The following is a 143,012-nucleotide window of genomic DNA, read 5'->3' on the forward strand; positions in this document are numbered from 1 at the left end:
TTATAAAAATGAAATTTCAAAAATACTATTTATTTTTTTCTCTGAAAAGTTGAAGCCAGTCTCTATTTACCTGACAAGTTTAAGAAAAAAATTACTAATGCATTATTTTCTTTTAATAAAAAATCTATTAATTTATTTCCAATAAAAATATAAATTTTATTTCATCCAATTAAATAATTTATCATAAATTAAATATATCCTTGTAATTGAATATCCAACTTCTTGATCTTACATGCCTCACCCTCATCCAACTTGACTCTTATTTAATACGATTTTTTTTTTATTTCAAACGTTTCTTTATCTGACTCTTTTTCGTCAAATAATAGAGGGCCAACAAAATTGTCTCTGCCACTGACACGTTGCTCAATCAATCCCATTTTATTTTTTTTATTTATATAAATCTCTATTTTATTTTTCTAAAAACATATGTGTGATAAATAAAAAAAATCCACTAAAATTGATGCATCCAAGTGTCCATCAAATAAAAACAAATCAAAAATTTAATAACAATCAATTTTTAAATTCAAAATTATTTTTCATTTAATTATTTTGTTTGTAAGCCTCGTGGCAATAATTACCAGTAAACAATATGGCTATTTGATCGATATGGACACCCTCATGGGGTTCAAAAAAAAAAAAAAAAATTATAAAAACCCCCTAAACCAGTAAGGAATGAAAAATAAAAATATAAGAAATAAAAAAATATGAACGGTGAGTCATTGGGCGACGCAGGCAGGTACCACCCCATTACTGTCTCACCTTATCTACCCTTCAAAGCTCATAACGAACAACGAACAATGAACAACGATACAACGATACAACCCCTCAATATATTTACGCATACACTGTACTTACAATTTATAACAATCTATCCAAGAATTTAATTCCAAAAATATTTAAAAAATAATGAAATTTATATATAATTTTGTTTATTTATTATTTCATGTATAAAAAGAGTGACAAATTCCAAAGCCCCAGTGTATTTCAATGTTGTTGAAGAAACATCCAGTAATCCAGAAAATCCCAATTGTTGGTATTTTTATTTTTTTATGTATATTTGTTAAAAGGGAAAAAGTCAGTGTCCAGATATTCACTAAATGTCTCACTTGTGGTGGAAAAACGATTGGACAATTTGTTTGTGAATGTGTAAAAGTTGCATGTGTGTATTTTATATATAAATCCCTCATTCAGTCATTCACTCACTTTTATATATTTGAAGAAAAATACTGTGTGGTTTTTATGTATGTACTAGTTTTTTCTTTATCTTGTTCTTTGATGTTTTTCTGTTGATTTTTCTTGGATGAAAAAGCACAAGGGTGATTTATCAAACTACCACTGGTCTTTGAATTTATCGAACGAATAACATGTTGGTTGTATATTTATATATCAAACTTGGTTGATTATTGACAATATATAAAATGAAAATAAAATAGATAATTTTTTTATTACTAAAAGTAAATATTAATTAAGAAAATTTGATTATTCATTTACTTGTTAAAATATTAATTTTTTTATTTGAATAATTATCACAAGTTATTTATAAAAAAATATAAATAAAAATATTTAATTAATTATTACCTTAGTTACAACTTTGATCGATCAAAAATTTATATTTTTATTAATTATAAATAATTATTTTAAATGTAAATTGAAATTTAAAAAATAGTAAAAAATAAATTTTAAAAATTGACATCAATTTTATGATTAATTTATTTATAAAATTATAATTAAATTAATTTAATAATTTTTAAATAAATAAAATCATTTAACTAGCAATTTACAATTTATTATAATTTCATATTTTCATTAAAATAATTATTATAAATAAAAGCTTTAAATTAAAAAAAAAAAATTATTTAATTATTGCTTTACTAATTAAATTATAAATAAACTATTTGATTAATTTCAACATAAATATTATTATTATAAACAAAAAAATACAATAAAAAAATTTAAAAAAATTTTTAAATTGGCGAATGAGTCACACTAAAGGCATGTTAAATTCTCACAAAGAAAATTGCAAACAAAAAAAACTACAAATATATATAACAAATAAAAAAAAAAAAAAAAACAAATTGACAGGGGTGGATAGATAACTACAGAAGGCATATACCCAAATAATAATAACAATAATAATAAAGCCTAAGGATATAGAATCCTGCTGAGTTTTGCGATGAAGTCGCGTGTCGGTCACGTGGCAATTCGTCAATTTCCAAGTTTCGCTTGAGCACATTGTGCACCAACTTGATAATCCGTCTACACACATAGATATGCCTACATAAAATTTCCCATGATGTTAAAAATTTTATTTTTTTCATCGATAAATCTACTATCGTAAATATGTTGCGGCATTATTTTTTGTATTACTGACGACATGCGCAAGTAAACATAATGCAACAATTTTCGATACACAATATATCACATTTACACCAATATATACTATCTATTTTCCCTTGGGTCACTTTTATGTTATTTTATTATTTTTTTCTTTTTTCAATATTGTTTGATTTAATTTATTATTGTTATTATTATTTGGCAAATATACCCTCGAGAATATTTATGGCATTAACCGCAATTTATATTTTAATTATTAATGAAATTTGATTTTAAAAGAATAATAAATATTAAAATTTAACTATTGAAATATATTTCATTATTTTATTTATTTATTTATTTATTTAACTATTTATTTAACTATTTATTTATTAGATTTATACAATAACTAATTTAGAATTTTTTAAATTTATTTTTTAATTATTTTGATTAAAATATATAAAGAAATTATTAAAAATTAATTACGATTTAATTATAATATGAAATTTTAATAATTAAAAATATTATTAATCATTTATTGAATATATTTTTCATTTGTAATTTAAATTTAAATTTTTAAATTGCAAAAGAAAAAAAAATAAAAGATATTGAATTTCGGGGTTAAATGAATTCAATATTAAATTTGAAAAACCACAAAGAGATAAAAACCAGTGATATGAATGAGTGGCATACCATGACACATTAATAAAGTTAAACAAACATGAGATATATTTTATATTTTAAAATTGAGTATGATGAAACAAGCAAGTAGTATAAGCCCCTCGTGTAAACCAATTTTCACGCGATGAAGAACCCGATGACGATACAAGTACGATCCAAGTACACAGATATTTCCCATAGGAATTGTGTGGGGGTGTTTTTTTTTTTTTTTGTTTTTTTTTAGGGGATGAAAAGAAGGGGGTTGTACACTGTGCATCGATGTTGATATTAGGCGTAACGGCACGTTCCCACAGGAGCACCAGATCCATGGGAACCCAAAGAATCATGCAAGACAATGTCGATGATACAAACACGTGTATATTATATACTTTTGATTAAACAAAAAAATATTTTTGAAAAAAATAATCAGCATTCATTCATTAGTTTATTACAAATAAATTTTTTTTTTTTTTTTTTTTAAATAATAGAGCATAAAAAAAATTTCCTTTGATCATTTTCATTTTCAATTTTTTAATTTTTAATTTTATCTTAAAAATAAATAGAAAAAAAAATATATAAAATATATTGATCAGTTAGAAAATTAAAAATTTAGAATTTTAAAAAAATTTATTTTAAAAATTAAATTGTTAATAATTAATTATAATTTATTAAAAAAAATTTAAAAATATTAGAAATTTTAAAACAAACAATTCAAATTTTCATCGGAAAAAATTTACAATAAATTCGTAAAAAAAAAAATAAAAAATATAAACAAAGAAAACAATGAAAAATAAAGAAAAATATAATTGAAATAATGATAATATTTTTCGAGTTGTAATCATTGATATAATGATAGATGAAAAAATTTGAAATTTATTTGATGTATGCAGTGATTTTAAGTGCGACAAGTGTAAGCGAGAATAATTTAGTCCGCCCTTTGCATGCATTAACTTTCGAAATAGCATAGGTATATAATAGCAAACAATTACCCCACTATAATAGTCATAATAATTACCTATTACTATCGATATATACATACACACATACATATGTATGAAACCTCTAAATACATACGAAAAAAAATAAGAAAATAATAAATTTAAAAATATAACACTATCGCAGGTTAATTGACAAAATAAATTTAAAAAAAAAAAAAGAAAATAATGTAAAAGGTGTGATAATATTATATAATCTGTTATGAAATATCAAATATTGCGTCTAATAGTACAACTTAAGTATTATGTGGGCCACCAAGATTATTTCAAAATACATTTTTTTCAACCCTTAGCTTTTTTTTGTATAAAAAAAAAAAGCCTGGTAATTGATACCACGAATGGATTTGTTATCTCAATTGCCAAGTAACATACTGCTCTAACCTCAACTCAATAATCAAGAAAAAAAAAATTATTAAAAGAATAATAATATTAAAAAAAAAAAAACATTTTAACTCTCACCTTTAACCGATTATTATGAATCATTAAAAAAAAAACAGTTGTGATATTTTCATGGATATTTATTATTCTTGGAAATTAAAAAAATTAAAAAATTATATAAAATTGAAATGAAAAAAATTCATAATAAATTCAAGATTAATTTACTGAATTTTAGATAAAAAAAAATTAAATAAAATTCATGATAAATTTGAGATAAATTCAACAATTTTATTTGTAATTTTTTTTTCAATTTAATTGGTCAATGAATCATAGAGAAAATTGGTTGGCTATTTTTCTCATTCACACGGATTTTTAAAAAAATTCAAGGTATAAATTTCAATGATAATTTTTTTTTTTAATTTTTTTATTCAAGTACCATAAGGCCAGGGGCTCCCTGAAGAGTTTATACACTTTGTGAAGTATATTTTCATCTCGTGTTCTCATGGATCCCTTAATAATAAAATGTATATATTCCCACCATAATTCTCATCGAGCATCATCATCATCATCCCTTTTTAGAAATAAATACACCCGCGATACCGACACATGGGAGTATTTTTATATTCAAATATACGATTACAGAGATTTGCAATATCAATGGTGACCATATGGTCAATACCCAAAGGCACTAATATACTTTCAATCAATGCATTCAATATTTATTATTATCACAATATTAAAAAATGTTCTTCGGAAAATTCTAATTGGTTTTCTTTTCTTTTTGAAAATTGGATTTTAATTTTTCCTCTTTTTTTTTTTAAATGGGTATTTTTCATAGTTGAAGAATCTTGACGTGACGAATTATAAAAAACGCATATGCAAATGAATCTCATTAGCTATAGTCGAAGGACTTTTCTTTGTTTTTTTATTTATTTTTTTTCTCGTGTAAAGTACTTTTTTTTTTTTTTTGGTTTTATAGTGTATATAATGTGATGATAGAATATTAAAAAAAGAAAAAAAAAAAGACCTTCGAGTTTACTATTGGATGTGTGTTTATGATAAGAAATAAGCAATAGAAGAAAAAAAAAAAAAATGCAATTAAAAATCTTTGTTGAACGATAGTAAAGGTGCAAGGGGATAGAAATTTTTATTTAAAAAAAAAAAACAAGTGGTACAATATGTGTAATTTGAAAAGAGATGAATATATATATTATACCTGTATTATTATAAATGTACAGGTAATATTTACAACCATCTAAGATTAAAATTAAAAAAAAAAAAAAATACTAATCGAAATCAAATCTCGCCACATGCACTATTTACGTTAATAATTTTATCACTATACATATACACGTCTAATTTTGAATTACCATTTTTTAATTTTTTTAATTTTTTTTTTTTTTGTAAATATTCATTGTGTATGTGTGGGGAAATAATTGATGTATAGAGTATGTCGAATAATGCCAGTCACAATAGTTAATTATGTTGGTATATTTTTTTTTTTTTTTTAAATTTTTTTTCAGACACATATACGTGTCACAATATTTTAACTAATAATAATTTTTTATTTTTCTTATCAATGTTGTTATTACGTAATATTATTATTTTTAATTATATTTTTTTTTTTTTTTTTTTTGAATAATTTAATAGCAACTATTAGGCTTTTATTTTTATCAAATTATCAAAATTATTATTTTATCAAATTGGCTTGTTACCAGTTTGAGGATTTCTCAGGTAATTTAATTTTTTTTTTTACTTTTTTATACACCCTATTGTGTGAGCTTGTATATTTAATATTTATATAAAATTATAGTGTTGAAAAAAAAAAAAAAATTGTTATTAATAAATGATGATGTTGAATATTAAATTTTTCGAAATTTAATTTCTATTCGAATCAATAGAAATAGAAGAAGAAAATAAATAAAAAAAAATAATAATTTATAAATTATAAATTATAATTATTTAATTAATTAATTAAAAAAATTTCATTAATTTATTACAGTAATTAATTGGTTAATTAATTGAATAAATAATTAAACAAAAATAAAGTTAAAAAAAGAAAAAACGTTCGTGTGTTTTTAGTAGATGAAGAAAAATTATTATTGCTAGTTGAAATATTGATATGAGTTTTACATAGTAATATTTAAATAAATGATAATAAAAAATTTATTTAGTAAATATATTGTTTTGTAAATGGAGGGTGTATAAATGATTACAAGAGGCTAAAAGGCCATGCAACAAGTTGGTAAATCGAAGGTAGAACGAGAGACTTTAATGGGGGTGAGAACAACATGATGATTGTTAAAAGGGGTGATTTGTACATCTCCTACTATATCAAACTAAACACTTAAATTATTTTCAATTTGCATTTTGATAATGTAATAAAAAAATCATTCAAGAACGTGTACGAAAAAAAAAAAAAAAAGTGCTGATTTGACAAAACGAAATGTATATTTTCTTAAATTAAATAAATAAATAAATAATTAATTAAATAAACAATTACGATAATGAATAAATAAATAAATAAACAAACTTATCAATTAAATAAATATTAACTTAATTTATAAATAAATTTACACTTAAATAATTAAATAAACAATTGAAAAAAATATAAATGAAAATTGAAAAAAAATCAATAAATTTACAAGTTAATAAATTAATTAATAAATAAACAAAATATATTTTTCAAGTAAAAAATTTTTATGTTATTTTGTTTATTATATATTTGTGTGTAAGTGTGTGTAATTTTTTTTTTTTTTTTTTTGTTGAAAAGGGTTGAAAAGGGGATCTCAATATGAAATACTTCAACTAACGACCGTTGCAATGTGATAAAAGACATTCCATTCTGCTCGATGTAACTTTACACTCATCTCGATAATTATTACTAATTATTCATAAACGATAATTGCATATGATGAACAATATATTTGCCCAATCATTGTCAAAGTTAATTTATAAAAAAAGAAAATTATTCAACAGTGATGAAATAATTTTTAATAAATTTTTTTTTTTTAATTTTCAATAATTTGCATTGTTTAATAAATAAAAAAAAAAAAAAAATTTTAATAATGATTTAGCTTGAAGTTATAAGAGTGTGTTGAATTATTTTTCTTTTTTTTTTTTTGGTTTTTTTGTAAATTAGTTGGACATGTGGTACCGTTTGTTTATAACCCCATGTCGAATTTAAATAACGATATTAAAAATGTCATTAAAAATTTATCAAATGAAAAATTTACAAAAAACATATCATCAAAAATATTAATATTAAAAAAATGTTACTCCGATTATATAGTAAAAAATTTAAAAAATTTTTATCTACAAACTAGTGAATCATCGAATATAATAAAAAAAAATGTAAAAAATACAATTGATTCAACAAAATTAATAAAAATAAATACAAAAAATTTAAATAATTCGCATTATAAAAAATATGATATTAGTAAAAAATTAAACAGCATTAAATTATGTAAATTTTGTAGGAAAAAAAAATATTATAATATTTATAAACAATTACCAAAGCTGAAAAATGATTTAGAAATTTTACAAATTAGATGTATTCGTGTTATGCAATTTTTGCATGAGCATAGAAAATTAAATATTCAAAATTATTATCAAAATCAAGATGAATTGGTAAATAATAAAATTGAGTGTATCATTCAAACGAGCAATAATAAAAATACTAAAAAACATATTAAATTGAATAAAAGAAAATTTAAATCTTCAAAGAAACAAAAAATGTCTGGTAAATTAAAATTTATAAAAAAAAATGTAGAGATATTAATTAAAGATGACAAAGATTCCGGAATTTTGGAAGATATAAAAAGCCAAGAAGACGATGAGCTGAAAAATAATGAAGATGAATTAAAAATGAATGAAAAAAAATTAAATTCAGATGATTTATCAACGAAAGAAATTGAATTGTTAATTCAGAAAATAACTGATGATCTAGTGATGTTTGAAAATAAAGCTAGATCAAAATTTAAAAAGTTGAAAAGATCATCAACATCATTGTCAGCATCACAGGATGAGAATAAAAATGTTGTAAATATTTTTTCAAGTGAAACAGATACCGAGTGGTCAAATGAAGAAGACGATGAAACTTTATCAACAAATATTAATCAGCTGTGATAATTAATTAAAATGCAAGGTGTCATTTAAAAAACACATGATTATTTTCGTTTATTAATAATGAATATGTTAAATAGAAAAAATTAATATTAACAAAGTTGTTTGAAAGAAAGAATATGTAAAAAATATAACCACATCGTTAGAAGGGTTCATACTACAAACATTTCGCACTGTGGTTTCCTTTGAAGAGACAAGAGGAAAGACAGTCATGTCCAATGGTCAACCGAGCGGAAATTCAAAATGGTCTGTTTGTTTAAACGTGTATCCTGAAGATATAACTGACCCAATCCTTTTTCTTGAATCGTAAAAAATACATTTTTTTTTTTTATTTTATGTATCATTAAAAAAATAAATAATATATATTCTTTGTCATTTTATAGAGCTTTATTTCCGGTTGTATAAAGATATATTTTTTTTTTTCTTGATAAAAGGGGATGTTTTTGTTGACTGACAGTATCATTGATTTACCGAAAATAAAATATAATAAAATAATATTGAAAATTATATAATAATATTTTTGGGTTTTTAAATGTTTAAACAAAATTTTGGCAAATGTTTGTTTGATATTTTCAAATTTTTATATGTAATTTTCACTTCAGCATAAAAATATAGCGAAAAATTTGAGTAAAATTTTTTTGTAAATTTTCTAAAATGTAAAAATTTTTTCTACAAAAACATGCGAGTCAATATTTATAAAAAAAATCAGGCAAATAAAGATGAATCTCATCTTATTTGAAAAAAAATTTCATAAAAAAAAAATCATTATTTATTGCTAAAAAAATTAAAGCCCATTAATAAATTTTTTTCAGGAAAAAAATAAAAAAAAGCTTTTTTTTAAAATTTGCTGAAATTTAAAAATTTTTTTCTACAAAAACTAACTGATCAATATTTATAAAAAAAATCTGGTGAATAGAAATAAATTTCATCTACTCTAAAAAAAAATTTCATAAAAAAAAAATCATTATTTATTGTTAAAAAAAATAAAAACCATTTATAAATTTTTTTCAAGAAAAAAATCGAAAAAAGCTTTTTTTTTTTTTTAATTTTGAGATTATTAATTAAAATTACATAATGAAAATTTATTTTATCATTAAATATATATTTAATTTATATTTTTCATACATTGATGATGGGTTAATGGTAAAAATGATAAATTTTTGTTATTATTTTTTTTTGTTACCCCAGATATGTAAGGACACGTTTTGAGTAAAGATTACTTTCGATATTTATTCCTCTCTTTGTCGATAATCCTTATAAAGAAAGAGTCGTGATATCAAAGAACGCTGGGAATTAGATACCGTGGACCAACCAGATGTACAGTATTTTATATATACCCGTTAAGATACTTTTCTATGGATGATCTCTTTATGAATGCGCCTGCGAATTGAAATACATTTATTATTATTTTTATTATCATTTTTAGATTTTTCTTTTTCCTTTTTGATTATTATTTTTTTTTTTTCACTTCATATACACTGAGAGGTGATAATTACACTTGTATTGATTTAATTTAAAATTTTTTTCATACTTGATTTTACATTAAACCTAAAAAAGAAGCCAAAAAAATAATTTTTTTCCATCAAATTTATTCATTGATTAAATGAATTTTAATATTAAAAATTTATTCATTTTAAAATTGAAATATTTATCGTTAAATTATTGTTAAATTCTAAAAAAAAATACAGTTTTATTTTGTCAATTAAATAAATTAATAGATAGATTATTAAAAAATAATTTTGATATGAAATTGAGCTGTTATTGTTGAAGAAAAAAAATAAAATAAAACACATGAAAATATGATGGAAAAAAAAAAAATGTATATGAGGGTTTGGTTGTGATATTTTAACACCCTCATGTGGCATTTTTCCATTAACTAGGGGGACAATATCTTGATGTCATTGGTTAAATTCCAGTGGTGATACATGACCAGCATATTTATGATTAATTGTATTTTTACGATACAAAATACCAGAGATTGTAAAAACAAACAACAATTTATAAAAATACATTTTACTTGAAATAAAGGATTCAAAAAGATAAATATATTTTTTTATCTTCTAAATATACCATTTGATGTAAATAGTACGTGCTTTTTTTTGAAATCCTTCAACAGTTTATTATCTTCAAGATGTTTGTCATCATAAATGGTCAGACATTCAATGAGAAAAAAATTTTTTTTGGTCAGATAAAAATCACACAAGTAGTTTATACATTAGCAGCAAAATAAAAACATTAAATATTTGTCAATCTCTTCAAACGAAACTTTTTAAAATATAAATATTTTCCATCATTTTAAAGCTTTTATTTTGTGTTATAAAAAAATAATAATAATATTTTTTTATAAATTAAATAAACAAGGTTTTATTGATATAAATATCAACAAATAAATTTTGATAAAATCAAACAATAAAGTTAGGACTTTAGGAGGGATCAATGATGTTTATTCAGATGGTATTAAATAATCAATCAAGATTTTTGATACAAATAATATTACAGTGTATTAGACTAAGATGTGGTACAATAATCATAATTCTCGGTTGAGTAAATGGGGGATGATGTTTCAGACTTTCAGTGGATTTGTATCAAAACTACTGGTAAGTTATTTATTTTTTTTTTGATGTTGTTTTTGGGGTTGATACTCGAAATAATTATACGTTTTTATGCTTATTTATCTGGATTTATGGAAATTAATTTTTATCATTATTATTGATTGGTTATTTATTTTTTTTTATCGAAAAAATATTTACTGTTTTATTTCTTTTTGGAAAATTGAATTTTGTTTTTTTGATGGGATTTAATTTAAAAATTGAATAAGTAAAATTAATTATTTCATTATTAAAATTTCTTTTGAAATTTTTAGATTGATTTTTATTATTTTTTTTAATATCGAAGGAATGAAAGGAAAAAAAATGCGGTAACGCTAATGGCACCGAATACGGGGGAATTTACGGGGACATTTATACAGGTTACGGAAAAATTTACGGTAAATATAGCTACCATTGTGTGTGTAGGACTGATTACATTGTGTGTGAAACCCGTAAATGTCTCCGTATTTCCCGTAAATTTCCCCGTATCGGTGCCAATAACGATTTCGTAAAATTAATTTCGAAATCGGTTTTTCGAAATATTTCGAAATAAAATTAAATAAAAAACTGGTATAGTATAATTATCTAAAAAAATAATTTAAAAATTATATTTAAATATTTTTATGTTGTAAAATGCTATGTACAGTTTATCTTTTTTTTTCGAATGAAAGAATGAAATAAATTTTTTAATTTAAAAATTTATATTTATTTATTTGTTGATAAATGGTAATTATTAAATAAATTTTTTTTCATATGAAAATTTTATCATTGTCTTTTTTAACAATCAAAAAATAATAAAAAACAAATCAATCATTATTTTTCCATATTTTTCAATTTAAAAACCAGGTCACTCGCAAAACATTGAATATAAATTTGATATTTTTTTTTTTTTTTTATGAATAAATCTTCCATTATATTTAAATTTGATTATCATATCTAAAATTTAGAGTTAAAAATAATTTTAAAGATTTTTTAAGATTGAAAAATGTCATCAAGTAGTTTAAAAAAAAAAAAATAAATGAAAAAAATATTTGCTTTCAGGTTTTATTATATTTTATATTTCTCAATCACACTCCACTAAAAAACTAAAATACCATTTTGTCAGTAAATCGCAAAGGCGAAAATGACAAAGTCATAGAAAATTGAAAAATTGCTTCTTGTAGTGGCGTCACTCTGTACGATATAGTTGAGTTTCAGTAAATCCCAAAGGACATGAACATAAAACCCTCGGGAACTAAGTAGATTCTCAAAACCTTTGTAAAAGCATTGATGTTTGGACTTGTAAAAAATTGCTGATATTATATATCAAAGTAATTTTTTTTTCTATTTTCTACGAACAAATGCATTTCTTTTTTTTTTTAAATAAAAAAACTAAATTTCTTATTCTTTTTATTTAATAATAATTTAAATCAAACATCGAAAAATTTTAAAAGCAAGCACAAAAAAAAACCACAAATTTCTTTGATCATTTTCAAGTAGAAATTTAAATTACAATGAGTTATTATTTTTTAAACTTTTATATTTTAGTGCAAGCATTAATGTCACTAAAATAATATTAAATTATTTTTTTTTTTTCAATCAAAATACTATTTTATTTTTATCCTATATGACAATAGAAAAATTGAGATTACTAGCCAAATCCGTCTTTTGTGATTTTTTTTCTACCATAGATTTTAGCAACACGTTGTCGATGTAATATTGAACCATAAGAATATCACAATACCCAGATAAAAACCAATCTCTATACAAGTTCAAATAACAAAAGACAAATTTTTTTTTTTTATATTTAATTTTTTTTTATCTGAAAATTAAGGTAGATTAAATTATTTTTAAAAAATTATTTTCTTTATGTCACGATGAATTTTTATTTTTATTAAATTTATATTATTTATGTTTATATATACAGATATACAGATAAATTTTATAATTATAATCTAAACATTAATTTTAAATAATAAAAAAAAAAAAATTTTTATTCAATTAATTTATACATTTATACATCGCATTTGAATTTCGATTTTTACAATTTAAAGAATTTTTTTTTTTTCAAGCTCGTATTATTTTTTTTTTTTTGTTGTTATTTATATAATTTTAAATTATTAATTAATTATTATTTATGATATATTTATTTATGATATAGACTAATGAATTATTAAATTACTACAAATGGAATTTATTTATCCATTATTTAACATTAATAACATTTTACGTTTACAGCCGTTTTTTTAAATTTTAATTTTTTTAATTTTTTAAAATTTGTTTAAATTATTATTAACATTGCAATTATTCCGTAATTACTTAATTACTAATTTACCCAATTTATGATTAAACAATTTAAATACATTTAGTATTTCATATTTTTTTTTTATATTTAATTTGTAATCTAATTTCTAAACAGATTCATATAAGTATTTTTGACTAGAATATTTATCTTTTTAAACTTTATTTATAAATTAAAAATAATTAATTAATAATTATTAATTTATATAATTATAATTGTTTTTTTTTTTTTTTTAAATATACGTTCTTTGGACTAGAAGATACTCTAATCATTTCAACAGAACAATCCGTTGAAATGATTTGAAAAAAATGTTAAAAAAAAAAAAAAATTGAAATTTGAAATAAAAATTTCACACACTTAAAGTAAAAGTTAATTAATAATATTAATAAAAATATATTGTTAATATTTTTATCTCATTGTTTATATGAAATTTCAATAAATTATTTAACGACTAGATGTTTTTTTTTCTATATGACTTTTTTGTGACTTTAATATTTCCTCTTAATTTTAAAAACCAATTTCAAGTTACTATTTCGATTTCTAATTGTTTATAAATTATAATTAAACAAACCTGTCTAAAAATTACACTGAATATATTTATTAATATATATTTCAATTCTACATTTTTACTTTGATTTTTCTACATTTATTTTAAATACACTAACAGCCTAAATTACACACTTATAAAATAATTAAATATTAAAATCTTTGATGTCTCAGCTGTACGTCTGACCAACCATTAATTTTTTTTCAATCAAAAAAAATTAACAGTAAAATTCAGATTGATAATTAGAAAAATATAATAATAAAAAAAAAAATTTCTAAGCCTAATTAATTATACAATAAATTATTATTATTTTCAAAATTAATTATTCAATTTTCACCAAAAAAAAATATATAAATATATTTGGCATCGCATTATCAATATCATCAATAAATTAATTAATTAATTAAAATTATAAATGACTAGAACCTTGACCCTACAATTAAAAATATACACGTCCCGCGCACACAATATAATTCTCTAACCCCTACAATTAAATTTGAATTTAAAAAAAATATATAAAAAACCCGTAAATATTATTTGAAAAAAAAAAATTTAAAAAACCAATAAAATCTACATTTTAGAATTAATTTTTTCAAATAAAAAAAATACTTTTATTTATTAAAAATAAATAAATATTGATTTAAAAATTAATTTGTTTTTAAAAAAATAATAATTACATGAGATCAAGTCCAAATCTCCAGTAGATACCAGGTTTTCTTGGCAATGGTCTTGCTGGATACTGATGTCAGGCTAATTCAGCTGAATGAGGCGTCATCCAAAGTGGCTGTAAACCATCACCAATTGGTTTAGCCATTGTCATACTATCATTCGATGTATCAATAAAATTGTTGCTATTAATAATTGCTGTATTATTATTAATTAATTCTGAATGTTGATTTGCCATGTGTTTTTTAAGTGCAGCTTGTCTTGTAAATTTAGCATCACATTTTGTACATGGTATATCAAGTGTTGTTGCTGTTGTTGTTGGTGATGAAGTTGATGGTAAATTATCAGGATTGTTAATACTATTAACACTTGGTATTCTTGGTTTATGCCATCTTCTGTGTGATGCTAAATTTGCTGGACAAGAAAAACGTTTATCACATTCAGGACAACGATATTCAACATGTGCTATTCTTGAACATCTATGTTGTGCCAATTGAAATGCATCATCATGTAATTGACGACATAATTTACATTGATATGGACCAAGACGATTTTCAATTTTAGCTAATTCAGCACGTGCTTCATCAGTAACTTCAACAATATTAAATGCTGGATCAATATCACCAGTAACAACAGCTTCATCTGGACCAAGTATAACTGTACCAGATACTGGACTACTTGTATCTTCATCAAATTTTAATCTTCTAGCATGTTTTTTTTTTGGTCTTGTTATTTTATTATTATCATTTGATGATGTTTTTGGTGTTGTTGTTATTGTTGTTGTTGTTGTATTTATTGGTGTTGTATCACAATCATCATCATCATCTGAACGTTGACGACGTCTGTGACATTGTGGTGGTGATGGTGTACTTGGTGGTGTCATTGGTGCACCTTGTAAATGATGTTGTGGTGTTAATAATAATTGTTGTTCATAATTTTGTATTGCTCTAATGCTACTAGGCGATGATAACGGTGGTGATGATGATGGTAATAATTTTTGAGTAGATAATGGACTTGAATTGTTGAATTCTTGAATTGTTGTTTCACTTGTATAAGAAATAGCATTAATATTTTTTGTTGAAACATCTTGATTATATAAATCATCATAGACAAAAGATCTTGATCCTGTTGATGATGATGATGATGATGCTGCTGATGATAGAGATGACAATGACAATGGTTGTTGTTGTGGTGGTAAAGATGAAAGTGAAGGTGGTGGTGTATGATGACCATCAATACCAACCACTTGACAATTCCAATCAGCATTATTATATTTTTTATTAATTGATATATCATTATCATCATCAACTTCAATTGTTTCAACATCAAGTGGCTTTGGACTTGATGATGATTCAGATAATTCTGGTTGTTTTAATGATAAATCTAATGGACATGGACTTGGTGGTCTTATTAATTCAATATGTGATAATTCACTGTGATGACTATGTTGTATATTATTATAAACATTGCTATCCAATGGTATGTATCTTGCAACTGAACTATATGGATTTATTGTTTCTCCATAATAACCACCTAGGTAACAAAGTCCTGGTGGTGCTAAAAATGCTCTTGGTAATGCACTATGCAACATCCCGATTAATATTATCTATAGATATTTATAACAACAATTTTTTAGATCTTTTTATTGCTTCTCGTTGGATTTTTTTATTTGAAAAAAAAATATTTCTATGTGTACCACTATCACGATTGATAAGTTAACAATTGTTAAGTCAGTTTTTTCGATATGAATTTTTAAATATTGTTCTCGGCGGTGGCCAAATGCCGTATGAAGCTTTGAAGCTTCAGTTTGGTCACGTATACTATCAAGCCACGCCTTTTGATTTTTCCCTCCAATTGATCCAACACCATTGGTTGTACCACCTCCACAATCATATCAACCACCAACTCCAGTACACAATTTATATTATACAGTACGCGCATTTTAAATTATTAATATTTTTTGTTATTATTTTATATAGCGATGCTTTTGGTGATGAAAAATTTACCTGAAGCTGATGAAATATCTAGAGTATAAAGGATTTTACATTTGTACATTGTTTCGAAATTTGTAAATAATTTTAGAGCTTATTTTTCATTATTTTTTTTTTTAAAATACATAATGCATATAAATTATTTTTGTTGATAAATTATTAGTTAAATTTCAATACTAGGATTTTACATATTTCAACGTAAATATAATTCATTATTTATATGGCTTTTAGTGGTAAATATTTTGAGGATTATTGTTTATAAATAATGAGAATTAAAAGGGGGTAAAACTGGTGGTGGTGGTGGTTTTTTTTTAAATGCAATTGCAGTATTGGGTATAAATATTTTGATGAAATGAATTTAATAGAAAGACACTTATCCTTAACGACGACGACGACGATGATGATGATGATGATGGTGATGATTATGGGGATGGGAATGGGGATGATGGGGGGACAGTTAGTCTTGTGGATTCTCAGCGTGATTTGGAAGTTAATCTGTATCCTCAAGGGGACACATCAGAGACCAAACAATCACCTAATTGGACAAGAGCAACTGAATTATTTTTCTCTTTTCTTCAAGATGACAATTACTCTTAAATTATAATTATAAAATTACAATTTATATATAAATAATAGTAAAAATAAAAAATAAAATAAATAAATCAATAAAATAAATTTATATACATGAAATATAAAAATAAAAATCATATTTTATATTCTATAAATTGAAAAGAAAAATATTTTTACTTGTAATTTTATATAAAAAAAAAAAAAAAAAATTGTCGTATGAAATAAAAAATAACATAAGGGGAATAAATACAGGTAATATTTATTTCTGTGAATTTCAGTTTGATAAAAAAAAAAATTGTATATATATATTGAAAAAGAAATAAAAAAAAAAAAATTCATGAAGATTGAAGGATAGAAAAGAAGCAAGTGGACGACCAAGGTATATAAAAAAAATAAAATGAAAAAAAAAAAAAAAAAAATGAAACTGGAAAGTGCACAAACCTAGGGCTATAGGTAAGCTCTAAAATATGAATATAACATATAGCAGACAAAATGGCATAGCTCTGGGGCTGATGGCTTCGGATTGTTGAATATTTTATGTGATTTTAATGTGTCCCTGACTGATTTACGAAACTCAGTGTACTTGGCAAGACTGAGATGAATGTTATTGGTACAACCCACACGAGAGAGATTCTATCTAGGCTGAATGACGTGATGGCATAAGCCGCTTAACTAAAACAAAAAATAATAATAAATAAATATAAATAAAATAAAATAAAAAAATATAGAAAATTTACCACAAAGCTAGTAACATTCTTCTTTTTTTATTTTATCAATTTCGTTACTCATCTGGACCTAAATACAAATGAACAAAAAAAAAACACAAAAAACAACTAAAATTTTCAATTTTTTTTTTTTTTTTCAATCCTTGTTTCTAATAGTAATAATTACTATTATTATTTTATTTTTTTTTGTGTTTTAATTGAGTGATAATTACCTGTAATTTAGATGCAATTTAAAAATAATAATTTTAATTTTAAAATAAAAAAGAAGAAATTGAAAACGATTTAAATAAGCTATTTTTTTTACATTTTTTTTTTCCCTTTTAATTCTATTATTATATGTTTCTACTCTTTTTTTTATGTCTATAGATAATGTAATAAATTTTAAACAAAAATCAAAGAAGCAGAAAAAACCAGAAGTATTACAAAAAAAAAGAGGTAAAAATTAGATTAGATTAACGTGGTAAAGCCAATTTTACAGATGAATAAAAACATAATAGAATGATGTATAAAAACAATGTTTCACATTGTATAAATACCTTTTTTTCTTTTATGTTTAACAGTGTTATAAAGTCAATGTGTTTGAACAATCATTTGAACGGGGAAGAACGCGAACTGTTATTTTCTACCCTTGCTACATTATTATACCTATCCAAAGCCCTAGGCCAGGATGTGCATTAATGGATTGAATTACAATAAACAGACGCAAAGCTACTCGTTTTATTTTTTTTATGTATTATCAAAATATTTCATATTTTATAATCAAATATCATTGTGTTTCAACTGACATATATCTGTTAAATTATTCAGCTAAAATTCAACTCGTCAATTATTATCAATATTTTTCAATAAATTTATATCAAAAAATTATTTATTCAATTGTTTTGTATAAAATAATGTAAATTCTATCTTAATATTACAATAATTATTTTATAATTACATAAATTAATTTATTTAAAATAAAAAATTAAAAAAAAAAATAACTCACATTAAAATTGATGATAATTTTTTTGCTTCAATGTTAAAATTTTTTTTTTCATTTAAATTTAAAATATTTTCTTTTTTGATAAATTATTTGTATCGATTTTGAGTTTTTTTGATGTTGTTGGTGTCATTCCACTTGTTGATTTTCGTTTACGTATCTAAAAATTAATTAAAAATTGAAAAAAAAAAATAAAAAACTTTTTTTTTAAGTAATTAATTACCGTATTTAGTTTGGATGAAGTTTCTTCAATGTCACTATTGTCATCTTCATCTTTATTATTTTTATTAGCTCCAGCAACAGATGGACTAATATGACTGAATATAAAATTTTTATTATTTCCCCTTACAAAGCCAGAATCTGTTGGTTTTATCACAGTTGCAAGTCGTGCTAATTCTTGATCTCCACGTTTTAAAAAACTTCCTTTAGCTTTCTGTAATTAAAGCAAAAATTATAAACAAACGAAATTAATATAAAATCAATATGATAATCATAAAAATATAATAAATATAACTTACATTTAAAATACCAGGTATTTTAACAGAACAACTTTTTTTTAATTCAACTAAATTATTACGAACGACATTATTTGATCCATCATCATCATCATCATCAATTGCACAAGCAGTATTATTATCTTTTCTTATCATTCTCATTCCTAATTTTAATATTTTTCCTTTCATCAAATCAACATCATCATCTTCAATAATTTTTTTATTTTCCTGCAAAAATTTTTCACGTTCCATTCGAAGTTTACGCCATTCAATTTCATTAACTCCATCATCAATGTCATCTTGATTATCATCATCATCATTATTTTTTTTATCAAGTACATTATCCATACCAATATTATCAATATTTTTCCATTTAAATTTTCTCTCACGACCAGCTCCATCCTCATGCAAATCACCATCATCAAAAAACATTTCTTTTAACATTGTAACTCTACGCTGATCATCATCCAATTGTTGTCTTGCATGTATTTTACCAATTTGTTTTCTCATTTGATCCTCATCAATTACTTCATTATCACCAATTTCAACTTCCATTTTATCTAAATCTTTTTCATCTTCATCTGCTGAGTCCCAATCACTGTCGCTCAATTCAGCTTCAGCATCAACATATTTTTTTGCTACTTTATTTATATCTTTTTTTGATATTATTATTTCATTTTCATCGGAATCATAATCAATATATTTTTCATCATCACTTTCAACTATTTGTTCTTCTTCTTCTACTTCATCTTCTTCTTCATCTTCTTCTTCAGCCTCTTTACCATCTTCATCATCTTCATCATCAGATAAAACAAGTACTTTTTTCTTCTTTAAAGCTTTTGTTTTATTTACTGTCAATTCAACATTATCATCTTCATCTTCTGATGAAACAACTGAAAATTTTCTCCAATCAATTGGTGAGTTTTTTTCTTCAACAACTGATGATGCATTATTGTCTATTTTTAATGATAAACTTTGTGTATTTATCTGGCTATTTGTACAATTTAAATTTTCAATTTCTGGCTGTGATGATTCATCAAGAGTTAAACATATATCTTGTGATGTATCATCAATATGATTATTTGTTAATACTTTATTATTTGTTAATGATGTAAATTCACCAGAACAAAGATTTAATAATTGACTTTCAGTTGCTTCTTTTGATAATTGAGTACCAACTAATCCATTTAAATCTGGCTTATTTTGAGTACTTGAATTTGTAAATTTACCAGAACATAATGCCAGTAAATCATCATCAGTAACTTGGCTTCTGGCATTATCAAATAATTTTTTTTTATCATTACTTTGTGTACCAAATATACGATAATATTCAGCACTTATATTTTTTGGTGATTCTAATATTGAATTTACACTTAATTTTTGTGTTTGTGTTGCTGGTGATGAATTTATAATTGACGGTGTTAGGGGTGTACTTGCTGGTGATGAAATTGGTAATTGTGATGATAAATTTAATGAACGTAATGGTGATTCAAATGGTACGGAATTTGGCTGTGTTGCATCTGTTGGTATTTGATATGGAGCTGGATAATCATCCTCACAATCAATCAAGTTATTATCGCTTTTTTTACCTTCAATTTTATTATCTTGTGGTGATTTATTTTTTTCAATTGTTAAATCATCAACATCATCATCAGAATCCTCATCTACATTAACAATTCTGCTGAATTTTTTCTTTTTAATATCTGTTGTTTCATCAATGTCATCATCATTGCCAGATTCATCATCATCATTATCATTTAATTCTAATTTTTCAGTCTCTTCTTCTTCTTCTTCTTCTACTTCATCATCACTCAGTTCAACTTCCTCATCACTAACCTCAGCTTCATCATCATCGTATTCACGATTTTTACGTTTTTTATCTTTAATTATTATGTCATTTTCTTCTGGTTCACTTTCAAGTTCTACAACTTCTTCATCTTCATTTATTATTATTTCTTTTTCTTTATTATATTTTTTATATTTTTCTTCATCATCTTCTTCTTCTTCTTCTTCGTCATCTTCTTCTTCATTCATTTTCATTTCAATTTCTTTTTGTTTCCATTCTTCAGCTCTTTTAATTGTCATTTGTTTTCTCAACTCTTCTTTCAAACGAACTAATTTAACACCTGGTTTATTTAAATCATCATCTTCAACTTTTTCAACTTTATCATTTGCACTGTATGACACAGTGTCATTTTTTATTTCAACACCATCTGATGTTATTACAGTATTTATTATTGAAACACTTGGTTTTTTATCATCTTGTTTTGGTATAACAGTGTGTTTTGTTAAATATCTATCCATTAAATTATTAACTGCTTTTTTATTTGGTTTTATTGTTTCAGTTAAATCAATCATCATTCCAGATGAACCACGAAGTTTTGGTTTTAATTCCGGTAATTTTGCTATTGATGATTTACGATTTTTTATAAATGAATTTTGTGGCTGTTCAATTGTTGTTGATAATTTTTTAGATGCTTCATCAAGTGATGATAAAACTGTATCTGATTTTTCAGTTGATATTGGACTTGCAAATATGTCATCAGTTGAACATTGACTTGCTAGACTATCACGACTTTTTTTATTATCTGTTGAGCTTGATAATTCATCAGGTAATTTTATTTTTTCAGTTGTTTCGTTTGTAGAAATAACGTCCAAGTTAATTTCATCAAGAGACACTTGATCAACTGGTTTTTCTAAATTTTTATCATCATCTGAAACTTGTTTGTCTTCCTGGTTTTTCTCTTGGCTTTTATTCTCATCTTGGTCGGCTGATTTATCACTAGTATCTTGAGAAGCTGAAGGTTCCTTATCATCACCATCATCATCATCCATAAATAGCTTTCTTGATACTCCATTATCTCCTGAATTTTTTTCAACTTTATTATCACCACTTGTCTCAATTTTATCAACAGTTTCTTCAACTTTATCAGCAACTTCAGTATTATTTTGTGATAAATCTTGACTTGTTTCTTTGTCATTATTTATTTGTTGAGTTGCTGATTCACAATGATCATCATCATCATCTTCAGAATCAGATTTAAAAAATATAACAGCTTCTTTTTCTTTTTCTTCAACAATTTTACTGACAATTGATGCTGATAATTTTAATCTTGCTGACATTGTACCAGCTTCTGGTAGAATTGGATCCATTTTTTTACGATTTAAAAATTCTTTTAAACTTCGTTGTTTTGGACGATGATAAGGCAATGAAATTTCAGTCTCTCTCAACAAACGTTGACTCTCACTGTAAATCATTTTCATAGCTTCATCTTTTGCTGCTCTTTTTGTTACCTATTTCAAATACAAAAAAAAATTAAAACAATACAAGATTTTTTATTGTTAAATAACTTACATTACTTTTCTTTTGATTTTTAGATTTTTTTAATTTTTTATTTGTATTGTCATCTAGCTCATCGTCAACTGGATAATTACTCAATCTTTTTTCTTCATCTTCCTCTGATTCTGAGTCAATAAGATCACTTATTTTATTGGATTTCTAATTTAAAAAAACGTAAACACAATTAATCAATTAATAATTTAATGATATTTAATTTATTTTTCTATTACTTACATTTTTAAAGCCAACTGGTACTTCATTGTCATTCTTTAAATTATTTTCTTTATTTATTTGAGTATTATCTTCTTCATCAGTATCACTATCTACTTCAAATTTTTTATATACTTTTTTTGGTTTTATTGATGATGTTTCAGTGTCACTTTCTTCGGATGATGAACTGTCATGAGTACTTTGTTGTGTTATTTTTATATTGTCATCCTCTGATTCACTGTCAATTAATGTTTGGTAACGCATTTTTGTTTTTTTAGTTGTTACAACATCCTCATTGTCATCAGCATCATCTTTATCATCATTATCATTATCATCTCCATTATCATCAACGTTAGATGTAATATTTTGTTGTTGTTGTTGTTTATTGTCATTTGAATTTTCTGGAGCTGCATCAACATCCATTTTATTTTCAGAGCTGCTAGCTTCAATTGGTGACTCAATTAAACTTGGTGCTTCTTCATCAGTGACTGGAGCATCAACTGGTTCAGGTACTATTTCCATTTCATTGTTTACATCATTGTTTACATCATTGTTTATATCATTCACTTGTTGATCTAAAAATTTGGGGGGGTTACATTGTATGTCAATTAATTTACAAGCTACAATAAATATAAAAATTAATTTAAACAAACCTGAATTTTCAACTGGATCTTCTAGTGTATTATCCATAATAAATATTTATAATTTTATCAACAATTGGGTTGATAATTTTTTTAAACAATTCATCAATCAAATATCAATGTCAAACAATTTTTTTTTTTTTTTTTTTAATGTGATAATCCTGAAAAAAGCGCGCCGAATGTAAACAGCTGATTTATAAAATGGCAGACAAATGTCAATAAAGCAGGTTTCTTCTTTCAAGTGCTGGCTGTCAATTTTTTTTTTTTAGGAATTCAATTTTCGGGTGTGGTTATCACGTGATTACGTAAAACACCGAAGTAGCCCGAAAATAATAAAAAACAACAAATGGCGTCGCCGATAAATGATAATAATAATATTTTTTTTTGTAGGCGTGTACCACCTGCCAAGCAAATTAAACTAACAACAATTAAAAAATTATTATTAAATTAATTTATAAAAAATAAATTGTTTAGATCTAGTTAAATATTTATTATTGCAATAAATTAAATAAATATTATAAGCAACAGTTGGTTGGAGTATATTTGTGTACAAAAAAAGTGACAACAATTTAACAAAAATATATTATCAATTGTTTAATTAAATATTCATTAATTAACATGACGGAAAATTTTAATTTATTTATAGCTTTATTGCTGTTTATGTGCTTTATTCAAACAGGTAAATTATTAATTATTTATAATATTTTTTAAATGTTGGGCTGGGTTTTTATAGAAATTTTTTTATTTGAAATTATTATTGCATCAAGTAAACAAGCTATGTAATTCATTAAAATTTATATTATTTAATTAATTTTAAATTGTTTAAATTGTAACAAAATATTATTGATTATTTTCTATTTTTAAAAATATATTTTTAGTTGGTTAAAATTTAGGTATAATAATACAATGTTTATGTTGATAAACTAAAATATAATTTTTATTGTTTCTAAGTATTTATGGCTTATTAAATAAATTTAATTATAAATAATTAAATTTAGTATTTAATTTAATTGTAAATGAGTAATTTACATTTGAAGAAAAAAGTTTTAAAATCAATGATTGATCAATCAATCCTAAAACATTTATAAATAAAAATCTAGTTAACGTAAAAAATTAAAAATTAAACTGCAATTTTTAACAGTAATTTTTTAAATTAACAGGTTTATCAATAAAATGTTACGATTGTCGATCAGACTGGGATCCAAAATGTGGTGACCCATTTGATAATTCAACAGTTCCATTTAAAGATTGTAATCAAGAGCCTGATTTAGATCATCTGCCAAATTTACGACCAACAATGTGTAGAAAAATTCGTCAAAAAGGTATTTTAATTATTCCAAAACCTAAAAAGATATCTAGCTTATTTGTAATTATTAATTACATAATTGAATTGAACTTTTATAAATTTAGTAAATGGAAAATGGAGTTTTTTTCGAAGCTGTGCATATCTTGGTGAACCAGGTATAAATGGTGATGAAAGATTTTGTCTAATGAGAACAGGATCATACAATATATTCATGGAATATTGTACTTGCAATAGTAAAGATGGATGTAACTCTGGAATATTACCAACAGCAACAAAAATAACACTAATACTAACGGGTATTTTAACATTAAATTATTTTAATTAAAATAATTAATTAGCAATAATTTCAATATGCGACACCAGTAAATTAAATCATTAATATTATTTCGATATTGTGTGCCTTAACCGTCCAAAATTCAATGACAATTTTAAGATATTTTTCTATCAATTTACTATTTTTAAATTATAAAAACACAATTTATGTGTTGATAGATTTTAAAAACAAAACTTAATAATTAATATTAAATAAAAAGAATAATTTTATCGAGGCTAATGGAAATTGTCTATGACAACTTGGTGAATTTGATCTGGACAATTAAAATCTGCAATTCCAAAAGTAAGCATTTTTTAACTTGAATTAAGTTAAAGATTAAACTCACTGATAAATCAAGTTAAATCATTTTTTTTATTTACAAAATATTTCGTTTAAAAATGCAAGCTTTTAAGTGAATTTTAATTGTCAAAAAAATATAATAGACAAACAGCTTTACATGGCTTTTATTTCCATGATGAATAACATTCAAGTAGTACAAAAATTTAGAGAAAAAAAAATTTTATTACAATAAATATGACTCAAAGTCATTTGGCAATATATTGTTATTTATATAAGACTGCCAACAAACCGTCCAGAATTAATTTTAATTAATCATTATTAAAAAGAAAAATAATTTTAAAATAAAAAAAAATATATACCAGTGCTTTTTTTTATATACAAAAATATATTTAAATATTTACATAATATATATTTGTTTTTTTACATTTGTATATTGTCATTTTAATAATTTAAAAAAATAAATTGACAGTTTTTTTTTTTAATATTAAAATTAATTTCCAAACAATTTTTAAGTGCAGATATTATTTTTTATGTAAAAATACAATAAACAAAATTATTATAAATAAAATATCGTTAATAATTAATTTAAAAATTATCAATTTGTTAATAACTTTATGGCGATGATTCTTTTTTATTTTATTTTTTTTTATGATGATTTTTTATGGCACAGTGATGCTTTTATTTATTTCCATGTGGATTTTTATATTTATTTATAAAAGACACACCCACATCTAGTCTGATTCATCATATTAACACTCAGCTACAATTACAAATGAAAAAAAAATATGCGTCATCAGATGATTATAAAAAAATCAAATTACATTTTTATAATTCAACTCTTAAAAATATTTTTTTTTCAATCGAAATACTAGAAAACTTTTTGTTGAAAATTAAAAAAATACTAGTTTAATTTTTAGGACGGTTTTTAAAATAAAATAATTAATCTAACAAAAAAAAAATTAAGTAGGACGGTTTTAATAAATAAAAAAGAAAAAAAATTAGTTTATAAAAAATCGGTGTCAATGATTATTTTAACAATCATTGTTGAATTAAATTTTTTCATTACTCGAAGGCTTGCCATTTCGTTATTGCTTGACCTGGTTTTACTATTGCTTGTTTCCATTGATCTGAATATGTACCACCAACGTCTGGACCTATGACAAATGATCCGACTGTTGTCTTCTTTCCTACAATGACAAATAATATGAAAAAAAAAAAATCAAATAATTAGTAAATCATATTTAACTTACATATTTATAAATACTTTGAATATCTTTTTATTGTTAATCTTACCAATTTTATTTTTTGATACAAATTTAACAACAAAACTGACATCATTTAGTGCACCCTCGTATGAATTATCAGCAATTATTTGTGCTTTATCTTGAGAGAATTTCATTGATGCTGTTGGAGAAAAACGATCACTTTTCCAAAATTTCGTAACACGACCATTTTCAATTAGTGACATTTTAATATACAATTGTCCTTTCAGAGATTCATGCTCATGCATTGTTTGCAATGAACAACGAAGCTTTGATATACACAGTACTAATTTACCATCACTGACATCTTTTTTATCACTTTTTTCTTGCAATAATATCATCTCTAATTGTCCTTTTTTATTCTCTCTCTAATAAACAATACAAAATTAAAATTATAAAATTATTTAACAACTATTTTTTATTATTAATAACTTACTCTTTCTTCAGCACCAGATATACCACTTGTAATTGGTCTAAGTGGTTTCCAAATATCACCAGTTGATACATCATCAGCATGACATTTTGATGGTTTTATTGTAAAATTTTTTAAATCCAATGGTATTGTTGTTGCACCAATTGTTCTTCTATGATCAACTTTTCTTCTTTCTGGAATTTTATCATCTTTATCTTCGTTTTTACTAAAAAATTTATTTAAAAATTTATTTGGTGTTTTTGGCTCTTGAGAGCTTGATGCATCATTGTTAACAGTTGTGTCTTTATTTTTTTTATTATCTTTTTTTAATATTCCATCTAATTTTTTTTTTTCTGTATCTTTTTTATCAGTTCCTATCAATGGTTTGTCTTCTAAAATTGCGTATAATGTTGCAATTATTAATTTCGATCCATCAATTGTTTCCTCTGATACTTTTGATTTTCCAAAACGTATTTTAGTTTCTTTACGAAGTGAAATCGTAAATTCTTCATTCCATACTGGCCATGATTCACTTTTACTTGTTGTTTCAAATTTATCTTTTCCTGGGAAAAATTTTATCTATAAATAAACAAAATAATAATTGTTATTTGAATTAAAAATAAGATATTTATATTTCGAAATTTATTTAACCTTGACAATGTAACTGTTGACCCTGGTGAAGCCGAAATTTTGTGGTAAATGTCTTGCACCAATGACAGTTACTTTGAGTGTTTTATCATTTGGTGAATGAATTATTCTCAGGCCAATTTCTGGTTCCAATGTCACTGTACGATCAAGTGGTTGTGTTACACTTTTTAAACCACTATCAAGAAAATTTTTAATCTTTGCTAGTGCCATTATTATTGATTATTTTTCAACTCAATTTGTCATTGGCAATAAAATTATAAATTAGGTTTATTATTACCTCTATAAACCTATTTATTTTATTCTTATCAACTCTCAAATGATAAGAATCGTTGGCTGTCTGTAAAATAAATAAAAATATAAAACATAAATAACACTTAGCTGAGTCACATATTTTTTTTTTTTTTTTTTTTAAATCAATAGTAATCAATTTAAAAAAAAAAAATAAATTATATTTTATCAAAACAGCTTTTGGACAAAAATATTTAAAAAATATTTTTATCTAATATTGTTTTCCTTACAATATTATTTTTATTTTTTTTCCTATTTTAATGAGTAAAAAAAATTAGAGAAAAAAAAAATTTATTAACAACGTTTTACGCTTCATTTAACTGACATTCCAAAGGGTCAAGATAAAAAAAAATATATTCAATAAATTAAACAAATTATTACATCTATCATTGAATTAATTTAAAATATTTTAAAATATTTAATGATATTAACACACTGAGTTTATGAAGATCAAAAGTTTAAAAATTTTTAAAACAAATTTGTAATGTAAAATAGGACTAAAAGTTTGTCTAGATAGTCGAAATCGATCAAAGAAAAAAAAACTATGCCAGATATGAATAATTAATTGATAAAGCACGACACGAGCATAAAAAAAAATAATATTAAAATTTTTATAATTATATTGATTAATCAACAATAAGCCACGAAACGCAACCAAGGACTCGACACTCAACAGTCAGCTGAATGATACGTCTCTTCCAAGCTCCACCTGTTACCACTTAATAGCTTCAAAGCAAGATGATCATCAGTATTTCTAATCTTCTTGCTTCAAAATAAAGCCACGAGTTTATTTTATTATGTGAATTATTTTGTTTAAAATGTACAATCGCAACAGGTATTTTAGAAGAACAATCAAAAATTCTAATTAGAAATTATAATATTTACAATTGAATCAATATAATTCATAAATAATTAGAGTGGCTATAAATTTCGCGCGTTAATTTCATAAATATTTTATTATATCCCTTTTCTATCAACTAAATCAAAGTTGAATTTTTTATCTCCATAAAGCTAGAGTTATTTAAAAATTATTTAAAAAAATGTTAAACAAATTATTTAAAGATCTAAATAGAAAAAAAATATATTTAAATGTAAAAAAAAATTTTAAACATTTAAAAATATATTGAAATATTTAGAAATACATTTAACTATTTAAAAAACATATTTAAAGTCTTAAATTAATAATTTATAATAAAGATTGAAACTTGTTTTAAAATACCTATAAGTTATGTGTAAAACCACGTGTTAAGTAATCTTGATATAAATAAATAAAATCACATTATGTTATTTATATAATTTAAAAAAAAAATAGATATAATAATACAATAGACAAAAAAATAAAACTCAACTATGTATTAATGTCTGGATGACAACTAAACAACTAAACAAGCGGCACCAAGTAAATGAGTTTTATACATATTAAGTATTAACTTGTTTGATGTTGGCATGTTGAACAACTGGTGGGGCTGAAAAACATCCAAAGCAATCCAAAGACATCATCCTCGTATTATTATTGTGCTCATATAACGAACAAAATGTATGATAGAGTGAAATAATCCATATCCAGCAACACGATTCAAAGTGAAATAACAAATAACAAGGTCGTGTGGGATATAAAATTATTTAATAAATTTACAAGACTGAGATAGAAATATTGCAAACCAGGGCCGTAATAATATTATCAACTTTTAGAAAAATTAATTTACAATATTAAATCAACACATATTCCATATTTTTATTTAAAATAATTATTGTATAATTTTTCTTTTGTTTATATATTTACTTTGTTTAATTATTATGACACGTTTTTCTTTTTTTTTCTTGATGACTAGGTATTAATAAATTTTCTTATTTATTTAATTAAATTTATTTTTATTTATTTATTCTATTACGTATTTAAAATTAAATTTTTTATTTGTTTATTTGATTATTTTAATTTTACAAATTTAAATTATATATTTAAATTAAATTTGTTGGAAAAATTTAATACATAATTTGAAAATTATTTATTTATTGTTTAAATTAAAAAAAAAATTAGTTGATAAATTATTTTTTATATTTTTTTTTGTTTCGATATTAGGTTTTCTAATTATTTCGATTTCGATTTTTCTGTTTTTTAGTTTACCTTTAAATTCAACTCAATAATCACGTAGAATATATATTTTTTTGTTTCGATTTACTTCCTGTTTACAGTTACTTCCGTTGGTATCATTCATTAAATAACAATTACAATCTGGCAATATTAATTTCTTTAATTTCATCAACAAATGTAACTGATCTCCTTGGCTGGCTATTATTCGAGCTACTTGATGGTCTAAAAAATATAAAATTCAAAAATATATTTCGTTTACTAATTCAAACAACACGACAATTTAATTTCTAATGATTTTATTTTATTTACTTTTGAATGTAATTAATAATTATTATTAATATCACGTGATGTAAATAGTATTGCACGTGAAAATATGCAAGGTTTTTTTTTTTTCAAGTATCTTTTTTTATAATTATGGCCTTCGACTTTATTAACTGATTATCTTGAGTGGTATTTAAATATTTAAACTATTGTCTATTTAATATTATCATTCTTTAAAAATTCACACGTAATTTTTTAAAATTTTCTTTCTAAATTTATCATCAAGTTATTATTTAAATATAATTTATTCTTTTCATAATTTACCTTGCAACTTCTGTCATTTCTGGCTTTAATTCATTTGCATTATTAGTCTTCTCAACAACTGGATCTTTCTGGTACCTGTCAATCAATAAAATTTACAATCATTAATATTTTTTCTATTAATAATATTTAAATATATTTACCTCATGTTTCTGATGATACTGACAACAAGAACAATCGAAACAATAACCAGCAAAACAATGAGAATAATTATAATAAAACTTCCATCGAAATTATCACAGCTATTATCTAAATTAATCATTGAATCATCTGATAATTTTGTAATGACAATTGTACTTGCTTCTGTACCTGGTTTTCTTGCCTAAAAAAAATGATAAATTAATTAATAACTTGTTGAATTTTAACGAAACAATTTACTCACATTTATGGTTAAAATTAAAATACTTTCTTCAATAATATATTGTAATTTTTTCTTTAAAATTACTTGAACTTTTGAGTAATCGTTTGATGATTTTAGCTGAAAATTATCTTGATATTCTTGATACAAAAATTAATGAATTACATTATTATTATTATTAAGGTTTTTTTTTATTTGAAATATTTCGCTGAATTTCTCTGTAATTATTCGAAATTTATTATAAAATTTTTAAGTAATTACAGAGTAATTGCAGAGATAATAAAAAATATTTTTAGTATTTTTTTGGTGTTTATTTACTTACTTGCTGGATTAACTTCAAATGTAAATTTAATATTTTCATCAATACCACTTGATAGTGTAATATCTCCTTCATTAAATTTCAATTCTTCTTCATGATTATTTTCTAAATCAAGTGTTGAATAATTACCAGTATAAATTGGACTTCCAAATTTAATTATTGAATTTAATTTATCAATTGTTATTGTAACAGTTGTGTGAGTAGTTCTTGGTGGATTACCAGTATCCTAAATATTAAAAATACCGTTATAAAAATGATTGGAAAAATTTAATTGACATAAAGAAAAAATTTCTTACAGTAGCAAATATATTAAATGTTAAATTTTCACTGATATTAATGACAAATGTGGTTAGTAAATTAGCATAATGTAATTTTTTATCAACACTATCTGTTGATGACCACTCAGCTTTAAAACCATTTGATTTATCATCATTTTTATCAAGTGAAAATATTATTTTGCTGTTTGTTAAATCGATATCTCTTGCTGATATTTTACCAAGTAAATCGAGAGATAATCCTTTTGGAAATGGCATTGACAATTCGTAAGTATATGGTGCATTAATAAATTTTGGATCATTATTATTTGTGTCAATAATTGGCAATAAAAATTCCTAAAAACAAATAACATATTTAATTTTTTTTCATCAACAATTTAAATCAATAATTATCTATTTTTTAATGGATTTTTTTTGTGGATTTTTTTCATGTAAATTATTTTTTTTGTGGGCTATTATTTAAACAACTAAATACTATTATTATAAATAAATATTTTCGTTTATTTTTTTCTTAAATTTAGCTAATTTTAACAGCTGAATTTTTTAGTTTCATTTGTATTAAAAATATAATTTATTATTGATATTTAGTTTTTAATTTTAGATGATTTTTCTTTTTCGTTTTTATTTTTTTTTTCTAATAATAATTAAAATTGTATTTAATTATTTTATTGTTAGGATATCAGTTCTAATTTTAGTCTACTATAGTTAATAATTTTCTTGAAGCTATCGCAATGTGTTAATGTGTACTTAATTTTTTTCGAAAGTACTTGAAGATAAAAAACAACGTCACACAATAAACCATGTGTCACTTTGGATATTTTATTATTGATTAATTGTAAATTATTAATATTTATTGTTGTATTATTTACTTACAATTATTCTTGATTTTCCTGTGGTACATTCAAATGTTATTGTCAAAGAAATTACATCTTTTGTCTGTATTTAAATGAGTAATAGTTATTTTTATGTAAAAAAAATTATCAATAAATTTTATTTTTGTTTTTTCAATATTAAAAATTACCTCGTATTCTTCGTAGTTTAAAAAATCATCAGTCAATGTAAGTTCGAATAATTCACTTGTTAAATTTGCCTCAAGAAAAAATAGCTGACTTGCTGATGATGTTGATTTTGACTGTATACTTTTAACATTTTCAACGGATAATTTTAAAACACTTTTATTAACTGGACTAGTGTCTTCTATTTTATCCAAATTAAAACCAAATTCTGTATCATCTTCCTGAAGTTCTGTACCATCAGGAAGTTTAAAAACACAAGCTAAAAAACAAACAAAATTTAATTAATTTTTAAAGAGAAATATTAAAATAATATTAATTTTCATACCTTGACAATTTACCTTTAAAAAACAAAAAAATAATATATTAATTATGGTTATCAATTTACAATAAAATAATTTCATTTTATAAATTTATTAACTTGTTACTTTCAGTAACAAAATAGATATGAACAATGCAAGTGCTTATGAATCAAAAGAAAAATTATCCACATGATAATAGATGCCTGATAAGTAATCAAAGATAGCATTTATAAATTTTTTTTTAACAACAATATCCTTCTTTCCATGAACCACCTAAACAAAATAACAAAAAAAAATAAAATAATAATAACAATATATATTCAAGTTTATAAACAACAATAAAATGACGTATTTAAAAAGGAAAAAAAACAAAAAAAAATCTAGTAGCTTCATGTTTATAAATAGCTAAACAATAAAAAATTTTTCCATCGAAAAAAAAAAATAACAAAAATTTCGAAATATAATTTATAGAAATAATATTATATAGTTATTACGGAAGCCGGGTAGGGACATTGAGTGGGGAAATGTGATATCAAGATAAAAATAAATGAATACAATTTGGTAACGAAAAAAAGTAATTTACACCACATTATTATATTTGACTCTAATACATTTAAAAACTCTATTACATTTTAATTGAAAACAGTTTAAAGATTTTTTTTTTTTTCGTCGCGATATTAATAGTCAGTTGTCACCAAAATTTGTCAATTATTTAATTTTTTTTTTTTTGAACAAATAATTTTAAAATATGGCGATTCATATTGTTTTTTATCAATTTCGAAAGAAACAGCAACAAGCAAGATTCGTTTTCTAATTCTTGATATTTCTGCTGCTTTTTTGATAAATTCAACAGTTACACTCGTGTCCGGAACAAACAACGCTTCCAACTTTGGTGAATTTTCGAGAACTTTTATAGCTAAATCATCATTAATTATATTGCTGCCTGGTAACATTAATCTAATTAAGTTTTTGAGCAATTTGATGGATGAAGAATTAATGCTGTCATTAACGCCAGAAAAAATAAGAAACTTTAGATTATTCATCTTTGAAATGGTTACTACACCATCATTGGTTATCCATTGCCATTTTATCGTGAGCGTTGTTATTTGTTTCATGGTATTGGCAATAGTATACAAACTATCATCTGAAACTTTGTATTCCTTCAAATTCAATGTAGTTATACTCATTAACTGATTTGGCCTAATGATATTTTCGTTTAAGGAACGATCATAGTAAGAACATTCTAGTGTGCGATTACTTCTCAGATACTCTTCTAACTCTGGGTACATTTGAATACCACCAAATTCAAATCTTTTCAGAGCCTTCATTCGTTTAAGCACCTGCAAAAAAAATAATTCATAAGTATATGTAAAAAAAAAAAAGAATATTACGTAGGTGGGACGCTTTGCTCACAAATAATTGCACATAACCCACCGGAGTATTGAAAATTTCAATTTTCGTCACCTGTGATTTTTTTAAATTGTTTCTTGTAATAGATATAAAGTTTAACTTACATACATGGTGATCAGCGAAAATTTACAGGATCCAGTATATTCAGAGGGTACGTCATCTTTCCAATTGAACAGAGTCAGATCAGTCAATGTATCAGCAAGGGGTAACAATGCATGGATTATATAATCAAGCATAGACTCGTATTTCATATATTGAAATATAACTGTTAATACTTTGAGCTTAGATAGACGTGAAAATGCTTTATCATATATTATTTCATCGTCATCATAGATGAATCTCAATCGAAGTTTCACGAGGTTTGAACAATATTCATTAATAACTGGCACTATGTCACTATAACCATACGCTGACAAGTCTAATTCTGTTAAATAACGACCACATTTATAAAGCAATGATTTTAAAAAGGTTAATCTTCCATCAGGTATTGGATATTTCTTCAAAAAATTTGGATACTCGGCTCGTTCCCAATGAGTTAGTTCAAGTTTTTTGACATTACTCCAGGAATAATCAAGGACTCTTCTCCATTTTTGACACACTAAAAAATAAATAAATTATACAGATATATTAATTATCGTAATTAAATAATATTGTTAATCAATTAATCGATATATTGTACTTATCACATACCCAATGCAATTTTGGGTCTTTCACATGCTGGCACATATGTGAATATTTCAGCTAGACAATCATCATTAACAAGGTTAACTATTTTATTTTTTGCGTATGAATGATCATGATGCTGATAGTATATCTGAAAAAAGTAATGAATATTTAGATTTTACAACAATAATTTAATAATTAATCGACATGCATGTTTTTACTGCAGTTGGATTTTGGACTAACCTTATTATTATTATTTTCTTTAAGGGAAGCTGGTGTTGATGTTTCACTTGTAACTTTATATTTTTTACAAACAAAGTTTTCCAACTCTAATTTACGTTGTTTTCTTTGCTCTCTTACACTAAAATATAACATATTAAAATTTGTTATTCACTATTGCCAATTAGTTTTGTTTACTTTTTTTTTTATTTCAATACATTAACATGCGTGAACGCACGTGAACGTATACACTATATGAAGGGCGTAGCGCGTACCGAGTACCGACGCGAGCCACTGCGAAGTGCAAACTGGCAGAATTATATCCCAGAACTCCAGAAGCAACAAACAAATTAAAAAAAAAAACAAAATTTAATTAATTTTTGAATAGAAATATTAAAATAATATTAATTTTCATACCTCTACAATTTACCTTTAAAAAACATAAAATAATATATTAATTATAGTTGACAATTTACAATAAAATAATTTCATTTTATAAATTTATTAACTCGTTACTGTTAGTAACAAAATAAATATAAACGATGCAAGTGCTTATGAATTAAAAGAAAAATTATCCACATGATAATAGATGCCTAATAAGTAATCAAAGATAGCATTTATTATATTTTTTTTTTAACAACAATATCCTTCTTTCCATGAACCACCTAAACAAAATAACAAAAAAAAAAATGATAATAATAACAATATATATATATTCAAGTTTATAAACAACAATAAAATGACGTCTTTTAAAAATAAAAAATCTAGTAGCTTTATGTTTATAAATTGCTAGACAACAAAAAATTTTTCCATCGAAAAAAAAAAAAATAACAAAAATTTCGAAATATAATTTATAAAAATAATTCATATATAGTTATTACGGAAGCCTATGGAAGCCGGGTAGGGACATTAAGTGCGTATGTGATCTTGATATATGTGATATCAAGATAAAAATAAATGAATAAATTTTGGTAACAAAAAAACGTAATTTACACTGCATTTTTATATTTGACTCTATTACATTTAAAAACTCTATTATATTTTAATTGAAAACAGTTAAAAGATTTTTTTTTTTCGTCGCAATATTAATAATCAGATGTCACCAAAATTTGTCAATTATTTAATTTTTTTTGTTGAACAAATAATTTCAAAATATGGCGATTCATATTGTTTTTCATCAATTTCGAAAGAAACAGCTGAAAGCAAGTGTTGTTTTCGTATTCTTGATATTTCTGCTGCTTTTTTGATAAATTCAACCGTTACACTTGTTTCCGGAACAAAAAGCAATTCCATCTTTGGTGAATTTTCGAGAACTTTTATGGCTAAGTCATCATTAATTATATTGCTGCCTGGTAACATTAATTTAATTAAGTTTTTGAGCAATTTGATTGATGAAGAATTAATGCTGTTATTAACGCCATAAAAAATAAGACACTTTAAATTATTCATCTTTGAAGTGGTTACTACACCATCATTAGTTATCCTTTCACAATTTATCTTGAGCTTTGTTAATTGCTTCATGGTATTGGCAATAGTATACAAACTATCATCTGAAACTTTGTATTTTTTTAAATTCAATGTAGTTATACTCATTAACTGATTTGGCGTAATGATATTTTCGTTTAAGGAATGATCATAGTAAGAACATTCTAGTGTGCGATTATTTTTCAGATACTTTTCGAACTCTGGGTACATTTCTATACCACCAAATTCAAATCTTTTCAGAGCCTTCATTTGTTCAAGCACCTGCAAAAAAAACCAATTCATAAGTATATGTAAAAAATAAAAAGAATATTACGTAGGTGGAACGCTTCGCTCACAAATAATTGCACATAACCCACCGGAGTATTGGAAATTTTAATTTTCGTCACGTGATTATTTTAAAAAATTATTTTTTTTGTAATAGATATAAAGTTTAACTTACATAGATGGTCATCCCCGAAAATTTACAGGATCCAGTATATTTACAGGGTACGTCATCTTTCCAATTGAACAGAGTCAGATCAGTCAATGTATCAGCAAGGGGTAACAATGCATGGATTATACGATGAAGCATAGACCCGTTTCTCATATATTGAAATATAGCTGTTAACACTTTGAGCTTAGATAGACGTGAAAATGCTTTATTGAATATTAATTTATCGCCATCATAGATGAATCTCAATCGAAGTTTTACGAGGTTTGGACAATATTCATTAATAACTGGGACTATGTCACTATAACCATACGCTGACAAGTCTAATTCTGTTAAATAACGACCACATTTATAAAGCAATGATTTTAAAAAGCTTAATCTTCCATCAGGTATTGGATATTTCTTTAAAAAATTTGGATACTCAGCTTGTTCCCAATGAGTTAGCTCAAGTTTTTTGACATTACTCCAGGAATAATCAAGGACTCTTCTCCATTTTTGACATACTAAAAAAAAATAAATTATACAAACATATTAATTACCGTATTTAAATAATATTCTTAATCAATTAATTGATATATTGTACTTATCACATACCCAATGCAATTTTGGGTCTTTCACATGCTGGCACATATGTGAATATTTCAGCTAGACAATCATCATTAACAAGGTTAACTATTATATTTTTTGCGTATGAATGATCATGATGCTGATAGTATATCTGAAAAAAATAATGAATATTTAGATTTTACAACAATAATTTAATAATTAATCGACATGCATCTTTTCACTGCAGTTATATTTTGGACTAACCTTATTATTATTATTTTCTTTAAGGGAAGTTGGTGTTGATGTTTCATTTGTAACTTTATATTTTTTACAAACAAGGTTTTCCAACTGTAATACACGTTTTTTTCTTTGCTCTTCTACATTAAAATATAACATATTAAAATTTGTTATATTCACTATTGCTAATTAGTTTTGTTTACTTTTTTTTTTTATCTCAATACATTAACATGCGTGATCACACGTTAACGACTGTAAACGCACGTAAATGCACGTAAACGACTGTGAACGACGTAGACTATAAAGTGCGTATGGTACCAAGTACCGGCGCAAGCCGCTGCGAAGTGCACAGGGCAAACTGGCAGAATTATATCTCAGAACTCCAGAAGCAACAAACAAACTAAAAAAAAAAAACAAAATTTGATTAATTTTTAAATAGAAATATATCAATGATTTGAATTTGTATACCTCGACAATTTACTTGTGAAAATAACAAAAAAATAATATATTAATTATAGTTATCAATTCACAATAAAATAATTCCATTTTATATTAACTTGTTAGTTTTTTTAACAAAATCGATATGAACAATCCAAGTGCTTATGAATCAAAAGAAAAATTATCCACATGATAATAGATGCCTGATAAGTAATCAAAGATAGCATTTATTATTTTTTTTTTCAACAACAATATCCTTCTTTCCATGAACCACCTAAACAAAATAACAAAAAATGGATAAAAAAATAATAACAATATATGTTCAAGTTTATAAACAACAATAAAATGACGTCTTTTAAAAATAAAAAATCTAGTAGCTTTATGTTTATAAATTGCTAGACAATAAAAAATTTTTCCATCGAAAAAAAAAAAAATAACAAAAATTTCGAAATATAAATTATAAAAATAATTCATATAGTTAGTACGGAAGTCGGGTAGGGATATTAAGTGCGTATGTGATCTTAAAATATATGTGATATAAAGATAAAAATAAATGAATAAATTTTGGTAACAAAAAAACGTAATTTACACTGCAATTTTATATTTGACTCTATTACATTTGAAAACTCTATTACATTTTAATTGAAAATAGTTGAAAGATTTTTTTTTTTTTCGTGGTGATATTAATAGTCAGTTGTCACCAAAATTTGTCAATTATCTAATTTTTTTTTTGTTGAACAAATAATTTCAAAATATGGCGATTCATATTGTTTTTTATCAATTTCGAAAGAAACAGCTGAAAGCAAGTGTTGTTTTCGTATTCTTGATATTTCTGCTGCTTTTTTGATAAATTCAACAGTTACACTTGTTTCCGGAACAAAAAGCATCTCCATCTTTGGTGAATTTTCGAGAACTTTAATGGCTAAATCATCATTAATTATATTGCTGCCTGGTAACATTAATCTAATTAAGTTTTTGAGCAATTTGATGGATGAAGAATTAATGCTGTCATTAACGCCAGAAAAAATAAGATACTTTAAATTATTCATCTTTGAAATGGCTACTACACCATCGTTAGTTATCCATTGCCATTTTATCGAGAGCATTGTTAATTGCTCCACGGTATTGGCAATAGTATACAAACTATCATCTGAAATTCTGTATTTCTTTAAATTCAATGTAGTTATACTCATTAACTGATTTGGCGTAATGATATTTTCGTTTAAGGAACGATCATAGTAAGAACATTCTAGTGTGCGATTATTTCTCAGATACTCTTCTAACTCTGGGTACATTTGAATACCACCAAATTCAATTCTTTTCAGAGCCTTCATTCGTTCAAGCACCTGCGAAAAAAATTATTCATAAGTATATGTAAAAAATAAAAAGAATATTAAGTAGGTGGGACGCTTCGCTCACAAATAATTGCACGTAACTCACCGGAGTATTGAAAATTTTAATTTTCGTCACGTGATTTTAAAAAATTATTTTTTTTGTAATAGATATAAAGTTTAACTTACATAGACGGTGGTCCACGAAAATTCACAGGGTCGAGTATATTTACAGGGTACGTCATCTTTCCAATTGAACAGAGTCAGATCAGTCAATGTATCAGCAAGGGGTAACAATGCATTGATTATATAACCAAGCATAGACTTGTATCTCATACATTGAAATATAACTGTTAATACTTTGAGCTTAGATAGACGTGAAAATGCTGTATCATATATTATTTCATCGTCATCATAGATGAATCTTAATCGAAGTTTCACGAGGTTTTGACAATATTCATTAATAACTGGCACTATGTCACTATAACCATACGCTGACAAGTCTAATTCTGTTAAATAACGACCACATTTATAAAGCAATGATTTTAAAAAGCTTAATCTTCCATCGGGTATTGGATATTTCTTCAAAAAATTTGGATACTCTGCAGCTCGTTCCCAATGAGTTAGTCCGAGTTTTTTGACATTACTCCAGGAATAATCAAGGACTCTTCTCCATTTTTGACATACTAAAAAAAAATAAATTATACAAACATATTAATTACCGTATTTAAATAATATTCTTAATCAATTAATTGATATATTGTATTACCTGCAATTTTGGGTCTTTCACATGCTGGCACATATGTGAATATTTCAGCTAGACAATCATCATTAACAAGGTTAACTATTATATTTTTTGCGTATGAATGATCATGATGCTGATAGTATATCTAAAAAAAATAATGAATATTTAGATTTTACAACAATTTAATAATTAAACGACATGCATCTTTTCACTGCAGTTATATTTTGGACTAACCTTATTATTATTATTTTCTTTAAGGGTAGCTGGTGTTGATGTTTCACTTGTAACCTTATATTTTTTGCAAAAAAGGTTTTCCAACTCTAATTTACGTTTTTCTCTTTGATCTCTGATATCAAAATATATCATATTAAAATTTGTTATTCACTATTGCCGAGTTTTGTTTACTTTTTTTTTTATCTCAATACATTAACATGCGTGAACGCACGTGAACGTAGTCAGCTATGAAGTGCGGACCGAGTGGTACCGAGTACCGACGCAAGCCGCCTGGAAGTGCGAAGTGCGACTCGAGGGGCTATTCATCGCCAAAAATCACGACTACAAAATGTATATAGTCAAAAAACACAAGTACTACACTTACTACACCAGCTTATACATAACTACAATGACTACACCAACAAAATATGATGACTACACTACTTACTAAATTTCAACTATATTTTTTAAATTTTTTTGTGAAGAATATTCCTTTTCACATTTCTCCACGTTAGTATTTTTCGGAGAAAAAAATTCTCCTCATTTCTCCGCATGGGTGAACATGGGAAAAAATCGGTGTAATCACGGAGAAATTCAAAATAATCGTGTAAGAAATAAATTTAATTAGATCATGTATTTTAAAAAGTATTAATTATCAATAATTTACCTCCGTACCAGTATCGACTCCTAATCTTATTTTAAATATTTCTTACAATCGCGAAAAAATTTGGAAAAATATTTTCACAAAAGTACAAATACGCTGTTTGGCACGTTACTGTCTCTTTTTTTATCTTTATTTTTTTTATTTTTTTTTTACTACTTTCAATAAGAGTGGATAGAAAACTGATGAAGTTGACTATTTATCACTTTAATTTTTTAAAATATGATTATGTAAAAAATAAATTTTATTGTTGTTTATAAACTTAAATGTATATTGTTATTATTATTTTTTTTTTGTTATTTTGTTTAGGTGGTTCATGGAAAGAACGATATTGTTGTTAAAAAAAAAAATATAATAAATGCTATCTTTGATTATTTATCAGGCATCTATTATCATGTGAATAATTTTTCCACCTAAACAAAATAACAAAAAACAATAATAATAATAACAATATATATTCAAGTTTATAAACAACAATAAAATTACGTATATTTAAAAAAAAAAAAAATCTAGTAGCTTCATGTCCATAAATAGCAAGACAACAAAAAATTTCCATCGAAAAAAAAAACCAAAAATTTCGAAATATAATTTATAAAAATAAATCATATAGTTATTATTTATTTTTTACATAATCATATTTCAAAAAATTAAAGTGATAGTCAACATCATCAGTTTCTCTCCACTCTTATTGAAAGTGGCAAAAAAAAATAAAAAATAAAAAAAGAGACAGTAACGTGCCAAGAGCAGCTAGTGGGTGTGATATGTCTGTATGTTGCGCACAATCTTTTAAATAAATAATTAATTAACATAAATAATTGACAAAATTACTACAATTATCAAAATAATAACAACAATTTAATGTACATTATTAACACATTGTTGTATAATTTATAAATTAATTAATAAGCATTATATATCAACAATAGATTGTGTCAAAAAAAATATAATAATATTACAAGAGGTTAAATCAACAACAACAATAATAACAATATTTATAACAATTGCATCATTGACATTATCATAAATATTTTCATCATCAAGTGATTAATTGATTAGTAATAATTTTCTTTAAAAAAAAACAAATATAAAATGCATTTCTCAATACCAGACACTCAGGAATTTATTGACAACACTGGAGCTGCATACACGGTGATTATAAATACTCTTAATTATTAAAACAAAATAATATAAATTTAATAATATTTCTAAATTACAGGGATATAATATTCACATAAATGGTCTATTTCACTGTACAGTAAGATACAAGCAGCTACTCAATTTTCATGAGCAATTAACAAAAGAATTTGATGTTAAATTACCAAATTTTCCATCAAAAAAATTATTTCCATTGACAAATAATCAACAAGAAGAAAGACGTACATGTCTTGAAAAATACATTCAAACAATTGGACAAAATTCATTGATAAATAATTGTGAATTGTTAAATGGTTTTTTAATAAATGCACAACAAGAAACATCAAATAAAATTTCATCAATACAAGACATCAATATTTACATGTTTAAAAATAATATAATAACATTAAAATCATCAACATCTGAATCAACATTATGTGTACTAAAAAAAGCACTACGTACTATTAATTTAAATAATAATTATGATTATTTATTTGCATTGTATATTGTAAGTGATAATATTAACAACAAAAAAACAGCAATAATACGTAAATTACAAAATTTCGAATCACCAATACTGACAATGAACAATATAAACATTAAAAATAGTAAAATAGTTATTGGAAAAAATTATTGGGATGTTAATAATGATGATAAGTTGATGAATGATCCAGTATCATTGGATCTGCTGTATATCCAAACAATAGCTGAAATTGAAAGAGGCTGGATCAAAGTACCACATGATTATACTGAACATCTTGATGATTTAAAAATTGATAATAATAAAATGGAATATTTAAATGTTGTTAGGAATTTTAAATACTATGGTTATATACAATTTTCAGCATGTTATTGTGATTATCCAAGACCAGGAACAAAGGTACTTATTGCTATTGGAAAGAATGAATTAAGTATACGAACAATTGATGATGAGGATGATGAAGAAGATGATGTTGAAGAACATGAGACTATTTTTAAAGTAACAAGAATGAGATGTTGGAGAATAACAACACTGCATAATAATACTGACAAAGATGATGATGATGATACAATGAAATACAGTTTAGAATTATCATTTGAATATTTGGTTGCTAAAAATCAATTGCAATGGGTTTCGATATCATCAGAACAAGCAATTTTAATGTCTGTATCATTACAAGGTATGATTGATGAGCTACTAATGAAAAAAACAGATGATGTTCATCAAAAAAGTAGCAAGACTTGGACGTATATTATGAGAGATGGTCAAAAGAAAAAAATTATAAAATCATCATCAGTGTTTGATGATGATATTAATAATGAAGATGATAAAACAAGTGAATTTATTGATAAAAAAATTAACAAAAATGTTGGTGTACCACTTAAAGTTGATAAAGGAAAAAATAATGACTGTGATATTATGGAAAATAATGCATTTTATATGATTGGTGATGATGATCTTTGAGACGAAATTTGGGTCTATTAATTGTACAAAATTAAATATATATATTATGTCAATTTAATTGTTTAATAAATTTTTTGTAATTATATTTGATTCAGCACATGGTAGATTGTTTGCTATGAAAAAAAAATATATATATTTAATATTGCACAAAGTTCTAAGTACTTCTATAATTGGTACAGGGGTAATTTTAATAAGTTTAACAATGTGGTAAAATTACGTGCCAATAATTACGTTTAATTTATAGTTAATCTTGATGAAAATAAAATATCCAAACCGTCCTTTTTCCTGGGGTCAAAATGTTATAGTCTGTGACTTTAATTATTGAAAAATAAATGTTTAAATATGCTCAGAATTTCATGTTAGTTTTAATTTTTTTTCAAGTATTTTTAAAATGTTATTCACGTGGTACTTATACATTTAGAAAGTTGATAAAATATACTGTTAATTTAAAAATAAATTCATCATATTTAATTGAATTTATTTGTAACAAAAAGAAATTAAAAAAAAAATTTTTAAACAACTGAATTGTTTGTTTATGAAGATCTGAAATGGAAAAAAATAAAAAAAGTATTGTTGTTAAAAATTTAAGGATGTTAGATAATAAATAAATAAAAATATATATATATATAAAAAATGGTGGTGTATTTTGTAATAAATAAATAAAAAATTAACACAAATAAATTAATTTTCATTGTATTTATTATTATAATATTAAAAATGTTCACAAATTTCTAATATATAATTTACTTCTTGGCAGCTACTTTTGTTGTTGTTTTTGTTGCTGGTTTTGCTGCAGCTGTTTTTTTAACTGGTTCAGCTGTTTTGGCTGGTGCAGTTGTTTTTTTAGTTGATACTTTTTTAGCAACCTTTGGTCTTGATGCTTTCAAGGCAATCAATGACTTGACACGTCTTTCACGTGTTTTTAATGACTTCACTGCTGCTGAACTTGCTGGTAATGTAATACCACGTTTTTTAGCAAGTGCAAGTTCACGTGATTGTTGACGTTTTTGTGCAGTAAGAATTGCTGCTCTCTTGGTAACAGCTGCGTATGGATTCAACTTGAGCATAGCTCTTGTGTTGTTCAATGGGTTCAATTTTTTAACAGCACGAACAACCTTCTTTCTGCAATTTAAAAATATAAACACAACAATTAATAAATCATTCATATACAAAAAGTAATAAATTAATAAATTGTTGATTAAATTATCAGAAGTGGTTAAGTTTTATAATCACTAGGACTCAGCAACACGGACCAATAAAGACTCATCATTAAAAATACAAATTTGCAAATAAATAAATAAAACATTGTTATTAAAAATATATTGTACCTTGGTGCACGAAGAACCTTGCGGATTTCTTCAGACTTAAGAAGTCTAGCAAGATCAGTGTTTGCCATTTTTGGGTATGGAAGATTGTATCCCTTCTTCAATTTTGATTCTTTACGCCATGTACCATAAAGAGCATCAAGTTTGTCAAATGCACTCTTTGTCCAGATAATAAAACGACCAACATGACCACCTGGTGCAAGTTTCAATATATTCATTTTGTTGACATTCATTAAATCAACACCTGGAATATTTCTGAAGGCTTTTTTGATACCCTGTAATTAATTAAATAACAATTGATTAGTCAAAAATAAAATAAGCTAAATAATTATATTTATAAATTGTAATTTATAATCAGAAATGGTTATTGATAAAATCAATGTAATTCAGCAACACGGACCAAAGATAATCATCATGTTTAATTGAATATTTTTTATTATTTAATTTAATTGTTTTTTGTTTACCTTATCTTGACTGTAGACAATCAATGGACCACGACGTTGGATCTTACGACGATTACGCATTTTACCTTTACCAGCACGTTGACGTTCTGATTTGCGAACCTGATAAAATTATATTTGAATTAATATATGCAAAAGCAACATGATAATATTTATAATTTAAATATGATAATTATGTGCAGAAACTATGTCTAAATTGAGATATAAATACACTCATTTTAAACGCCAAGATTCTATTTTGCTCTGGCACTTGATTGGACCATCCAAGTAAATTTTTTACAAGTTGGGGACATTTACACAGTGCCAATTAGTATGATAACATTAAGGACAATTTAATTTACCTTTAAGACATCATCCCAGGCCTTGATACGACGCAAGAAGATGGTGGCTTCCTTTGTCTTTGTGTATTCTTGAATTTTATCTTCAACGACTAATGGAAATTCAGGAGTATCTTGGATCAAATGTCCTAATTAACAAAACAAAATTTAATTAATAAACAAAACAAATCATAACAATTTAAAATATATTTTAGTTTCTTGTTTTTTTAATCAGATAAATTTTTATTTGGTTTGAAATCAATGTAATTCATAAACACGGACCAAAGTAGATCATCATTATGTAAATTATCAAATAAAGAGATGAGCTAACAATTAATTTAAATTACCTTTTGACATAACAAGTGCTGGTACACCTGATGCAGCAACTGCTGATACAATAGCATAACGTTTTTGGTTAACGTTAACTTTTCTATGCCAACGTCTGTATGTTTTTGTTGGAGCAAACATACGTCCACCACGACACATGTTACCGTATGCACCCTGACCGGAACGGTGAGTACCACCACCACGTACACGGGGAATACGAGCTACAGCACGACCAGTACCCCATGATTCAGCTGAAGTCTGATGACCTTTTGAAGACAAAAAAAATACAAGTGTTAATTGGCATGTTTAATTTGGTTAAAGGCAAGTTTAGCCTTGACTAGCAGAGTTACACTTAAAATGAAACTTTTTTTTTGTTAAACAACTTACCAGCTTCTTTTGAGACGGCGTATGGTTGTCTCTTGTTCTTTGACACTTGTTGATGGATGAAATTTACAACATCTGGACGAATTGGTGCCTTGAAGATGGCTGGCAAGGAAATTGTATCTTTGCTTCGTTCATTTTTGTCAGTGAAAACACTGACCAAAGGTCTGGCTGTCGATTGCGACTAAAACAAAACAAATATAAATTATCAATACTAAATTTTAATTAAACCAAGAATAATTTTTTAAAAAAATTTTGTAGTAAAACAACACAAGAAAAAAAATGCGTCATAAAGTTTTGGGTTAATATGCACATGGCGGCCATTAAACACAACCTCAAATAATTAATTTTTTTTATCAATAAAATAATCACAATTTAACCACTTGTTTCACGTTATATTAATTGAAAATAATAAATAAAATAAATTTAATTAATTAATAAATTATTTAATATTTAATAAATAATTTGATAATTAGTCAGATTGAAGTAATGAAAATGTAGTGTTACACGTGGTTGAGAATTAATTCCATCAATTAAAACTTATTTATCCAATTTGAGGCAAATTAATTGATAAAATTATTATCAATTTATTGTTTAATAATAATTTTTTATATTATTAATTAATTATTAACAATAAACTCACCATAATTGTGCCTTTCTAGCACTTTATTCACGAAAACTGAATAAAAACCAGGCCGTACAATGGGCTGCTGGTATGGGAAAGAGGGACGAGAGTTGAAACTTGAAAATGGCTACCACCCCTTCCTGTTTTATGTTGGTGTATGTTAGATTCCCAAGCTTTAAAAAACCATCAATGCACACATCAATAGCGCTGTATACGTACCACGTGACATTTAAAAAAACAAAAAAAAAAACATATTTACAATAAAAGGATAAATATTTTATAACAATTTATTAATTGTTATTGCAATAATAATTGTAATGTTTATATTTAATTTTTTAATAATTGAAAATGAAAATTTATGCAATTTATGTAGAATTTTTTAGACGACATTTGCTGTCAACAGATGGCAACTCTGTTTATTTTTATCGGCCATTGTTGTCAATTGTCATGAATTTGTTTATTATTATTAACTAATATAAATAAATAATCAACAATTAAAATATAGTACAGTATTTTTATAATTTTATTTTAGTCCACAGGTAATTACCTATATAAATTTATTGAAAAAAACAACATAAACTTTTGGCTGTTTAATTTAATTTTTTGTTTATAATAAAAACAAAAATAAACAATTGTTGTTAATGAATTAATTAATGATGTTTTTAAATATTTAATGTTTTAGATTGTTGGTGAAATAATGGCAGTGAGATTGTTGTTTAAACAATTGAATATATTAAAAAATAAAAATTGTCGTTTGTTATGTACTGGAACATGTTCAACACTTTCAAGTAACAAAAATAATATTGACAATGATAAAAATTGGAAAGAAGAACTGTTAAAAACAATGAAAATATATCCTGATTTTATAAATAAAGATGAAGAAGAATCATTGTTTCAAGAAGTTGAACCTTATATGAAAAAATTAAGATATGAATTTGATCATTGGGATGATGTATGATTAATTTACTCAAAAATAATATTTAAAATAAATAAATTCAAGTTGATTTTGTTGTCTAGGCTATTCATGGATACAGAGAAACTGAAAGATCAAAATGGAATGATGTTAATAAAATAATAATTGATAGAGTTAGACAAATGGCATTTCCACCAGGTATGCCACAACTTAGATATGTTCATGTTTTGGATTTGTCTGCTGAAGGAATCATAAAACCACATGTAGACAGTGTCAGGGTAAATGAAAATAAAATTGTCAATTAATTTTAAATAAAAAAAAATTATAAAATTTAATTAATTTATTAATTTATCTAGTTTTGTGGAGATGTCATTGCTGGAATAAGTTTACTATCTGATTGTGTTATGAGATTGACCAAAGTTGGTGATGAAATTAAATGTCGTGAGGATTTTTTTCTTCCTCAAAGATCATTATACATAATGAGGTAATAATTTACAACAAAAAGAAAGAATCATTTAATCAATTAAAAATAATATTATGTATTTTTTTAACAGTGGTGTTGCTCGACAAGTTTACAATCACGAAGTACTAGGTCCAAATGACTCAATATATCAAGGAAAAAAAATTAAAAAAGACAGAAGAATATCAATAATATGTAGAAGTGAACCAGATACTCAACAATCTTCATAATTTTTTTATCCATTAACTTGTAAATAATGCAGAATTAAATATTGTAAATTAAAATAAAATATTAACACAATATTTTACACACTGATTTATTTTTTATTCATCCTAAAACTTGTAATCAATTAATACAATATACATTATTATTTTTTTTTTTGAACTCATGTAATTTTACGAATACGAATACGATTTTGTAGAAAAAAAAAAATAAAGAATAAAAAAAAAAAGAACCAAAATACAAGTTTATAACTGTCATTTACATTGTTAATGATAATTATTATTTTATGTCAAGTTTTATAACTTTAATCGAAACAAAAGAATAAAAAAAAAAGGAAAAACAAAAACTTGAATCAAGAATTTAATAATTTACAAATAAAATAATCAAAAATTAATTTTGAATAATTAAATTTGAATTTTCATAACATTAAATCAATTAATGAATGATTGATCAACTGTATGACGGTTTTCTCTAGGCAAGATGATAAAAAAAAAAAAGAATATCCAAGTTTCTAATAGAATTCTTTATTAATTACGTCAATTGTTTGAAAAAAAAAAAATGGGAAAAACACGATAAATGATTGTTGGATATATATAATGAAAATGGAAGATATATTTAACAAAATTTCCATCTATTACCACAATGATTACACAAAACAAATGTTGTCATTGGTTCATCAGCTGATCTTGTTTGTACTTGATTATAAGTACAATTACGTTGTCTACATTTACCACATTTAAGTAAATCAGTTTTTGTACCTTGTACTGTTGCAAGTTGTGCATCATTAATAGCTTCTTTTTGAAATTTATCACGTAGTTGTTTTATTTCATCACTTGCCATTTCTTCAGCAGTCATTACAGCCAATCTTGTTGGTGGTATTGCACCTACTAAAAAATTTGTACGTAATGTTGGATTTTTAGCATCACGTAAATTAGCAACACGACTTCGAATCTAAAATATAAATAAATTAATTGTTAATTAACAAATATAAACAATAATTTGTTTAAACTTATTTTAAAAAAAATTATTTCGAAACTTTTTTTCATTTTTTTTATGAAAAATATTAGATAAATTAAATATCATGATAAAAAATTTAATTAAAAAAATTATTTAGTAATTTTTTAATAATTACATGTACAAATATAAATATTTTAATTAATTTCAATCATTTTTTTACACTACTTTTAAAAATACCAACAATAATTAAATTTCGATTTTTTAAAATCGAAAATTACTATTTAATTTTTCGATTGTAAAAAAATGTTTTTATAAATTTGAAAAAAAAAAAAATAAGCTATTAATTAAATATATATTTAATAATAAGCTAATTAACTTACTCTATTTTTATATCTGCTATCTGTATTTCTAAATTCTGCATAAATAGCATCTTCAAGTTCTTCAGAAAGTTCTTCTGGTGTTGCACATCCTTCAATTGTTTCACCACTAACACGTAATGCTGATACAAGTAATTCACGACATTTAAGTCTAACAGCATCAGTTGTTGTTGTTGAACCAGTTGCTGGAAATGATGCTTGTTTTTTATATGAATCTTTACTTGATGTTCTATCATCTTGAATTTTATTATCACTGTCATCTTTTTCTTTTTTTGTATCATCATCTTTTTTATTATTACGTTCATCTTTTTTTGTACTGCTTGTTGATCCACTATCTCTACCATCTTTTTTTGTTCCTAAATAATATATTAAAAATTAATAATAATATTTAAAAATTATTTATCACTTTGTCTTACCAGATAGAAATTTTTTCCAATTTTTAATTAATACTTTTGACAATGATATAACATCATCATCAGTGCTTGATTTACGTAGAGCATTAACTGTCATTCCAATTCTTGTTTTAGTTAAAAGTTCAAGTGTTACTGGAAGTGTTTGCAATGTTTTGAGCAACTCCAATGCTTGTTCTTGTCCCTGAAAAAAAATAATAATAAGCGTTGTTTACATACACACAAATTCAACATTAAAAAACAAAAAAAATATTTCACTTATTTGTATATAATTAATAGATGTAAATTATCAATTGATTGTTAATTAATATTTTAATATGATAAATTAAATATTATTGTCATTTTAATTTAGTTTTATTAATTACAATTTATTAAATTAATTTATCAAAATCCTGAGCGTCTTATATTTACTCACTCACTCACCGTTCCATCACCACTCGACATTTTATTCAATTTTTTTTGAATTTTTAATACTTCTTCTTCAGCACTCATTTTTATATATTTTTTAATTAATTTTATTTGATAATTATTTATTTAACAAAGTGCACGAGGACTTGGTGATTGTTGATTATATTTCAACAAACCGACAACGTTGGCTGGCTATCAGCAAACTGCTCGAGAAGATGGGGCGCGAACCATTTTTTTTTTTTTTTTTTCATTATCAACAAGCTTGCCAAGCTAACAGAAAAAAAATAATAAATAAATAATAAAACGCCATGTTTTTTCTTTATAAAGCGGGAGAAATTTGATTTGGATTATTGACATTGTTGATATATTTTTATTTGTTTTTTAAATTTATTTATAAAAAAAAAAATTGTTATTTAAAAAATTTAAGAAGAAAATGTAAAAAACTTGAAGAAAAATGTAAAAATATTTTTACTTGGAAATTTAATATTTAAATACTTGATTTATATTTTAATTTCATTGAAGAAAAATAACAATAATTAATTTTTAAAAATTTATTTATTTAATTAATTTTCAAGCCAAAAAGAACATTCGAAAGAATTTCAGTATAAAATTACAGCTAGTTTTTTTTCTTATAGAAGTTGTTCAATAAAACGTTTGACATCTAGGAATTCCTAAAATGATAAAAACAATAATTAATATAAATTGATAACTAAATTAATTTGCTAAAATAACAAAGCTATTATTTACTTCATCAGAAGCTCGATGATCCAAGCCAGCATAAGTTTTAAACTCGACATTTGTCATGGTTTTTTTCAACAACGTTATTGCCATTTGTCCCCAGAGATGAGGAATTATTGGATCCTTGTCTCCATGGCATAATAAAAATGGTGTTGTTTTATTTCCAACAACATTCTAAAAAATAAATAAACAATTATAAATGATCTATGTTTATATTTTTATCAATTGAATTGATTGAATCATACTTCTGGAAATTGCTGATGAAGTGCTAACCAGGAAGACAATGAAAAAACACCACCAAGTTGTTGAGAAAATGTTATAGCAGAATATATTGCAAGTGCACCACCTTGACTAAATCCACCAACAATAATACGGTTTGATGGTGTTCCAGATTTAATTTCATCTTCAATAACTTTATGAACAATTTTTGATGATGATTTTATTCCATCTTCATCTTCAGGTGCTCCAGTTTTCATTCCCAATACATCAAACCTAAATTATAAAATTAATTATTAATTATTCTTAAACAATCATTAAAAATATATATTTTTTTTTTAATTATTACCAAGCTGTCATTGGAGTTCCTTGTTTCCATGTGATTGGAATTGTTGGTCTAAAAAAATAAATATTTAAATTTAAAAAAAAAACTCAATTTTTGATAGAAATTTTTGTAAAATTTACTCACCCAGTTGGACAAATAATTTTAACATTTGGCAATTGAATTTTTTTCAAGGCTTCAATCCAATTTTTTCTATTTAAAATATAAACAATTATTAAAAAATATTTTTTAATTTATAAAAAAATTTGTTTATGAAAAATATCAACAAACACTTACCCAGTTTCAGCAAGACCATGAAGAAATATCAACTTGAAATTAAATAAAAGTATAAAATTAATAATCTAGATTTATAAAATTTATATTTTGTTTATTTATTGCTATTAATTATTAATAATTAATTAGATATGAAATTTACCGTTGCAGTGTGCTCAGCTGTTGCTTCGATAACAATTGAGTTTGACATTTTGTTTGTTAAATTAATTTTCACTTCAAATTAATATCTGTAAACAAATAAATTTATTTAATATACACTTGTTATTATATATTGTTAATTAAAAATTATTTAAATTATTTATTTTAATTCATTCGTACGTTATTTAAGTAATATTTAAGAGGACAAAATTATACACGTCCGCTGGTTGCTTTCAAGTGAGTTTCAACGACTGATTTGTTGGCATTTGTTGGTCATTATAAACTTCAAACATTCCTAACACCAATTTTTTTTTTTTTTTTTTTCTTCAACATCAGGCGATAGGAAAATGCTTAGAAGGGGCGGTGGGGGGGAAATATTTCGTGTCCTTGAGACAGAAAACTAGAAAATTTATTTCCTAGAAATTTGAAAGTTTTTTTCGAATTAAAATTTTCGATTTTTTATGTATTTTTTTCTATAGAAAGTATAAAAAAAATATTAAACATAACAATAACATATTTTGTTTTTAATAATTTATAAAATATATAAATATTTTTATTATTTTATAAACAAAAAATTTAACAAACAAATAAGTTAATTTTTTTTTATTTAAAAAAATATTTTTTTCATTATTTTTATCGTATGATAAAAATATATTTTGATAAGACACAATATCGTTGTTTTTTAATCTTATATGTATATGATGCTATTAGAAATAAAATAGATGAATAATAAATAATAATAATATTTATTTTTAACTAATAAAAAACCCATATTATTCATATTTTGTTTTTAAAATTTTTGATAGATAAAAAAGTCGTTATGCATCATTGCGATAAACAATTTAAAAAAATATAAAAATATATTTTTTTCAAAATAAATAATCATAGTAATGTCTGCTAATTTAATTGTCATAAAAATATAATAACATTGAGGTCAATTATTATTAAAATAAAAATAATATAACGATAATAAAAATTGAACATTTTTCAAATAAATTTGAATAAAATTAATATATTTTTTTATTAAATAAATAAATCAACCAACGTTTGAATTAGTTATTTTTTTTTTTGTTTTTTATTTTAATTTAATGAATGGTTAGTCAAATTAACATTTCATAAATCACGCAATAGTCGGATTTTTAATTTATTATAATTACTAAACTTCTTTTTTTATATCGCCAATATTTTTTCTTCGATTTTTTATTTCTACATGAATGATTGTTCGACTGGGTGTAATATCACTGTGATTATTTTATAATTTATATCAATAATATAAAAAAATTATTTACAGATAATCTGGAGATTTATTTATTGATCGATCATCATATTTTTATCTAGCCATGTGATTTAACATTATTGATAACGAAAATTACAAAAAAAAAAAAAAATATTCCGTTTAAAAAATTCACGTGATGTTTTAATAAATAACACGTGATGCATTATTGTCACTAGAATTAAAAATTTTATCATGAAATTATCGTTTATATATTTATAAAAAGAAAAAAAAATAAAAAAACAAAAACAATTTGTTAAATAAATTTTTATTTCGATCACAATGATCTATAAAAAAAATACAAAATTTTTTATGAAATCTCTGCATGAAAATAAAGCTAGTATTAAGAATACTAATAGAAAAAAAAAATATTAAATATTAATTAATGATTATTTTATAAATAAATAATAAATTTGACTAAATTAATTTTCTTTCTAATAATTAGGCCATGAATTTATTGCACCCTTTGAATAATTAATTAATTTTAAAATAACTGGACTAAAAAATTATTTACAATCAACTCAAAAATATATAAAAAAATTACATATTGTTTTAATTATGAACTACAAATAATTTAGAATAAATAGTTTAAGAACAACATAAAAAATTTTTTTGAATGAATATTCAATAGATTGTTATTAACATACCTTGTATTCAAATAATATTTTCATTTGACTATTTATCAAGCTTATATTCACATAGCATTTTAATAATTTCCCGTTTCATCTTCTCATCTATTAAACATTTTTTCTTTGTCTATAAATGCATGTCGTTGCAATTAATACTGTCATATGAAAAAAAATTATAAGCGTTCACTGATTGTTGCGTTTGTAAATTGAAATAAAATTTATTTATCAATTTAATAATTAATAAAAATGTCAAATTTAGTTGTTATTAAACCAACTGCTGAACACACTGCAACGGTATAAATTATTATTAATCATTAATAAATAACAATGAAAAAAAAAAAAAAAATTTTTTATACAAATTTTGTGTTATTCATCTATAATAATTGGTTTGTTTTTATTTTTTTTTAAGCTTATTTTTTTACATGGTTTGACTGAAACTGGGTAAGGAAATTTTTACTAATTAATTAATAATTTTTCTTTCATTAAATATCATTAACAGAATAATTTTTTAATTAACTTTTATTGAAATTTTAAATTTTAAAACAGTATTCTAATTTCTAAAATAATATTATTATTTTTTTTTATATAAAAATTATTTTTTCAGTAACATATGGGCATCGAAACTCAAAAATATTCAGCCACCATTTATGAAAATTATTTGTCCAACTGCGTAAGTTTTCAAATACAATTATTAATCATGAAAAAAAAAATTAATATTACAATTAATTAAATTATATTTAATAGAGAAAAAATACCAATGACATTTCAAAATGGTTATCGAATGAATTCTTGGTAAGATAAAAATTAATTAAACAAATAAATTATATGAAAATTTTTTAAAAAATATTTATCATTTAATTTAATGATGAACATAAGGTTTGATGTGGAAAAAATTGGAATGCATGAACCAGAAAATGAAATAGGAATTGAATTAGCATCAAAAAATGTTCACAATATGATTGAAGATGAAATAAAATTAGGAACACCATCAGATAGAATTATCCTTGGTGGTTTTAGTCAAGGTGGTGCACTTGCACTATATTCATTTATAACATTTCCTAAAAAAATTGGTGGTGTTGCTTTATTTTCTGCGTGGTTACCTTTGCATAACTATTATCCAGAAGTATGATTTAATTTTTTTATTAATTTCTATTTTTAATATTATATATTGGCTTATTATTTGATAGTATATTTAAATATTATTTAGAATTTTGTAGCGAGTAAAGACACACCATTGTTGATGTGCCATGGTAAGAAGGATTCACTGATATCTTTTGAATGGGGAACAATGACAAGAGACGTACTGAAAAGTATGGTGCAAGATGTTAATTTTATAACATATCCTCAATTAATTCATGAAGTATGTGACCAGGTAAATAATTTTTTGATAAATTTAATTTATTAATTAGTAAAAATATAAAATATTGTGTTAATTTAAATTTTTTACTTTTAGGAAATTCAAGAACTTAAAAGTTTTATTGATAGAGTTTTAAAAACATAATATCAATTGAAAAGTAAAATAAAATTTTAAAACTGGGTGTAATTTATTAATCATTTTGAAAAAAAATTAAATTTATAATTTATATGCATTTAGTTATAATTTTACTATTGACAATAAAATTTTCAATTATTATTTTTTTTTCTTTCCATATTTAAATTTACAGATAATCATTTAAAATAATTAACATTTTTAAATTAGAATATAAGTAATTTAAAGTACGTTTATATTAAAAAAATAAAATTATTTTTCTTTTTGTTTATGTATTTATAATAAATTGTGTTGATTATTTTTATTAAATATAATTGAAAAAAAAAATTGTTTAATATTCGAGTTACTAGTGTTTATGTTATGTTTCGAAAATAAAATTACAACGTGATTTTTTTTAAATGAAATAATAAAAAAATAATAGTTTAAAATATATAGAAAAGTAATAATTATATTGAAAAATAATTCATTATTATTCAAACCAATATTAGGGTTACAATTGACTATTCAAAAATATAATTAATTTTATCATAATCATTGTAACTGTGTCATTGATGTCAACGAATGAATAATTTATCAAAAATTATAAATTATAATAATGAAAATATGAATATTTAACAACAAAACAACAAACCGTATGAAGAAATTTCCAATGAATTATGAAATATAAATTGAACATCAATTTAAAGTTGAATAAATTTTAAAAATCTATAATTTCATCATTGATAAAATTTTAAATAAAAAACATTAAAAAATAAAATATAATAAATTAATTTATTATTTAATTATAAAATAATAAAATTCTTGTTGTTTTTTTTTTTGTTAATTTAATTTATTTTTTATTTTTACATATTGGATTGTACATTATTGACTCTTCTAAATTCATTAATTCAAGATAATTTTTTTTAAACATTTTTTAATTGTTAATTAATTGTTTATATTTTTTAATATTATTTTTTTTTTTTTTGTAATTCACTTTAATCTCATTTAACGCTAGATTTTAAACATAATTCTAAATTATTTATTGTTTAGGAATTTCTTTAAATTGAGATTAATGTTTTTTAAAAAAATATTATACTTTTACAACTTTTTCAATAAATGTCTTCATATCACGCATTTCCTTTGAATGAAAAAAAAAGATAAAATATATTATTTATAATTTATTATAAAGAAAAAAGAAGCATAAAATTATTATTACCTCGTCAGATGAAGTGTGCATCATGCCACTGTAGGTTTTAAATTCAGTATTAGTCATATGTTGTTTCAACAATGAGGAAGTCATCTGTCCCCATTTGTAGGGCACAAGAGGATCACAATCTCCATGACACTGAAGAATTGGTGTATTTTTATTACCAACAACATTCTAAAAAAAAAAATCAAAACATTAAAAAGCTCCATCAAGATTTATTGAAATAACAAAATGAAAAAAAAAACTAACTCCTGGAAATTTTTGATGAAGTGGAAGCCAAGCTGATAATGCAATAACACCAGCAAGTGTTTCTGGATATGTTATTGCACTGTAAAGTGCAAGTGCACCACCCTGACTAAAACCACCAATGACAATTCTATTTGATGGTATACCAGCTTTAACTTCATCAGCAATATAACTGTGAATTAATTTTGCAGCTTGTTTAATTCCCTCTTCATCTTCTGGACCAGTTGCATCAAGAGTTTTTAAATCAAACCTATAATTTAATTTATAATTTAATAACAATATCAATAATTTATATTTTAATAAATTTCTTACCATGCTGGCATACGAAAACCCATGTTCAAAGTAACTGGCAATGTATTACTAAAATTACATAAAAAAAACATTGTTATAATTTATTTGACATATATTTTATATTCAATAAACTTACGCTGTTGGACAGATGACCTTGACATGAGGTGACCGAATAGCACCAAGTGATGTTGCCCATCCTTGACTGCATCAAAAAAATATTAAATAATTATTAACAACAAAGCCGTTTGATTATTATTAAACAATAAAAAAATAAATAAAATCAATTGTCTAGATGAACTCACCCAGTGTCACCAAGACCATGCAAGAAGATCAGCTGTTAGAAAAATAATAATAATAATAATAATAAATTATCAATAAATATTGTCGCATTGATATTGTTATAACAAAATTATTTATTAATTTATTTATAAATTTAACAACAAACTTACAGTTGCTGTATGCCGGGTTGTCGCGGCGATTATAACAGGTTTCGACATAATTTTCAATTAAATTTATTAATTAATTCGCAAAATAACAATATGATTATTTATCAATGAAGTAATATCAATAAAATATACACTTCAAAGTTCAATTTTTATAATGTACAATAATGTAATTATGAATAAAGTCAAACCTATAAATAATAGACAGAAATTATTATATCCCTGGGCTTGTTAGAAATCACCAATTTTAGTTATTTTTTGTTTCACTAAAAAAATTGGTACAGCTGTTTGAATTAATTTTATAAAAAAAAAATAATAATTCATAATTATAGAGCAATAATTAACGTATCTAAAAACTTAAATAATCTATTTTTTATGTTAATTTTTTTTAATGAAAATATTTATTAAAGAAAAGACAAAAAATGAGTAAAAATGTTTTTCGATTTATTTTATTTATTTCATTTGTTAATTCATATTTATAATATCAATTTTAGCAAAACGATACTGTCTTGTTTGTGTATTTCTTACAAGAACAATATTACTATTATTATTAATTAATTCAATTAAACTTTGTACAACAATATAACCCCATCCAATACCTTTTGATTCTGTAAATGAAAAATCACCTTGAACAATATATCCCATAACATCACGATCACAAGATTTTTTAACAATTTTACATTCTGGTAAATAAAATTCTTCCATTATTTTTTTATGTTTAATTTTTTCCTCATTTGTATTATATTTATCATTAGTTATTTTAACGTTATTTTTTTTATCTCTGGATCTTTTTCTCATTGATTTTTTCAAAAATATTTTATGTTTTTGTCTAACTAATTTTCTTTTTTTTTCAAATTCATCACTTTTCAATTTTTCAACTGGTCCATTCCATTTTTTATCAGCTAATTTTCTTTCAATATCTTCTTTGCTTGGTTGACAAATGAGTGAAAAATTTTTTGGCCTACCTTTGCCAATAATTGTAATTTTAATTAATATTAAAAATGATTTTTTATCATCTAAAAGTTTAACGTCATAGTCATTTTTAGCAATTGATAAATTTGATTTTCTTGGCTTTTCATTAATTGTTAGTTTTTTAATTTTTTGATCAATCATTGTTATTAATTTATGATCTCTAAGTACACTTATGTTATTTTCATTTGTCCATTCGTTGATAAGTATACTCCACTGACAAAAAAATGGACTTGTTATTGAAAATTTTGTATAATTAATTCTTCTATTTGGTGGATAACGAAAATATAAATCTTGTAATTGTTTTTTAATTTCTTGTGATTCATCTTGATAAGCTTGTGTATCAGGGTGATTAATTTCTGGTGTGTTTAACATTAAATTTTCGAATAATACTGATTTAAATTCACGTAAACCAATTGGTCGTACACAGCGATACATAAAAGCCATTAAAAATGGAATTGCCCAATTTGATGGAAGAATAATATCAACACCAGATGTAAAACCTAAAAGAAAAAAAATTATAATTTATTATTTATCAAAAAGATATTAATTATATATGAAAAAATAATATTTTACCAAAACTTTTTTCATTGTAATCACTACCAGGATACTGAATAATAATTATTGGAATTTTCGAAATAATATTTTCATCAAATTGATGATCATTTTGTACACCTGGTACAAGATTTCCACTTCGTAATTTATTAATATCATTTGTTGTTTTAAAATTATCCTTTATATAATTTCTAATATTTTCATTCCAAAGTGGACTATCAGCGACATTTTTATCAAATTTATAAATTGTTTTATAATGATCTGAGCCAAGCATTTGTTTTGTACGTTTTTGAGGAAGATAAAATCTTGGATCCAGTACAGTCAATGACAGAACACTGTGTCGTGGTAGCTGTCCAGGTGAATTTAAACTTTGTACATTTAAAAATGCATCTTTTTGTTGATTAAATGATAACACATTATCTGGATTACTATACCAATTTTTATCCCAAGATTGGCTATCATTAGATTCATCACCATCATCATCACCATCATCACCACCAGTTGTATTTTTATCATCAATAATTTTAGCAATATTTGGTAGTTTTAAAGTATCACTAAGTACAGAAATAGTCAAAGGTCCACGTAGTCTAAATCTATTCAATGAATTCATCAACAATTCCATTCTACATAAATTTTGATTATTAAAAAATTTATTAGTATCATCAATTGTTGCTTCAAATTCAAAGCTTGATATTAATTCTTCAATGATATATTTTGAAAATGAAGGATGACTATTTATCCATAATGTTTTAATATTATTTTGTTCAAATGGTTGCCATAAAAATGTTATAAAACCAATTGGTATATTATTTTTTTTATAAAACATTAATGTACCTTGTCTTTCTCCATTTTTATAAATTTTAGCACCAAATGTCAGGCCTTCTTTACAATGAACTTTTAATTTATCAATAAGTATACTATATGAACCAGTTAATTGTATAATATTGTAGTATGATATATCCTGTATCATACAATGTTTTGCAACAGCTCTGTAGCTTGATCTATAGCCACGATTATTTGAATAATTTGCTATTTTGTAGCCCCATTTTTCACACATATGAAAACGTTTTGCATGCCAGATATGTGTCTCAAGCCATATTTTATTTCTCTTTCTTCTGTTATATTCATCAAGAAGATTTTTAGGACGTCTACGATAATTTCTTGATGGTTTTTTGGTCTTGGGAGGTAAACCAGATTTTGTCATTTGATTAATATGTGCCTCACGTAATCTACGAGGCATTCTTTTTGCATTATGTGACATAACACGTCTTCTCATGTGTACTGGTAATTTTTGAAATACTAATTTTGTATGTTGAGGATTTTCTGCAATAATTAAAAATGATTTTTATTCATTAATTTTTCATACAAATATTGTTAATAAATAATCAAGGTAAAATGTAGTTTTATTATATTAAAAATATTATATAAATTGTTCAATTGATAATGAATTTATAATGTTAATTGTTATTGTTTTTTTGGGAATAAATAAATAGTATAATTGTTATTTTTTTAACGAACCAAGAGAGTGTGTTATTGCTGCAATTTCACTTGCTCTTGATGATGTTAACTTTGATATTTTTACTTCTCTAGGTAAACTGATCCCTCCTCCTAGTAATTCATCAAATTGTAATTTCTCCATTGTTTTTTATTGTTAATATTTATTGGGCAACAATTTATCAATATTGTTTATAGAGTAGAAATTAAAATATTATGTCAACAAACACGTGTTGTCATTTATCTGTGACTTGTGTTGACTGTGTTGAGTATGTATATCTTTTTTTAATGGTGTGTGTATTTTTATCTCGGATCACTCCGGTTTTTTACGGATCACGTGATAACCTGACCGAATTGAATTTTAAAATTACTAAAGACAATTTTTTTTCCTGGATTTTTGATCTTAATTTGTCTATAACTTTCAAGCGCCAAAAAGAAATTACTTGAAAATTCATCGAAATGTTGAATAATTTAGCGCAAAAAAAATCGCATGATATTTCTTTTTTATTTATGAGAAAATTAATTAATTTTCTTTTGAAGAATTCGAAATTTAAAGTAGTGACATCTGTTGTAATCAATCTAAAATAACAACCAATTCTCTCTCTCTTGTCAAACAATTAATTATTTAAATAATTTAAATGTTTATAAAATATTTTGCATTATACCTATAATTGTAATAATTAATATTACTACTGTAAATAATTATAGTTTTTTAATTATAAAAAAAAAAAGAACAATTTAATAATAATTATTTTTGTTACTCAACTCATACTTGTTCTTGAAATTATTTCTAATTTATTTCTACAAAAATTTAAATACTCAAATAATTAATCTTAAAATTGTCAAATTAATTTTTTTTTTTTTTAAATAAAATTATTATCTTAATAAATAATTAATAAAACTTTAGGTCACTTTAGGTCATCAATTTAAAAAGACAAAAATAACAAAAAATATTTTACTCCAAATAAAAAAATTTATTAATCAATTTTTTTATTTTTGTAAAAAAATCATGTGAAATATTTTTCAAAATATTTTAATTTATACAAAATGCATAATGAATTTTTGTATTAATTAATTTTTAACAGCAGCTGGTCTTGGTGGTCCTCTTCCAAAATTACGAACTGGTGGTGTTCTGATACGACGATCAGTTGCTGATCTGTTACGTACAACCTTGGAGTGAATTGCACATGATACACAGTAATGTAATTTAGCATACAATTTTGGTAATTGATAGCTTTCATATACACTAGCCTCGTTGATATCACGAACAGCAGCAGCTTCAACAATATTACGAATGACAAATTTGTTGATTGCTTTGTCCTTTGGAACACAACGTGCACAATTTGTACATCTTACTGGATTAACATGACCACGGCCATGCTTTGACCTTCCTCCATTTCTGCGTTTTTTAGTCTATAAAATAAATATAAACAAATTAACATCAACAAAATTTATTTTAATATTAATAAATTTGAGGTTATGCAACATTGATCTCAATTGATTAACTATATCATGACTCTAAAACCTCGTAAATAATTGTATTAAATTATTTAATCACTAGCCAATAATATTTTTAAACAATTTATGCTATATTTATTGCATGAAAATTAATTAATATTTGTTAATAAACTTACCATTGTTTCACGTGTCAATAAAGCCACACAAAATTATAAAAAAGAAAGAAAATATTCAGAATTGTCAAGCATTGTCGAAAAAAAAAAAATTATAGAAAAATTAGAAATTTAACCTAGTGACATCTGTTGTAATCTATTTAAAATTACAATCAATTCTCTCTCCCTCTCCCTGTTGGCTGTTTGTCTCTCTCCCTCTCTCTTTATCTTGTCAAACGATAAAAAAAAAAAATAAACATAAAAAAAAATACATAATATAATCTGCGTCAAAATCTCATTACAGAGTTTAATCACCTTTTTTTATTTACGATAATAATATCGTGAGTGAATACGTTTAATAAATAATGCATAAAATTATTAAATAATTACATGTAAAATTGAATAATATATTAGACAATAGACATTGTAATTATAAATTTCATGTGGAATAAAATAATCTTACAAGGTGATATATAAAAAATTTAAAAAAAAAAATAATCAATAGTGTAAATTAAAATGACAATTTATTTGATAAAACATCACAGCTAAATTTATCATATATTATTCAAACAAATAATAATTTTTATTGTTCAATGTGGTAAATTAATCTTCCCTCTCTCATCATATCAAAATATATAACTCTTTTTTTTTTTTATTTTTATTTTTTTTGGGCTCAATTTGTCCGCCATCTTTCAGAGCATCCGCGAAGGTGGGTCGTGAAGTCGTGGGTGTACTAAAAATTATCTAATTATTTATATAAAAAAAAACCAACTACAATAAATAATTAAATTTTCAAATTTAACCCTTAAACATAAAGTATTAATTACATTAAAAAACATCAAATAAATGGGGTGACACTTGATTTAACTCCAAATAGAAAAATAAAAAAAACGTCATTGCTCAAAAAAAAAAAAAATTTGCAAATAGATAAAAAACTAATTTAAAAAAAAAATAAAACGTGAAAAATTCTACGGCCATTTAAGTGATAAGTGGAACAAAAATTAAGTTGAAAAAAAATAAATAATACAAGTTAATCATCAAAGTTTGACAAGTGTCATCAAGATTTAATTTTTTTTTTTTTATTTTTTCTTATTATTTTTATTTCATTACCATTTTTGGAATTAAAACGAGGACAATTCCTAACTAGGTTTGATCACATACTAGAATAATAAAAAATTTATATATTTAATAAATAATTAAATAAATAATTAATTAAACAATTAAAATTACTAAAAAAAAAAAATAGAAAAATTTCTAAGAAATTTTTTCGATTATTGAATTAAATCATTGTACTATTTTAATTATTTTATTTTTATTAATTATTGTTATTATTTATTAGTGTGGACAGTTTACATGGACAAATATATATATTGAAAAAAAAATATATATATATATTTATAGAAGAAAAACGTCTGTTATCCTCGGCGCGAGAGTTCACTCTCGGCGCCGCCTAGATTTCGATTTTTCTCCAGGGCGCAACGATGAGTTGCCAAAGAAACGCTAACAAGATCACGGTACCTGACGATCTCAGGGACATATTACTTGAGTTTACAATAAGTTATTTACTTGAACAACCTGGTGATATTGTTGATTATGCTGTTGATTTTTTTACACGTTTACGTGATAATCGACAAACAATGTTGATACAATCAAACGCAACTTGTTCATCAACACCAGACGAATCTGTTGAAGAAGGTAAATTAAATTTAATTAAAATTTATAATTATTATTAAATTAAGTATTAATTTATTTTATTCATTTATTATTATATCATTTTTAATTATTAACAAGCCAACATTCAATTTATTTCTTTGCTTTTTTAGATTATTTTATATTTTTCTTTTCGTTTTTTTTTGTTTGATTATAATTATTTACTTGACCCCGTTGACATAATTGGACATCATCTGTTGATGTTAATGTGTGTATTATTGTGTATTTAAAAATAGATTATTTATTTTAAAAAAATATAAATAAATTGTATTAATTTGCCGGATTTGTACGAATATAATGACGTTTATTTTGTTTTTGTAAAATTGGAATTTACAAAATGTTTATGTCTAATCAGGTGATATATTTAGCAATATATAAAAACTAGTTTATTTTAAAAAGCTAAATTAAAATTTCAACGTTTATAATTTGGCAAATCTAATTTTATGTTTACGTATATTAATGTCACAATATTATTTTGTCTCTTTATTAAAAATTATTTCAACAAGTCATAAAATAAAATTTCTAATTCATTGAATTTTTATAATAAATGACTTCCTGGTTATTCTAAAAATATTATATTTTAATTAATTAAATAATTTAATTTAATAATCTATGCTATTTTATATTTTTATATTTTTATATTTTAATTTTAGAACCACCAGTTGGTAGATTTGCATCAAGAAGAAAGAGTGTTTTTGCTGAAACATATGATCCAGAAGAAGATGAAGAAGACGAAGGTGTTAGGGTAAATATTAATATTAAATAACATGATTATATTTTAATTTTCAATTATTAATTATTAATTTTAAATATATAACTCTAAAAAAGATAAATAAAAAATGTTTAAATAAAAAACATTGCGTTTTTATAGATGAAAGAATTTTATAATTTTTTTTTTTTTGCACCTGTCTCTTTGAGAAATTACAAAAGGTTTTACCTTGCTTGATCATGCGTGTGATAAAAGGCCTTTTATGACGTCAGATACATGCTCGATAACCCTCGATATATATACAAGCATAATAGCATTAATAAATGGGAGCCAAGTGACTATCCAAGCAATATTTTTTTATTTATTTTTTTTTTATTTTGCAATCTATACAGTCAATATTATGTATGTTCAACAAGCAGACACATTTATTCAACAATATTTATCAAACAATTCTCAAAAATTCATTGACATTATTATCACTTGAATTATTTATCTTTTTTTTTCAATTTAATTTATTAATGAATATGTCGAAATTAGTAAATGATAGGTGTGTTTTTCATAATAATATTGTCTTGTCTTGTTGATATACTCTTGACATTTATTGTCAGTCTATTATCTCAACAAAAATAATAATAATTTTTCTTTTAACATTTTTTTTTATCCTTATTTTATCAGCCATATATTATATATAGTTTTTTTTTAATTTTATTTCATTTAAAAATACATTTTTTCTTTATCTTTATGAGACAAATGGTTTTATTTTTTTTTTTACATTCTTGTTGATAGTTATGTCACGCTCAAGATGTAAAGAGCACACACGTGCTTAACATAATAATTAATTTTTTTGTATAAAATAATAATTGAAAATTGCAAAAAAAAAAATTAATTCTAATATTATTAACATTTAATTGTTTTAATTACAGTCAGTCCATCCAAAGAGTGATGAACAAAGACAGAGGCTGAGTGAGAGTGTCAGAAATATTCTGTTATTTCGAGCACTTGATAAGGTAAAAAAAAAATAATAATATAATAAAATTCAATCAACTTGAAGCACATTGTGTTTATATACTTGAAAAAAGAAGAAAAAACAATTTGTTTATACTCTATTTCTCTTGAATAGCATTCGACTTTATTTGTCTAAAATAATTAACTCTTGTGTCCTCAGTGGCTGTTTTTTGTTGTTGTTGTATTTTCAATTTTGTTTTAATTATTGATTTTCAGGAACAAATGGCAGATGTGCTTGACGCAATGTTTGAAAAGACAGTTCAACCCGGTGATTTTATTATTCGACAGGGTGATGATGGGGATAACTTTTACGTAATTGAAAGGTAATTAATTATCATGTTATTGATTTATATAATAATTAATATTTGTTTTTTATTATGTTATTTATAGAGGAAAATTTGAGGTATATGTAAAAGATCCAACTGGTGCTGATATGCGTATTCATGCTTATGATAATGGTGGTGCATTTGGTGAACTGGCATTGCTTTATAATATGCCAAGAGCAGCAACAATAAAAGCTGTTACAAATGGCACATTATGGGCTATGGATCGTCAAACATTTAGACGTATATTATTAAAATCAGCATATAAAAAACGTAAAATGTATGAAAATCTTATCAACAAAGTACCCATGCTCAAATCACTTGAGGTAAATTTAATAAACTATTTATTTATTTATACATAATAATGAAATAAATGGACTTTACTATTTTATTTCGAAATCAGTTTAAAGTTTAAAATTTTAAATACTCAAGGATTAAAGCAGCTTTAAATATTCATAGTTCAAGGCTATATGTAAATTGAACTTTTTTCTTGCAATTTATATCGTTAAAAAATATTATTTTAATTGTCAATTTAAATTACGAAGTTTATTTCATTAGTAAAATTAATTTTTAATTGAAAAACTTGATATTTTTTTGATGAAAAATTATAATTTCAATTTAAAATGTTTGTTTTATTTATTTTTTTAGACTTATGAACGTATGAATCTTGCTGATGCACTTGCACCAAAACATTTTGCTGATGGTGAACAAATAATAAGACAAGGTGATTCTGCTGATGGAATGTATTTCGTTGAAGATGGTCTTGTTAAAATAACAATTATCGGTGACAATGGTCGTGAAGTTGAGGTAAATATATATTTACAAATAATAAAGCATTGATATTATTTATTTGTTTGTTTATTATTTTTTAAAAATAGATTAATCGCGTACCAGCCGGTGGATATTTAGGAGAACTTGCTTTAGTAACACACAAGCCTCGTGCTGCCTCGGCTTATGCAATTGGAAATGTTAAATTAGCATGTAAGTAAAATAAAATTATAATTAATATTATTTATAAATATCAAATTAATAATAAATTGTCTCGTTTTTAGTTTTGGATGTTGAAGCATTCGAGCGTCTTCTTGGTCCTTGCATGGAATTAATGAAACGTAATATTGATGATTACGAAGATCAACTTGTTAAAATATTTGGAAGTAAAACTGACATTTCTGATATTCGATGAACATCGTTAAACAATTCATCAACTACATCACTATCAAATAAATTCATGATGAAGTATAGTGATGCATAAAACAACAAAAAAAAAAACATTGGTAACAAAAAATAAAATACAAAACAAAATTACTATTAAAATAAGCACTTATCATCCACTTGTTTGTGGTAAACCCCTCATTCATTGTATCTTAAATCAAAGACAACAATTAGAACCCTTTTTCTCCCCTTCTTTTAAAAATATTAGGTATTGATTACCCAAAATATATACAAAAAAAATTGTAGCTGCAAAATTTATACTCATTTATTCAAGGATAATATTATTAACAGTACAACAATCACATTTTTTGGCGTCTTATATCAATATAATATATATCATTTAAAAAATAATACAAAAGACAAAAATATATACTAAAAATTATCAAAAAAAAAAAAATACTTTTTAAGACTGTAACTAATTGGAAAGTATTACAGTTATTATTATTTAAAAAAAAAAAATGTCAATATGAATATATATTGTGTTCGGTTCGGCTGTGCCGATTGTTTATTATTTTAATGTTTTTTAAAATCGTTTAATAATATCCCTAAAATTTGACCAAAAAAAAACAATAAATTATTAAAGACATTGAAAATAATATTATAAATATTTAAATAAGTTGGGTATATTTATTATTCTGTCTAATTATCCAAGATTAAAAAATGACGTAACATATATATTTATTAATTACCCTCGGTGTTTCTCGTGTCATTGTTCTTAAGTTAAAAAGATTAAAAAGAAAAAACAAGAAAAAAGAATCGAGAATAATAGAGAGTTTTAAAAAAATGAAACTAATGGAGCTTAATAAAAAATAATAACATTTATGATATATAAAGAGAAGAGTATAAATCTGTGAAAAAAAATAAAAGCAAATTGTGAAATTAAATCTCGTCATGCGCACTAGCCGTTGAACGGAAAATTATCAATAATATTAATTAAATTAAATATACAAAATAATCGTACTAAAAGAAATACAAATTAATATAAATTTAAAAAAAAATACGATAAAGTATTAAATTGAGAAAAAAAGAAAGATAAAAATAGAATTTCATTTTCATTGGTTATTTAGAAAAATAAAAAACATCAGAATATAATTAATGACAATTTATTTATAAAAAAAAAAAAAACATTGCGTGTCTTTTAAATTGAAAATAAGAACAAATTTTTAATACAGTGTGCTTCCACGTGAAGTGTATAAAATGATTTCATAAAAATAGCACGAATAATAAACAACAAAACCATAAATTATCATTAAAAAAAAAAATAGTTATTAATAAATTATAATTAGCAATTGAATTGCGTTATATTTAAAAAATTATTTGGGCATTTGTTGTATTTTAAATATAACAAGCAATCACAAATTAGTCTTCTTATTTTTTAAGTAAATTAATTAAAAGAACAAAGAAAATTATTGAGTTAATCAAAAATACGTCAAGCTGTACATATAGCTAGATAAAGTAATTAAAAAAGAAACAATTAAACAACTTGATGACAAATTTAACGCAATTCATAAGAAAAAAAAAAACATGTCCAAAGTATTTAACTGGTGGTTATTAAAATATTTAAAAAACAATAAGGAAGGAAAAAACTATGAAAAATTAACAAACTGAACAAACAAAAATGAATAAAAAACTTATTGATAGTATCTTTGCTAAGTATTATTGTGCTTTATGTTGAATATTCTCCAATATTTATTGCTAAGTCGTGAAAAAAAATTGCTTAAGCCATTTACAATTTGAAGAAAAAATAAGAAAACATTTAAGTGTCTCAAAGTCAGTTTATAATTTGATTAGAAAATTTATTTTTTAATTTATAATTAATCTTTAATGTGGAAATTAAATGTGTCATCAATGAGTGGTATTAATTGTCTTGAATTTAGAAAAATTATTATCATTAATGGAAGAATTTAAAATGAAGAAAAAAATATATATCGAAATAATTTAGTGTGATGATTTTTTTATGAAAAATAATCAGAATAAAATGAAAAAAAAAAATTAGTCAATATGTAAGTTTGTTAATTTGTTTTTTGTGTAATTGTAATTGATATTTTTTTGACGTAAAAAAAAATAAGAGCTTCCTCTGTCTAAACCACAAATAATTTACGAAAAAAAACAAAAAAAATCGAAAAATTATTCGAAAAAAAAATGTATTACTATCCTTTAAGGAACAAAGTGTCATCAATTTATTTTGTGGTTTTTTATACGTCGTAATATTCTTCAATTTGCAGTAAAAAAAAAAAATAAAAAAAATAATAAAAACCACTCAGTTGATAGAAATAAAAAGAAAAAAAAAACAAATAATCTGGCATTTTTATAAATTGAATTTTCACATAAATTATTTTCTTTGGACTATTTCGATTAATTAAAAATATTATTTATCAATTTGTTTTTAAAACAAATACTAATCATTAAAAAAAAAAAAAAATAGATTTATATATATGTGAATCTTGTCCTGTCATAAAAAAGAAAAATAGTGTTTCAAAAAAAAAAAAAAGAAAAAAAAAATAAAACAATTGTAGAAATCCATTGTGTTAGTACTTAGCCCTTTATAATTAAAAAAAAAAAACCAAATATAGGGGTTGATGTACATTAATGTCTTCGTCCATAATCAAGCACGTATTTGTTAATTAAAAAAAAAATATATATTATATGTTAATTCATTGTCAAAATTATTATTTAATTTTGTTAACATAAAAAAAATTTTGCTTATGCTCATATTTATGTTTTTAAATAAACAATTTATTTATTATTAATATTAAATTAATTACATAAATGAGCGCACACTGTATGCTTGTCGAAATAAAATAAACAATTAATAAATTAAAAATCAAGTAGACTAAAAATCCTACAATCATAAAACAAAAAAAAAGGAATTTAACAAAAGTCTGCTTCAGTCACAAAAAAAAAAAAATTAAAAAAAACATATTCAAATGAAAAATTAAATAAATAAATCAGTATAAAATTATATCTTATTTTATTTATAACAATTAACATGTAAAATGGATTTTTGTTTTTTCGATGTTGATAAAACTGATTGTTTAAAAAAAAAAGAAAAAAGGAAGTTTTAATTACAGCTGGTCTGTTATTACGTATCCTGATACCTCATATCATTCACATTCAGACAAAGATTAAATAATTCATTTACTTTTTAAAATTAATAAAAAAATATAATTTGAAACTTTAATAGCAGAAATCACACGAAAAGTATTTCATATAGTTTAATTCTAGTCTTTAATTTGACGTTATGTTTATCAACTATTTATGAAAGAAAAAAAAAATAATAATAAGATAAATGAAAATGTAAAATTAATATACATAATTATACCAATTATTATTATTAATAATAATTTAAAAGAAATATTAATAAAAAAAACTATCGCTACTCGAATATGTCGTTGAAAATCGTTTTCATGATCATCCAAACGTCGTATTTTTTAGGTCCATGACAAAAACTGCGGAACAAATGTTATAAATAATTAATAATACATTTAAAAAAATTAAATATCACATGAATGATTATTAACAAAAAACAATACTTAAATTAATTTATAACAATTAATTATCGCCGGAGATATTCGAGAAGTGATCAGTTATACAAAAAAATAAAAAAAATAAAAAAAAATAGATAGTGTAATCAAAGTTAATATATAACAATAAAAAATGAATGGACCTGGATTTGTATAAACAATTTAATTATCCAAATTAATTAACAATTAATTTTTATATTTACAGGAATTTTTTTAATTTAAATCAAACACAATCATTTATTTGTATTTATTTTTTTTATTTTTTTTATTTATAGGTTTTTATTATTATTTAATATTTATATACATTTATTTATTTATTTTTTTATTTATTATAATCAGACATTTAACAGTGTATCATTGTCCACGTGTCGAAATTTAATCCAAAGAAAAATTTTTAAATGAAAAAAAACTGACGATTTGTTGGTAATTTCTCTTGATAATTTTTTTTTTCTTTTTCGTTTTTTATTTGGCAAAAGGGAGGGAATATTTATTTGGGGTTGTTTTTAATTACCTGGATAATTAACGACACGTGGACTACGTACATTAATAGTATATTTATATATATATATTTTTTTTTTTCTATTTTTAATTATAATTATTACATTATTACACAAATTTTTTTTTTGACGAATGAATTTTTGTTTTTTTATTATTGGCGATGTTTTATTTGAATAATTGATTCAAAAATCAATGAGGCAATATGTGTTAATACAGCTTGCATATAGAATAATAAAGCAATTAAACATTTATTTATTTTTAGAGATAAATCAATATTATTTGTACTCAAAAACAATTTTTAAAATATTCAGATCAATTTTTTTTTTACATCTTTTTTTTTTTCTTGTTATTTTCTAAGTAATCAGTTAAAATTCATCGATCAATTTTTATAATTTATAAATATTCATAATTTCATATACATTGACATTAACTTTACATATTATCCTCTTTTAAAATTTGTTAATAAAATCATACAAAAATTAATGAAAAATACAAAATCATGGTAAATCAAGCTTTCGAGCTATTTAAATCATTAAAATTAATAAAAGTTAACAAATAAGTCAACAAATACTTGATAAAAATAATAATTTAAATGCCCACAAAATAAATAGTTTTAAAAAAAATTACAACCCTTATTTTCTTGAATAAATTTCGACATTTAAAAATCATTTAAAAATTAAATTACAATTTCACGTTCGCTCATTTATTAAAAATCAATTGCAATTATACTTTAATTTTTTTTTAAATATTTTTTTAATCAATTCCTATTATGCTGGATTGTTAAATCTTCTGCCAACAATTACCAAATAAAATAAAAAAAAAAAAAATACAATACTTGGCATTGACAAAATATTAAAAGAAATTTAATTTTTTTTTTTAAATTCTTCAGTTCAACAATAAATAAAAGTATAAATCAAGTTAATTAAAATTTTACAATGTGCATACATTGAACAAGATCCTTGAGTTGAATAAATAAAAAAAAAAAATAATAAATAAATAAATAGAATAATAAATCATAATAAATAAAATAAATAAAATGAAAAAAATGAAAAAAAGCAAGTATCAAATTTAATGATACCGCACAGCGATCCATAAATAAATAATAATAATAAAATTATAAAAGTCTTCGAAATTTCACCTTGTATATAGGTAATTTAACGGCAGCGTCATACGACCTATTAGTTAACATTGATTATATCCTACGATGCATGCGCTCCTATTTTTTTATATTATAATTTTTTTTTTGTTTATTATTATTTTCTTTTTAAATTTCTGCGTTATTCATGCGCAAAAAATATATAACATATAATATATGATTTTTTACATAGACTAATTAATTTATAATTAAATTATGTATAAATTTAAATAAGAAAACAGGAAGCGTAAATAAATATGGCACGTGTTTGACACAAAAAAAAAATTTCAAATATGATAATTAATTTTGAAGCTAATTATTTTAAACCACAATTATTAAATACTCTAAATTTATATCAACTTTATATGTAAATATGCACTTAATAGCATCAAACAAAATTTTAATTAAAAATTTCGAAAAAAAAAAAAATGTGGGCGGCTTATTTTTGCCAAGAGGATGTGCACATTTTTTATTTTTTTATTTTTTAAGGTACGAGAATAACGCATTACTTATCATTTTAAAACATCAATTAATTTTTTTTGGTTTTTTTTGTCGTTATTATTATTTGTTTGTTTGTTAATTTTTGCATTTAGTGGACTTTTTTTTTTTTTATTATTACACACTACTTGACATTATTTTGGTGCGTTCAACAATTATAGTTTCTTTTATTTTTTTAAATATATTTGTAGACTTTTTTTTTTGTTACGCGTTTGGTTTTTTTTTTTTAAATTTTCTATTAACTAAACACAAGCACGATTGACTTTTACATAATATATTTTATGATATTATTATATTTTTAAATATTTTCTTTAACATTCAACATATTTTATTTATCTGAATTTAATTATCACGCTAATTTAAGTTTGACTATAAATTAGCGATAAAAAATCACATCGAAAAGGACAGCGTAATTTCAAATTAGGGACTTACTAATTATCATAATTTATATATATAATTCTTTTTTTTTATAATTTTTTATTTTTTTGTGTATATATCATAAATTTTCCAGCACAAAAAAATTTTTATATTTTCAAAAGCTCTGCTTTTGACACACATTTTAATATATTTATTTAATTTTTTTTCTTTATATAAACTTTGCCCTGTTACATTGAAAAAAAAAAACAAAATTACAAGAGTTTATATTTAACATAAATAAACATTTATATATCATTTGTAATTTAATTTTTTTCATTTAAAAAAAAAAACAAAATTAAAAGAATGGAAATTATTTTTTAAAAAATTGTACTTTGACAATGCGGCATTAATTTCTTTGATATTTTCAAGTTGGCTGTTCATCTCTGCAGTGGATAATTTTAAATAATTATAAATAATAATAATTACGGCAATGTCTTTGGTTAATTAGTGTGATTTTTCAATCGATGTGTGCAGGACGGCAATAAGTCAATATTTAAATGGCTTGAGAATGGCAAAAGACAATTATTTTTATTTAAATTAATCAATTGCAGAGATGAACACTTGAATGAAATAATAATATTGATTATTAATTTTCGCTCGACGAATAATTAAAATTTTTTTTCTTTATATATTTTATATTATCTCATTTCCAAATTAATTAATTGGTTTGCCTAATTGAGATTATTTTCATCTACCTAAGATCAAATCTTATGCAAATCAATTTATTATTTATCTTAATTTATCATTATGATTTTTTTAATTTATCCTTTTGAAATAACGTATTTAATTTTCTAAACGTAGGCCGGACTAACCGTTTGTTATTTTTTTTTTTAAATTTAATTTACTGATGACAATTTTTATTATTAATTTTGTTCATTGTTTAGTATTTAAATTATTTATTTTTTGTGTTGTCAAATGACTCCATTGTTTAGTTTAATTTCGAGTACAATTGTTTGAAGAAATTTTTAATTATTAAGACAATTTTCGAGATAAAAAGATGATAAATAAATAGTGATAATTAAAAAAAAATTAAGAAAGAGATTTAGCTATTGAAAGAACAATCTATAATAAATTTACAAATTGTTTTTATAGTGTGACCTGCACAGACACACAAGGAAAAAAAAAAATTAAAAAACAATTTTTGATATATTTTTGTAACACCTTAAATAATAAAAAATAAATAACAAATAAAATTAATAATAAATATACGACAGTGATATTACAACAACAATAACTGGTCAATAATTTCACATAAATATTCTGGTTTGTTTAAACAAAAAACTCGTAACCAGAAATATAATTGAAAAAAAAAAATTTTTTTCTTAAAATTATTTTTTCCATTTTACTATATTTATTTTTGTTAAACATTAATGACAATTATTAATATTTAACAATAATATTATCAACATTGTCAGTGTTGATAATAAAAGTCCAGGTAACATCGCGACGTATTTTTTTCTGTTTTTTAATTTTTTAAATAATAAATAAATTCACACGATTTTAAATAATCAAAAAAAAAAAAAAGCTAAAATAAACATTCATTAATTATTATTAATTTTTTTTTTTTTTACAAACAATTAAGTACACGCATCACTCGTGACAACACGACAAAATAAATAAATTAATAATCATCTCTTCTTATTTTAATTTAAGAACGAATAATTTAAATTTTCGTCTTAAATATAAATAATTATTCTCACTTTTATTTATTTATTTATATTATTCTAAATGACGTTTTAACATTTGGTATTATTTATCAGAACGATTATCATGATTATCGAAAATCGAAATTCATAATATTGATAATTCGCTGATACCTAACTAGAGACAACACGTAAGATTTTTTTTTTTTTTTCATTTTTAAATATTTTTTTTATAATTTTTAGTGCGATTTAAATTTTTATTATTTTATTTGTTCATTTACTTATACTATTTATTTTTCTTTTCAAAATATACTAATCCTCCCCTTTTCGCCAGAGGAAGAAGAAAAAAAAAAAACAACCCCATTGGCAAATTGTTCTATATTAAATTGATTTTAGTGCGTTTTACTAAAATTGATAGATGCCATTTAAATATATATATTTTTTGTTGTTATTATTATTTTGACTATAATTAGGCGTATTCTAAATTTATCAGATATAATATATTTATTAACTCTTTTACAGACCACCAGCGGTCCTAGTTATTACTAGATTATTTATTTTTCTTTTTAATTATGTGTGCTAGTTGCGTCCCTGCGCTACTGACTCAAAGCACTCTTTGTTTTATTACCCGCATAACTATTTATTATTATTTTTTTTTAATTTTAAATAATATCATTTATAAAATGCATTATCAATTTTAATTATGCAATTTAATTACCAAGAAAAAGGGGGACAATTGGCTATCAATCAAATTACAAATATTATTTCTTTTTTTTCTTTTTTAAATTATAAATTCGAATTGGAATATTAAAATTGTATTGTATTGTGCTATTGGGACTTTAATTATTTTAATATATTAATCTACAGAAAAAAAAAAAAAAATTGACTGTTTATTTTTTTTTGTTTTTTTTATAAAAAAATAAATAAAAATTTCTAAACTTTGTACGTAACTTTGTGATAAAAGTAAAAATTAATACAGTATGCCCTTGTGACTTGTCATGAAAAATATATATATAAATATAAAAAAAAAAAAAAAAATATATATTTAAAAAGAACAAAGACAGATTGTTGATCTGCCGCTTCAATGAACTATCCTATTTAAATAATATATATGTTTAAAAAAAAAAAACTATATAAAAAAAAATAAATAAAAAATATTGGAAATAAAAAATATCGGTCATTGCCGAATAGTCAACAGTTTATATGACGTTGTAGTGTTTCATAAAATAATTATCATGATGAAGTATTGATGACACTTGACAACGTTGATTTTACCATTTGTTTTTATGTTGATTTGTAGATTTTTTCTTTTGGTATTTGGTATATTGTAAATGGCTTTTTAATTAAATTAATATTTTGTTTTATTTTGTTTACGTGATTGTTGATGATTTGTATATTATTATACTCATTAGGGTGTTGCCAATCTGTTTGGATTAAAGTCTTTGTTGACAAATGAAAAACCCTTGAATTCTTCTTGATTAACTGATTGTAACATTGAGTGTTGTACTGGAGTTAAAATAGGCTCTTCTTTTGTAAATTCAGCATCAAAATTCATAGCGTCTTTTTCATTAGTCTATAGATAAAAAAAAAAAAATAATAAATAAATGAAATTCATAAATTATTGAGACATTAAAAAAGTAAATAAATTGTACTTACAATTTTTGGTCTAAATGGTGGTTTAACGCGTCTTGCTTCAAGTGCCCTCCAATCAATTTGTTGAAAAAATGGATGTGCTTTTATAGCATTTTCAGCTCCATTAGCAACAACACAACCTAAACGTCTTGCTGGATTTTTAGTCATAAAACCTTTGAGTATTGATACAGCTTCTCTACTTAACCATACTGGATATAATACATCATCATGTAATATTGATTCAAATAAATCATCTTCATTATCAGCTTCAAATGGTGGTTGTCCAGCCATCATTTCATACATAAGTACACCAAGTGCCCACCAATCAACACTTGCACCATACTCTAATTCTTGTAATATTTCTGGTGCAATATAATCTGGTGTACCACAAAATGTTGATGTTGTTTGTCCCTCAATAATACCCTCTTTACACATACCAAAATCAGCAAGTTTACAATGTCCTTCACGATCTAATAATATATTATCTAATTTTAAATCACGATAAATAACACCATGTTGATGTAAAAATTGTAATGCAAGTGTTACTTCAGCAGCATAAAAACGTGCACGTGTTTCATCAAATTTACGTGCTTTTTGTATTTGAAACATTAAATCACCACCATTAACATATTCCATAACAAAAAATAAACGATCAGTTGTTTGAAAACAACTATGTAATGCTGTTAAAAATGGATGTCTTGCAGCAAGTGCAAGAATTCTTTTTTCTGTCATGGTACAATCAACATCATCATCTTGTATTATAACATCTTTTTTTAATACTTTAACAGCATATATTTCATCTGAACAACCTTTTTTTTCAGCAAGCATAACTTTACCAAAACTACCTTTACCAAGTACTTTTATAAAATTAAAATCATCAAGTGTTACTTTTCTAGCTTCTTCATCTTCATGTGGTGTCATATCAGGTAGTGTTGGTAATTTATTTAATTGATTATTAACACCACCACCACCACCACCTCCAACAACTGCAACACCACCTCCTCCACCTCCTCCACCTCCACCGCCACCACCACTACCACTTGATTGATGTGAACTATCTGATGATCTTGATGATTTATTAGGACTTGGTCCACCCTGTGATGAACTACTTGTTGATCCAGCTTTGTAATTAATTTTTGGAGTTTTACATTGTTGATCTGGTGATATATTTAGTGTACTTAATATTTCAGCCATTGCTTTTGTATCAATACCACAATTATTGGCAACATTTTTTTGACATCTTTTGTGAACATTTAAATTACAAACTGTAATGATTAAATTATTATTATTATTTACATGATAAATTAATAATTGATATGAGAAAAGAAAAAAAAGAATTAACACTGACCTGTGCACTGAAGACCCTGCCTTATTAATCCATAAAGTAATGATCCACAATGATCACAAAATGTAAAACGTTTAAATGTATGTACTTCAAATAGATGAGGAACATTAACGCTGAATCTTTGTCCTTGAATAGCATCATTTGACTGCAACATAGGCTTTTTGTCCTGACGATTTTGTCCCCAAGAGAATAATAAGAAAAAAAAAAAAGAAAAAAAAAAAAAAAAGAGAAAGAGAAAAATACAAAAACAAAAACAAATGTCAACACACACACATACAAAAATCATAATAAATAAATAAAATAATAGTTGAGTTGTTTTTTAAATATAAATAATAAATTATTTAAAAAGATAATTTTAGGATTTTTAATTTGAATACATACCTCGTCTCTCATACCAGGACATTTGGTAACGACAAGTCCGTGACATCTTTTGTGAACAACACAAGTACAAACTGCAACAAATTATAATTATTAATAAATTAAAAAATAAAATATAATAATAAATAAAACTTTGATATAAATATCACAAAGCTATTGTTAATTGCATTATTTAAAAAAATTAAAAGAAGAAGAGAAGAAGAAGCAGATGAGTCAGAGCAAATTCCTGATGAAAAATTAAGTAAAAAATAATTAAACAAAAGAAAAAAAAAATATAATTAATTACCTAGAAGATAAATAAATGATAATTTATTTTTTTTAAGATGATAATAAAATAATATCTGTAAAAATTATTGTTGATTTATTAAATAATCACATGGTAAATTAAATTGTAAAAAAATAAAAAAATAATAATTTATTTGCAACCCAAAATAGCGTATAGTATTGTCAAGCTAATAAATAATAACAACAAATAATAAATAATTATTTATTTAAATAATTGGTTATTGACATGACTTGTGTCTTTCTCACCTTGACACTGATAGCCTTGCTTTCCAACGCCCCTGAAATGCAACAGACAAAAAGCACGTCACATTATCTCCATGATAACCCCGAAAAAAAAAAAAAAACAATTAACAAATATGATTATTAATTTTTCTTTCATTCAATTAATAATATCACTTTGTTGATTATTCATATAATTATTAATCAACAATTTGAAAAATTTATTTCGATTTTTTAACTTTTCGAAATTTCGAAATTTCGAATAGTAAATTTAACAAAATAGTAATTTATTTTTAATTATTATTTTTTTAAAAAAACGTGAAAATTATTAATTGATAATAAATTTATCAAATTAAACACGAATTTTTATACTTATTAATTTTTTTTACATGCAATTTTAATTTTTTGTTTTTGAATAAAAGAAAATTTGATTTATTTTTATTTAAATGATTGTTTATCTCGTTAAATTAATTGAGATACATAAATGATTATTAGCATGCGTGATAGTACCATTTTGTCAAGCAGTGCAAAATATTATTCCCAATTTTTTTGATGATTTTATAAATTTAAATTTTCTTTATTATATAAATTATTAAATTTTTTTTCTTTCAAAAATTTCTAATGATATTATTTTAATCCTTGTTAACTAGTTAATTAAAAAACATACCAAATAAATTCACGACAGTGTGAACAAAATGTTGGCTGTCTTAAAAATGTTGCCATAAATTTATGTCCATTGACCTGGTGCACTCTCCGACGCATTGCACCTCTTCGTCTATTAAAACCTTGACGTTCAGTAAATCCACGTGGTTCTTTGCCTGCTGGTAATGTTCCACCACCAACATTACCACCAACAGAACCAACACCATCACCCTCAACACCAGAACTACATCCTGCTTGTTGCTCTAATAAAAATTACAAAAACAAATTAACATGTGAACTCTTCAATTCAAATCCTCTTCACAAATTTTTTTATTTATTTTTCTTTATAGAAAAATTAAATACCTTGATTGCTCCATTTTAGATCGATCCTAACACGCAATTTACCATGTGGTTCTAGGTCAACCTAAAAAATAAAAATTAAATTTATTTAAAAAACAAATTTATCCCATTTATTTGATTGAAATAATTTTTTTTTTATTTTTTATAATTACTTAATATATTATTTAATCAAGAAAAAAATAAATTACTGACGTAATTTAATTATGACATAAAAAAAAACAACAAAAATCAGCTGATGTTATATTTTTTTCAATTAAAAAAAAAATATTATCTCTTATCTCTGGCTCAAGATGATGAAACATTTAATTTGCTTAATCACTTGTGTCATATTAAATGACATAAAAAATAAGAGATAATGATATAATTATTAAAATTAATAAAATTTATAGTAAAAAGCTAATAAATTACCCAAAAATCAGCAATTTCATCTTCACGCCTGACAAGTTCTTCAAATGGTATACGACAATTAGCAACAAAATCATCTGGTGGCAATGCAGCATCATGAAATACAGTTAAACCAAGCATTATTGCTGATTGTACATCATGTGTAAAACACTCATTCCATACTGGATGAAATGTTTTAGCTTTTATTGATGTACGATTTAAACGATTTTGATCAACATCAAGTAATACATATGGATCTATAATTGGTGGTGCATCTTGCCAAAATTTACGATGTTTATCAGTTGCACGTAAACCAGTTGCCTCACATATTTTAACTTTAACTGTACCGGTGAACATTTTTTATAATAATTATCTAAAACATCAATAAAATCAAAACAATTATTAGTCAATATATATTTTTATCATAATTTATTTTTAATTCATGATGTCATTCAGCATGATTCATTTGTATAAATTATCAATTTTTTATCCTAGAATAATTACACTATTTAAGCTGAAGAAAAAGTAAAAATATTAAAATTCTTCTTTTGCTTTTGGGGACGGGCTGTGTCAAGGATTTTTTTACCTAAAATTTTATCAAATATATTTTAATAAACTACATGATGAACCCAAGATAAAAGAGCATCCAAAAATAAATTATATTTTATAATAAAAATACTATAATCAATCGAAAAATAATTATAATTAGGAATTTTTAGCTGAGAAATTTCGAAATTTTAATAAAACAAAATTGATTTTTTTAATTAAATGACACAGTGTTGGTAATGTTGACAATACAACAATGAAAAATAATAAATAAATAAATCAAAATAGAAAAAAAAAATCCTTGATATGTCTCTGTCAAAAAGTGTAGCACCATCATCATCACCACCACCACCAACCACCCTGTTTCATTTGACTTTCAAACTTCTCATTCCCTCAAACCCCTGTTCCAAATATATATGCTTTTTTTATAATACTCAATTTTTATATTTCACCCCCTGGTTAATGTCACACTGTCCTGGCCATCGTCATTATCAAATACATTTATGGTTTTCACATAAGGCACATCCACACACACTAAATACTAAAATAGGAAACGGAAGCGCGAGCGCAGCAGAGAGTATCTTCAAGAAGACCGAGAAAATAATATTAAAAAATATTGAAAAAAAAAAAAATAATATGTAATAATACCACAAATCACAACTCGAGAATTTTTTAATTTTTTTTTTTTTTTTAACTCATATTTCTATAAATATATATGCACACGAATATGTCCACGAAATTTACTTGAAAATTTACTTTTTGGAGTAAAATAAAAATGTAAATAATAATAATAATGAAAAAAAAAAAATATAAATTAAATAATAACAATAATTGATTGATTTTTTTTATAGTTAAATTTGTATTTAATTGATTTTTTTTTTTTGAATGATGAAATATTGATAAATGGTATTTTTATTTTATAAAATTTTACGTACATGATGAGTAAAACTAGATGAATATTACTCGATGAAATGAAATGTCGACTGACAGCCATTAATGTTGTCCGCCCGTACAAAAACCATCAACAATTTAACCAGTTATTTTATATATTTTTAAAAAACACTTATCACAAATAAACAATTAAACAAAAACAAAATTTATTTAACGAAGAAAAAAACAAAACAATATTTATATTTTTCAACATAGATTTTTGTAATTTAAAAATGAAAAATTGATTAACTTGTTGGTTTTTAATTTGATTGATTTAGGTTTAATGTTATTTTTAAATTACACATAATAATATGTATGTTTTTTATTTATTATTATTTAATATATTATCTATATTGTATGATCGCTCGATTGGTCGACTTACTGTGCACACTCAATACAGCACACTACGTAAACCCCCCCCAGCACACATTTGTGTCTGCCTTTTTGCCAATACACTTAAAAAAAAAAAATAGAAAGGAAAATATATATAGATATATTTATATCGTTCTTTTTCTAACTGGATTATTTTATTAAAGCATTTTCTCGGTCGCACATTGACACACATTTATGGTTGAAGGACTGAACATGGCGGAAGGAGAGAAAAAAAATAATAGTACATGAAATGTGGCGCTGAAAACAGTAGCCGCGAAATTTAAATATTCCATCAATTTTACGGAGGAAAATTATCTTCTAAATGATTCAAAACCATGAAATAGTAACAGCTAGTAATTTTGTTCAATTTGTCTTTATTTAATTGTTGCTTTTTTTTTTTTTTTAAATTATCCCGCGCTTATTTGTAAATAAAATAGAAAATTTTATAACCATCACTCATTAGTTTTTGATAATTCCACCTCCATAGATAATACAGATTTATTATTGAATTATTAATCAACTGATTTATATATAAATAAACATTGTTTGTTTTGGTTAATAGTTTCGTTAAAAATAATAAAAACTATAAATATTTATAAATTACATGTCGATTGTTTATTGTCAACAAAATAAATGAATAAATAAATAAATTAAAAACAAAATACAACAAGATGAAACAGAAAAAACAGAAAATTGATGATATTGTTACTGCCGAAGAACTTGCTCTTCAATTTTAAAAAAATTAAAAAATTTTATAATAATATTTATTTTTTTGTAAATTTATTAACAGTATCTTTTTTTTTTCTTGTCTTTTTAACTAATAAATATCATTTATGATTTAAATCATAAAAATAAAAATTCTCGTGTCAATTATTTTGCCTTTGATTAGACAAATAAAAAAAATAATTTTCATCATATAAATTATATAGCTATAGAACCAAATGCTCCAAGAGAAAATTAAAGATTTTATAAATTTATATTATCATTATCTACTTGGAATTATTTTGTTGCAAATAATATAATTTAAAACTATACATAATATTTTGAATAATATTTTAAAATTATTTATTATATTAATTATTAAATAACAAATAATAGAAAAAGATATAATTTTTTTTTTTTTTTTTTTATTAAAGTATTATTACAAAATTAATATAAAATTAGTCATTAAATTAATTCTAAATTCAAAGTTGGTTGAAAATTAAGTTTTTTAAATATTTATGATAATTTCAATGCATTACATAATTTTTTTTTAAACAATGATAATAATTTAAAAAAAAAGTCTAGTGAAAGATAATTTTTATTTATTATTGTTAATATTATAAAAAATTATTTTTCATTAGACTTTTTTTTTTAATCATTATTATTGTTTGGAAAAAAATTTTTTTTGACGCGTAGCGAGTTATTGCATGTAGACCCTCTCTATATGAATATTGAAGTATAATTGATTAGTGATAAACTTAAATTTTTTTTCTTTTATATATACTTATAATCATTTTTTATGTGGTTCACGAAAATTCAACGTTATGTCTTTAAAATCTTTAAATGCATTTTTACCAACATCTGTTATATGTGTAGTAGTTATATATATATAGATTAAATTTTTAGCGTTATTACTGAGATTTATCAAAAATTCATCTGTAACACCATAATCAAAATCAATAGATAACTGCTTGAGGTTTTTCAAATTCCCAATTGGATACATGTTGATTTTATTCCCAAGCATTTGATACTCTTTCCAGTCATAAAATAATGATAAATAAGTCAAATTTGGCAATTGACCTATTGCCTCGAGCAATGGTTGATTTGGTTCAAATCCACATAAAATTAATTTTTTTAAATTAACAAATCCAAGAATAACCTGAAAAATAATCAATTTATTTATTAAAAATTAAATATGTAACATTTTTTTATTATAATATCAATTAAAAATTAAAAGTTTTAACTCACCGAAGTCAGTGAATGTGGTAAGCTGCAGTTATTTTCATTTAAAAAACATTCAAGCAAAAAATATTCCAAGGTTCCACTAACTTTTTCTAATGACTCGACCAAATTTATTGGTAGAGTTGAATATTCACATTGCCATGTAATATTCAGTGATTTAAGATGAGACATATTAGAAAAAACATTTTTAAAATCTTGGCTATTGATTTCTTTAAAAGTCAAACGAAGTGCCTCAATATTTGGACAATTACTATTTATCAATGGCACTATTTCAGAAAAAGGATATATATCAACATTTAGGGTTGTCAAAATATATCCACAGAGATTAATTATGTATTTTAGATCAATTACTTTTTCATGTGATTTATCGAGAAATTTATCTTCATAGACAAATTCAGCTACACATTCAGCTTCATCTATATCTTTATCTTCATCTTCATTTTCATTTTCATTTTCTTCATCAAATTCAAGAATATATTTTTTGCAGCATGAATCAACGAATTTGTTGTTTCGATTTTTGCATACTGAAAAATGATTTAAATATTAATACAAAATTATTTTTTTTTTCCATAATTAAAAATAATATATATACTGTTAATTTTCTTACTTTTTTCAAATTGTGGTAGACCCGCAAATAGTGGACGCATCTGAGTCATTCGCATATCATATTGTTCTGCGAGTTTTTTCTTAATTATTTTAGAATGCTCTCCATCACTCGACGTTTCATCATCATCCGATGTTTCATCATCATCCGATGCTTCATCATCATCCGATGTTTCATTATCATCCGATGCTTCATCATCTGTATTTACTTTGTCTGGTGAGTTAAACTTTAAGCAAAAAAATTAACAAAAAAAATTATAGCAACAATAAACTCAATTAATCATTATATATTGCATTAAAAAAAAAAAAATAATTAGTATATATACATAATAGTACTTATAAATAACATAAATCAAAACTTACTTGGTCCTGCGAAAATGAAATTAATTTTTCACGCCACTCAGTCGGACTCAAAACGATTCTCATTTTGATTTTATTGTTTAATCTTAAAAACAAACAAAAAGGTTTATGAATTATATATAATTTATAACTGTGTAAGTAGTGATTTAAAAAATTTGATGAAAAACACTTGAGTAAATTATATATGAACTTAATATATATTTTACCTTTTTTCTATAATGCACTATAACTGCTCTGCACTTGACTGCTACTGATGATGTATTTCGGAAGAAAGCTGACTGCTGAATAAAGCACACATTTATTTTACTGTGTTTCACGATACAAATTTTGACACAATAATAATAATAAGGTTTTGTGAGAATTTAAAAAAAATAATTACTTAACTCTGTATTGTAAAACAATATTATTACATATAAGCTATAAAAATGTAGTTTAAAAGTTTTTACTCAAATTTTATTTTATATTTAAAAAATAAAAATGATGACACATTCTTATTAAGAAATATTTTTTTTGAGCACATGATAAACATAAATTATTACATGACTAAGAATCACTGCATCGACTATCCAACTATATTTTTCATATTTAATTTCAAAGTGTATTATAAATATTGTACACGTGTATATAATTAGTTATACTATACATTTTAACGAAAAAATAAAAAATAAAATAATTTCGATCTAATGAAAAATAATTATCAAAAATATGTACTAGATAATTCTATTATTGTAAATTAAATCTACATTTTTAAATTATTTTTGAGACAAAAAAATAACAAGTGAATAAAAATAAATTGATCGCATTTAGCAAATATTTAAATTAAAATATTAATATATTTCATGCTCCAGCATTTCTCTATTTTTGACTCACTCCCGGTGAAAATTTTTTGACATAAAATTACTGGCAGAAAAATTTCTCCGACACTGGGATAATATTCCATCAACTTTATAAAGAAAAATTACTTCCTAAATGAGTCGAAACCATGAAATAATAATAGTAATTTTTTTTTTTTTAATTATCCCGCGCTTATTTGTAAATAAAATAAAAAATTTTATAATCATCCCTCATCAGCTTTGATAACACACCATCTCCATAGATAATACAGATTTTTTATTGAATTATTATATTCAGCTGATTTATATTCAAATTAACATGTATGTGTTTTAGTTGCGAAAAAAAAAAAAAAAATATACACGTTTAATTTGACAGTAAACTGTTTGTTGTGTGGTTAATAGTTTCGTTAAAAATAATAAAAATTATAAATATTTATAAATTACATGTCAATTGTTTATTGTCAACAAAATAAATAAATAAATAAATTTATAATGAAAATTATATAAAATTTAATTACTAAATAAATATATTAATTAAATTAAAAACAAAATACAACAAGATGAAACAGAAAAAACCGAAAATTGATAATATTGTTGTTTAGACTCTTTCAATTTTTAATATATATAAAATTTTATATATATATCATTTATCAATTCTTGTATTTATTAACTTATATCTTTGTTTTTTTTTTTCTTGTCTTTTTAATAATAAATATCATTTCATATGATTTAAAATCATAAAAATAAAAAATAAAAGTTTTCATAATTTATATTACATTAGACAGGAATAAAAAATAATTTTACAAATATAAATTATATAGCTTATAAAATTAAATATAAAGAGAAAATTAAAGATTTTATAAATTTATATTATCATTATGCTTGGAATTATGTTATATTGTTTTCAAAATAATATAATTTAAAACTATACATAATATTTTGAATAATATTTTAAAATTATTTATTATATTAATTATTAAATAACAAATAATAGAAATAGATATAATTTTTTTTTTTTTTTTTTATCAAAGCATTATTACAAAATTAATATAAAATTAGTCATTAACTTAATTCGAAATTCAAACTTAGTTGAAAATTAAATTTTTAAATATTTATGATAGTTTGCATTTCAATGCATTATTACATATAATTATTTGGTTCATTGCTCGTTGGCTGCAAATTTTTAAACAATGATAATGATTAAAAAAAAAATCTAATGAAAGATAATTTGTATTTATTATTATTAATATATTATTAAAAGTTATTTTTCATTAGACTTTTTTTTTTAATCATTATCATTGTTTTAAAAAAAAATTTTTCTGACCCGTAGCGGGTTATTGCATGTAGACCCTCTCTATATAAATATTGAAGTAATTGATTAGTGATAAACTTATATTTTTTTTCTTTTATATATATGTATATAATCATTCTTAATATGGTTCAAGAAGATTGAATACTAATTCTTTCAAATCATCAAGTGCATTCTTACCAACATCTGTTATATGTGTATTAATTATAGATAAATAGTTTAATTTTTTAGCATTATTACTGAGATTTATCAAAAATTCATCTGTAACACCACAATCAAAATTAACACATAACTGCAAGAGGTTTTTTAAATTCCCAATTGGATACATGTTGATTTTATTCCCAAGCATTTGATACTCCTTCCAATCATAAAATAATGATAGATAATTCAAATTTGGCAATTGACCTATTGCCTCGAGTAATGGTTGATTTGGTTCAAACCCATTTAAAAATAATTTTTTTAACCCAACAAATCCAAGAATAACCTGAAAAATAATCAATTTATTTATTAAAAATTAAATGAAATTTTTTAATTATATCAATTAACAATTATTAATAATTAAAAGTTTATACTCACCGAAGTCAGTAAATGTGGTAAGCAGTTATTTTCTTCTAAAAAACTTTCAAGAAAAAAATCTTCCAAGGTTCCACTAACTTTTTCCAATGACTCGACCAAATTTATTGATAGAGTTGAATATTCACATCGCCACCTAATACTCAGCGATTTAAGATGAGACATATTAGAAAAAACATTTATAAAATCTTGGCTATTGATTTCTTTAAAAGTCAAACAAAGTGCCTCAACATTTGGACAATTATTATTTATCAATGGCACTATTTCAGAAAAAGGATATTTATCAACATTTAGGGTTGTCAAAATATATCCACAAAGATTAATCATGTATTTTAGATCAATTGCTTTTTCATGTGATTCATTGACAAATTTATATTCATAGACAAATCCATCTACACATTCATCAGCTTCATCTATATCTTTATCTTCATCTTCAATATCTTCATTGAATCCAAGAATATATTTTTTACAGCATGAATCAACGAATTTGTTCTTTCGATTTTTGCATACTGAAAAATTATTTAAATATTTATACAAAATTAATATTTTTTTTCATAACTTAAAATAATATATACTGTTAATTTTCTTACTTTTTTCAAATTGTGGTAGACCTGCAAATAGTGGACGCATCTGAGTCATTCGCATATCATATTGTGCTGCAAGTTTTTTTTTAGTTATTTGAAAATGCTCTTCATCACTCGATGTTTCATCATCATCCGATGTTCCATCATCATCCGATGTTTCATTATCATCCGATGCTTCATCATCTGTATTTACTTTGTCGGGTGAGTTAAACTTTAAGCAAAAAAATTAACAAAAAAAATTATAGCAACAATAAACTCAATTAATCATTATATATTGCAATAAAAAAAAAATAATTAGTATATATACATAATAGTACTTATAAATAACATAAATCAAAACTTACTTCGTCCTGCGAAAATGAAATTAATTTTTCACGCCACTCAGTTGGACTCAAAACGATTCTCATTTTGATTTTATTGATTAATCTTAAAAACAAACAAAAAGGTTTATGAATTATATATAATTTATAACTATTTAAATAGTAAACTTAAAAAATTTGATGAAAAACACTTGAGTAAATTATTATATGCACTTAATATATATTTTACCTTTTTTCTAATTCACTATAACGCAGCTCTGCACTTGACTGCTACCGATGAGTTTCGGAAGAGTACTGACTGCCAAATGAAGCACACATTTATTTTACTGTATTTCCCGATACAAATTTTGGTAAAATTTTTTTATTTCCCTATTTTAATCTAAGGTTTTCACAGGTTTAAACTTGTTTAAAGAATAATAAGAATGTTCTGTGAAAATTTAAAAAAAAAAAAAAAAGATTACTTATCTGTATAAACAAATGATATTGTATAGCCCATGGAGACCTCCACGGTATAGCCTTATAATTTCTTGTACATGATGGTTATTTTTTTATAAAATAGATTAAGCCGACCAAACACGGGACAACTGATAAAATATAAAAGTAAACTTTAAAAATTTTTTTTTATTTTTTACTTTCAAATTTTATTTCTTTATTTTAAAATAAAAAAAAAATGATGACTCAAATTCTTGATGATAAAAATTATTTTTTTTTCACAAAAATTATCAGTTGAAACATAAATAAATTAATTTAGTATGACTAAGAACCACTTAACTATCCAACTATATTTTTTATATTTTATTTCAAAGTGTATTATAAATATTGTACACGTGTATATAATTATACTATACATTTTAACGAAAAAATAAAAATTCATCCTACTGGTGGAAATTTTTTTTCGACATGCTCCGGCATTTCTCCGTTTTCAACTCTGTTCGACTCACTCCCAGTGAAAATTTTCCGACATGAATTTACCTTGCAGAAAAATTTCTCCGACACTGGTTAATATTCCATCAATTTTATGGAGAGAAATTACTTCCTAAATGAGTCAAAACCATGAAATAATAATAGTAGTTTTTTTTTTTTAAATTTGTTTTCGATTATTTGTTGCTCTTTTTTTTTTTTTGAATTATCCCGCGCTTTTTTGTAAATAAAATAGAAAATATTATAACCATCCCTCAACACCACCTCCATAGATAATTCAGATTTATTATTAAATTATTAATCAGCTGATTTATATATAAATAAACATGTATGTGTTTTAGTTGCAAAAAAAAAAAAAATACACGTTCAATTTGACAGTAAGAAAATTGTTTGTTGTGGTTAATAGTTTCGTTAAAAATAATAAAAATTATAAATGTTTATAAATTACATGTCAATTGTTTATTGTCAACAAAATAAATAAATAAATAAATTTATAATGAAAATTATATAAAATTTAATTACTAAATAAATATATTAATTAAATTAAAGAAATAAATAAAAAAAACAATCAACACTTTGTATCTTAAATTCACCCTAAACTTTGACGTTTAAAAAAAATAAAATCAGCTGATTAAAATCACATTTATATAAAAAATTTTACCAACACTACTAAATCATCAAAATAAAAATAAAATAGCAAATAGCAATGGCGAAATTAAGGCACGTTGTTTGGGAATTGTCTTCTAATTTTTCATCAAATCGTTATTTTTCAAGATTATTAACGTGAGTATTTATAAATATAAACAAATTAATAATTACTCAATAATTTACATAATAATAAATTAATCAAATGACACTAAAAAAATAAATAATAATTAACATATTTTTTAAATTAATTTCATCATCTATTTAATCACATTTTTATTAATTAAAATTGTATAATTTATTGCAGTTCTCCATTGTGTCAAGTTGCATCTCCTGGTGTAAGAAATATAAATAATAATGTTGATATTAAATCATCAATTTCTGATGATGTATTGATAAGTGATAGCTGTGTTGATAGATTAAAAGAAATTGCTAAAGATGGTGATTGTTTGAGAATCATTGTTGAAGGTGGTGGATGTTCTGGATTTCAGTATAAGTTTGATCTTGATAAACAAATTCACAATGATGACAAGTAAATATTTATTTAAACAATCTAAATTAAATTTATATATTGTTTAATTAATTATTGTTTTATTATTGTTTTAGAATATTTCAAAAAAATGGAGCTAAAGTAGTCATTGATGAAACATCCCTGGAATATGTTAAAGGATCAACAATTGATTATCATACTGAATTAATACGTTCATCATTTAGAATAATTAATAATCCACTTGCTGAACAAGGCTGTAGTTGTGGTGCTAGTTTTTCAGTTAAAATTGATTGATAATAAATATAAATTTATCGTAGTTGAAAATATAATAATAATAATAAAATATATATTTTTAAAAAAAGTTTATTTGAATTGACGATTATAGTTTAATTAATAATTTTGTGAAAATAATAGAATTGTTTATTTAAATATTCGGGCTTGTTTTAAATTAATCGAAATTAATTATTTAAAATTGTTGAGTTGATAAATTTTAATGGTCATTATTTGGATAAGCAATTTTTTTAAATGGCTGTATTTTTTTGTCATCAATGTGTTGATAAAAAATTAAAAAATTATAATTTTTTTTTGTTGATTTTATGAAATTATAGTTGACATTGCAAATTAAAATTTTTATTAATATTTTTTTTAGAATAATACCTGGAAAAAATTGATGAAATTTATTTTTTTCGTTTTTAAATTTACAAAAATTTTCATCTCTAAACTTGGTAATTAATTTATAATTTAATTTCTATTTTGAAAATTTAATTGACATTAATTTTAATTAACAAAAATGACTGGTAATTTATATAGAAATTTAATTTTTTAATTTACACATAATTATTGAATCGAAAAGAAAAATAAACAGATGAGTTTTTTCGAAATTTTTATTATCCACTAATTAAAAGTTAAAAAATTTTTATTAAAAACAAATAGATTAAATGAAAATTAATTTATTTATGTATATAATTTTGTTCTTTAATATAATTTAACACTGAGTATCTGACATTGATACAAGTAAAATATTTAAAAATCAATTTAAAAATTTTTCAAATATTGATAAAACATTTTTTTTTAAATTTTTGAAATATAAATTTATTTAATTCATTAAAAATTTCCCTTGGAATGTTTGTAATATATATCAAATTATCTATTTTTGTTTTCCCTTTTTTCCATTCTGTAAGCAAAAAAAAAAATTAATTAATTAAATTTATTTATTATTTAACTATTAAATATTTCTATGATTTTTTTTTACTTTATTTTCCAATTCGTATTTCAGTTGTTGAATCTCTTCAGTTTGACAAATTAATTTCTCATTCATATTGGCAAGATGTTCAGTCATTGTGCTTAATTGTGATTTATAATTTCCTTCTTGAGTATCTTTATCTTCTTGAGAATTATTCCATCTTGATAACGCCTCTAAAAGTTCAGCTTCACATTTTTCCTTTTTCTCTTCACAATTTTCCAAATGAACACTCATTACCTCGCTCTAAAATCAAAAACAACAATTAAATTATCTTTCAATCAACAAATAGAACAAAACAAATCAATCAATAAATACATTAGCAATAACAGCAAGATTTTTAGCTTGACAAATATGTTTCTCCGTAATTAATTTATCAATCTCACGAAGAAAATAATTCTTAATTCTCATTTCACGTTCTTCAATTTCTTCTGGTATAGCAAATGGTGCCTTCAATCGTCCAATCTAAAATAAAAAAAAAAATTAATAAACACCTCAAAATCATCAATGTTCACTCAAATTAATCACCATGTTATTAATTTCAACTGGTTCCAGTGTATCAGGATCAACTTGTGACATCATCAAACTTTCCCTCTGATACAATTCATCATATTTAATTTTTAAAATATTATAATCACTCTTGTATTGTAATAACTCTTTTTCCATATCAGCAATTTTACTAAATTCATATTCATCATCATGTAACTCTGGTGTTTTTTGTAATCTAATATTATTATCAGTTGATTTTGATGATCTACGTGATAATGACGGTGTTGAAAATGGTGAATTATTATCAACATTACGATTATTTGTTATATTATTTTTACCATCATAATCATAAACACATTTACCTTGTGTTTCAAAGCTAGACCATGATATTGTCTCATCCTGTTTATGTTTATCATTTAATTTTTTTTGTAGTTCAATTTTATCTTTTTCAATTTTATCAATTTTATCATGATACTTAACTTCAATATCTAATTTTAGCTTTTCTGATAAATCTAATTTATATTCAAGTTGTTTTATTCTATCATTCAATAATTCAATATCCATATCTTTATCTGATAATTGTGATAGTAGCTGTGCATTTTCAACAATTTTTTTTTGAAATTCTTCAACATAAACATGATTTGGTGGTGGTGGTTGTGATGGTAACTGTAAATTTGTTGTATCTGTTTTATTACGTAATTTTTTAGTTGATTTATTTTGAGTTTTATCAAGTTCATCTTGTAGTACTGTAACACGTTTTGTTAATTGTTGATTACGAAATGTTAAACTATCTAATTCTTGTTCAGCACGACGTAAACAAACGTCTTTTGTTTTTATTTGTTCTTTTAATTCATTGTTACGTGTTTGTTCATCAATCACAGCTTTTTTTAGTACATTTGCTTGTGCACGTATCTAAAATTATAAAAAATATTCATTTTAAAATTAATCATTCATCAAACAACATTAAAAATTTCGATAATTTTCTTACTTTGGAGTATTCAGTTGCAATTTTTTGATATTTTGTCTGTAGTTGTCCATTAACAGCCTCCATTATTAATGAATTTTTAAAAAAATCAATTTTTCATATAATTAATTAATTAAATAATATCTAATTTGTTATTGCACTTTGACTATTTTTATTTTAAGGTCGAGGTAAACATTTTATTCATAGACACCAAGGTAGTTTTAAATTATTAAATATATATTTAAAATGAGTATAGAAATTTTTTTTTAATAAATAAATAATTAATAATAATTAAATATATTATAAATAAATTGATTACATTGATATAAATATATTTTTTTGTAGAAATAAAAAATGCAAAATACGCCCATCTAATGATTAAATAGTTAATAATTAATTCATTGTTTTAAATAATTAAATAAACAGATAAAAATTTTTATAACATTAAAATAATTGAGCTGATTTTTTATCACTGTTTCCTTTTTTTATCACTGGCTAGTTGACACTCAGTAAAATGACGTTGAAATTTGACCTTGATAAATTTATATTTAAAATTATTAGCACCTGATGAATTTTTGTCATTAATAATTATTGTTTTACAATTGATTTTTACATTTTAAATTAATTAAAAGGTAAAATAAATTAGTCAAGTGACAATTTTTTATTGGAAAGTAAATATAAAAAAAATATACATCCAAGTGGTGATGAGTATATGTATATGGAATCATCAATAAGTGCGCATGTGTGTGTTGTCGTATGGTAGATGTCTACGTTGTTTTGGTTTACCCATGGAGGGTATGATCACTGAGGTCAACAAAATAAAAACAAATCGAAATAGTAAATTCAGGCTAGGTAAATTCGTTTCTTGGAAAAGGATTTGTCCAAAATTGTCATCAGGTCATCAGGAAGAGACAATTTATAGAAAAAAAAAATTTAATCTTTTGATCAGGTGCAGAATCAGGTGTCATTTTAAGTAAGATCATACGTTAATAAGACAGATCTTTCTGTTATCAAAGTACCAAGTGTTCATGATTTTTTTTTATTATTACTTGTTGTAATATTTTTTTTATTATAAATATACATAATGTCTGGTACTTATAAAAATTTTATTAAATTACTAGAACTCTGGCCCCTTGATAAATCAAAAGTTGGCAGGTAATTAATTGTTAATGAAGCATTGAATTGTTGTTGCTCCAAATTGTTAAATGACAATTTTTAATAATCAATTTATTTAATTTTTTTTAAGCAAACTCAGCTTGATAGGTTAGACTTTGTAAAACAATAACATTGATAGCAATTATTATAATTTTGAGATTTACATCCACCAACACTACATGATTTCGACGTTTAGCAACAAATCAACAAAAAAAAAAAACAGCAAGTGGTTTAAATCCAGATCAGTGTAGCTTGGCACTAACACCAGAACTTCAAGAATTTTTCAATAAAGAAGATCAAGGTATATTATCAAAAGTTAAAAGTAAATTTAAAAAAAATGATGATCCTGAAGTTAAACAAGATTAAGCAATGCTTGACATCAACAAATATAATTCAATTATCAAATTTATCATCATTATCTTCATCATCAAGCGAAACAATCATAAATAATTTATCAACAAGTCCCACAATTGAACATGAACAAGTTAAAATTAATCAAAAACGTCCACATATACCAGTTATGGTAAATCAAGTAATTGAATATTTAAAACCATCACCTGGTGAAATATTTATTGACATGACATTTGGTGCTGGTGGTCATACAACTCGTCTACTTGATTCAACACCAGATATTAAAGTATTTGCACTTGATAGAGATCCACTTGCTCATGAATATTCACATGAATTAGCTAAAAAATATCCAGGTCAATTAATTCCACTTCTTGGAAGATTTTCTGAACTACCAAATTTATTAAAAAAACATAAAGTATTACCAAATACAATTGATGGATTTTTATTTGATTATGGATGTTCATCAATGCAATTTGATATTGCTGAACGTGGTTTTTCATTATCAAAAGAAGGACCACTTGATATGAGAATGGATGGTAAACGTTATCCAAATGATCCAACAGTTGCTGATGTACTTGAACGTGCAAGTGAACTTGATTTATATAGAATTATGAAAATATATGGACAAGAAAAAAGAGCTAGAAAAATTGCACGTGCTATTGTTGAATCAAGATATACATTTAAAAAACTTGAAACAACATGGGAATTAGCTGAACTTGTTGAATCAGTTATTAATGATGAATTTCGTACAGATTCAATTGGTAGATTTTCACATTCAGCAACAAAAGTATTTCAAGCATTTAGAATATTTATTAATAATGAAATGAATGAAATTAATTATGGTATTATAATTGCTGAAAAATATTTAAAAATTAATGGTAGACTTGTTACAATATCATTTCATTCGCTGGAAGATACTATTGTTAAACGACATTTAGCTGGTAATATTAGTGATAATTCACCAAACATGACACCATTGAAATACATCAATGCAGCTAGAACATTTGATGACAACGAATTTATTAATTTGACTGATGTATCATGGAAAATGTTACATAAACATGTTATTTTACCAACTGATGAAGAAATCGAAACAAACCCACGAAGTAGATCAGCTAAATTACGAGCAATTGCTAAAATAAAGTAGTCAAAATAAAAAACAACAATAACAACAATTAAAAAAAAAAAAGAACATGATAATTTTTTTTATTGATTAAATTTTTTTGTAGATACTATTGTAATTAATATAAAAAGAGAAAAAAATATATATTGTTTTATGTTTTTTTGTTTAAAATAAACCTTCAATTTCATCTGTCTCACTGTTCCAGTCCATGTCATAAATAGCTGGTCTTGTTGATAGCCCAGGCATCATCATTATTTCACCAACCATTGGAACAACAAAACCCGAACCAACAGATACAAATATATCTGTTATTTCAAGTTTAAAATTACGTGGTGAATTTTTAACAAGTGGATCACCAGTTAATGAATTTGATGTTTTAGCCATACACAATGGTAATTTATCATATCCAAATTGACTATAATTTTTAATTTTTTCTTTAACAATATCATGTAGTATTATTTCACCAGCTCCATACATTTTAGTTGCAATAATATTAATTTTTTCTTCAATACTTAAATCAAGATCATATAGCAGCTTAAAATTGCTTGGTTTATCAACAGCTTCAATAACAGCATCAGCAAGTTCAATTGCTCCTTCACCACCTCGTGCCCAATGATTACATATAACAGCATTAAATGCACCATTTTTCATTGCACTGTCTTTGACAAGATTTAGTTCAGCAGCAGTATCACTTGAGTGACTATTGATTGCAACAATAACTGGTACACCATATAAATTACCATTTTCAATGTGTTTTAATAAATTTGGTAGACCTTTTTCAACGAGATCTAAATTTTCTTGAGTATATTCTTTTTTTAATGGACTACCAGGTACAACTGCTGGACCACCACCATGCATTTTTAATGCACGTATTGTTGTTACAAGTACAATTGCATTTGGTACATGTCCTGATTTTCTACATTTAATATTGAAAAACTTTTCCATACCAATGTCAGAACCAAAACCAGCTTCAGTAACAACAATACCATCTTTACCAACAAGTTTAAGTCCAATTTTATCAGCAATTATTGATGAACAACCATGTGCAATATTTGCAAATGGACCAGCATGTACAAGAACTGGTGTACCTTCAATACTTTGCATTAAATTTGGTTGTATTGCATCTTTTAATATAACTGCCATTGCACCAGTCATACCAAAATCATCAGCAGTTAATGGCTCATTATTCATTGAAAAACCAACGACAATATTACCAAGTCTATTTTTCATATCATCAATGTCTGTTGCAAGTGCAAGTACAGCCATTATTTCAGAACCAACAGTTATACAATATTTTGCTTTACGTGTTTTACCTTTTTCACTTGGACTTTGACCAATTGTTATTTCACGTAAATATCTATCATTTAAATCAACAACTCTTGGCCATGTTATTTTATCTGGATTAATATTTAAACGTGAAAATTTTGTACGTTCATCAGTAGTCAATGAATTTGGATCTGTTTTATTAATTCCAAGTTTATTTAATCTACGTAATTGTATATTTGAAAATTTTCTTGTTCCATTTATTGTTGGTACAAGACGATCATAGAGAGCTTCATCAGTTTGTGTTGATTCATGAAAATAACGTGTATCAATTTGTGCTGATAAAAGATTATGAGCTGTTGATATTGCATGTATATCACCAGTTAAATGAAGATTAAATTCTTCCATTGGTATAACTTGTGAATAACCACCACCAGCAGCACCACCTTTAACACCAAATGTTGGTCCCATACTTGGTTGACGTAATGTAACAATTGAATTTTTATTTTTATGTGCTGTTAAAGCTTGTACTAAACCAAGACTTGTTGTACTTTTACCTTCACCAAGTGGTGTTGGTGTTATACCAGCAACAACAACAAATTTACCATTTTTTTGTTTATTCAAACGTTTTAAAATATTTAAACTTATTTTAGCTTTTGTTGAGCCATATGGAATTAATTCATTTGGTGCAATACCAATTTCATTAGCCAGTGTTGTTATTGGTTTTGGTTCTTGACTACGTGATATTAAAATATCACTTGGTATTGGATCAACAAATTTCAATGGTAATGGACGAATATTCCACTTGTTGCTTAACAAACGTTCAGCTGATCTTTCAGCTGATATTACTGTATTTTTCATTAACATTGCAACTGTCATTGGTCCAACACCACCAGGTACCGGGGTTATATATGATGCTGACTTTGCTGCTTCAGCATACTCAACATCACCAACCAAACGTTGACCAGATTTTTTTGTTGAATCTTTTTTGACAAAATAAACAAAAATTAATATAATTATGTTTAATTTTCTTTTTTAAATTACTCACCAGGTATAGCATTGATACCACAATCAATAACAACTGCACCAGGTTTAATCCATGATCCTTTGACCATTTCTGGTTGTCCAATACCAACAACAAGTATATCTGCTTGACTGACAACACTTGATAAATTTTTAGTTCTTGAATGACAAATTGTTACAGTTGCATTGTTCCATTTTAATAACTCAGCAACTGGTGTACCAACAATTTTACTTCTTCCAAGTACAACAGCATTTGCACCAGAAATTGCAACTCCACTCCTTAAAATTTAAATTAATTTTTATTAAGTAATCATGATGATGCTTTTTTTTTCAAGATTTAAATAATTTGATTACTTTTTTATCAGCTCAATACAGCCATTTGGTGTACATGGTACAAATCCAGTCATATCACCAATTGCAACTCTACCCTCATTGATGGTATTTAGACTGTAACAATAATAAAAATAAAAATAAAACATTTCATTTGATAAATAATAAGTAGTTGATAAATATTTAAATGTCAGAGGTCTTTTGTGTTGATGTAATTGTGATTATTTTACCAACGTCATGATGATGTTGTGAAATAGATAAATTGTTAAATAAACAAGTTAATAATTGAAGATGAAACAATAAAATACTGACCCATCAACATCTTTTTCAGGTGAAACCATGTCAGTTATCAAATGTGAATTAATTTTATTGACACTGTCAAGTGGCATTTGAACAATAATTCCATGTGTTTCTGGATCATTATTGAGTTTATCAAGTTTACTCATCAATTCCATTTCAGTTGTTGTATTTGGTAATTTAACATGAGTTGCATTAATACCAATTTCTGATGCTGCTTTAATCTTCATACGAATATAAACATTTGAATCTTCACGACCTCCAACTTGGACAATTGCCAAACCTGGTGAATAATCAGGCAATTTTGTCTTCCAGTTTGCAACATCTTTAGCAAGGCTTTCACGTATTTCTCTGTAATTTAAAAACAATCAAGTAAAAAATATAAAAATAACAAAAAAAAAATAAGGTTATGTTTTAAAAAAAATATTGATGTTTTTTGTTTTTAATGTTAATAACATTGTCAAGGTCATCAATTATTTACTCAACAAGTGGCACGTGTAATTGTTTCGACAATATAATTAACTGTCATTGTGTTAATTGTTAAAAATTTAATAAAAATAATAACAAAGTCAATTAATTCATGTTTTTTTTTGTTTTAGAATTTTTTAATTTATTTAAATAATTATTTTTACTCACTTTGCAAGATTTGTGCCAGAAAGCACTACACCACGTACATCTGTTGCCATTCTTCTATTGAAAAATCTGCAAATAATAATTTATATATAGGTAAAATTAATTGCTAAACAATATTTGAAGTTTGAAGTTGAAAAACTAATTTGAACACACAAAATTGATGAGATTCTACGAAATTATTGGAGTGAGTTTTAATTTATTTTCAATATATCAATAAATTAATAATTTTACGTGGAATTTGTGTATATATATAACGACGTGTTTTATTTACCGTGTCGATGATAAAATGAACGTTTTGATAATGATAATGATAATGTTGATAGATGAAGCGAGATGGAGAGCTCAGACCTGTTTGTTGAACTGGGAAAACGTGATTTTCTTCTCCTCTTGCAAGTACTTGAAAGTTACAACATCAATACATTTCCTAGCAACAATTTGCATCAATGCATTCCTTAATTTTTCAACTATACTAATCAATATTTATTTAATTATTTATTTAACATATCAACTTGATACTTTAATAAACAAAAAAATATTTAAAAAAATTTTAAACAAATTTTTTACCTTGTAATTATTTAACGTCTATTATTGATAAAATAAAAATACAAATTTTTCAAAATTACATTATTAATAATAACAGCTTTCTAACAAATTTAATAGTAAATAATTTCGAATAAATAATTACTATTTATAAATAATAAATAAAAAAAAATTTTCTACTGTAAAAAATTAATTTTTAATTTTATTTTTTTTATTGTTAAAAATGGAATTAATTTATTAACATTATATAAATAAATTATAAAAATTATTGGATATTTTTTAACGATAATTAATAAACAATTAAAAATAATTAATCTTACTTAAAAACTTGAAGAAGTTGAGTCATGGAAATGTGACAGTACAATGGATCAACCGAGACTGATAATTTATCATTTTCAAATATTTCATCCAGCTTTAAAAATAATCAATAAAAAAAATAAAAAAATTATACAATTATTAAAAATAAAATGAGATAATGTAAATTAAACATTCAACAAGTGATTGGTAAAATAATATTATCATTAAAACAGCAACGAATTGAGAAATCGAATGATAAACTTTGATCCTCTCCAAGGGGTTCAGTTTGTAACTATTTTCATCAACTTGTTTATTTATTTATTTATTAAATATAAAGATAAAAAATTGCAATGATAATTATTGAATAATAATAAGCATCAAATAAGAGTTATTTTAAAGGCATTGAACGAAGACTTCTTTTGAAAAATAAATAAAGTTGATGCAAAGTCAACTTGCGATTATACAGAAAGCATTTTCCACAATGAGATAAGTTTTAGTCTAGCTTTTCAATTAACTAAATTTGCGGTGTTGGGTGGCAAGTTGTTGGTTGATATGTTCTTGAATATCATGGTATAAGCAGTTTGCAACGAAAACTTTAGTGGTCAAGTTTCAGCTCCCAACACAAAAACATCCAGACATAATATACTAAATATTTTTTAATTTCTAAGAAATTTAAATATAGAAAAAAAAATATTATCAATATTTATAAAAAAAAAAATTATATAAACTTGTTTAGAATATAAATAATAATCCCCAAAGAAAACTGCAACTACCATCTGTAAGTTGAACACACAAAAAAAATTGTCAAATCCTGTCTGACGACTTTGTCTCAATGAAAACTTGATTTGATTTTTTTTTTGTTATGAATCCCTCATCTGAAATTCAATCATCATGTCCACCACGATATTATATTTCTCTCTTGGGATGCGAGAAGACGAGTTGATCCACTTGATCATCAGTTGGGAATGATAATCATTATCCCAAGTCTAATTACGTCTTGGCAATTTCAAGACAGTGGTCATCGATTTGATGCAAATAAGTATCAAGTAAAGACACAGATAAATAATTTTGTGGTCAAGCCATTTAGTCATCAGTAAACGTCTTTTTAAAGTTACAAAGTTATACATTTAGCTTCTTGCTATACTTTGGCATTGGCTGGACGATTAATTTTAACAATTTCAAATGTACTTTTGCTGTGGAAGTGGTGAATGTTGGATAAATTAATGGTATGAGAAATTGTTCAAGTATTCTGTCTCAGTAAATTGGCCTCTTACAAAATTGCCAAGAGACAAAGACTTGGTCACACTGAATTTACTATGTGTTTCATTGAAATATTAATTATTATTTATATGAATTTACCCTCAGTTTTCAAGCAACTATATACAGACAAAAAAAAAAAATTAAATATCTTTAAAAACAAGTTTACATATTTTTATAAAAATTTTAATTTAATTTTTGTATTTTAATTGGGTGTAAAATAAATTAGAAAAAATTTAAATTTCATTTTTTATAAATTTATAATTTTATTATCTATTTAATAATATTTAAAATTAACAATTTTTTTTATTTATTTAATTTTAATATTTTTATTTGTACAAAATGCTTAAAATTTAGTTTTTTTTTCTTTTAAAAAATATGTGAAAATTGCAGCTCTTCGTTGTGGATCGGCAAAATTTTTTTTAATAAAAACTTGAAAATTATTTTCTCGTGCATATAGATAAAAAAAATTTTAAAAATATTTACTAATTATAATTTTAATAATTTTATTCTTGTTTGAATTAACATTTTATTGAAAAAAAAAATTAAGAAATACAAATACTTGAAATATTTTGATATGTTCTAATTAAAATTATCTAAACAATAATTAAAAATTAATTATTATCATAATGTAAAGTTTCGTTAAATGTTCGCGAATATATCTCATTCCCTTAAAATACCCTAAAACTTGTGTAGATAGTTAGAGCTTAAGGGGTTTTCGCGAAAACAACTGGAGCCAGTTTGAGAAAGTCAGAAATATAGGGTGACCAGGGTCGCGAATGATCAGAAGGGCGGAGAAAACGGAGATTCGACGAAGGAATTGAGGGAGAGTGGGTGGAACAAGTGAAATATCCCTTTCCTTAAATTTCCGTCAGCTAATAACCAAGAGAGAAATCACAAAAAAAAAATAAGACAATGTCTACAAAATTAATTCTCACAAATCAATTCATTAAATACTTTAACAAAAAGAAAATTGTTTTTTTTATTTATTTTAAATTTTTTATAATTTTCTAAAACTAATAAACAATTATAATAATTTAATTTAAAACAATATTTTGTCTATGTACTAGTTATAAATTCACAAATAATTATTCAAAAACACCATGCGTTGTTTAATCAAATAGACTAATCAATTAAAATGTTATAATCGTTTGGGAATTGTAATTAAAATATCAGCTTGGTGTTTTATATACAAATTTAATGTTAAACGTTTGTATATATTTATACTCAATGTGTTTATAAATATTTGTATTAAATTATATTATACAAATTTTACAAATATTATAATTAATTACACAAACTGTTTTGTTAATTAAATTTAAATATTAAAAATCAAAAAATTAATTGAATTATTAGATAAACTTGTACTATATTTTTTTTAATATAAAAAAAAATTATAACAATATATTTTTGTTGAGAAAATCATAAACAAATTACGTAACAAATTGAATTAATTTTCTTTTTCTCTTTTCGAACATAAAAAGCTGTTGGATATCGTCAGTTCTCACCGCCCCGGAATAGCATAAAAAAAAAAAAAAAAATTCTATTTTTAATATTTTTAATTTAACAATCTTTAAATTATTTATTTTTATTTATAAAAAAAAAAATTGTTAAACCAATTAAATTTAAAAATACAAAAAATGAAAGAAATAAATTTGAAAAATTCATACTATTTTTTAAATATCATGTTTAAAATATTATTAAAAATTAAAAAAAAAAAATGTATAATTTAGACTAGATTAATCTATAAAAAAAAAAATATTTTCTGTATAAATTTTACTATAAAAATGTGATAATAATAATGAATTTATATTATGGAAAAATTATGATAATATTAAATAATGCGCGTAAATTGATATATTTGATAAACATGTGATATATAACGCCCAGTGTTTATACGATATGGCCCAATGTAAAATTTCAAAATTGACTAATATATATATATATATAATAAATAGATGTTGAAATTACTTTGATAATAAATTGATGATTGAAGGTACAAATCAACATCGAAAGGGATATGAAATTAATACAAGGCATATCGTTTGGTTTAAATTCACAATCTTGCCTTGGCTATATGATGGTATTTCTGGAATCCTTATGCTGACCAACCGGAATAACCCCTTCTATGTGAATATCAAGGAAATTGGATAGGATCACCACCCACTTTTATCACCCATTTCTCAATTGCCACCAACAACGTCATGTATTCACTTTGATTTTAATACACAATAATAAATCTCTCCCTAATATTTATATTTTTTATCTCAATTTTTCTACTCCGCAATTACGCTGTATTATTCCGCAATTATTCCGTACTTTTCTGCCAATGAAAATCACAATAATTTCAAGGAAAAAATACTTGCCATTTATTTTATTTTATATAAAAAAAAATCCAGAGATTATAAATTTATTTAAAACAATTCGAAATCCATTTAAAATTTTTCGAAATCATTTAAAATTATTCGAAATTTTCTAATTATTAAACGAGTTAAATGACAAGTCTTTATGTATGTAATTTATACATAGTGTATTTTGTAATAATATTTTATCCAACTCTCTAATTCAAACCATAAAATTTTTATTTAAATTTAACAAAGTTAGTTTGTTTTATTTTTATATAAACTAAATTTTATTGTTGTTTTATTTTACATCTATTTTATCAACTTGTTACAATTTAATATAAATAAAACTAAACTTGTTAATAAAAATAATTTAAAAAAATATAATTTAAAAGCTTTTACATTGATTAGCTTGATAAAATTTTCATTGATAAACTTTGACAATAGTTTAAAAAAAAAAAAAAAAAATCAAATATTTATAATTTAAAATTGATCGATATATTTGTTGCAGTAGCTGATGTAATTTTAGGTTGATGTCAAAGTCTTAACAGCCTCTGGGGTAGTAACAAGAAATATAACTTTGCTTGTCCGGGTAAGACGACGATGCTAAGGGTTGATTGGGTGACCACCCTATCTATACCCTTTCGCGAACGATATACTGCATAAACTTGGTATAAATTCTGTCTTTTTCTTTCTCAATTTTAACTATGTATTGACTGCATCCTTGTATATATGTATTTTACCCTATTGCTTTCTCCTTCTTCAATATTCAAACCCCTTTAGAAACTTTTTGACTATGTATTAAATTCAACGACGATATGCTATATGTAAGATGAAAGTAAAATTATACTCTGGAAAAATATGGCCGACTAAATGGTAAATATGTGAGGGGGACACCCCATGGTCTGGGGGGTGTAACCGTGTGGAAGGGACGTCCATCTTAAACCCCATCAGTGTATTGATTGAAAATTTTTTTAAAATTATATTTGTATATTTTTTTTTTAAACTCTAATGTATGTCGTTTCGACATCTTGAATATTTAAATTGAGAAAATATTATTTAAAATTTATCATCTGAACTATTTTAGTATTTTTTTTTAATGGAATTTTTTTTTTTTTTGACTTAAATTTGTTTTATTTTGTAATTAAATATCAAAATTATGAAAATTATTGTTTTGTATTTGTGCTATATCATTGGATTGTTTTAAAAAATAATATATTTTTTTTTTTTTAACTTGAGTGTAATTTGTTTTGAAATTTCAAAAATTAAAATTAAGAAAATTATTGAAAATTGTAATTGAGATTTTTTTTTTTATTAAGAAAGATTCGTTGAAAGTTAAATTTAATTTTATATTCATTTTATTTTTAGATGATTGAGGATTTGTCAAGGCAAGTCGTTATTAAAATAGTCATATTTTTTTTAAATTTAAAAATACGTCTGAATGCAATCAAGTCTACATTGAATTCTCGTCGAAAGAAATTTTTACTTTTTATTAAAAAAAAAAAAAAATGAAAATTGTTTGACGTTAATGATATATCATTATCTATAATTTTCTTTTATACATAGAAATTTATATACAATGATTTTAAATGAAAATAAATATATAAATATGATAAAATTATTTCGAAATTGCTGATATAAAACATACATTTAATTATGACTGGATGAAAATTTTAAATTACTCCAGTACATTATTAAAATACCATAATTAAATAGAAAAATATCTCCACTGATTTAAATAAAAATAAATAAACAACTAAAATCATTTATTTAAACAAAATTCATAAATAAAAATAAAGAAAAATCATCAAATAATTTTCAAATATAAAAATCTAATTTAGTTTAAAAAATTTGTCGACAGAAATTTCGAATATAAATTAATTAATTTTTTATCTAAATTAAATTCTGTTTTATTAATAAATAATTTATCTATTAATAACTTAATTTTCAATAACTATTTTTAAGAACTAACCTGTGCAATATTGAACATAAAAAAATTTTTGTTTATCCACTAAAAAAAATGAGTTAAAAAAAATGAACAATTAAATAAATTTAGAAGAAATTATATCATAAATTAATATAATAAATTCATTAAAATATATTTTTGTGATATTACTCAATTATTCAATTGAATATATATAATTAAAATAATAGCACCAATATTTAAGTATGCATGGGAATTAATGTGAATTAAGTTTACAACGTCTATGGGCATCAGATGGAGTAGTCTTAGTAAAGCAATATTGAGTTATGCCCATAACTAACGTCTAGAGGTTCCTCCAGACATTTCAAAATCTCCATGAAAGTTTGTGGTGGCTTTGACGTTCCTTAGATACCTTTTCATACATAAACTTTATTGAAGAGGGTGTAGACAAGAACATTTTAAGTCATCGATTAATTACCACCTACACTCATCAATATCATCATCAAATAAAAATTCATAAATTTTTTTCATAATTATTTATTAAATCCTCTAAATTGCACTATAATTTTCTAATTTTTTCAAACAAAATTCATCAACAATTTTCAAACAACAAAACAAAAAAAAAATAAATAATTTTTCGATTAAAATTCATTATAAAAAAAAAAAAATAATATCATCAGTAAATAATTTAATTAACAAAATAATACTATAAATTAATAAAATTAAATTAATTAAAATAATAATAATTAATTTGTGAGTATCGATAGTCAATTTATCAGTGATAGTTACAAAGTATAGAAAGCCAAGTTAAAGTCATCTCAATCACGACGATATATATCTCTTCCCACATGGCCAATTGTTGGACACAGAGAGAAGAAGAAGAGAGGACTCTATATATAAGCTAGTATAAACTTGATAGTTGCTTGTATAGTTTGTAAAACTTTTGCCGAGAGTGCATGCAAGAATTCATCTATATATCTATCCAAGTTAAAATATATATATAGATGGCAATTCACATCCCTTTTACTCTTCACTTCATCTACCTTATTTCTCCATTGAACAATTTCCTTGAGTCCTTTTTGGGCAAGGGCATTGGAATATAACCTTAGTTACTTTGCCGGACTGTTAGGCTAGCGTTGCTAGTATGACCAAACTATGAAACTCTAACGTTGACTCCTAGGAGAATCTAAGGTAATCACCGAACTTCGGTGTTCCTGAGGGAACCTTATATACCCTTTCTATATTTTCACCCCTTTTTCCTTATATATCCACCTATCTACACCCACTTTTACCTATCTCCTCCCCCTTCCCCCTGGTCGAGTATTATATTCCTTTATTTTATCAAGTATATATGTACTCGATTGACTATCTCTCTTTATTTTCTTGATTTCCTTTTTCCTGCTTTAACTTAAATAGACAATTTGCTTTGTTAAAATTCCACAATCTGTGTATATGCTGATATAACTTTGTTTCAGTCAGAATAATTATTGTAGTTTTTATGATGGTTTTTTTTTAGTTATATTGCTGTTTTTATGACATTGCATTTATAATTTTTGTATTACAGGTGGTTTTTAAAGCATTTTTTGTAATGAAATTTATTTAATTTTTTTGATATTTAGGGTGGTTGTTATTTTAAATTTAATATATTTAATTAAAAGTGGTTAATATGTATATAAGATAAAATTATTTTCAAATTATTATTTTAGTAATTTATTGTACTTAGTATTAAATTGATTCAATCTGTTTAATTTTTTGAATACTTGAATTTTAAATTTGCTAAAAAATTTGAAACAAAGATATTAATAAATTATTAAAATTTCAAACAAAAAATATTAATAAATTATTGAAATTTGAAATAAAAATAATTAACTACAGGTATATTTTATTAAAATTTATAATTATTTTTCAATGTTTTATAAATTTTAAATACCAAAAAAAAAAAAAAAAGAAAGTATTTGGCAATTTAAGAATAAAAAAAAATGTCAAATAAATTATTTAAATTTTTTAAAATGCAATTGATAGATATTTTTTTGGTATGTTGATTATTGTTCTCTATAATATTATTCATTTGATTTTTAATTTAGTAATAGATATATGAAACACAGTAAGAATGAAGGACAACATAATAATTTGGCACGTGACATGGAATACATAATATTGGTTGAAATAATATGGTACTTGAGAAAGAGTAAGTTTTTGGGGTAGTTTATATAACACCGAGTGATAAGGTGCGTATGGATTTAGTTACATGATATTTATCTTCATATAATATACAACTTGAAATGTTCACAGTGTTGTAGGAAATGTAGGATTTTGATTAGCGTTTCTAGTGTACCTCTTATCTATGAGATTGTGAGTTGAATAAATTTATAAATATGTAGTTATGATTTTGTAGGTAGATGATATAGAAATTTTGTACATGAGAATGATATGAAGAAGAAAATAGTATAGACAATAAGACGAGCATGCTTGATCCATCCTATTCTCAACAATCACATAGCTTATTATTCAAGACAAAAGACAAACAGAAGGTTTTGTTGAATATATATATGTGGGTTTGTATGTACATGTTTGTATATGTATATGGGTTGATCTCAGATGCTGGGGAGTTTGAAAAGTCAAAGCAAAATCTCTTTGGGTTTCGACAAAAGAATAAACGAATGAATGAATTCCTTCAGGGCCAGATGTCCACGTAAGATTGACCGACTTTGTTTGATATTAATTATACAAATGTCCAAAACAGATGCTTTAATAATTGTAAGAGAGAAAAATTAAAATTTTTTTTTAAATTAATTTAATTAGATAATAATGAATCATTTAATGAAAAATTGTATTTTAAGATTTGGATATTTTTAGAATTTAATTTGAGGTTTTTATTTTTTTAATTGGATATTAATTGTTAGAATTTTGGGGGGTAAATTTAAATTATAAACAATGGAGATATTTATTTTTAATGTATTTTAGAAATTCAATAATTAATTGAAGAATATTTATTGAATAGAAATTTTTATTTTCAATTTTATGTGCGTTCTTAAATTCAATTTGAATGATAAATATTTTAAAAATAATTAATTAACAAAAATTATTGAATAAAAAATTTTATTTTGTATTTCGTATACATTAAATTTGAGCTTTTTCTTTTTTTTTTTTTTTACAAAGAAGTATATTAACTGTTGAAATTTAAATTATAAAAAAGATCAATTATAACTTTTTAAGTGTTAAAAAAATCCAATAATTAATTAATAAAATTTATTGAACATATATTTTAATTTTTATTTTAAATTCGATGTTAAAATTTAAATTTTTCTTCATTAAATTGTTAAAATTTGAATGACAAATAATAAATATTTTTCAAATATTAAACACTATAAATAATTAATTAACAATAAACCATTGAATTTTCAATTTAAATATCACTTCTAAATTCAATAATTTTATAATTTAAGTTACAAATTAAGAGATGGCGTAAGTACAACCATTTTGTTAAATTTATCAAGATGAAAATTCATTCTATTGATTAACCCTCAAAGCTCATTCATTCAGTGCCACCTACGTCTTGAGACAGTAAGCTTTTAGGGGTTGTGTTTTTCTCCCCAAAAATAAGGGTAGATCGGTCAGCAAGAAATCTACAAAAACACCCCTCAAAAACCACTTGAAAAAACACCCTTAATTTTAAATTATTATCTAAAACAATATATCGACACTTTCAGTGTATAATTATAATTTTTTAAATATAGTACAAGTATCACATTGACAAACACACGACACAGAATCCAAAGTAAGACTGGACCTAAATTTATATTTGACCGGAAGAAATCAATAAGAATAATAAAAAAAATAACACGCTTATTTTATTGAAACCAGTCTTTTCCCTTGCTCTATGAAAAAAAGAAAGAAAAAAAATAAAAAAAGAGGGTAAGTTGTGACAAGAATAACTGGTCAAGTTTTGTATATTTTTTTTTTTATAAAATCCAAGAGTTGTTTTACAGCATCCTGATTAAAAGACGAAGATACAATGATGGTCCAGTAAAATTATTACCGGTCATAACTTGACGCGAAAAACTGGACACTGCACGAGATGAACCGGTATGGCAGATGTTGGTCAAACAACACAAATTCGTTGGTCCAGCTGCTGCTTATATACATGAAAAATTTAATAATACATTTAATCTTATATATACATTTTTAATTTACAAAAAAGAAAAATATAATATTCAAATATTTTAATAATGATAATGATTATTTTAAATTTTGTTTTTTTTTTGAAAATTGTTTTGGTGTCGCTTGTTGGGTAAATAATTCTAGTAAATTAAAGGTAATATACATCTTTAATATCACCACTATATACTGTTCAGTTAATGTTTTGCTGTAATTAGTAACAATTAAAAATTCACCTTTCTAATTAACTTTGTATTCGTATATTTTGTAAGCAGACACGACAAATGTTCAAGCAATTTTGTAAACAATTTGTTTAAGAAGAACATGTATTTTGCAATAAAAATAACATTTTTTTTTTTTTTTCTTTTGTGATATTATGTTAATAATAATTACAAACAAAAAAAAAATTAATAATATTAATTTTACATATATTAAATAATTATTTCCATAGAAATTTCGATTTAGAAATAAAAAAAAAAAAATTAAAGTTTTTTTTTTGTCATTAACAATTGATTAATGTTATAAATAAAAATTATAAATTTTTTTTTTAAATAAATAATAGATTCATCTATTTGTTTAAATAAATTTTACAATATTTTTAATAATTATTATTGAATTTTACTATTTTATTTGAATTAAATGTAAAAAAAAAATTTTATTTTATTTTTTTTTTCATTTATTTGTTATTGTTTATTTAAGTTGTTTTTTATTTAAAGATTTTTTACATTTACATCTTTGTCTGTTGGCTGGTTATACCCTTGTACACAAGGGATAAAAAAAAAATTTTTTTTTTTAAATAAAATGTAGAGATAGAAAAATAGTGGTAAGACCAAGTGGTCATGGGTCTTCTCTCGTGTGGCATTTTATCGCGCGGTTTACGCCTGACTTTAAAAAAAAAAAAAAAAAAAAAACTATGTTGATTTTTTATCTCACTTTTATCCCAACAATTTACCCAGTATCTTTATTTTTTTATATTATTTTTTTTTACCTCATATTTGTACATCTCACCCAAACCCCTTTGGTCTCAGCATAAGAATGCTAATTGGGTTGGCTTTTCTACCTCATTTTTATTTAATTTTACTTATATCACGCTCGTTGTGTTTTCCAACAATCTTCAAAACAATTAAAATATTATTTATATTCTATTTTTTTTAACACTTAATTATCTCACACTTATTTAAATTAAACTAATTTCATTTAAAAAATAATTATTAATTTACCAACATTAAAACAAGTTCAACAAAATATAGAATTATTTGATTTTTTTTTTTTGTTTTAAAGCAGAAAAAGTATTGTCCAAAAACGAGTTTAAATGGGTCTGGTTATTTTCAAGGGGATGAAAGTTATGTATATAATAAAGGTGTGTTTTTTTTTTACATAACTATTACAGGGCGTGGCGGTGTCTTGTGATGTTCATCTGGTTAACCAATAAGATCAAGCGATTCAAATTTAAAAATATTTATATTCCAAGTAGAAAAAAAAAATATCTTTATATAGAGTTTTATTATTCAAAAGCTTATATATATTTTTATCAAATGCAATTAATTTCCATTTGATATTTAAACTAAAAAAAAATATATAAAATTTTTCAACATAAATTAATAATTATAAATAAAATGATAATTATGATGGAAATATTTAAAAATAGATTATATTAAAAATTAAAATTATTATTGAATTATTTATATTAATTTCATATTATTTATTCAATTATTTAAATTATTTAAACAATAATTCCAGTTTCACGTGGATTACATTTATTTCACTCTTCAAATAATCGACTATCAAATTTATTTATAAAAAAAAAAATAAAAATATTAAAAGCTTGTAAATGTAAATTGAATTTTTAAAAAATTTATTTTAAATATAATTTTAATTAATTAGGGAATTTATTGAAAATAAAAATAAAAAATTGAACATAAAATTAAAGCTCATCTTAGATAATTTAAAGTAATAAAAAATGATATTTTTTTAAGGAGATGAATCCTCAATCACAGTGATGAAAATAAAGCCCGGTTATATGGAAAATTCTCAAAATAACCCTATGACACTTTTGCGTTAAATAAGAGGTGGGGAAGTTTATGTTTTCCGTTTCCTTTTGTTATTATTATTCAGTCTCTTCTCATGTTTACCAGTCATGCATTTGTGTTTAAAACAATAAAACACGTTTATGAATGAACCCTGTATATATACTATGTGTTTTATATACAAGTACTATATTTCTCTTTCTTTATTTCATATATACACTTTTCTCATTCTCTCATTTAACATTTCTCTTATCCTTGTTAAACACACTTTATCATATTTTGTCTAATCGTCCATGAGCTTTTCAACAGTTAACTCGACCAAATAAAACATTAAATTTATTCATTCAATATTAATTTTTAAAATTATTAATTAAATTTTATTAATTATTATATTAGCATCAATAAAATATACTAATAGCTGCTTATTTATTTAATTTTTTAGTATATATAATTTATTTCAATCAAAAAAAAAATTGAGTGTTACAAATAAATTTATTGTATTGTTTTTAAAAATAGAAAATTATTCAATTCTTTTGATTGTAAATAAATTATAAATAAATCCAAATAATAATTTATCAATTTAATTAATTTTGAATTATATACAATTTGTCTTTTTAATTTTTAAAAATAAATTTTTTAATATATTCGCTATTATTATGTTTATAATAATTTAAAAATTAATTGAATTTAAAATATATATTTTATTAACATACAAAATTATAAAATACAAAAAATTTTAACCTAAATTTGCTGCATTTTTATAATAAATTAAGAAAAAAAAAAAAATGACAAAAAGTTTTTGTTAAATCCTTAAAAAATTTACTTTTTATTTTTAAATTTTTAGATAATATTTTATTAACATACAAAAAATTTCACTTAAAATTAGCTTTATTATTTACTATTCATAAATTAAGAAAAAAATTTTCTTTTTTTTACTTTTTTTTTAAATTTATTTTAAATATTTTCTTTTGATAAAATTATTAGTAGACGATGCACTTCCATTTGCAGTTTTGTCTAGATGAATAGAGGAGAAGGCGTAACATGTATATAAATGTGGGGTAAAACTAGTATCGGCTCCTTGGGGATGTTTCCACCCCTATTTCTCTAGTCTGTTGGTCCCTTAACCCTATATACATCGTCTGCCACTGAGTATAGTTAAAGTCTTATGCTGTGTTACGTTCATGCATATATTTATAAATATATATATAGATATTGTCGAGATGCTGGGTATTGATCGTTGGTGCAAGTCTCAACTATGTACCAGACTATATTCTTATATACAAGTATATAAATAATTCTTGAAGACACCTGAATCCTCTTAACTCAAAATAATTCAAATAAAATTATCCTAAAAATAAAAAAAAACAACTACAACAAAAAATCATTAAAAATAATTCCAATTATTTATTTAAAAATATTTAATTTAATTGTTTAATTATTTACTTGTTGTTTTCAGATAAATGAAAATCATTTCATTGAGTTCTTACCCTTATTGGAAAATTCCTTGTATTGTTGGAAGCGTGAAAAGCATGAGGGTGAAATTGAGGACATTCCGGTTCTCGCTTGTGGATTAAATAAATTAATGTCATATATATATTTACATACACTTGTTTGATGAATTACATTAATCATAATTTATCAATATATTTTTTCTAAAATTAAATATCAATATATTAAAAAATCCTTCGAACAATATAACCCAATTTTTTGTGTTTTTTTTTAAATTGAAAAACATCGAAATAAATGTTAAAAAAAAAATGTAAATTGATTTTTATAATTTAAAAAAAATATACTATTATTTATTTTAATTTGAATTAATTTTAATTTTTTTATTTTGTACATGTAAATAAGAATCTTGATGATTTCTTAAAAATTTTTCACGTTAAAAATTTAAACTCGAGGAGGACAAAAATGACTAGAGTGAGATGGTAAAAGAGGGGATAAGTTGATGGGGTGGTACATGAATATAAAGGGATTGAGAAAAAGGGTGGGACTGAATAGGGTAAATTAGGGTAGGGGGATGTGTACGTGTTTTCCCCACTAACAAACTAAGATGGTTGAAGGGGTGGTTTTTGCTTGAAATGTTAGGGGAAAATATTTAAGTAAGGGGTTGAAGAAAAGGCGGGGTAACAAGATGGCCGCTGTATACTGAAATAGGGGAAGTAAGACATTTGTATAAATATACAACAGTATAAAATATTTAAGATTTATATATTAAATTAAAAAAAAAAAAATGACACTTTAAATAAAATTTAAATATAACTATTTAAAAAATATTTTAATTAAATATTAATGAAATTATAATTTTAAATGCTTAAAAATATTTTTAAAATAAAAATTTATATATTTTTTGAAGAATAGCTATTTTCTTTATAAAAAAAAATAATAATTAATTATGAAAATTAATGAGTGTTAATTAAAATTTATTCATTGACGTCACAATTCACCTAGAAACTGTCACCTATTTACGTAAACATCAATATATTTATTTCTACATGAACATGTATAAATTATATATATATAGATAGCCAAACGAGAAGGTAAACTCACTGAAGTCATGTGGTCAACCCTGTGCGAACGCTTGAAAATTAACTCCCGGGGTCTGTTCAATTAATTAATCTCATTATTTTAATATCTCCATGTGCTGTGATATACCCATAACGTGACCCTCTCCCATCCTCATAATCAACTTGCAATACTATATATTAACTCTCATGAGTCTCAAAGTTTATATATTTTTTATATTTTCATTTGACTCCAGGTGGAAACTATTTCTAAAACAATTGTAATTAAAATCAAATGGATATTTTTATACAACATATTGGATAATATTATTGTGTTTCAGGTAAAACTCGTTGAGATGTGGTAAATAGCCGAGTCGTTTGGTAACCACGGATGTTGAATGTGAAAGAGAATGTTCAATATAGTACTATGTACATTTTCCAGGAAGTCATAATAGCACTTTTCGTTGAACACCAACGATTGTTGTTGAAAATGTATTTACACTTTGGTGGATTGTTGGTAGACCTTTACACCTTTACACACTTTATTTTAATACAAAAATTTTTTAGTATAGCTAGGTAAATATTATTTCGTAACAAAGATAAAAGTAAAAAATTAAATAAATGAAATAGTAATAATAATACACATCCGGTTAAATGGGTTTTGTTTTTCCTCATGTATATTGTTGTAAAGTTTTAGTATTGTCTGAAATAGTAAGAATGCAAGTGCTTGAATGTGTCTGGCAAATGGGTTAGAGGAAAAGGATGCTATCCCTGGCTTGATACAGTTTTGTAGAAATGAGAATAGTGTCGGTCTACGAGGTGAGTTGAGTTGGTAAGCAAATTGCTCAAAGTAATTAATCGCTTTTGCTGGGTTGGCTTGCTATGTTGAGCATACTTAGATTTAGATTGTGCAAGAATAAGACAGAGATATTGAGTTCGCCAAAACATTGTACATAACCAAAACATGAGTGTGTATAGTCGTGTCGCTTGATTTCATCAACACATGACAAAAAGCATGACAAAGCCGAAATTTTTTAACTGTAGCCAAGAAATTTGATTAGGTATTTTGAATTTTTTTATTATTTATTTTTATTATTACATCTTAGTCTATATTTTTGTATTTTTTAAATGAAAAAATTTACTGTTTAATATCAAAAAGCTCGTTTATCAATTTATAAATTAAAAATATATCATGAAATGATTTTAAAAAATATTTTTTTATCTTTTAATGATTTTTAATTGAAAAATTATTAAATAATTTTTTTATAAATATTTTTAAGCTTGTTTATTGAATTGTTATTGAGATAAAATATTTATAAATTTTTAATTTAAATTATAAAAACAAAAATAAATTATTAAACTTAATTATTATCCTTTGGCTATAAAATAATAATTTGTATTTTTGTTTTAAAATATGTATATATATAAATTATAATTGCAATAATAATCGTATCCAACAAGTGATGATGACTTTAAAATGTTGTTCATGATAAAATAGGATAGTGTCATATATTGCCAACAATTGAATTATAAATCCATCTTGTCTCGTAATTGGAGAAATTTTCCCCAGTACGGAAATAAATTTTGGAGAGATGAGAATTGCTTTGGAAATAAGCTTATAGAAATTTATATACACAATCTATACAAACTTCAAATGAATATAATATCAAACTTAATATACAAGTTTTAATTTTAATTAACAGTATTAATTTATGTTATATACATGAATTAACTATTTTCTTTTGATTAGTAGTTTCTTTTTGAGATTATAATAAACATTGACTTGAATATTCTTGATGTGACCACATACATTCATCATACGAAAACTTGATCCAAATAGTAAAAGCACCGTTTGGGGATTTTACGATCGTCCAAAATGCATTCGATGAATACGAGGTCAAAGCTATATACTAAAACTCTCTATATACTCAGTACAAAAATACATATATATTTTGTTCACAAAGCTGAGAATTAACGTGTCAGTGCGCAAACTCCTTCTTAACTCGCTTCTCTAGAGATGCAAGTACTTGTATGGTTTGATGGTAAATACGGATCACAAATTCTGATAAGTCAGTATGTATACTTTAAAAGAGATAAAATACAAACTCTATCTATGCAAATCAACAATTTATAAAAAAAACTTTTAATTCAAAAATACTTGAAACTAAAAATTAAAGAATATAAAGATTTACTCAAAGTAAATCGAAATAAATTTGCAATAGTATAATTAATTAAAAAAAGAGCTATAAAATATTTTAAATATAAATACACAAATGATAATAATAATAATTAATAAGCTTTAAAATAGTTACTAAAATATTTAAGAGTTTTAGAATAAGTAAGCTATTCAAGTATGAAAGTTGCATAGATGGTTGTTGATGCAGCTTCAGTGGCTTTTTCAAAAAGCTTTCGTTAGGTCAACAACAAAGAGATAGAAGAGGATATACATAATGTCTATGTGTGTGTGTGTGTGGTTTTGGTATATATAGTTTTTCATCGTAAGAAGGTAAAGCTTTACTGGACATAACCCTGGGACATAAGAACACTTCGAGGTTGTCTAAAGCTCTATGGGTATAAAAAATAAAAAAAAATAAAAATATAAGGGTAAAATTTAAGGGTGGTGAGAAGGTTGCTTTCTACATGGAACTAAGTTGTATTGATCCAAGGCATGCATTTAGCTAAGGTAGTGGGGAAAACCAGGCAACCCCTAGATATATAGCTACGTGTTCTTAATCGCCAAGTGACCGCCCTATGACTCGTCTCTCTCTTACTCTCTCTTTTTGCTCTTCTCTTTCCTCTTTTAGTCTGTTGAACCATTCTCACTTATATTACTCCTTCTCTTGTAACATTCTCCTTTTACTCCTGAATCTCATCAGCATACTTTACTTCCTTCCTTTCTTCTTATATTCATTTTATAAATTTTCACATTCTCTAAATTATATTTTTACAAATATGTAAATTCATTTTAAATATTATCTGCATATAAATGTATTTCAATTGTCGAATTAACACCTATTTTTTTATTTAATTTGTTGTTGGTTTATCTAATTTTTGAATATATTTTTTAAGATTTATTTGAGTTGATTATTTCGAGTGTGAGATAAATTTTTGAGGTGTGAGATAGTTGATGATGATTTTGGGGAATTTATGTCTCACGACTCTTGACCCTTCGTCTTGTAGTTCCCATCAGGGTTGGATGCTGTTTTCTCTCATACTTGTCTTGTTGCTGATGCTGCTGGTACTGTTGCTCAACCGGTCACTCAAGATATTGATTTCTTTAGCTTATATTTCTACGTTTTCTCACACTCTGATAAAAATTTAAAAACCCTGTTTAAAATATATTTTTTAAATCAAACAAACAAGTATAATAAAAATAAAATTAAACTGAATAAAGAATTTTTTTTTTTTACAAATTAAAATGAAACATTTAAATCGAGAAAATTTTTAAAGATTTAGAAAATAATAACAGCCATTAAAATTGTTTCTTTAATTTAAAAAATTTTGTTTAAATAAATAAAAAAAAAATGTAGTAAAATTGTCTAATCTCGTGCAAAGATGAAATCATCCTAAACACAGGACAATTGTAATTTATAGTTTTGGTTATTTTTCATTCTATTTTTTGTATATGTTTCTTTCTTTTTTTTTTTTGTCTATTGTCTTGGCTATACCAACGCCCTTGGGATTTTGTCGCGACCCTGAAATTTACGTATCCGTTTGTCGAGCTTTTTGTTCTCTGTGTATTCTGGCATGTACTAGGCTAACAACTCGTCTATCCAGCACTCAGCCACCCCTTAATTATACCATCCGATATACAAACCCTGTTTTCTCACTTCCCAAGTGAAGACACATTGCCAAACCACCCACGCACATCAACACATATATATCTTTTATCGAAACTCTTTTGGTTGTTTTTTTCAGTTTTCCATTCTTTTTTTACATGAAACATCTAAATTTTATTAGATAAAAACGTCTTATCATCCTAATATAAAAAGGACAAACATCATCGGTCTTTTGGACATTTGATTGGTCATTGTTTTTTTCTCACTTACTCTCATACGAATTTCTTTCTGTTTGCCTTTTCTATTATTTTTTTATTTATTTCGTTAGCAACGAAAAAACAAAAAAAAAGAGCGAGTAAACAAAATTTTTTTTGATATTTTTGATATTTTTTTTTTTTTAAATTGACATATTAAGCTAGCACAACTTTTTTAATAATTATTAGATCTTGATGCAATTGGGCTTAAAATTTTGTGCGAATTATGTGTTTTTTATGTGTGAAGAAATAATTCAAAAACAAAATTTTTTTTAATATTTTTTATATTTTTTTTTAAAATTGAGATATTAAGCTAGCACAACTTTTTTAATAATCATCGGATCTCGACGCAATTGGGCTTGAAATTTTGTGCGAATTATGTGTTTTTTATGTGTGAAGAAATAAATTTGAAAGAAAATTTTTCTAAATATTTTTTATATTTTTTTTTATAATTGACATATTAAGCTAGCACAACTTTTTTAATAATTATTAGATCTCGATGCGATTGGGCTCAAAATTTTGTGCGAATTATGTGTTTTTTATGTGTGAAGAAATTTCGCTTTAATATTCGCTTTCATATAACTTATCATTTTATTCTCGAAGAAATAAATAAATTTTTATTTTTCGATTAAATTCAAGTTTCGAAATTTTGGTTATTTATAAAAATCCTCCTGAGAAAACGCATGAACAAATTTTCTTAAAATTTTCATAGTCAATAGAGGCAAACTCCAACTTTTCTTTAAAAAATTTCCATCATGTCCCAGTCATTATTTATTACCAAAAAAAAATAAATCGTATTTTCGAAATTTTAATTTTACTAAGAAAAAAAACCCATATGTAAATATTTTAAAAAATTGTATATAACAAATCAAGACAAGCTCCAACTCTTCTCCGAAAAATTCTCATATGAAAAATAATTTAATTTCATAAATTGACTAATGAAGAAAAAAAATTAAATTCAACGCAAAGTTTTTATCAAGCTCAAGAGCTTTTTAGGATAAAAAAAAAAAAAAAATAGAATGTCCTGGTTTTATTTAACGACTGTATATGAGTTTCACGAAAAAATAAAATACAGAAAAAAAGCTTAATTAACTTGAAAGAAAATGCTTATATTTAAACAGGCACTGCTTTGAAAAAAAAAAATATTCAAGCTTTTTAAATACCAAAATAAAGCCAATTTTTAAATTTTTATTTTCTCTGCAATTAATTAATTTTTCTTGATTGTTTATTAACAATTAATTATTAATCATATATATATTTACCAAGTAATTCACGTAAAGTTGAGATGCATGATTCTAGGAAATGACATCATCATTCAGATTGAGTTTGTGTCGTTTAGAGTTTAATATTTAGGTGAATTTGAAGAGATATTGCCAGATGGCGATGACCATAACGATGTAGGAATATCATCAAGGTATACTCATGAAAGAGCAAGTGAGACAACAATAATTTACAAAACGAAATATTCAGTAGACACTGTTGAATTATGCTTGTATTTCCCGTCAGCACATCCGATCATGTCTACGGTAATGTAACTGAAATGTATGAATGCATCGTGCTGTTCACATTGTCCACATATATATTTATTTATACATATATATAGATGCACACATATAAACAGCTATGAGGCTGATCAACGAGAGCAAATTTAGCTTGTTGTGTAGTTCACGATTTATTTCCAAGTACATCCGCGAAATCCTAAATAACCTGGTTATTCTATCTCTTTCTAAATTATCCTATCTTCTCTATTTTACATTCAAAAATTATACCAGTCATCCTTCTTGACGTAAAATTTTGTCATGCAAATGATGAATCATTGATTTCATTTGCAAACTAACGAGATGAATTTTAATTAATATCATTTTGACATTTGTTATATGGACTGTCATTTTGTGTACATGAAATTATTATTAAAAATTCACAAAAATATTTATAATTATAATGAAAATAGGTGTATTTATTTCATTATAATTTTTTAAATTGAAAAATATTTTTTTTTTAATTTTATTTTTAATTATATTAATTGTTTTAATTATTATTCATAAATTTTTATAATAAATTTTTTTATTAATTATTGTAAATTATTTAGTTTAAATTGAAAAAAAAAAATTTTAAATAAATTAATTTATACTTAGTTAAATAAAATTATATCTATAAATAAAAAAACAACAATTGAGTGATAAAAAAAATAGAAGAAGGAAATAAACAGTTGATTTATAAATAGCAAAAAAAAAAAAAAAATTAATAATAAAATAATAATGTAAATAAAAATAATGAAAAAAAGTTGCTTTTACTTTCATTCAGTGTCACATTGATTTTCAATAATCGTTCTACTACTATCCTCATTTTTTTTAACCTTGAGTATACATAGAAAAAAGGAAAAAAAAAATATAGTTTAATGAACACATTTGTCTCTTGGAACAAATACAAGCAGCTTTTTTATATACGAGATTTTCGATGGGGGTAAAATCCTTTTATTCCCGCATGCGCCTCCAGCAGGTTAAATAAAAAAAAGAAGATTTTTTAAATATAAAAAAATTTAAAAAAATAAATAAAAAAAATAACAAACACTGTACTCGGTTTTTCTGCTCAGGCATTCTCGATAAAAAAAGCTCTGTCGAACAGTTTACAACGCTCGTGAGTCTCTCCCCAACATAATACATAGAAAAAATTTTTTTTCTTTATAATTTTGTGTCAAGTACTTTTGTAATTAAAATAATTATCAGTAGAAATATTAAAAGTACTATTAAAAATTAAATTTATTCATGTGTCTCAATAGAAATTGAGTGAAGTGTCTAAATTTCAAGTAGAAAAAGAAAAAAATAAAAAACAGAAAAAGCATTTGGTGAAATGAATTGATAATAATAAAAATATATCTTATAAGTATGTATATAAAAATAAAAAAATAAATAATTTAAATATATGTATTGTTTACAAGTGTCTTGGTTAATTATTTTTCATCCTTGTTTATCACAAAGATATTTCTCGTGAATGTCAATTCTCAAATTGAGAAAAGGATAAATTTTCCAACTAAAATGTTGAATAATAAAGGATGGAATATTTAGTGAGTGAGATATATGATGTATAAATAAACCACGCCTCTTGTCTAAGGTTTTCCCCCACTTGAATATTCAAAATTATATATTCAATATTACCCCTCTTTTTGAGTTACATAACTGTGATACTAAGGGAGCAAAAAAGACCTGGAAAATATTAAGATTTTTAACTGACCCTATTTTCTCATACTGTTGTATATATCCTCTTATCCCCGCCAATATATTTCACTGCACTGGCTTGGTGTATAGCCTTACTGGCTTGTGTATTAGCTCCCTTTCTATTGATCCAAAAATAAGGGGTAGTTTCTTGCTGCAACCCCGCCAAAAGAGCTTCGGGCTATTCACGTCTCGCTTCGTTTCTCGCTACGTTTGCTTTTAGCCTCGCCCATTCTTATTTATTTTTTACATTCTTATATAAATTTTTTTTTTTTTTTTTTTTAATTACAAATTTCTACTATTTAAATTATGTATATTTTTTTTAATAAAAATTATAGATTGATTTTTAAATAATCTTAAATAATTTTATTTAAGAAATTTTTTTTTTTTTTTTCAATAAAAATATTTATTGATTTTAATTATTTTTAATATATATTTTTAATTAATTAATTAATTTTTTTTTTATATTCATTATTATTGTATATTTTTTATTGAAAAAAAAAATTTTTTTTCCATTTAAATAATTTTATTTAAACTTTTATTATTATCTAAACAAAAAAATTATTTTTGGAATTTTCAAACTTTTTTTTTAAGTAAAAAAAAATAATAAATAAGACGTGTTGATTTTAATTATTTTTAATTAATTAATTAATTTTTTTTTATTTATTATTATTGTATATTTGTTATTAAAAAAAATTCTTTTTTGAATTTATAAACTGTTTTTTCCAGTAAAAAAATAAAATAAATAAGACGTGTTGATTGCAATTTGTGACAATAAATATTTTATTAATTGTTATTCATGTTTAGAAAAAAAATAATGTAGTTTTTTATATGAAAAATATAAAATGACACTTGTATTTTTATATATATGTTTAAAAAAAAACAATATAGAATATGGTCACATTGTGTAACATTGAGGTTTGGTACTTTAGCTCGAGGCTGTTAAACACGGCTAGGTCTTATCGGTAAAACTGTTCTATAGGGGATATTGCAGAAGTACAGTAGTGCCATTGGTAGTTTGAATAAATATATATATGTATACATAAAACTCTATACCTTTATACAACTTTGCTTCTCATTCCCACTAGACATTCAATATATATATATTTTACATACAATTGACGCTTATGTGCTATTCTCAACTAAGCATATAAATATATTATATATATCTATGTATGGAGAATAGAGAATATTAACTAAACAGAGAGAGAATGTACTTAGAAATAGTACCTAGAATACAACTGCGTCACGAGCGAGTATCTCGTTTCTATCTACAAGTCGTATTATTTGTACCAAGGGGTAAATGGCCCAAACTTTCTCGATTAAACGTGGACCATCCTATTGAGTATTCCATTCAATTGTATAATCAATTCAATTTATATTGACTTTTATATCAAACAATAAATGTATTATTTGTTTTTTTAAACTTTTTTTAAACTTAAAAAATTAAATATCACAAGGAAAAAGTTAAATTTAATAATTTTTATTTAAATATTTAAACAAATATTAACTTGAAAAATTTTAAGGAATATACTTTTATCAAAAATAATAATTTTTAATTAATTTTATAAATTATTTTTTTGCTCATTGACTTTTTGGCAATATAATAATTTTTATTTGAGCTTTTTTTTTTTATAAAAATTGAATACTATTTTGTAAGCTAAATAATTTTAACAAAATTTATAAAAATAATGAATAAATTTAATTTTTTGAATGTTAATTTAAAAATTTAGTAAAATATAATTTTATTTATTTTTTTAAAATTTAATCTATTGACTTTCCGACAAAACAAAAAGTTTAAAATTTCAATTTTTTCTAATAAAATCCTAATTTAATTATATTAAATATATTTTAAAAATTAACAATTAATTTTTATATTATTTTTTGAGTTTTAAATTTTAAAACAACTACCTATATATATTTTTTTTATATTTTAAAAGTCATTCTAAGTATACTTAATGGTAACTATCAAAGTAAACTTTGTCATGATTATAAATTTAAAATGAACATACATATACTATTAAATATATAATAATACGAAAAACACGTAAACTTATTTAGAGACCACATAAACAACATAATATTATCTTTATCAAGGTATAGTTATTAAACACATCTGGTTTTTGGTTTAAACTTGTTACTACAGATAATGTACATACTATCGAAAATCGTATAGTTAAATATATGCAAAAGCACACACATATATAAAATGACAATCAGTAAACATATATGCATTTATACAAGAAACTTGAATATATGTCATAAAAGGATATGCTAATGTGCATTATAGTATATAACAAAATATATATTGTACAAAAGGAAGATATATGAATGAGCTTTCTAAATATTATATTTGAGTATTAGTACAGCATCTAAGGTAACCAGGCAACCAAGCCTATCAAACAATCTTATGCTCTATCCTCCAGATCCCTTTCTACAAAATCCTTTCAACCCTATTTTATAATCCGTTGGTAAGAGAAACTCTAGATACATATTCACCCAACACCCATCACCTTATGTGCTCAACAAAGTAGACGACTACGACGACTACGATGATGACCAAGGGATTCTCACTTTCTCCTAGGCCCTTAACGATAAAACTTTATATACTTTCATCCAAATCACCCATCACCACCCAAGGGAGAGAAACTGTGAAATTGAGAAAATTATTCTCACCCATATTCGTTAGAAAATTTTTATATATATGTAGTCTCAATTTAACCCGGCAGCCATATTTTAAAATATATATATATTTTACAGATGGGGGTAGTAACCCTCTTTCTACCCCGATTGACCATCGAAAACTGATGATATAGAAGCGAATTTACTAAAGGGTGACCGCCATCTTAGTTGAAGAAAAAAAAAATATACATAAGTATTATTTACGGCCATTTGGAAAATTATTAACAGATATTTATTATGCCTTGAATTTTTAGTATTAAAAAATTAAATTGGTAAATTTAAAATATAAGATTTTTTTAAGGAAAAAAGTCAAGAAAAAAATAGTTATTATTAATTAATGATTATTGATTGATTTTATGTATTAGAGAATTATTAATTTTTGAAATTTTTTAAATGGCTGATTTATTATTGACTAATACTACTTGATTTTTTTTTTTTTTTTTAAATTTTTCTATTTTTTATTATTAAATTGTTTTTTTAGTATATTATTGTTATTATTTTATGATAAATAAATAAAAATAATATTTAAAATTAGGAAAAAAATTGATATTGAATTTTTTTTTAAAATTTTTAAATCAAGTATTTGCTTACAAGTTTTATCATAAATTGCAATATTGGTTAAAAGCTTGATGCATTTAGTTTTATATGCATATGTTTATGTGCATATATGTATGCACAAAAACAAGTCTACGTCATCGTCACACTCTGATAGAGTTGCAGTACGTTTGGCACTATGGCAAGTTGTATAAACTTTATGGTAAACCGTGTGGTTTGAAAGCCAGTAAATTGAAGCAGTCTGTAGAATAAAGTGAGAAGAGATGAAATAAAAGGTATCTTTATGTATGTGTGTAGGTTATGTATGTATAAAGAAGAAGGATTTTACTGTATATATACTGGATATATATGTATATTGAGTTGAGGCGTTTAATCTAATCCAGAGTTTGTTCTTTCGACGATCGACGTAATCACCGGTTTCTCGTAGTTTCCACTTAACTCCGCGGGAGTGCTTGAAATATACGGCTTTTGAGTATACAAATCAAGCGAGTGAGTGTATGATTTGCTCTTGCATTCTCAACTGTTTGCAGTTTTGTGAAACCAATGCAAAAAGTTGATAAATTACTGGGTTTAATTTTCCAGATTTAATTTAATCTTAGTAATATTAAAATAAATATACAACAAAAAAGTATCAACAATAATTTTACAGATTAAAAAATATAAATATTTTTTTCAAAAAAAAAAAACAACCACGTCAATTTTCTATGAACAAAAATTCATCTAAAATTAATGACAAATTTATCAAAAATATTGATATTAATAATTTTATTAATCCAATATTTAAAATGTAAATATTAAAAAAATTAAATTTAAAATATTATCAACATTTAGTCATTACAATAAAATAACTAATTAATAAATTTTTAAATTAATTAATTTTGAATTTATGAAAGATAAATGATAAAAGTAAATTTTAAAAAAAATAAATAAATTTTTAAATGAAATATTTATTTATTTATCGTAAATATAGTGTTGTTATAATTTTTTAAAAATTTAAAATAATCATTAAATCATTGTTTACATGTAACTATACTTGTATTATTTTTATAATGATAAATTTTTAATTTTAAATATGTATTTTATACAACCAAAACGCTACAGGATGTTTTTTATTTTTTTTGGAAAATTATTAACCAGGATATTTAATTTCAAAATGTATTCAAATGGGAAATTTATTTTTCTAATAATTTCATGATTATGTTAAGTTCTAATATCCATGTAAATATATAGGTATTTTTGTTAGTTTTATATTTTTCAAATAATTATATTAACCAGGATACACTGAAAAAAACGTCTGCAGCGAGAACACGTTTTTTCAGTGTATTTTATTTCAAAATGATTCGACTCCTAAATTTATGTTTACGAGAGTAAATGAATGATTTAAATTTAAGTTGAATTTTTTTTCAAATCAATAATAAAGTGCAATTATTTTTCTTGGTTCATCGAGTGAGCTGATGGTTAAGTCGGCAAAACCCCAGGTACATGTGTACCGGTGTTCCCGAGATCGAATCTCGAAAATTTCGATTTTTATACGATTCTTCAATTCCCAAAATTCCGTTATTTAGGAAATGTGAGAAATGTCTTCTGGTGTTTGGGGCAAATATAATCTAGCATAGACCATGTGAACTACGCACTTAGTCTAAGCCAGGATATATCGGCCTCAAACACCGGACACCCCTTTTGATTTTATTTTGGAAGAAATATAATGTAACACATACTCTATCTACCTCTCTTTCACAATTATCGATGGCGACTGTTTTTTTTATAACAGGAAAATATTTTCATACCAATAAAATTTTTAAAATATTATTTACAAAGATTTAGATTTATTAAAGGTAAATTATAATATATATATATATTCGCTTGGGAAACGATTAATTACAGGACTCATGTAGGTCGTGTTTACTCGGCTTTGAACACTGTATGTAGAAAGTCTTGTTATGGACAGTCCATTGGGGGTTAAGGGGGTTGGTTAAGTATAAGACACCTACTCTCCAGTGTATCAGAGACAATCTGCTCGATCCACAATATATATAAATTTCGCGTACATATTAGATCAATAATTTTACCCTCAAAGTAACACAAAGCATCCAGGCATGTTGCTTTGATAAAATTAGCTTGTTTATTCAATCCTAATAAACAGGTATGTTAATAAAAACAATATGTTTTGTTTTAATAAGCCGTGTATTATTTTCTTGTCTATCTTGGATATACATTTAATATAATAATATTGAATTTCCTTCGTCAAACTGTGGATGACATGGGGCGATGACAAATAATCTATAAACTCACTATTATATCTACACAAATTCATAATTAACTAAACCCAAGAAAAGCTACATTAACTCTATTGTTTGAATTTAATACAAATTTAATTATTAGACTCACTAAATTATACTTTTTATTTTTTATAAATATTCAATTTTTAACAATTTAATATCCAAAAATAAGCGAGCTTCACTAGACACCACAGAATCTCAAAGACTGACTAAAAGATTTTAATATTATTTTTCAACTTGTTGAATTTAAAAATAATAAAATAAAACCAGTTATAAATTCTATGTGATGTAAATTGATGCTTTGAATTTATCTCTCGCTATTTACATCCCCACTTTGACTCAAAATAAGATGACCAAGCTGGATGAACAATCGTGAGAACGTCAGGTGGTCCGGCAACTTTTTTTTCAAATATTTTAAAATTTACTTTCTTTTATTATATCAAATTTTAAATAATTTATTTATCAAAATATAAATATTTTTCTTATAAATTATACAAAATTATTTAAAAAAAAAATTATTATATAATTTTTATAAACAAAATAATTGTATATTTAATTTTTTTTAATTAAAAAAATTTTTTTTTCAAGTAAAAATAAAAAACGAATAATTTAAACAATTATTATAAATAATAATTAAAAAGTTGATTAAAAAAATACAGTTTCTTATTTTTAAAGAAAAAATAGCAAGTGTTAAAATTTTAATCATGAAAAAAATAAGTTGGGGTTGTAAAATCCAGTTAGACAGGTTTGTATCGGTGACTTTGAGGGTGCGACTGGTCATCTTGAAATGTTCAGAAAATTCCGTGAGATGACCAGTGGTCATACCGTGAGAAATATATGGTCCATCATCAAATATATATACACGATTCATCCCCTTATCCAACTGAACAGGTCCATCATCATCACCGTATCCACAGCGTGCACATTTAAGATTCAATAGTACAAACACCGACGGGTTTTATCCTCGAAGTTTATCATTATTCAACTGTATTATAAGAAGAAGAAAATAATAATAATAATTTTATATATATTCTCAATAATATTGTTTAATAGCCTTTTGCATAATATCATCATACAATCGAAATTCACAGGAACATTTATATATAAATATATTAATGTGTGTGTGAGGTGGTGGTTCATTAATCCTAGTATCAAGTAAGCTATTCTCCAACACAAAGTCGTTATTCAAATTCACATCCCTACCAAGTTGAAATAATACGGGTCTTGCTTTCCCTTGAAATTCGCGAAATTACGCATTATCGCGACAGGGTGTTTGGCCACGTAAGGGATGAATAGTACAGTGTTGAAGTAAAAAAAAAAATTTTGAAATTTGAATTTATGTATTTTACTGCAGTGGTTATTTGTGTATTACTGTTTATTGGAAAATCTAAATGATTGAATGGCTTTGAGAAATGGCTTTTACAGAGTTTTCGGTTTATTTTTTAGATACTTTCATTTATTTGGAAAATTTCAATGCATCAACATTGAGTTCAAAGACGACTATGTCAACCATAATTTTTAAAAAATATATTTTTAAATAATTAATAGTTAATTTATAAAAAATAAATTAATATTATTTTTTTAATTTAGAGGATAAATAATATTATTAAAATTATTTTATTTATTTTATTAGAAAAAATTCGTATATTTTAATTAAAAACTTAATATTGAAATTTTTTATTTTTTAAATTATTTTTCTATTTATAAATATGAATAGGTAAATAATTAATTAATTAGCTGGAAATTATTTTCATATAGCTAATTATTACAGTGTCCAACAAGTGTTAATTAACTAATTTTTATTGAAAAAAAAGGAGCCAATATTGTAAATATAAAAAAAAAAAAATGATGAAATACAATTAAACATGAACGGGGATTATTGGTGGTCAGAGAGAAGAGTTAACGAGATGCAAAAATGACATATATTGTATAGATTATATATATAGAGAAATAGTAGATGATGAAGGATATAGAAATAGGTGTGTCGAAGGGGAACTGGTGTTTGGAGGTTAGACCGCAGTTACAATATCGCTTGATTAGAAATGTACATAGAGTAAAATGTATATATATATGTGAGCAACATATCCAGACAGTGGGTGGTTGGATTTTAGTTTGATGCCTAGGCAACTCAATAGTTTAATACACGCTCTGTGAAACTTGCAATAAGGAAAAGCACATGGGGGATGGAACATTGGCATGGGGATACATACAAACAGACAAAATATATATACATAATATTATATTGATCAACAATTTAATAACCAGGTATACAGTACAAAAAAAACGAATCAAAAAACAACAAAAAATAAGCTACAAAAAAATAAATTAAATATTTTTAAAATTTAAATTTTCCATGTTATTTTAAATTTAATAATTATTAAATTTAAAATTTTCTAATCTTTAAAATAGGTTTTATTTTAATTTGTTAATAAAAAAAAATTATTATTTAAATTTCTTGTTGAAAGAATGTAAATACAACAAAAGAAAATGATCGAAAAAAAAAAATTAAATAATTGAAAAATTCTTAGAAAAATAATTGACATAATAAAAATACAAAAATAAATTAATAATAATTTTTTTCATAATTTTTAGTTAATAATAAATTAAAAATAATTAAAAAAGTATTAATTTAAAATAAATTTCTAATTATTTTCCATTTAAGAAAAAAAAATCATGAATTTTTCCTGTTTTTTTTTTGAATTTTAATTTGTGATATTCATAGAAATATTATATTCATCATCTAGACAATTTATTGTTAAACATAGCTAAAATTTGTATGAATATAATGATATTAATATGATGATGATTATAGCATATTCATATAAACAAGCTTTAGATATCCAAGTGTTGAAGAAAAGAGCATTAAATAGATTTTCAAAAGAGACAAGAGAAGACAGCAATACACACATTCACATATAAGCATATATAATAGTTAAAATTTTCAAGTTATATGCATCGAGAGAATTTCTCTAGCTTCACATGAAATTCAAGTAATATTATAAATATATAGATATAATATCAAGATGGCTGTATCAAGAGTGCTATATCTTAGTATCTAGAACGAGCTTTTCCGGCTACGCCTAGACACTGGTGCTTTTGCTCACGAGAGGAATATTCAGCTATTCTATTCGACAATATTCTATATATATTCCCAAGAGTATTTTCCTCTCTCAATTTTGTACTTTCCTTTTTCACTTTGTATATCTATATCTCTTGTCTCTATACTTAAAATTCTCTGCACTATTCTATGGCCAACTATACACACAAATACTATTTTGTCTATTACTGTGTACAGCTATTACTATCACTACTACTACTATTACTATTATTTTATATATGTATATATAACTTGTGGGTTTCGAAATTTCTTCTTTCTCTCTTTCTCTTTATCTTTCTCTATTTCTCTTTGCCATCATTGCCACAATCCTAGTTATTCTCATTCTCATTTCTCCCAATTGTGTGCTTCAATGGTGCATCCACTCAAAACTTTTGAGATCCTCAATATATATCAAGAGTCACATTTATCATGTACCAATATACATACATATAAACTATTGTCATTCTATATTATTTTTTAAGAAAATATTTTCTTTTTTGTTGACAAGTTGTATCGTTTATTTAGACAATAAATTGTTCCCAATTATAATAGAATATTTTTTAAATTTTCAAATTCAAAGAAAATTGATAAATAATTATTAAAAATAAATATTAAAAGGAAATATTGATTTATATTTGTCAATATATTATTCAGAACATGAAAATATATATATTTTTTTTAATTAAATAATTTTTTTTTAGTATGTAGCCTCTTACAAGGACTAAGCAAAGAAATAATTTTTAATTTTTTGAATTTTCGACATACATATTTTTCGTATTAATATTGAAGAGTTAATTTTTATGATGAAAAATTTTAAGAATTGTTTCTTTAGCTACATTTTTTTTATAATTTGTAGAGTTTTAAAAATTTACATTTTATTTATTTAAGTAGAGACAATTAACTAAATTAATTACAACTTGTTTTTTTTTTTTTTTGAGTATTAAAAGTACGAAAAATAAATTAAATTTAGATATTTAAATTTTTCAATTAATAATTTGGCTATTTAGTATAAAGTAAGGCCATTTTGTAATTTAAATAATGATGATATACATTATTTTATAAAATATTAATTTTTCCGAGATAACTGCAGAAGGAAAGCAAAGACAAAGTGCCACATGTACAAGCTTGAAAATAGGATCCCATAGTAACGCGTTTCAAGCAGTTAATTAGCTGAATAATGCAGCGTTAATCTAGTCAAAATTGCATGCAAACCAAGCTCCAAACTATTATATATATATCCACATACACATGATACCATACACAGTGAAAACTTTGAACAACGAGTTTTCCACACTTTCAACAACACGTTAAACTTATCATATGTATTTTTAAAAACTTCAAGTTCTTTGAATTATTAACAATTTGATTTAAAACATTTATTATATTTCATAAATTTTAGAAAATTAATATTTATACATCATTGCATCGTCAACAAAAGCGCCCAGCTGCTAGTATTTTCAGAACTTGCATTTTATTAACAGTAAAAAAGCAAGACTTTTACTATTTTTTTTCGTCTTAAAAAACTCGTCAAATCAAGTGAAGTGGAGAGTCCGAAAGACTCTATTGTTGAAGCAAAACAATGCTGTAAAATATCAATAAAAAAAATATACTTTTAAAGAGAAATGAACCAGCTTTCCCATCAGTCAATTTAATCGAAAGTAATTATATCAATTGCTCGATTCATATATATATCCGTAGTCGTTATATGTTGAGACTATTATGGATTTTACAGTTAATTCAGACATGAACACAGTGTGAGATATATACTCGATGGTGTAAATGTCAGAAGGAGCTTGAACAAGCAATAAACCTATGGTAATCTGTTCACATCTGGACTAGACATTAAACATTTTTTCTTCTTTAACAATTCAATCAAATAATTTTCCCTTTACTCTTAAACAATTTTTGTTTCTACTTGTTTATAAATATTTTTTAAAATTGCAATAATATTTATTTTGATTTGATGAGCAAAAAGCAACTGATAATTTTCTACTCTATAGAAACAATAAATTTTTAAACTATCCTATCAAGTCCGAGGTCTTCATGTTTCCCACCACCGGGTAACGCCCGTCATTTCCTTATAATTACTCTATTTCCTCGAAAATTTTCTGTTTTGTCTGTCTCTATTTCTTCCACTTGTTTTTACATTTGTCTTTCTCTTTATTCGAAAATCCCTTTACACAAAACCCTTTGGATTTTCCATACCAATTTTCACTGATGGTGTGGTACTTTGGTACCAATGCGATATTGTAAAATCGATTATATTTAAACCAGTATTCTAAACGACGAATAAAATATTATTTGTTTTAAAATTATTTATTTACAAAGAAAAAAAATACATAAATTTTCATCAATAAATTAAAAATAATTAAAATGATGGCTGTTATCTAAAAGTCTGAGCGTCAATGTCGTTGAGGATTTTGCAATGGTGGTCATCAGTCTTGTTGGGAAATAAGATAGAGAATTCATGGGTTTTGTTTTTTTTTATTTTAGGGATGATAGTGATGGTGATGGTGGAGTAGTGGTTGTACCTTAGGTTTGAGGATGCCTGAGGGTTGATTGATTAGAGAGGATAACTAAGAGAGTGAGTGAAATAGAGAAATTCGATAAAGACAAAGACAATGATATATATAAAATTCGAAGCAATAAGAGAGAGAAAAAGAGAGGGAGAGAGAGAGAAAGAGAAAGATTGAGTTTATAGTTTAAAATATATGTATATAGTTTAAAAGTTAGTTGAGAGGCAAGAGCAAGTTTTGCAAAGTTAGTAGTATGGGTTTTAGTTTTGCAGGGCCTTGGGTTATTTTGTATGGTTGTATAGGTATAAGTTGTGACGTTGTGCCCAGTTTCATGTATACTACGAATATTTTGAGAGAGCCAGAGAGCCAAAGGTAGAAGAGTATAAGGTATTGACTATATGTATACCTTTGTCAAGAGAGTATGAGGTTGACTATGAGGTGGTTGTTTCGAGGTGCTACAGTTTATAATAGTTACTCCTCTATGTTTTGTAAGACCTCCTCTTACTCCTCAAATGTCCATACTATATATACAATTTTCCTTCGTTCCTTTATGAGGGTAAAATTGTATAGACGACCACAATTTCTGCAGAGTTACTTAAACCAACTCAGCAATCTCTCCAATTGACCATCTATAATAAACAAAAAATAAAAAATATATTGACATGTTATCGATAATAATTTATTCACAATATTAATATTATTTTATAATGCTATTTTTATTTGTACTATTGAACTATTATATGTGAAATTTTATTAGACTAAATTTGATAAAAAAATCAGTATAATTGTATGACCAGTTTTGACTAGACAAATAGATAAACTTTATATTCAAAGAAGATGCAATTCTACTGTATGAAGAGAATCGAGCTTGCATAATATGTCTCAGTTTTCTCTCTCTTATTGCTCTGTATTCATACATACTCACACTCACAAATATTCTCAATGTTCAGGGACCAACTAACGTTATAATTCTCCGTTATCTATGGAAATTCTAAACCATATACTCTAAACAACAATATATATTTGAGATATATACATAAACTATGTAATTCTCTGGTTATTATTGCACAACTGGTATGCATATAACATTTCTAGCAGAAAATTCATCCAACTAAACACAAATTTTTATTATTAAAACCAATTGAAATTTATATTTTTTATACATTAATAAATTAATCAACATTATTACTATCAAATTTCATTTTTTAATTAAAAAATAAAACAATTAAATGAAAGGTCTATTTTTTTAAATGAGGAAATTCTAGTTTACCAATTGTATATTTAAAAAATAAAAATGAAAAGTTATTATTAATAAGTGTAGTAAAAGTTTGCAATGACTTGGTCAATGTTTGTTTTAGAAAATATAATGGTTTGTATAGTTTAAAAATAAATACGTGCTACCACGAACACACTTGATGATAAAATCTGCAAGCTTGCATCCTGATGAGACTATTAGGATGGCTTGATAAGTCTATAATATTCTGGTCGACACTATGCTTGTATCTTCTCATCTCTCCACCTGGTGATATATTCACAACCAGTTTTCAATCTATCTTTTTCTAGCCATTTTTATTCTCTTGAAAATTTTATTTCATCTGAAATTGATTTACCTGTAACACCCAAATATTGTCATTATAATTTTATCAATATAAAATTAAATAAATTATTAAAAATTATAATTAAGTGTTTTTTTGAAAATTTAAATAATAAATTTACAAGATAAATAATAAATTTACAAGATAAAGATATGTTATAAATAATTAGATGAAAAAATAGAAAGAAAAAAAAAAAAGAGTATTACAAATGTCAAGATGAAGCATGACAAGGAGCAAAGCTAACACCTTGTTAGCCTGACAAATTTGTCTCATCTCATGCCTGTACTCCTCCTTCCAAAATAGTGGTTTGCTTGAGTAATATTTTCCTTGTCTCTTTACTATTTTCTCTCTTCTTCTTGATGGACGTTTATTTTCATCACAGGCGTTAACATCACCGTATCAGAGAGAAACTTGCCCTCCGGTATCCATCGTAGATACCATGACTATAATTTAGGTCTAACTCAATCTACCTTTCATCTATGTTGCTAATAATGTACAGTCTCTACCTTTGCTTATATATATATTATATTATATATTGTTTTTCAATGCTTTTATATACATCAAGTATTGAATTGGCTATGCGACAATATTGTCAATCATCAATCAATTTATTCAAACTATTGATTACCTAAAATACAAAGCAAAATATTAATATAAATAAATAATATTTTAGAAATTATTTATGCTTTCAAAGACAATTGGAAAATAAAAATTTCTACATTTTAATTTCGTTTTACAACTACAAAAAGTACAAAGAAATTTCAAGTAAAAAAAATAAATTTAACAATTAAAACAAGCAATAATTTTAAATTAAATAAATAATTTATAATGAAAATATTATTGTCAATATCAGTGGTTAAATTTCCGGTAAATGTATTCATAAAAAATTAACAACAAGTAGGATTATTTTGTATAGAAATTTTGATGATATAAATTAAATTTTCAGCAAGTGTATAAGTGGTATAATGCGACTGATAAACTACGTGTATGTAATATGTATATTTTAAATGGTATGGAGTATTAGTTTGATAATAGAATTTGATTGTTGCGTGTATGGTAAAAGTGTCAATAACCAGACATAGAGCTTGTTCATGAAAATTTAAATTGAATTAGTATTTCATTTTACGTACCAATGCTTAAATCTTTTGCCTAATTCTACGAGAATACTTGTCCAGTTATTTGCCACTTGATAAAAACTAAAATTCATTTAAATTTTACAAAATGTCTGTCAATTTTGTTGTTTGATTTTTTGTATTTTTATTTATTTTATTCGTTTGATTTGCTGAAAAGCAAGTGTTTTCAACCCTTATTTTAGTTGAAGGGTTAAATTATATGCAAAAGGGTTTCAAGTAGATTTCTAAAGTGAGATCGCTCATTTAATTATCACACTGTTAATTGCTTTTTCTGAAAAAATAATAAAAAATAAATTTTAACTTATCGGTTAATATATTTTTAAATATTATTACCTTGCTTGAGTAACCAGTTTTTTTATTTCTCTCGGATGACTGTTGGATGAGAGATGGTGGCATGAGAAAGGTCAGCTTCATTTGGCTGCTGTTGCAGCATAAGAAACAGGCTAAAATATATGTAAAATATCATCTTAAAATTCCGGTTTTTACATAGATCAAAATTTATACAATAGATGTAAATTTTTTTTCTTCTATTCAGCTGGATATCTGTAAAAAGAAAAGATTATTCAACAATTTCGTTTAACGCATGTTTAAAAATATACAAATAAATTGCTTAACAAAAAAATATTGAACTTGTTTTTTATTTATTTTTTTAAATAAACATGATTGAGATTTTTTTCCAGCGAATCTGGTGGATTTCAGTGGACAATGGGAGATAAATAGGGGTTGGATGATACGAGATAGTCCAGACGTTGTTGCAAGATGAAATAAAAAAAAAGGGCGAGGTGTGTATAACGACCACGGGTTTTTATCTTCTTCGTATGGTAATTTGTAAAAAGTTTGTTGTAGCTCAGACATTGTTAAATGATAATAACAATAATTACTTCTTGAATTAGAAGAAATAAAAAATAAAAAAAAATATTTGGCTATTGTCCATTAGTGAGTTGAGATTTCGTTGTAGGATAAAAATTAAAATAATATTTTTTTAGGATGTTTGACATGCTGTATGTAGCTGATCGTAAATTGTAAAATCTATCAAGAGCAACGTGGTCGACATAATTCATAAGATATATGCATAGTAAAGCAACGAATCGTATAGTTGTATGGAGCATGGCAACCAGACTCTGCATAAATAGCCGGTTTGTACAGAACACTACCGAGATTTGTACATTGAGCAAGACCATATCGTTGTGGCGTGGTTACATCATTTATCTCTATCTATCTCTAATAATTTATTATTCTGTATGACGGACATTAGTATGAATTTACACACTTGTATATCGTAATGATAAAGGAAAAAGAAAATTGAATAAAAAGTATACAAAAAAAAAAATATTATTGATGATCAACTATAATTTTTTTTACTATTTTTTTTTTTTTTTTAGATGAATAAAAATAAAATATTTCTTTCAATTTATAAAATATTTTTATAATTAATTTTAAACAATATAATCGTTCAAATTTATATTAAAAAAAAAATTTTAATATTGTTTGTTTTAATTGATAATTAGATAAATTTAAAAATAATTATTAAAAAATTATTACTGGTTGTTATATTCTTGATAAAATAATAAAACTTTTATATTTTTTTATAGAAAAATTTTTAAATTGAAGTTATAGTTATTTAAAAAATTGATATTCTATACAGCCGACTGAGAAAATGTTTGTAAAGAAAAAAAGAATACATTTGTTGACTTTTTTTTTTTTTTGGGGATGACTTATGTGGCGCCATCTGACTAAGGGATGCTCAACATTTTTAAGGGTTGATTCTTTTTTAACTGAGCAAAAAATAGATGGCAGCACTTGCTACATTTATATGAAAAAATTTGCAAGTATATTTTTTTCTGATAAAAAGAATTTACTATTTTTTTTATCGAAAAAATTATTATGTTAATTTTTTTTTCAGTGAATAAATGATAAATATTTAATAAAAAAAAATAATTTAAATGGAAGAATAAAAGAAAATGTTGAGCTTAATTTTATTAATAAAGTTTAAGAAAATATTCTTGAATATAATTTTCTTTATTACTGAAAAACAATGAATTGATTTATTTTTTTTTTGTTTTTTTTTTATTTTTTATCAAGATTGATTGTTCAGTGATATATTGTTTTTTGATTTTTGAAAAAATGACCCTTGAGAGTGCTGCCATTTGCAGATTTTTAGTCTTGATACGCCCTATACTAATAGCATCGATAGACAAGGGGTAATAGGAGAATTGTGGTTAAGCGTGGGTACAGTGAACTCGTTGGCGGGTATTATTTTCAAAAAATCGGAATGATGCGCGCGCTTTACCTTCATTGATCGGTTGCATTTGTGTATCCGGAAACTCATTTCTCTCCATCTATTTTATCCATTATTCTCTTTTCCATTTTCATCCTTTGCTCATTCTATTCTTCGTAAATTTATTCATCCACATTTTTTTCTTGAATCAAAAAATTTCTAGGAAAAAAAAAAAATTAAAAAAAAATTAAAAAAATTATAGAAAAAACACAAAGTAATTTAAAAAAAAATATTTTTTTTTCTGGTACCAAGTTTCTAGTTAATGTTCTCCAGATATATCATTATTATTATTATATATTTAAAAAAAAATTAATGTTAAAAATTAAATAGAAAAAAAATAAAAATAAAAAAAAAGAGAGAATTAATTCAAAAAACTTTCAGCCCAGTGTCTCACCCAACCGTTACAATAAGAAACTATCTTTTCAAAATTTTATTTGAAAAATTCAATCGACATTTTCCGTTGACCTCACTATAATTTCAAACCAAAAGCTTCTATATTCTTGTTTCTCTTTAATATGTTCATTCGTAAAATTTCATATATTTCGTGTATATAGCACACATGCAACCATGTGCATCAGTGAATATATATACCACGTGATCTAGAAACAACTTACACACTCTTGTTTTTCAAAGAGATAGAGATGAGGGAAGGTCGAATGAGAAATTCAGAGAGGCCAAATGAAAAGGGTGATAGTGGAGTAAGGGGTTTTGAAATTCTAGATATAAAGGAATATCACGTTCTAGTCACCATGACTACGATGGTTATCAAGAGAAGGGATAGATATTTAAACTTGAAGGGTTATAGACAACATATATGGTACAGTCATAACAAAATCTAAGTAAATTATTTTATTATACAATACTACTATTTTAGATTCTAAATTTTATATCAATTTTTTATTTTAATTTTTCGTTTTGGTTCATTAGAGCTTTTAAATTTCTAAGAAAAGAGCTTTTCTTTTTTTTTTTACAAGTGTAGATTTTCATGTCTCAGGTCTAACTAAATTTTACCAATTAAAATTTTCCGGATAAATGATGATTTGATGATTTGAATTTTATGATTAGTGAAATTATTTGTAATTGTAAATAAAAAATAGTAAAAACAAAATCATCATTATATTTAATTTTAAAATAAAAAATAAATTTAGGTTCTCGTTAAGCTCGTTAGAATTACAAGCTTGGTGTTAAAGACACGAAGGCTGTGGACTTGTCAACACTCAACGTACAAAATTTGCTAACGCGCTGAACCTAGTTGAACGCCCTGAAACACAAGCCACAATCTAATCATGGTATGCCACATTCGTATTTTCCCCTATATTTTGCCTCTTGTTTTCATGGACAAAATACACTTGGTTGTTACTATTTCTCTCATTAGTAACTAGAGCCAATTCAACTTGTGATTCATGATTGTGTTGGTTTCAAAAATAAAAATATTAAAAATTCAAAAAAAAAACAATATCTAACTTCTAAACATTTCCAATTTAAATTAAAAAATAAATCATTAAATCTTTTTCTAAAAAAATGTATATAAAAACAATTTTAAATAAATTATTAATAATAAAATAAAATAAACAAATGTAAAGGAAAAAAAAATTTCATTTTTCTAATTCACAATTTTTATTATAATTTTTTGGGTGTCTTGAAAATTTTTATTCAAAAAAAAAATAATAAAATAAAATAAACAAATGTAAAGGAAAAAAAAATTTCATTTTTCTAATTCACAATTTTTATTATAATTTTTTGGGTGTCTTGAAAATTTTTATTCAAAAAAAAAATCTATGTAACTTATGAAAATAATTATTCATCTGAATTATCTAGATAAGTATCTAGAAAGTAACTACGGAGGGTAAAATATATCTGTAGGACTATCAACCACTACCATCATCATCCCTTCCGTAAAATATTCGACAAACTAGTAGATGAAGGCGGAGTCTCTTTCCTACCCGGCAAAATTCTGTGACACAGAGCTAAGCTTTTCATTTTATTGATTTTTTGAAAAAGCGCACGCGCGCCCGATACTGCCCTATTATTCACAAGTAAAAAATAAAAAAGATGCGCTAAAAACTACCACCACCCCAAAATATAAACGAAAAAAAAAAAAAAAAAAAATTCCACCAGCACATTTCAAAGACCACGATATCTATTTTATCTAGCTGAAATAATTCTTGATTTTTTAAATTTATGTATTATATTTTTTATTCCTATACTCATGTATAACTTGTTTCTTTTTTTTTTTTCTTTGTAGAATACCTATAAAGTGATTCTGCGTCGTCAATTTGAATGGACAACTTTGGCGGGACATCACAAAGCATGTGTATATGCCAATGGAACACGTGTTCAGGGAATAAATTCTCAATCGGCCACACTCAAACATCAATTGATAAAATGTCTACATGTATAGGTGTGTCGATTTAATAATCAAGTAACTATTGTAACAGTCTCTTGGCAATAGTCAATGTCTTCTCTTGCATTTAGTCATTTATTTGCTATTTTTTAACAGACAAGTCAATTGAAAATATTCTCGAGAGACAAATCATCAGGGCATTAATGATTTTATCTAAATAATTAGACAAATAAATGAATTTTCACATGATTAAATAAATATTTTAAAAAACAAAATTACCTCGTTCAATCAAGATTAATTACACAAAAAAATATCAATTAATTTTCTTTTCTAAAAAAATATATAAATTATTTTTTAATTAATTAAAAAAAGAAATGTATTTATTCATTAAGAATAAATGTTATGTCAATGCTGATAAAGATTAAAAAAAAAATTTTAAAATAATAAATCAAAGTGATACAAGTCAATGATAAATCAGACATCTAACAAACCTGAAAGTTCAAAGACTAAAAATGTTGATTTTAATAACACATTCAACTTTGTAATTTTGTAATAAAAATAAATTATTTTTTATTTTTTTTGTGTCTTACCTTTTTCATTTGATTTCCCAATTGAATTTATTCTCCTGATAATAATTTGGTGGAATTTTATTTTGTCATCAAGTTGAATTTAGATGGACTTCTTCATGTCGAATATAAATCTATAAAAATAAATATATATAAAATTAAAGAAATTACATAAAATTATTAAACAATACTGTAATAAATTAAGCCACATTTACAAGCCGTATTATGTCATGCATAAATCGATGACAATAGATTCAATGATAAGGATAGAAAATTTAAATCATCATGTGAAAAGTCAATACTGAAATAAAAGTGGGTGGTTGGTTGGTGATTTAATTTAAATTTTGTATTCACACACATACACATATTGAACTGTCTCACGCACATTTATTTTGCGTAGAAATTTTACCATCGTCATCAATCATCAAGTGCCACCACCAGCTTTATATATTTCTATCTCTTTTTATATTTCATCATTTTCTCTGTTTGACGTTAAGCCTAAAAATACAAAACTTGCCTCCATCAGAGCTTTAACATCCCTCTATTTTACCTTTTACTATCACCCTTCTTTCTCTCCTCCTATTCCTCCCAAATATGACGTATATATACAATTCCTCCCACTCGTTCAAACAATCATCACTCGATGATCCAAACAGCTCTTGGCTATTTTTTTATTCAACACACTCTGGACTGTTTAAATATATTTATAAAATTATAATTTTTTTTTCGGTTTATTAAGCAATGATTTGGGTTGTTTATTTTGTAACTTATTTAAAATATCGAGAGAAGAAAAACGTCGTTATCGGTACACGTAAAAACGTACAACTGAATTCGCGGACAGTTTTCAATGGATTGCTGCAGAGAGGGAAAATTTTACGCGGCAACGTATGATTGGCAACAATCGGCACCCTGATCGAATGTTTTTTTCAGTATATAGTTTTATTTTCTATCTCACTCTTAACCAATTTTTTTTTTTTTTATTTATTTTTTTTCCATCTCTAGTTTGATTTTTATGTATAATTCTGTCGCATTTTATTTACCAATTTTTTCAATATTTCATCTCTCAATTTGTCTCTCAATTTTTTATTTATATTTTTTCATTCAAATACATACACAATGCAATATTTCACTCGCTTTTTCACATTGGTTTTTCTATACGTGGTTCTTTGTTTTATTTATTTTTTTTTTTTTATGATACTCGATTTCACTCACTCGGATTTTTTTCGGGTTTTTTTTTTTTATTCTGTCATCTCATTTCAACGGAATATACTATTTCATTTATATTTTTTTTTTTTTGAAATTATTTTTTAGTCCGGTATTATTTGTCTCGCTTTCGTCACAAAGTCAAATGTATTTATTTATTTATTTCATTGTACAGAAACAAACAATTTTACAAATAATAAATTTTTTTTTTTTTGTACAAAAAAAAAATATATTTATATTATTTTTTA

General features: G+C 23.9%; 21 protein-coding genes, 1 long non-coding RNA gene and 1 other non-coding gene across 30 annotated transcripts; 7 read left to right on the forward strand and 16 right to left on the reverse strand.

Moving 5' to 3' along the window:
- Positions 1-14,481: 14,481 nt before the first annotated feature.
- LOC122855825 lies at positions 14,482-16,326 on the reverse strand. The gene has a single exon (XM_044157478.1). It carries the CDS (start codon positions 16,142-16,144, stop codon positions 14,633-14,635), a length of 1,512 nt encoding a protein of 503 aa, XP_044013413.1. The 5' UTR covers positions 16,145-16,326; the 3' UTR covers positions 14,482-14,632.
- Positions 16,327-18,868: 2,542 nt separating this feature from the next.
- LOC122855821 (claspin-like) lies at positions 18,869-23,631 on the reverse strand. The gene is made up of 6 exons (XM_044157469.1): positions 23,516-23,631; positions 22,887-23,437; positions 22,668-22,811; positions 19,337-22,606; positions 19,042-19,251; positions 18,869-18,978 (listed from the first exon to the last, which is right to left on the reverse strand). The coding sequence occupies exons 1-6, from the start codon at positions 23,550-23,552 to the stop codon at positions 18,883-18,885; spliced, it is 4,308 nt and encodes a 1,435-aa protein (XP_044013404.1). The 5' UTR covers positions 23,553-23,631; the 3' UTR covers positions 18,869-18,882.
- A 229-nt stretch (positions 23,632-23,860) lies between these two features.
- LOC122855844 lies at positions 23,861-26,208 on the forward strand. Its single transcript, XM_044157499.1, has 3 exons — positions 23,861-24,182; positions 24,664-24,825; positions 24,914-26,208. The coding sequence occupies exons 1-3, from the start codon at positions 24,122-24,124 to the stop codon at positions 25,132-25,134; spliced, it is 444 nt and encodes a 147-aa protein (XP_044013434.1). The 5' UTR covers positions 23,861-24,121; the 3' UTR covers positions 25,135-26,208.
- On the reverse strand, positions 25,787-29,491 carry LOC122855834. 2 transcript variants are annotated; one of them, XM_044157487.1, is made up of 5 exons: positions 29,382-29,486; positions 27,748-28,081; positions 27,121-27,675; positions 26,716-27,052; positions 25,787-26,609 (listed from the first exon to the last, which is right to left on the reverse strand). In XM_044157487.1, the coding sequence occupies exons 2-5, from the start codon at positions 27,952-27,954 to the stop codon at positions 26,485-26,487; spliced, it is 1,224 nt and encodes a 407-aa protein (XP_044013422.1). In that variant the 5' UTR covers positions 27,955-28,081; positions 29,382-29,486; the 3' UTR covers positions 25,787-26,484. The 2 variants fall into 2 exon arrangements, with proteins under 2 accessions (XP_044013422.1, XP_044013423.1); XM_044157488.1 differs by having other exon boundaries at positions 25,788-26,609; positions 29,252-29,491.
- A 384-nt stretch (positions 29,492-29,875) lies between these two features.
- LOC122855827 (cadherin-8-like) lies at positions 29,876-33,139 on the reverse strand. 2 transcript variants are annotated; one of them, XM_044157480.1, is made up of 9 exons: positions 33,000-33,139; positions 32,680-32,933; positions 32,532-32,594; positions 31,680-31,994; positions 31,387-31,609; positions 31,089-31,204; positions 30,850-31,028; positions 30,710-30,784; positions 29,876-30,346 (listed from the first exon to the last, which is right to left on the reverse strand). In XM_044157480.1, exons 1-9 carry the CDS (start codon positions 33,073-33,075, stop codon positions 30,259-30,261), a joined length of 1,389 nt encoding a protein of 462 aa, XP_044013415.1. In that variant the 5' UTR covers positions 33,076-33,139; the 3' UTR covers positions 29,876-30,258. The 2 variants fall into 2 exon arrangements, with proteins under 2 accessions (XP_044013415.1, XP_044013416.1); XM_044157481.1 differs by lacking the exon at positions 32,532-32,594 and having other exon boundaries at positions 30,107-30,346; positions 33,000-33,121.
- A 488-nt stretch (positions 33,140-33,627) lies between these two features.
- On the reverse strand, positions 33,628-35,608 carry LOC122855830. Its single transcript, XM_044157482.1, has 4 exons — positions 35,290-35,608; positions 35,074-35,197; positions 34,488-34,981; positions 33,628-34,313 (listed from the first exon to the last, which is right to left on the reverse strand). The coding sequence occupies exons 1-4, from the start codon at positions 35,419-35,421 to the stop codon at positions 33,678-33,680; spliced, it is 1,386 nt and encodes a 461-aa protein (XP_044013417.1). The 5' UTR covers positions 35,422-35,608; the 3' UTR covers positions 33,628-33,677.
- Positions 35,609-42,072: 6,464 nt separating this feature from the next.
- On the forward strand, positions 42,073-44,658 carry LOC122855826 (sorting nexin-17). The gene is made up of 2 exons (XM_044157479.1): positions 42,073-42,500; positions 42,568-44,658. Exons 1-2 carry the CDS (start codon positions 42,441-42,443, stop codon positions 43,927-43,929), a joined length of 1,422 nt encoding a protein of 473 aa, XP_044013414.1. The 5' UTR covers positions 42,073-42,440; the 3' UTR covers positions 43,930-44,658.
- On the reverse strand, positions 44,611-47,522 carry LOC122855832 (60S ribosomal protein L4). The gene is made up of 7 exons (XM_044157484.1): positions 47,384-47,522; positions 46,747-46,924; positions 46,380-46,625; positions 46,057-46,181; positions 45,719-45,817; positions 45,258-45,529; positions 44,611-45,051 (listed from the first exon to the last, which is right to left on the reverse strand). The coding sequence occupies exons 1-7, from the start codon at positions 47,384-47,386 to the stop codon at positions 44,673-44,675; spliced, it is 1,302 nt and encodes a 433-aa protein (XP_044013419.1). The 5' UTR covers positions 47,387-47,522; the 3' UTR covers positions 44,611-44,672.
- Positions 45,604-45,673, reverse strand: LOC122856059. Its single transcript, XR_006374129.1, has one exon. It is a non-coding gene; the product is annotated as a small nucleolar RNA U18 (small nucleolar RNA).
- A 242-nt stretch (positions 47,523-47,764) lies between the features above and the next one.
- On the forward strand, positions 47,765-49,045 carry LOC122855839 (alpha-ketoglutarate-dependent dioxygenase alkB homolog 7, mitochondrial). Its single transcript, XM_044157493.1, has 5 exons — positions 47,765-47,904; positions 48,048-48,317; positions 48,383-48,556; positions 48,635-48,762; positions 48,833-49,045. The coding sequence occupies exons 2-5, from the start codon at positions 48,063-48,065 to the stop codon at positions 48,966-48,968; spliced, it is 693 nt and encodes a 230-aa protein (XP_044013428.1). The 5' UTR covers positions 47,765-47,904; positions 48,048-48,062; the 3' UTR covers positions 48,969-49,045.
- On the reverse strand, positions 49,041-51,346 carry LOC122855837 (transcription elongation factor S-II). Its single transcript, XM_044157492.1, has 4 exons — positions 51,128-51,346; positions 50,711-50,888; positions 50,298-50,650; positions 49,041-49,911 (listed from the first exon to the last, which is right to left on the reverse strand). The coding sequence occupies exons 1-4, from the start codon at positions 51,194-51,196 to the stop codon at positions 49,576-49,578; spliced, it is 936 nt and encodes a 311-aa protein (XP_044013427.1). The 5' UTR covers positions 51,197-51,346; the 3' UTR covers positions 49,041-49,575.
- Positions 51,347-51,648: 302 nt separating this feature from the next.
- LOC122855842 (acyl-protein thioesterase 1-like) lies at positions 51,649-53,115 on the reverse strand. Its single transcript, XM_044157497.1, has 8 exons — positions 53,001-53,115; positions 52,825-52,909; positions 52,686-52,717; positions 52,536-52,601; positions 52,416-52,463; positions 52,096-52,342; positions 51,860-52,024; positions 51,649-51,783 (listed from the first exon to the last, which is right to left on the reverse strand). Exons 2-8 carry the CDS (start codon positions 52,870-52,872, stop codon positions 51,742-51,744), a joined length of 648 nt encoding a protein of 215 aa, XP_044013432.1. The 5' UTR covers positions 52,873-52,909; positions 53,001-53,115; the 3' UTR covers positions 51,649-51,741.
- A 1,760-nt stretch (positions 53,116-54,875) lies between these two features.
- LOC122855841 (acyl-protein thioesterase 2-like) lies at positions 54,876-56,968 on the forward strand. Its single transcript, XM_044157495.1, has 7 exons — positions 54,876-55,016; positions 55,132-55,163; positions 55,327-55,392; positions 55,467-55,514; positions 55,599-55,845; positions 55,930-56,094; positions 56,176-56,968. Exons 1-7 carry the CDS (start codon positions 54,969-54,971, stop codon positions 56,221-56,223), a joined length of 654 nt encoding a protein of 217 aa, XP_044013430.1. The 5' UTR covers positions 54,876-54,968; the 3' UTR covers positions 56,224-56,968.
- A 304-nt stretch (positions 56,969-57,272) lies between these two features.
- On the reverse strand, positions 57,273-58,592 carry LOC122855840 (acyl-protein thioesterase 1). The gene is made up of 7 exons (XM_044157494.1): positions 58,384-58,592; positions 58,237-58,268; positions 58,071-58,136; positions 57,956-58,003; positions 57,647-57,893; positions 57,407-57,571; positions 57,273-57,328 (listed from the first exon to the last, which is right to left on the reverse strand). Exons 1-7 carry the CDS (start codon positions 58,429-58,431, stop codon positions 57,281-57,283), a joined length of 654 nt encoding a protein of 217 aa, XP_044013429.1. The 5' UTR covers positions 58,432-58,592; the 3' UTR covers positions 57,273-57,280.
- Positions 58,593-58,800: 208 nt separating this feature from the next.
- On the reverse strand, positions 58,801-61,658 carry LOC122855823 (ribonucleases P/MRP protein subunit POP1). The gene is made up of 3 exons (XM_044157474.1): positions 61,420-61,658; positions 59,923-61,224; positions 58,801-59,849 (listed from the first exon to the last, which is right to left on the reverse strand). The coding sequence occupies exons 1-3, from the start codon at positions 61,538-61,540 to the stop codon at positions 58,843-58,845; spliced, it is 2,430 nt and encodes an 809-aa protein (XP_044013409.1). The 5' UTR covers positions 61,541-61,658; the 3' UTR covers positions 58,801-58,842.
- A 690-nt stretch (positions 61,659-62,348) lies between these two features.
- Positions 62,349-63,151, reverse strand: LOC122855845 (40S ribosomal protein S26-like). The gene is made up of 2 exons (XM_044157500.1): positions 63,030-63,151; positions 62,349-62,808 (listed from the first exon to the last, which is right to left on the reverse strand). The coding sequence occupies exons 1-2, from the start codon at positions 63,030-63,032 to the stop codon at positions 62,467-62,469; spliced, it is 345 nt and encodes a 114-aa protein (XP_044013435.1). The 5' UTR covers positions 63,033-63,151; the 3' UTR covers positions 62,349-62,466.
- A 112-nt stretch (positions 63,152-63,263) lies between these two features.
- Positions 63,264-70,554, forward strand: LOC122855836 (cAMP-dependent protein kinase type II regulatory subunit). Of its 2 annotated transcripts, none has more exons than XM_044157490.1 (9): positions 63,264-63,471; positions 64,345-64,700; positions 65,369-65,460; positions 66,348-66,431; positions 66,646-66,752; positions 66,820-67,078; positions 67,401-67,559; positions 67,631-67,733; positions 67,805-70,554. In XM_044157490.1, exons 2-9 carry the CDS (start codon positions 64,487-64,489, stop codon positions 67,933-67,935), a joined length of 1,149 nt encoding a protein of 382 aa, XP_044013425.1. In that variant the 5' UTR covers positions 63,264-63,471; positions 64,345-64,486; the 3' UTR covers positions 67,936-70,554. The 2 variants fall into 2 exon arrangements, with proteins under 2 accessions (XP_044013425.1, XP_044013426.1); XM_044157491.1 differs by lacking the exon at positions 63,264-63,471 and adding an exon at positions 63,539-64,152.
- A 2,130-nt stretch (positions 70,555-72,684) lies between these two features.
- LOC122855824 (protein kinase C) lies at positions 72,685-83,008 on the reverse strand. 3 transcript variants are annotated; one of them, XM_044157476.1, is made up of 9 exons: positions 82,406-83,008; positions 80,949-81,297; positions 80,544-80,604; positions 80,206-80,443; positions 79,566-79,597; positions 79,038-79,108; positions 78,660-78,822; positions 77,336-78,576; positions 72,685-77,252 (listed from the first exon to the last, which is right to left on the reverse strand). In XM_044157476.1, exons 2-9 carry the CDS (start codon positions 81,279-81,281, stop codon positions 77,088-77,090), a joined length of 2,304 nt encoding a protein of 767 aa, XP_044013411.1. In that variant the 5' UTR covers positions 81,282-81,297; positions 82,406-83,008; the 3' UTR covers positions 72,685-77,087. The 3 variants fall into 3 exon arrangements, with proteins under 3 accessions (XP_044013411.1, XP_044013412.1, XP_044013410.1); XM_044157477.1 differs by having other exon boundaries at positions 78,660-78,801; positions 82,406-82,601; XM_044157475.1 differs by lacking the exon at positions 82,406-83,008 and adding an exon at positions 81,429-82,009.
- Positions 83,009-90,581: 7,573 nt separating this feature from the next.
- On the forward strand, positions 90,582-92,547 carry LOC122855843 (iron-sulfur cluster assembly 2 homolog, mitochondrial). Its single transcript, XM_044157498.1, has 3 exons — positions 90,582-91,002; positions 91,172-91,396; positions 91,471-92,547. The coding sequence occupies exons 1-3, from the start codon at positions 90,926-90,928 to the stop codon at positions 91,646-91,648; spliced, it is 480 nt and encodes a 159-aa protein (XP_044013433.1). The 5' UTR covers positions 90,582-90,925; the 3' UTR covers positions 91,649-92,547.
- On the reverse strand, positions 92,289-95,118 carry LOC122855831 (protein phosphatase 1 regulatory subunit 21). The gene is made up of 5 exons (XM_044157483.1): positions 94,072-95,118; positions 93,123-93,995; positions 92,913-93,059; positions 92,607-92,840; positions 92,289-92,528 (listed from the first exon to the last, which is right to left on the reverse strand). The coding sequence occupies exons 1-5, from the start codon at positions 94,132-94,134 to the stop codon at positions 92,502-92,504; spliced, it is 1,344 nt and encodes a 447-aa protein (XP_044013418.1). The 5' UTR covers positions 94,135-95,118; the 3' UTR covers positions 92,289-92,501.
- A 299-nt stretch (positions 95,119-95,417) lies between these two features.
- On the forward strand, positions 95,418-96,810 carry LOC122855835 (probable methyltransferase-like protein 15 homolog). The gene has a single exon (XM_044157489.1). The coding sequence runs from the start codon at positions 95,540-95,542 to the stop codon at positions 96,698-96,700; it is 1,161 nt and encodes a 386-aa protein (XP_044013424.1). The 5' UTR covers positions 95,418-95,539; the 3' UTR covers positions 96,701-96,810.
- LOC122855822 (C-1-tetrahydrofolate synthase, cytoplasmic) lies at positions 96,729-101,170 on the reverse strand. 3 transcript variants are annotated; one of them, XM_044157470.1, is made up of 6 exons: positions 101,083-101,170; positions 100,226-100,291; positions 99,605-99,940; positions 99,317-99,409; positions 98,988-99,241; positions 96,729-98,922 (listed from the first exon to the last, which is right to left on the reverse strand). In XM_044157470.1, the coding sequence occupies exons 1-6, from the start codon at positions 101,106-101,108 to the stop codon at positions 96,842-96,844; spliced, it is 2,856 nt and encodes a 951-aa protein (XP_044013405.1). In that variant the 5' UTR covers positions 101,109-101,170; the 3' UTR covers positions 96,729-96,841. The 3 variants fall into 3 exon arrangements, with proteins under 3 accessions (XP_044013405.1, XP_044013406.1, XP_044013407.1); XM_044157471.1 differs by lacking the exon at positions 101,083-101,170 and adding an exon at positions 100,494-100,620 and having other exon boundaries at positions 96,735-98,922; XM_044157472.1 differs by lacking the exon at positions 101,083-101,170 and adding an exon at positions 100,376-100,485 and having other exon boundaries at positions 96,735-98,922.
- Positions 101,171-134,054: 32,884 nt separating this feature from the next.
- On the reverse strand, positions 134,055-136,865 carry LOC122855847. Its single transcript, XR_006374099.1, has 5 exons — positions 136,707-136,865; positions 136,371-136,644; positions 135,447-135,868; positions 135,058-135,255; positions 134,055-134,274 (listed from the first exon to the last, which is right to left on the reverse strand). It is a non-coding gene; the product is annotated as an uncharacterized LOC122855847 (long non-coding RNA).
- Between the last annotated feature and the right edge of the window lie 6,147 nt (positions 136,866-143,012).

This window comes from Aphidius gifuensis, linkage group LG4 (genome assembly GCF_014905175.1).
Source record: "Aphidius gifuensis isolate YNYX2018 linkage group LG4, ASM1490517v1, whole genome shotgun sequence".
Lineage (NCBI taxonomy): Eukaryota > Metazoa > Arthropoda > Insecta > Hymenoptera > Braconidae > Aphidius > Aphidius gifuensis.

Excerpts from the sequence above, each read along its gene's own strand:
- LOC122855825 (XM_044157478.1), bottom strand. The coding sequence starts at position 16,144 with ATGTTGCATAGTGCATTACCAAGAGCATTTTTAGCACCACCAGGACTT.
- LOC122855821 (XM_044157469.1), bottom strand. The coding sequence starts at position 23,552 with ATGGATAATACACTAGAAGATCCAGTTGAAAATTCAG. Across the intron at positions 23,438-23,515 it reads AGATCCAGTTGAAAATTCAG|ATCAACAAGTGAATGATATA; the intron begins GTTTGTTTAAAT and ends CCAAATTTTTAG. Across the intron at positions 19,252-19,336 it reads AAATACCTGGTATTTTAAAT|AAAGCTAAAGGAAGTTTTTT; the intron begins GTAAGTTATATT and ends CTTTAATTACAG.
- LOC122855844 (XM_044157499.1), top strand. The coding sequence starts at position 24,122 with ATGACGGAAAATTTTAATTTATTTATAGCTTTATTGCTGTTTATGTGC. Across the intron at positions 24,183-24,663 it reads TATGTGCTTTATTCAAACAG|GTTTATCAATAAAATGTTAC; the intron begins GTAAATTATTAA and ends TTAAATTAACAG. Across the intron at positions 24,826-24,913 it reads TAGAAAAATTCGTCAAAAAG|TAAATGGAAAATGGAGTTTT; the intron begins GTATTTTAATTA and ends TTATAAATTTAG.
- LOC122855834 (XM_044157487.1), bottom strand. The coding sequence starts at position 27,954 with ATGGCACTAGCAAAGATTAAAAATTTTCTTGATAGTGGTTTAAAAAGT. Across the intron at positions 27,053-27,120 it reads TATCTGGTGCTGAAGAAAGA|AGAGAGAATAAAAAAGGACA; the intron begins GTAAGTTATTAA and ends ATTGTTTATTAG. Across the intron at positions 26,610-26,715 it reads TGTATCAAAAAATAAAATTG|GAAAGAAGACAACAGTCGGA; the intron begins GTAAGATTAACA and ends TTGTCATTGTAG.
- LOC122855827 (XM_044157480.1), bottom strand. The coding sequence starts at position 33,075 with ATGAAATTATTTTATTGTAAATTGATAACCATAATTAATATATTATTT. Across the intron at positions 31,205-31,386 it reads ATTTGAAGTTAATCCAGCAA|AATATCAAGATAATTTTCAG; the intron begins GTAAGTAAATAA and ends TTTTGTATCAAG. Across the intron at positions 30,347-30,709 it reads GAAATGACAGAAGTTGCAAG|ACCATCAAGTAGCTCGAATA; the intron begins GTAAATTATGAA and ends TATATTTTTTAG.
- LOC122855830 (XM_044157482.1), bottom strand. The coding sequence starts at position 35,421 with ATGTTATATTTTAGTGTAAGAGAGCAAAGAAAACAACGTAAATTAGAG. Across the intron at positions 35,198-35,289 it reads AAGAAAATAATAATAATAAG|ATATACTATCAGCATCATGA; the intron begins GTTAGTCCAAAA and ends TACTTTTTTCAG. Across the intron at positions 34,982-35,073 it reads AAGACCCAAAATTGCATTGG|TGTGTCAAAAATGGAGAAGA; the intron begins GTATGTGATAAG and ends TTTATTTTTTAG.
- LOC122855826 (XM_044157479.1), top strand. The coding sequence starts at position 42,441 with ATGCATTTCTCAATACCAGACACTCAGGAATTTATTGACAACACTGGA. Across the intron at positions 42,501-42,567 it reads ACACTGGAGCTGCATACACG|GGATATAATATTCACATAAA; the intron begins GTGATTATAAAT and ends TCTAAATTACAG.
- LOC122855832 (XM_044157484.1), bottom strand. Across the intron at positions 45,530-45,718 it reads TTGTCTACAGTCAAGATAAG|GGTATCAAAAAAGCCTTCAG; the intron begins GTAAACAAAAAA and ends AATTAATTACAG. Across the intron at positions 45,052-45,257 it reads AAGGTTCTTCGTGCACCAAG|AAAGAAGGTTGTTCGTGCTG; the intron begins GTACAATATATT and ends TTTAAATTGCAG.
- LOC122855839 (XM_044157493.1), top strand. The coding sequence starts at position 48,063 with ATGGCAGTGAGATTGTTGTTTAAACAATTGAATATATTAAAAAATAAA. Across the intron at positions 48,318-48,382 it reads AATTTGATCATTGGGATGAT|GCTATTCATGGATACAGAGA; the intron begins GTATGATTAATT and ends TTTGTTGTCTAG. Across the intron at positions 48,763-48,832 it reads AGATCATTATACATAATGAG|TGGTGTTGCTCGACAAGTTT; the intron begins GTAATAATTTAC and ends TTTTTTTAACAG.
- LOC122855837 (XM_044157492.1), bottom strand. The coding sequence starts at position 51,196 with ATGAGTGCTGAAGAAGAAGTATTAAAAATTCAAAAAAAATTGAATAAA. Across the intron at positions 50,889-51,127 it reads TGTCGAGTGGTGATGGAACG|GGACAAGAACAAGCATTGGA; the intron begins GTGAGTGAGTGA and ends ATTTTTTTTCAG. Across the intron at positions 49,912-50,297 it reads ATAGCAGATATAAAAATAGA|ATTCGAAGTCGTGTTGCTAA; the intron begins GTAAGTTAATTA and ends TTTATATTTTAG.
- LOC122855842 (XM_044157497.1), bottom strand. The coding sequence starts at position 52,872 with ATGTCAAACTCAATTGTTATCGAAGCAACAGCTGAGCACACTGCAACG. Across the intron at positions 52,602-52,685 it reads CATGGTCTTGCTGAAACTGG|AAAAAATTGGATTGAAGCCT; the intron begins GTAAGTGTTTGT and ends TATTTTAAATAG. Across the intron at positions 52,464-52,535 it reads AAAATTATTTGTCCAACTGG|ACCAACAATTCCAATCACAT; the intron begins GTGAGTAAATTT and ends TTATTTTTTTAG.
- LOC122855841 (XM_044157495.1), top strand. The coding sequence starts at position 54,969 with ATGTCAAATTTAGTTGTTATTAAACCAACTGCTGAACACACTGCAACG. Across the intron at positions 55,017-55,131 it reads CTGCTGAACACACTGCAACG|CTTATTTTTTTACATGGTTT; the intron begins GTATAAATTATT and ends TTTTTTTTTAAG. Across the intron at positions 55,846-55,929 it reads TGCATAACTATTATCCAGAA|AATTTTGTAGCGAGTAAAGA; the intron begins GTATGATTTAAT and ends AATATTATTTAG.
- LOC122855840 (XM_044157494.1), bottom strand. The coding sequence starts at position 58,431 with ATGTCGAAACCTGTTATAATCGCCGCGACAACCCGGCATACAGCAACT. Across the intron at positions 58,137-58,236 it reads CATGGTCTTGGTGACACTGG|TCAAGGATGGGCAACATCAC; the intron begins GTGAGTTCATCT and ends TTTTTGATGCAG. Across the intron at positions 57,329-57,406 it reads TGCACACTTCATCTGACGAG|GAAATGCGTGATATGAAGAC; the intron begins GTAATAATAATT and ends TTTCATTCAAAG.
- LOC122855823 (XM_044157474.1), bottom strand. The coding sequence starts at position 61,540 with ATGGAGAAATTACAATTTGATGAATTACTAGGAGGAGGGATCAGTTTA. Across the intron at positions 61,225-61,419 it reads AGCAATAACACACTCTCTTG|AAAATCCTCAACATACAAAA; the intron begins GTTCGTTAAAAA and ends TAATTATTGCAG. Across the intron at positions 59,850-59,922 it reads TTACAATGAAAAAAGTTTTG|GTTTTACATCTGGTGTTGAT; the intron begins GTAAAATATTAT and ends TTTTTCTTTTAG.
- LOC122855836 (XM_044157490.1), top strand. The coding sequence starts at position 64,487 with ATGAGTTGCCAAAGAAACGCTAACAAGATCACGGTACCTGACGATCTC. Across the intron at positions 64,701-65,368 it reads AGACGAATCTGTTGAAGAAG|AACCACCAGTTGGTAGATTT; the intron begins GTAAATTAAATT and ends TTTTAATTTTAG. Across the intron at positions 67,734-67,804 it reads TGGAAATGTTAAATTAGCAT|TTTTGGATGTTGAAGCATTC; the intron begins GTAAGTAAAATA and ends TCTCGTTTTTAG.
- LOC122855824 (XM_044157476.1), bottom strand. The coding sequence starts at position 81,281 with ATGTTCACCGGTACAGTTAAAGTTAAAATATGTGAGGCAACTGGTTTA. Across the intron at positions 79,598-80,205 it reads CACTGTCGTGAATTTATTTG|GGGCGTTGGAAAGCAAGGCT; the intron begins GTATGTTTTTTA and ends GTTGCATTTCAG. Across the intron at positions 77,253-77,335 it reads CACCATTTAGACCAAAAATT|ACTAATGAAAAAGACGCTAT; the intron begins GTAAGTACAATT and ends TTTTATCTATAG.
- LOC122855843 (XM_044157498.1), top strand. The coding sequence starts at position 90,926 with ATGGCGAAATTAAGGCACGTTGTTTGGGAATTGTCTTCTAATTTTTCA. Across the intron at positions 91,003-91,171 it reads TATTTTTCAAGATTATTAAC|TTCTCCATTGTGTCAAGTTG; the intron begins GTGAGTATTTAT and ends AATTTATTGCAG. Across the intron at positions 91,397-91,470 it reads CAAATTCACAATGATGACAA|AATATTTCAAAAAAATGGAG; the intron begins GTAAATATTTAT and ends TTATTGTTTTAG.
- LOC122855831 (XM_044157483.1), bottom strand. The coding sequence starts at position 94,134 with ATGGAGGCTGTTAATGGACAACTACAGACAAAATATCAAAAAATTGCA. Across the intron at positions 93,060-93,122 it reads CAGTTGAAATTAATAACATG|ATTGGACGATTGAAGGCACC; the intron begins GTGATTAATTTG and ends TTTTTATTTTAG. Across the intron at positions 92,529-92,606 it reads AATACGAATTGGAAAATAAA|AATGGAAAAAAGGGAAAACA; the intron begins GTAAAAAAAAAT and ends TTTTGCTTACAG.
- LOC122855835 (XM_044157489.1), top strand. The coding sequence starts at position 95,540 with ATGATGATCCTGAAGTTAAACAAGATTAAGCAATGCTTGACATCAACA.
- LOC122855822 (XM_044157470.1), bottom strand. The coding sequence starts at position 101,108 with ATGACTCAACTTCTTCAAGTTTTTAA. Across the intron at positions 99,410-99,604 it reads CCTGAAAAAGATGTTGATGG|TCTAAATACCATCAATGAGG; the intron begins GTCAGTATTTTA and ends TTATTGTTACAG. Across the intron at positions 98,923-98,987 it reads TGGTATCAATGCTATACCTG|ATTCAACAAAAAAATCTGGT; the intron begins GTGAGTAATTTA and ends TTGTCAAAAAAG.